The 144,179-nt window shown below is 42.9% G+C and overlaps 2 protein-coding genes across 10 annotated transcripts; both read left to right on the forward strand.

The window, feature by feature from the left end:
• The first annotated feature begins 53,639 nt into the window (after positions 1 to 53,639).
• On the forward strand, positions 53,640 to 70,561 carry LOC127314755 (pentatricopeptide repeat-containing protein At3g02330, mitochondrial). 9 transcript variants are annotated; one of them, XM_051345285.2, is made up of 7 exons: positions 53,640 to 54,343; positions 60,698 to 61,195; positions 61,335 to 64,023; positions 64,308 to 64,349; positions 65,713 to 65,796; positions 68,611 to 68,866; positions 70,090 to 70,561. In XM_051345285.2, exon 3 carries the CDS (start codon positions 61,343 to 61,345, stop codon positions 63,911 to 63,913), a length of 2,571 nt encoding a protein of 856 aa, XP_051201245.1. In that variant the 5' UTR covers positions 53,640 to 54,343; positions 60,698 to 61,195; positions 61,335 to 61,342; the 3' UTR covers positions 63,914 to 64,023; positions 64,308 to 64,349; positions 65,713 to 65,796; positions 68,611 to 68,866; positions 70,090 to 70,561. The 9 variants fall into 9 exon arrangements, with proteins under 9 accessions (XP_051201245.1, XP_051201244.1, XP_051201243.1 ...); XM_051345284.2 differs by having other exon boundaries at positions 68,624 to 68,866; XM_051345283.2 differs by having other exon boundaries at positions 65,719 to 65,796.
• A 28,999-nt stretch (positions 70,562 to 99,560) lies between these two features.
• Positions 99,561 to 100,541, forward strand: LOC127312539 (BTB/POZ and MATH domain-containing protein 2-like). Its single transcript, XM_051343062.1, has one exon. The coding sequence runs from the start codon at positions 99,561 to 99,563 to the stop codon at positions 100,539 to 100,541; it is 981 nt and encodes a 326-aa protein (XP_051199022.1).
• Positions 100,542 to 144,179: the final 43,638 nt, after the last annotated feature.

Genomic DNA, 144,179 nt, shown 5'->3' on the forward strand with positions numbered 1-144,179 from the left:
GTCACTAGGGCCCGAGTGCCATGATCTCAGATCTGAACATGTTATTGTTTCATCATGATATTCATTGTTTATGATCTTACCTGCAAGTTGTATACACATGTCGCTGTCCGGAACCAAAGGCCCCGAAGTGACAGAAATCGAGACAACCGGAGGGGATGGTAGTGATGTGAGGATCACATGTGTTCACGGAGTGTTAATGCTTTGCTCCGGTGCTCTATTAAAAGGAGTACCTTAATATCCAGTAGATTCCCTTGAGGCCCGGCTGCCACCGGCTGGTAGGACAAAAGATGTTGTGCAAGTTTCTCATTGCGAGCACGTACGACTATATATGGAACACATGCCTATTGATTACTTTGTACTTGGACACCGTTTTATTATTATCTGCAAATGCCCTGCTTTGATTGTTACATGAGTTTCTCTCATCCATGCAACGCCCGTTATCCGTCCCCGTGCCTACAGTATTTTAATCCTGCTGTTTACTATAATCACTAGTGTTGTTTCTGTTACTCTGCTGCTGTTATTTCACTACTGCTACTGCTACTGCTATAAAACTGTTACTACTGATAAACTCTTGCGAGCAAGTCTGTTTCCAGGTGCAGCTGAATTGACAACTCCGTTGTTAAGGCTTTCAAGTATTCTTTGTCTCCCCTTGTGTCGAATCAATAAATTGGGTTTTACTACCCGTGAAGACTGCTGCGATCCCCTATACTTGTGGGTTATCAAGACTGTTTTCTGGCACCGTTGCCGGGGAGCATAGCTTTATTTGGAAGTTCACTTGGATTGATATTGTTCGCTGCAAATTCTCCATCATGGGTAAAACTTGCGATCCTAAAGTCGCCATATTACCATCCACTACAAGAAAAGGTACAACTCTGAGTACCTCTGCTACTCTTGATTCACCATCTGTGATAAGTCAACTTGTTTCACCGCCGCAAGCTTCACTTGCTGGTACTTCTGCTGAATCTGAAAATTCTCATAATATTGATAATGTTACTGCTGTGCTTGATAATAGTGGTTCATTGGGATCCTTTCTAGATGCTACAATTGCTAGGTCTAGACAAATTGAAAATGCTGAAACTCCTAATGAAAATGCTACTACACCTGTTAATTCACCTGAACTTGATTATTCTAGTGATGATCCTGATGAAGATTATGTGGAGCTTCATGATGATTTTATTAATAGATGCAATCCTACTGCTGATGCCAGAAAAATTAAAAAGTTTCTCGCACAATATACTGTTAGACACAAGCTATCTCCTGATCCTGAATTTGCCACATCTCCTATATGCATTAAGGATAAAGATTATGATTTTTCTCTTGATCTATCTCATATAGCTATTGTAGAGAAAGCACCCTTTTGTGGTACTGAAAAAGAAAGTGCTGTAGAACACATGATTGAACTTTCTTCTATGAGTAGCTTGTTTTCTAATGATGTCAAGATGCGTACTTACTTTGTCGCTAAAATTTTTCCTTTCTCATTAAAGGATGATGCTAAAACTTGGTATAATAATTTGCCCCTGGTTCTATTAAAAGTCCAACTGATTTGCGTGATGTTTTCTTTCGAAAGTACTTTCCTGCTAGTGCTCAACATATTGCTTTACAGAAAATTTATAGATTTGATCAGGGAGATGAAGAGAAATTGCCTGAGGCGTGGGCAAGATTTTGTTCTCTTATCAGAGCTCGACCTGGACATGATTTAGAAAAGAATGATCTACTTGATATATTTTATAGTGGACTAACCATTGAGTCTAGAGCATATTTGGATAGTTGTGCTGGTTGTGTTTTCAGGAAAAGAACTCCAGACGAAGCTGAAGATTTATTGGCTAAAATAGGGCGGAATCATGATGATTGGACTACACCTGAACCAACGCCAACGCCAATATTGAAGAAGAGGGGTTTAACTGAATTGAATGATGAAGATATGAGGGAAGCTAAGAAGTCTCTCAAGGAGAAAGGTATTAAATCCGAAGATGTGAACAACCTACCTCCCATAGAAGATATATGTGAGATAATTCCCCCTTCATCCATGATTGAGGTAAACTCCCTTCAACGCTTTACTAGGGAAGATATTCCGTATTCAAAACCTCCAGCTCAATGCTTAGATGAGTTTGATAATTATATTGTTAAGCAAGAAAATTTTAATATGAGAGTAGAGAATCATCTAATGGAAAATTCTCAAGCTATTAGCAATTTACATGATATTGTGGAGAGAACCTCCAATGATGTTAAGATGCTTGTTAAACATTTTCAAATGATTCAAACTCAAATTGATCAACTCACTAAAGTGCAAAATGACTTGTTAAAAAATAATTCTGAAGAGAAACATGCTTATGAAGTAACAACTAGAGGTGGTGTCTCTACCCAGGATCCTCTATATCCTGAAGGGCATCCCAAAAGAATTGAACAAGATTCTCAACGCATTGAACCTAGTGCTCCTTCTAAGAAAAAGAAGAAGAAACATAAAAATGTTGTAGAATCCTCTGAACCTGTTAATGATACTAATAGTATTTCTATTTCCGATGCTGAAATTGAAAGTGGTAATGAACATGATAATGGTAATGATAATGATAAGAATGATGCTTCTGATAAAGAAGAGGTTGAAGATGAACCTGACAAGCATGCTAAAAATAAAAAGTATACTAAAGAAGATTTTGTTGCTAAAAAACATGGTAATGAAAGGGAACCTTGGGTACAAAAGCAAATGCCTTTTCCTGCTAAGAAACTAAAATCGAAGGAAGAAGAACACTATAATAAATTCTGCGATTGGATGAAACCTTTATTCTTGCAAATCCCTTTGACTGATGATATTAAATTGCCTCCTTATTCAAAGTATATGAAAGATATTGTTACTAACAAAAGGAAAATCCCCAATGAGGAGATTTCCACTATGCTTGCTAATTATTCTTTCAATAGCAAAGTTCCAAAGAAGTTGGGCGACCCAGGTATACCTACTATTCCTTGTTCTATTAAGAATAATTATGTTAAAACTGCTCTATGTGACTTGGGAGCCGGTGTTAGTGTTATGCCTTTTTCTCTTTATAAGAGAATTTACTTAGATAAGTTGATACCTACTGATATATCTTTGCAAATGGCTGATAAATCTACTGCTATTCCTGTTGGTATATGTGAGGATGTTCCTGTTCAAGTTACTAATAACTGCTTGATGTTAACTGATTTTGTTGTGTTGGAAATGCCTGAAGATGATAATATGTCTATTATCCTTGGGAGACCTTTTCTTAACACCGCAGGAGGTTACTTTCAATGCTGATGATAAGGAGCATACCGTCTATTTCCCCAAGAGGATTGATAAAGTATGTGGAGTTAATACTATTTCTAATGTGAGAACTATCAAAGTTGGAACTATCGATTGCCCTATATATGAGCCTAAAGAAGGTTATCAAAGTCTTATGATTGGATCCATATCAATACAATTCAAGGTAACATGATTGATTTGAGGTTTATTTCTTCTTATGCTATGTAAAATTTATTTGGTGGCAAGACTTGATCGACCTTGTTAACAAATACTTTTTATATGCATAGAGGAGGTAAACAACATCTCTTTCTTCCTCCACTTATCTCACTTGCTATAGCACTTTTGTTTTGCAAAGTTCCTTAGTTAATTAGAGATTTCAAAAAATTTCCTGGCCAGTAATAATAAACTTAATACCCAGAAATGTGCATTTTTCAAAGTTTTTAAAAATTCACAAAAATTATACCGTTGGCCCTATTTTTCGAAAATGCACCTGGGAGCACCTGGGGATGATCAGTGGGGCACCCCAGGGTGGCACCCCACAGGCCGGCGCGGCCAGCAAGGGGGGCGCGCCACCCTGGTGTGTGGGTCCCCCTTTGCCCCACTTCAGCATCTCTTCCTCCCACACTCTTCTCTCTCCCGAAAAAATCAACACCAGCTTTCTCTCACTCGCGTTTTTGCTCAAGAGCTCGGGATTTCTCGATCTCTTTGCTCAGCCCAGATTTCTGTCTGAAATTTGGCACATTTGCTCTCCGGTATGTGACTCCTCCGATTATCCAAGTAGAATTTTGTTTGGTTGAGTATATATTGAATATTTTGCTGCTGTAGGTAACATGTTTAGTGAGCTTGCATGCTTGTTCTAAGTTGTATAAACTAGTTTTGATGCATGATTAGTACTCTAGCAAGTTCCTATGGTAGTTCCCCTCAATTGTATGTCACCAAATCAAATTTTATAATGTTTGTTGAAAATTTCAGAAAATGGAGTGGAATAGATATCAACTAAACCAACAAGAATTGGAGGTGCAACAAGTCATGAGAGTGAACCGTGAAGAAGGAGTATACCCCTCTTACTACCCGTGCACAGATTTCATGAGAAGTGCAGGAATCTTGGGAGATGTTCAGAATCTAATTTCTCGTGCAGGGTTGAATGATTTTGTCGATAGAGAACCATGCCAATATGCAAAGTTGACTATGTCTGTTGTGCAGGATTTTAAGTTCAACTGGTCGAAATCTAACCCCATGGTTCAGTACAAGATTTATAATAAAACTGTCAACTTGCCATTCAATGATTTTTGTACAGCAATTAGAGTACCGCAATGGGGATCATGCGAGAAGATAAGGGGATCGCCGTGAGAGCTCTTAAGCCTTTTCGAGATGATTTGTCATGGAAGGTGTTTCTCAGAGGATGGTGGTAAAATCACTAGCATTCAACTCCCAGCTATCCGCTACTTTGCTTATTTCATTACTAAATGCGTTCTTGCTAGAAAGAATGGTAGTAAACTATCTATCCAGGATTTAGCTTTTCTAGCTGCTGCACTACAAGGTAGTAAGGCCTATAATTTGGGTGCGTTGACAGCTTATAGACTTTCTACTAACCGTGAGAAGGGCGGAATTTGTGGAGGTCTCATCGCCTCTCATTTACTAGCTTTGCATGGATTAGAACCTCACCATCTTGATATTCAACTTCCCATAGAAAAACTTGACATAGTCTCCATGATTAAACATGAGTTTGTTTCTGATTCATCTAACTTGAGTAACCTGTCTTACAAAATAACATTTTACAAGAAGTCTTGGAGAACAACTAAGAAAATTGAAAAACTAGTAAGATTGCCTGCGCCTGTTCTATTTAACCTTGATTCCAGGGAGGATTGGTCAGTCACAGAAGGTGCACTGAATGCACACATAGGGGGAGGAGGTCATCATGCAAGAAACAACACGGAGGAGGCCGAGGAACACCTCGACTCGTCATCCGATGCAGCGAGTTCTTCGCATCAACAGTTTGGACATGTGGAGCCTCCATGCTTTTCCTCTGCACAGGGACCCTACTATGACTACGTCATGTATAATCCACCGGCAAGGAACAGCGACCCTCGCTGGGGTTGAACTCCACTTAGGCCAAAAGCCTAAGCTTGGGGGAGGTATACCGGCATCACTTATTCTTTGCATATTATGGTTGCTGGATACTTGTATATACTTGTTTAGTTTGTTTAAGTGGTTTTCTAATGAGAGGGAGATGATATTTGGGGAAGTGCTGCCTGAAAACAGATTCTGGACTATTACCGAAAAAATTCTCAAAAATAGCCAGAACGATATTTTGTGAAGACAATTTTTGTGCATTTTCCCCAGGTTGTTATCTAACTTTCATTAGTTGAACACTTTTCGATTTGAGCAGTGGAAGAATTTCTTAAAAATCGAGTACTGTACTGCTGTCAAGTTTGACGAATTTCTGCTGCTTTGTGTTTATGTGACTCTTCTAGTTTGCTATTTCTTGTTTTTGCTTTGTTTCTTTCCTAAAACACAAAAAGACCAAAAATATTTCTATTGTTTCTCTTCATCATTTGTTTGTTTTGGTTTTTGCATTTATTTTGCTTTATTTGCTATTGTTGGTTTGCTATAAGAAAATCCAAAAAGATTTTGCTTTGTTTTCTTGTTTCCTTTGTTCTTGTCTCCAATTCGAAAACACCAAAAATATTTGCTGTTCTTCTTTGGTTTTGTAAAGTTAATTTTGAGTTCAATGGTCTTCGGTGGCTGGAGCGTGGTTTTCATTTCATATTATCCAAGCTACACAAGTGAAAGGCAATAATGACGATCTACGACAATTAAATTGTGGTGAGAGGCTGGTATGAACTCAATTTGTTTTCATTTTTGTACATATACTCATCCATGTGGGCATGCTTAGTTGGTTCATGTGAGGTATATGTCATTTAAGAAAGTCTAGTAGTTCATGATCTCTCATGTTTAGCTCCAATTTATTAATATGAGTAGCATGTCATGGATGCTTGCTTGCATTGTTTTATTCATAAGTAGGTATGACATTGTGGTATCCTCCTCTGAATAATTCATTTATATCGACTTGGCACATGCTCACGCATGCATATGACTGAATAAAAGTCAATTAAGCCTCGATGATTTACATTGCTTCAGAGTTCTTGTATCACTTTTATGCCTCAGTTAATTTATTTTGCCGCAAGCATGATTATGATAGTGACTGCTCTCTTGATTTGTCGCTCCCCAGTCTATTGCTAGCCTTCACTTGTACTGAGCGGGAACGCTGCTCGTGCTTCCAAACACCTGAAAACCAAGTTGTTCCAAAGTGTCCACCATAAATACCTATGCATGGCATTTCAAACCATTCCAAGTAAATTCTCATGCGCTACCTTTAAAACCTTCAAAATGCTTCTTAATTTGTGTTAATGTTTCATAGCTCATGAGGAAGTATGTGGTGTTTAACTTTCAACCTTGTCATTTACTCTTGATGGACTTTCATTATGGACTAGTGGCACATCCGCTTATCCAATAATTTTGCAAAAAGAGCTGGCAATGGGGTTCCCAGCCCCAATTAATCAAACTTCATTAATAATTCTCTTCACATGTTTTGCTCTGATTCATCAGTAAGCAACTTAATTTTGCAATAGACACTCCTCCATGGTATGTGATTGATGGAAGGCACCCGAGGATTCGGTTAGCCATGGCTTGTGTAAGCAAAGGTTGGGGGAGTGTCACTCATAATAAAACTAAAATACGTGTGTAAACAAAAGAGAAGAGGGATGATCTACCTTGCTGGTAGAGATAACGTCCTTCATGGGAGCCGCTCTTGAAAGTCCGGTTGGCGAGGTAGTTGGTGTACCCATTACCATTTGTTGACAATAACAAACACCTCTCAAAATAATTTCACTCCTGTTTTAAAAATGAAAAGCTCTAGCGCATGTTAATCCCTGCTTCCCTCTGCGAAGGGTCAATCTTTTACTTTTATGTTGTGTCTCCATCCTTTCTTTGAGCACTATCTTGAGAGCACAACTGTCATTCTTAGTATAATATTCTTGTCCCAAAATATGATTGATTGTGGTATAACTTTGATGCTTTCATCTTTGACAATCACTATTTCTAGTCTTTCTATGAACTTCAGAGGTGCCTGGGCATTTATGTTTTGCTGATCAAATATGGGCAAGCGAGATACCACTCTATCATACTCTTTTATGAACATTGCAATCCTGCTTATAGACATGATTCATGATGCTTATTATTAATTGTTGGTACCTTTTCATGATTGACATAGATGTTAGATGATCTTATTTGCATGTATCTTATTATGAACTGCCTAAGTGTTAGACATATCATGAGAATATATACATCATATGAACAAATGTGTTCGTGAAAGTTCTTTTATCGCATCAGTTGTTAACTGAATTGCTTGAGGACAAGCAATAAGCTAAGCTTGGGGGGAGTTGATACGTCCAAAACGTATCTACTTTCCCGAATACTTTTGCTATTGTTTTGCCTCTAATTTGTGTATTTTGGATGCAACTAACACGGACTAACGATGTTTTCAGCAGAACTGTTCTGGTATCTCGTTTTTGTGCAGAAATCCAACTTTCAGAAAAATCCTCGGAATTTATGCGAAAGGTCCTATTTTTCCAGAAGACTCACGGAGCCAGAAGGGCAAGCCAGGTGGAGGCCCGAGGGCCCCACACCCTAGGGCGGCGTGGCCCAGGAGGGGGGCGCGCGGCCCTAGCGTGTGGCCCCCTCGGCCGGCCTCCGACGCCCTCCTCTGGACTACTTAAGGGGTTCGATCTAAAAATCGCGACCAAGAAGTCGAAGTCGCCAGAAACCCTCCAGAACGCCGCCACATCGCGAAACTCCGTCTCGGGAGCCAGAAGTCTCCGTTCTGGCACTCCGCCGGGACGGGGAATTGGAGGAGATCATCGCCATCATCACCACCGACGCCTCTCCATCGACCAGCCATGTTTCCCCATCCATGTGTGAGTAATTCCCCCGCTGTAGGCCGAAGGGGATGGTAGGGATTGGATGAGATTGGTAATGTAATAGCATAAGATTGTTAGGGCATAGTGCCTAGTGTCCGTAATTGGTACTTTGATGATATTGTTGCAACTTGTTATGCTTAATGCTTGTCACTAGGGCCTGATACGTCTCCGACGTATCGATAATTTCTTATGTTCCATGCCACATTATTGATGTTATCTACATGTTTTATGCACACTTTATGTCATATTCGTGCATTTTCTGGAACTAACCTATTAACAAGATGCCGAAGTGCCAGTTGCTGTTTTCTGCTGTTTTTGGTTTCAGAAATCCTAGTAAGGAAATATTCTCGGAATTGGACGAAATCAAAGCCCAGGGGCCTATTTTCTCACGAAGCTTCCAGAAGTCCGAAGGAGAGACGAAGAGGGGCCACGGAGGGGCCACACCATAGGCGGCGCGGCCCCCTTGGCCGCGCCGGCCTGTGGTGTGGGGCCCCGTGCCGCCTCTTGACCTGCCCTTCCGCCTATAAAAAGTCTCCGTGACGAAACCCCCGGTCACGAGAGCCACGATACGGAAAACCTTCCCGGAGACGCCGCCGCCGCCGATCCCATCTCGGGGGATCCAGAGATCGCCTCCGGCACCCTGCCGGAGAGGGGAATCATCCCCCGGAGGACTCTACGCCGCCATGGTCGCCTCCGGTGTGATGTGTGAGTAGTCTACCCCTGGACTATGGGTCCATAGCAGTAGCTAGATGGTTGTCTTCTCCCCATTGTGCTATCATTGTCGGATCTTGTGAGCTGCCTAACATGATCAAGATCATCTATCTGTAATTCTATATGTTGCGTTTGTTGGGATCCGATGAATAGAGAATACTTGTTATGTTGATTATCAAAGTTATGCTTATGTGTTGTTTATGATCTTGCATGCTCTCCGTTACTAGTAGATGCTCTGGCCAAGTAGATGCTTGTAACTCCAAGAGGGAGTACTTATGCTCGATAGTGGGTTCATGCCCTGCATTGACACAGGACGATGTGAGAAAGTTCTAAGGTTGTGTTGTGCTGTTGCCACTAGGGATAAAACATTAGTGCTATGTTCAAGGATGTAGTCACTAGTTACATTACGCACCATACTTAATGCAATTGTCTGTTGTTAGCAACTTAATACTGGAAGGGGTTCGGACGATAACCTGAAGGTGGACTTTTTAGGCATAGATGCAGTTGGATGACGGTCTATGTACTTTGTCGTAATGCCCAATTAAATCTCACTATACTCATCATGATATGTATGTGCATGGTCATGCTCTCTTTATTTGTCAATTGCCCAACTGTAATTTGTTCACCCAACATGCTGTTCGTCTTATGGGAGAGACACCTCTAGTGAACTGTGGACCCCGGTCCAATTCTCTTTACTGAAATACAATCTACTGCAATACTTGTTCTACTGTTTTCTGCAAACAATCATCTTCCACACAATACGGTTAACTCTTTGTTACAGCAAGCCGGTGAGATTGACAACCTCAGCTTCGTTGGGGCAAAGTACTTTGGTTGTGTTGTGCAGGTTCCACGTTGGCGCCGGAATCACTGGTGTTGCGCCGCACTACATCTCGCCGCCATCAACCTTCAACGTGCTTCTTGACTCCTACTGGTCCGATTAAACCTTGGTTTCTTACTGAGGGAAACTTGCCGCTGTGCGCATCACACCTTCCTCTTGGGGTTCCCAACGGACGTGCCAACCACACGCATCAAGCAAATTTCTGGCGCCGTTGCCGGGGAGATCAAGACACGCTGCAAGGGGAGTCTCCACTTCTCAATCTCTTTACTTTGTTTTTGTCTTGCTTAGTTTTATTTACTACTTTGTTTGCTGCACTAAATCAAAATACAAAAAAATTAGTTGCTAGTTTTACTTTACTTGCTATCTTGTTTACTATATCAAAAACACAAAAAAATTAGTTTACTTGCATTTACTTTATCCAGTTTGCTTTATTGTCTTGCACTCTATATTAAAATACAAAAAAATTAGTTACTTTTGTTACCATGTCTAGCTCTGAACCTGTTACTTCTTCGCCTGAAGAATTAGTCTTCACTTTTAAACAAGGGGATGAGGAGAGTTTTAAGGATGCTTGGTCTAGAATTTTTACTTCTTATCGTAAAACTGAACCTCAAATGACTCTAAGTTTGCTCCTCAGTAATTTTTATTTTGGTCTTATGGTTCACTATAGATATGCTTTGGATACTTTAGTGGGAGGAGATTTCCTTCATTGCAAAGGGGATCAAGCTTTTAATGCCATAAAGAAGTTGGTTGCATCACATGATTCAGCTAATAACTTTGATTCAGTCCTCACTAGCATTTATAATAGATTAAATAATCTTGAGATAAGTACATCGCGCTTGAATGATAATTATTGCCACGTTCGTAATCGTCTTGAACAAGTTTTAGTGAACTCTAAACTCTCAATGTGGGATCCTGCTGTTAAAATTGTCATCGGTGATCGAACTCTCCATGCCTACTGTGATATTATGTATGAATTTTGCCTTATGCCTGAAAGTATTTATAAATATTTGAAACTTTGGGGAGTCGAGGAAGGAGGAGAAGAAATAACTCTCATTGATAACTCTACTATAATTCCTAAAGGAATAGCCGCAGGTGTGCATACAACCATTCTTGGAAGAACAATATCCATTGATTATCTTGTTGTTGAAACAGGAAAACTCACACTCGGAAGATCCCTGCTGAAACTATTGGGAGCAGTCATTGATGTTGGAGAAGGCACTCTGAAATTCACCTCTATACCGGGGGAAACTCATACATTTCCTAAACCAAAGGGAAAGAAAAACAATAAGAAAGGTAAGGGTAAAGCCCAAGGTAATGTTGACACTTCGTCTCTTGATAATACTTGATATACACTTTCTGCGCCTAGCTGAAAGGCGTTAAAGAAAAGCGCTTATGGGAGACAACCCATGTTTTTACCTACAGTACTTTGTTTTTATTTTGTGTCTTGGAAGTTGTTTACTACTGTAGCAACCTCTCCTTATCTTAGTTTTGTGTTTTGTTGTGCCAAGTTAAGCCGTTGATAGAAAAGTAAGTACTAGATTTGGATTACTGCACAGTTCCAGATTTCTTTGCTGTCACGAATCTGAGTCCACCTCCCTGTAGGTAGCTCAGAAAATTAAGCCAATTTACGTGCATGATCCTCAGATATGTACGCAACTTTCATTCAATTTGAGCATTTTCATTTGAGCAAGTCTGGTGCCATTTTAAAATTCGTCAATACGAACTGTTCTGTTTTGACAGATTCTGCCTTTTATTTCGCATTGCCCCTTTCGCTATGTTGGATGAATTTCTTTGATCCATTAATGTCCAGTAGCATTATGCAATGTCCAGAAGTGTTAAGAATGATTGTGTCACCTCTGAATATGTCAATTTATATTGTGCACTAACCCTCTAATGAGTTGTTTCGAGTTTGGTGTGGAGGAAGTTTTCAAGGATCAAGAGAGGAGTATGATGCAACATGATCAATGAGAGTGAAAGCTCTAAGCTTGGGGATGCACCCGGTGGTTCACCCCTGCATATTCTAAGAAGACTCAAGCGTCTAAGCTTGGGGATGCCCAAGGCATCCCCTTCTTCATCGACAACATTATCAGGTTCCTCCCCTGAAACTATATTTTTATTCCATCACATCTTATGTGCTTTTTCTTGGAGCGTCGGTTTGTTTTTGTTTTTTGTTTTGTTTGAATAAAATGGATCCTAGCATTCACTTTATGGGAGAGAGACATGCTCCGCTGTAGCATATGGACAAGTATGTCCTTGGTTTCTACTCATAGTATTCATGGCGAAGTTTCTCCTTCGTTAAATTGTTATATGGTTGGAATTGGAAAATGATACATGTAGTAATTGCTATAAATGTCTTGGGTAATGTGATACTTGGCAATTGTTGTGCTCATGTTTAAGCTCTTGCATCATATGCTTTGCACCCATTAATGAAGAAATACATAGAGCATGCTAAAATTTGGTTTGCATATTTGGTTTCTCTAAGGTCTAGATAATTTCTAGTATTGAGTTTGAACAACAAGGAAGACGGTGTAGAGTCTTATAATGTTTTCAATATGTCTTTTATGTGAGTTTTGCTGCACCGGTTCATCCTTGTGTTTGTTTCAAATAAGCCTTGCTAGCCTAAACCTTGTATCGAGAGGGAATACTTCTCATGCATCCAAAATACTTGAGCCAACCACTATGCCATTTGTGTCCACCATACCTACCTACTACATGGTATTTTCCGCCATTCCAAAGTAAATTGCTTGAGTGCTACCTTTAAAATTCCATCATTCACCTTTGCAATATATAGCTCATGGGACAAATAGCTTAAAAACTATTGTGGTATTGAATATGTAATTATGCACTTTATCTCTTATTAAGTTGCTTGTTGTGCGATAACCATGTTCACTGGGACGCCATCAACTATTCATTGTTGAATTTCATGTGAGTTGCTATGCATGTTCGTCTTGTCTGAAGTAAGAGAGATCTACCACCATATGGTTAAGCATGCATATGTTAGAGAAGAACATTGGGCCGCTAACTAAAGCCATGCTCCATGGTGGAAGTTTCGGTTTTGGACAACAATCCTCAAATCTCAAATGAGAAAATTATTAATTGTTGGTATATGCTTATGCATAAAAGAGGAGTCCATTATCTGTTGTCTATGTTGTCCCGGTATGGATGTCTAAGTTGAAGAATAATCAATAGCGAGAAATCCAATGCGAGCTTTCTCCTTAGACCTTTGTACAAAGCGGCATAGAGGTACCCCTTTGTGACACTTGGTAAAAACAATGCATTGTGATGACCCGGTAGTCCAAGCTAATTAGGACAAGGTGCGGGCACTATTAGTACGCTATGCATGAGGCTTGCAACTTATAAGATATAATTTACATGATGCATATGCTTTATTACTACCGTTGACAAAATTGTTTCATGTTTTCAAAATCAAAGCTCTAGCACAAATATAGCAATCGATGCTTTTCCTCTATAGAGGACCATTCTTTTACTTTCAATGTTGAGTCGGTTCACCTATTTCTCTCCACCTCAAGAAGCAAACACTTGTGTGAACTGTGCATTGATTCCTACATATTTGCTTATTGCACTTATTATATTACTCTATGTTGACAATATCCATGAGATATACATGTTACAAGTTGAAAGCAACCGCTGAAACTTAATCTTCTTTTGTGTTGCTTCAATGCCTTTACTTTGAATTATTGCTTTATGAGTTAACTCTTATGCAAGACTTATTGATGCTTGTCTTGAAGTGCTATTCATGAAAAGTCTTTGCTATATGATTCACTTGTTTACTCATGTCATATACATTGTTTCGATCGCTGCATTCACTACATATGCTTTACAAATAGTATGATCAAGATTATGATGGCATGTCACTCCGAAATTATCGTATTTATCGTTTTACCTGCTCGGGACGAGCAGAACTAAGCTTGGGGATGCTGATACGTCTCCGACGTATCGATAATTTCTTATGTTCCATGCCACATTATTGATGTTATCTACATGTTTTATGCACACTTTATGTCATATTCGTGCATTTTACGGAACTAACCTATTAACAAGATGCCGAAGTGCCGATTCTTTGTTTTTCTGCTGTTTTTGGTTTCAGAAATCCTAGTAAGGAAATATTCTCGGAATTGGACGAAATCAAAGCCCGGGGGCCTATTTTCTCACGAAGCTTCCGTAAGTCCGAAGGAGAGACGAAGAGGGGCCACGGAGGGGCCACACCATAGGGCGGCGCGGCCCCCTTGGCCGCGCCGGCACGTGGTGTGGGGCCCCCGTGCCGCCTCTTGACCTGCCCTTCCGCCTATAAAAAGTCTCCGTGACGAAACCCCCGCATGCGAGAGCCACGATACGGAAAACCTTCCCGGAGACGCCGCCGCCGATCCCATCTCGGGGGATCCGGAGATCGCCTCCGGCACCCTGCCGGAGAGGGGAATCATCTCCCGGAGGACTCTACGCCGCCATGGTCGCCTCCGGTGTGAGGTGTGAGGAGTCTACCCCTGGACTATGGGTCCATAGCTGTAGATAGATGGTTGTCTTCTCCCCATTGTGCTATCATTGTCGGATCTTGTGAGCTGCCTAACATGATCAAGATCATCTATCTGTAATTCTATATGTTGCGTTTGTTGGGATCCGATGAATAGAGAATACTTGTTATGTTGATTATCAAAGTTATGCTTATGTGTTGTTTATGATCTTGCATGCTCTCCGTTACTAGTAGATGCTCTGGCCAAGTAGATGCTTGTAACTCCAAGAGGGAGTACTTATGCTCGATAGTGGGTTCATGCCTGCATTGACACCTGGGACAAAGTGACGAAAGTTCTAAGGTTGTGTTGTGCTGTTGCCACTAGGGATAAAACATTAGTGCTATGTTCAAGGATGTAGTCACTAGTTACATTACGCACCATACTTAATGCAATTGTCTGTTGTTAGCAACTTAATACTGGAAGGGGTTCGGACGATAACCTGAAGGTGGACTTTTTAGGCATAGATGCAGTTGGATGACGGTCTATGTACTTTGTCGTAATGCCCAATTAAATCTCACTATACTCATCATGATATGTATGTGCATGGTCATGCTCTCTTTATTTGTTAATTGCCCAACTGTAATTTGTTCACCCAACATGCTGTTCGTCTTATGGGAGAGACACCTCTAGTGAACTGTGGACCCCGGTCCAATTCTCTTTACTGAAATACAATCTACTGCAATACTTGTTCTACTGTTTTCTACAAACAATCATCTTCCACACAATACGGTTAACTCTTTGTTACAGCAAGCCGGTGAGATTGACAACCTCACTGTTTCGTTGGGGCAAAGTACTTTGGTTGTGTTGTGCAGGTTCCACGTTGGCGCCGGAATCACTGGTGTTGCGCCGCACTACATCTCGCCGCCATCAACCTTCAACGTGCTTCTTGACTCCTACTGGTCCGATTAAACCTTGGTTTCTTACTGAGGGAAACTTGCCGCTGTGCGCATCACACCTTCCTCTTGGGGTTCCCAACGGACGTGCCAACCACACGCATCAGGGCCCGAGTGCCATGATCTCAGATCTGAACATGTTATTGTTTCATCATGATATTCATTGTTTATGATCTTACCTGCAAGTTGTATACACATGTCGCTGTCCGGAACCAAAGGCCCCGAAGTGACAGAAATCGGGACAACCGGAGGGGATGGTAGTGATGTGAGGATCACATGTGTTCACGGAGTGTTAATACTTTGCTCCGGTGCTCTATTAAAAGGAGTACCTTAATATACAGTAGATTCCCTTGAGGCCCGGCTGCCACCGGCTGGTAGGACAAAAGATGTTGTGCAAGTTTCTCATTGCGAGCACGTACGACTATATATGGAACACATGCCTATTGATTACTTTGTACTTGGACACCGTTTTATTATTATCTGCAAATGCCCTGCTTTGATTGTTACATGAGTTTCTCTCATCCATGCAACGCCCGTTATCCGTCCCCGTGCCTACAGTATTTTAATCCTGCTGTTTACTATAATCACTACTGTTGTTTCTGTTACTCTGCTGCTGTTATTTCACTACTGCTACTGCTACTGCTATAAAACTGTTACTACTGATAAACTCTTGCGAGCAAGTCTGTTTCCAGGTGCAGCTGAATTGACAACTCCGCTGTTAAGGCTTTCAAGTATTCTTTGTCTCCCCTTGTGTCGAATCAATAAATTGGGTTTTACTACCCGCGAAGACTGCTGCGATCCCCTATACTTGTGGGTTATCAGAGAGCTCCTCTCTCTCCACATGTCTAATGGCGGCCAAGCATGACGAAGGTTGGTTGTGGCATCACCGCCTTGGTCATGTTAACATGAGAAATCTTAAACAACTCCTAAAGGGTGAGCACATTGTGGGACTATCCGGCATTTCTTTTGAGAAAGATCGTGTTTGCAGTGCATGTGTAGCCGGAAAGCAACTCAAGAAGAAACATCCTATCAAGAGTATTGTTACCACATCTAGGCCTTTGGAGCTCCTTCATTTGGATCTCTTTGGGCCATCACATTATGATACTCTTGGTGGGAGAAAGTATGGACTTGTCATTGTTGATGATTACTCAAGATACTTTTGGGTCTTTCTCCTTAAGTCTAAGGACGAGACCCATAGAGAGTTCATCATATTCGCCAAGAAAGCTCAACGTATGTATGAATCCGAGATCAAGGCAATTAGGACCGACAATGGCACCGAGTTCAAGAACTACACTATGCAAGAGTTTGTTGATGATGAGGGCATCAAGCATGAGTTTTCGGCGCCATACACCCCTCAACAAAATGGTGTTGTTGAAAGGAAGAACCGTACTATCATTGAGATGGCAAGAACCATGTTGAGTGAATTCAACTCACCCCACAAGTTTTGGGGAGAAGCCATCTCTACGGCCGTCCACTACTCCAACCGGCTCTTCCTCCGTCCCCTCCACAACAAAACTCCATACGAGCTTCTTACCGGTAACAAGCCTAATGTCATGTACATTCGTGTCTTTGGATGCAAATGTCTTGTTAAGAACAACAAAGGAAAGCTCGGTAAATTTGAAACTAGAACCATAGAGGGTATATTTGTTGGATATGCGGAGAACTCTCACGCCTATAGATACTACAACCAGTCCACTGGGACTATTGAAGTATCTTGTGACGTGGTGTTCTTGGAGGATAATGGCTCCCAAGTGGAGCAAGTTGTTCCATGTGTTGCAGGTAATAATGATGATCCATCTAGTGCCATCAAGCATATGGGCATTGGACACATCCGGCCCATGGAAGTTCATAATGATGATCAAGATGATGGAGTAGATGTATCAAGCACTGCTCAAGTGGAGCCTAGCTCAACTCAAGCCGAACCATCAAGTGCAACTCAAGAACCATCCTCTACTCAAGATGAGTCACGTTCCGAAGAACAAGAAGAAAACCCTCATTCCACGGAGCAAGACCATGATGATGATCAAGAAACATCCTCAACTCATGATCAAGCTCAAGTCATCCCTCATGATCAAGCACTAGCAAGAGATGAATTCATTGATCATGAAGGAACCATTCGGAAGATCAAGGCCGCTACAAGGGCAAGTGACATGAAAGTGGATCAAGTCCTTGGTAGCATCTCAAGAGGAGTGGTAACTCATAGACACCATGCATTACTTATCACTTATTGTCAACATCATGCTTTTGTGTCTAGTTTTGAACCACTTAAGGTACATGAAGCCTTGGTTGATCCGGATTGGGGAATTGCCATGCAAGAAGAATTTGAGTGTTTCACTTGTAATGAAGTATGGTCTCTAGTTGAGAGACCCAAGGATCATCGCATCAATGTTATTGGGACCAAATGGGTATTCAAGAACAAGCAAGATTAGAATGGCATTGTCATACGAAACAAAGCAAGGTTAGTGGCGCAAGGGTTTGCCCAAATAGAAGGTATGGATTTTGAGGATACCTTTGCGCCGGTAGCCCGTCTTGAAGCTATTCGTCTTTTGCTTGCATTTGAATCTTTCCACAATTTCAAACTATATCAAATGGATGTGAAAAGTGCATTTTTGAATGGTCCCCTAAAAGAAACCGCATATGTGGCTCAACCCCCGGGTTTCGAAGACCCATGCCGACCCAACCACGTGTATTTACTCCATAAGGCACTCTACGGTCTCAAGCAAGCTCCACGTGCTTGGTATGAGTTCCTTAGGGATTTCTTACTACATGATGGGTTTTTCATGGGTACGGTCGATTCCACCCTTTTCACCAAGCGGGTGGCCTATTTATATGTCAAATATATGTTGATGATATTATCTTTGGTGGAACTAACCCCAATCATAACAAAGCTTTTGAGCTATTGATGACTAGGAAATTTGAGATGTCCATGATGGGAGAGTTGAAGTTCTTCCTAGGCTTCCAAGTGAGGCAACTTGCAAAAGGCACCTTCATCTCTCAAGAAAAGTATGTGAAGGACATGCTCAAGAAATTCAACATGACCAATGCAAGCCCAATGAAGACACCCATGCCCGTAAAGGGGCAACTTGGCTCATGTGACGGTGAGAAGGATGTGGACATAAAGGTATACCGCTCCATGATAGGATCCTTGCTCTACCTTTGTGCCTCTAGGCCGGATATCATGCTAAGTGTAGGGATGTGTGCTCGTTTTCAATCCGCTCCTAAGGAGAGCCATTTAATGGCGGTCAAACGGATTCTAAGGTACCTTGTTCTCACTCCTACTCTCGGGCTATGGTATCCAAAGGGGTCAACCTTTGAACTCATTGGCTATTCGGATTCCGATTGGGCCGGTGATAAGGTTGACCGGAAGTCTACCTCCGAGGCTTGCCAATTTATTGGCCGGTCATTGGTGAGTTGGTCATCCAAGAAACAAAACTCCACCGCTCTATCCACCGCCGAAGCCGAATACATATCCGCGGCATCTTGTTGCACTCAATTGTTATGGATGAAGCAAACCTTGAAAGACTATGGTGTGTCTCTTGGTACGGTGCCTCTTCTTTGTGACAATGAAAGTGCAATAAAGATCGCCAACAACCCGGTTCAACATTGTCGCACCAAACATATTGGCATTCGCCATCACTTCCTACGTGATCATGTTGCCAATAAGGATATTGATCTCACTCATGTGGGAACAACCTACCAATTGGCGGATATTTTCACTAAGCCTTTGGATGAAGCCCGTTTTGTTAACTTGAGAGGAGAACTTGGTATTATTGATCCTAAAAACTTGGATTGATTAACTTCTTGCACTATATTCTTGCATTTATCTTGCTATCTAGCTTAGAGGCGTAGCACATATGGGGATAGTCATCCTACCATGTCTTGGTATGATGCATACCTATGTGTGCAACATAAATAGACCCAATGTCATTATATGGACCCAAGCATGTCTCTTCGAGGTCTCATGACATTTGTGCTTTCACATAGGGGAGTAATTCCCCACCCCTCATTGAGCCTTCATTACAACTTGATTTGACTAAATAAGGCCAAATGATCTTATTGCAAAAATCGTTTTAAAATGACTTATGATTCTTGATATATATATATTTCGAATCATGCCCATTGTTTCTATTTACATCTTGTTTGGATTTTCTCTCCAATGGGTATGCCTAAAGAACCTTGTGTTTCCAACCCCATGTCTATGCTCATCTCATCATCTATCTATCTATCTATCTATCTATATGTACATATCATCATCTGAGCATTCACACACATTTACACAAAGAATAGGGGCAAAACGAGGCAAAACGAGACAAAACTGGGCAGTTAGTCCCTGGCCGGTCTCTGGCCCAGTTGGACCGGCCTCTGGGCCGGACCAGCTGGCGCCAGGTCCTGTCGACCGGGCGCCCGACCGGCTGTGCGGCCTCATATGTGTTGGGACAGGATACCCCTTGGGGTCTTCTTCCTCATTACCCCCAACTCCCAAACCTCCATGGCCACCGCCTCCACCACTTCCACCACGTTCTAGGACCTTCCCAGCGCAAGAATCCTCCCAAACTCCACCAAACCATAGATCGGGCCCCTTGGAACAACTCCACCAAAGGATTTGGTCCCTCTCAAGCTATTTTGGGAAATTTTGGAGTTCTTGGGTTTCAAGCCCTACCTAGTGTTCTTCTTGCTCTCTTGATCAAGGAGGACCATGTCTTCGGGTAATTTGCTCTCCCTTTCTCCCTATTTTCTAGTCCTCATCACACATTGCAATTTCTTGAGAAGATTTGAGGAAATTTTAGGGTTAGGGTTAGGGTTTGTAAGTCCTCATGCCTTTAGAGTGTCTCACAACACAATGCACATACTCCACTCTATTGCTATAGTCTATGTCCAAGTTTATGAGTTTTTGCATGATTTTGTGGTAGAAATTACGGGCAACATCTCACAAATCGACAGATCCGGTCACCAGCCCGGTCAACCGGCCTCTCAACCGGCCGGCCCGGTATGCCGCTACTGCGCGTAGTTGACGTATGTCTTTCCCTTCAACACGCGTCCGTTGGGAACCCCAAGAGGAAGGTGTGATGCGTACAGCAGTAAGTTTCCCTCAGTAAGAAACCAAGGTTTATCGAACCAGTAGGAGCCAAGAAGCACGTTGAAGGTTGATGGCGGCGAGATGTAGTGCGGCGCAACACCAGGGATTCCGGCGCCAACGAGGAACCTGCACAACACAACCAAAGTACTTTGCCCCAACGAAACAGTGAGGTTGTCAATCTCACCGGCTTGCTGTAACAAAGGATTAGATGTATAGTGTTGATGATGATTGTTTGCAGAAAACAGTAGAACAAGTATTGCAGTAGATTGTATTCGATGTAAAGAATGGACCGGGGTCCACAGTTCACTAGAGGTGTCTCTCCCATAAGATAAATAGCATGTTGGGTGAACAAATTACAGTTGGGCAATTGACAAATAGAGAGGGCATGACAATGCACATACATGATATGATGAATATTGTGAGATTTAATTAGGCATTACGACAAAGTACATAGACCGCTATCCAGCATGCATCTATGCCTAAAAAGTCCACCTTCAGGTTATCATCCGAACCCCTTCCAGTATTAAGTTGAAAACAACAGACAATTGCATTAAGTATGGTGCGTAATGTAATCAATAACTACATCCTCGGACATAGCATCAATGTTTTATCCCTAGTGGCAACAGCACATCCACAACCTTAGAACTTTCTGTCACCGTCCCGGATTTAATGGAGGCATGAACCCACTATCGAGCATAAATACTCCCTCTTGGAGTTAAGAGTAAAAACTTGGCCAGAGCCTCTACTAATAACGGAGAGCATGCAAGATCATAAACAACACATAGGTAATAGATTGATAATCAACATAACATAGTATTCTCTATCCATCGGATCCCAACAAACACAACATATAGCATTACAGATAGATGATCTTGATCATGTTAGGCAGCTCACAAGACCCGACAATGAAGCACATAAGGAGAAGACGACCATCTAGCTACTGCTATGAACCCATAGTCCAGGGGTGAACTACTCACTCATCACTCCGGAGGCGACCATGGCGGTGAAGAGTCCTCCGGGAGATGATTCCCCTCTCCGGCAGGGTGCCGGAGGCGATCTCCTGAATCCCCCGCGATGGGATTGGCGGCGGCGTCTCTGGAAGGTTTTCCTTATCGTGGCTCTCGGTACTGGGGGTTTCGCGACGAAGACTATATGTAGGCGGAAGGGTAGGTCAGGAGGCGTCACGGGGGCCCCACACGCTAGGGCCATGCGGGCCCCCCTTGGGCCGCGCCGCCCTAGTGTGGCGGCGCCCCGTGGCCCCACTTCGTCTTCCCTTCGGTCTTCTGGAAGCTTCGTGGCAAAATAGGCCCCTGGGCGTTGATTTCGTCCAATTCCGAGAATATTTCCTTACTAGGATTTCTGAAACCAAAAACAGCAAAAAACAGCAACTGGCTCTTCGGCATCTCGTTAATAGGTTAGTGCCAGAAAATGCATAAATATGACATAAAGTATGCATAAAACGTGTAGATATCATCAATAATGTGGCATGGAACATAAGAAATTATCGATACGTCGGAGACGTATCAGCATCCCCAAGCTTAGTTTCTGCTCGTCCCGAGCAGGTAAACGATAACAAAGATAATTTCTGTAGTGGCATGCCATCATAACCTTGATCATACTATTGTAAGCATATGTAATGAATGCAGCGATCAAAACAATGTAAATGACATGAGTAAACAATTGAATCATAAAGCAAAGAATTTTCATGAATAGTACTTTCAAGACAAGCATCAATAAGTCTTGCATAAGAGTTAACTCATAAAGCAATAATTCAAAGTAAAGGTATTGAAGCAACACAAAGGAAGATTAAGTTTCAGCGGTTGCTTTCAACTTGTAACATATATATCTCATGGATAATTGTCAACATAGAGTAATATAACAAATGCAATATGCAAGTATGTAGGAATCAATGCACAGTTCACACAAGTGTTTTCTTCTTGAGGTGGAGAGAAATAGGTGAACTGACTCAACACAAAAGTAAAAGAAAGGTCCTTCAAAGAGGAAAGCATCGATTGCTATATTTGTGCTAGAGCTTTTATTTTGAAAACATGAAACAATTTTGTCAACGGTAGTAATAAAGCATATGTGTTATGTAAATTATATTCTACAAGTTGCAAGCCTCATGCATAGTATACTAATAGTGCCCGCACCTTGTCCTAATTAGCTCGGATTACCTGGATTATCACCGCAATACATATGTTTTAACCAAGTGTCACAAAGGGGTACCTCTATGCCGCCTGTACAAAGGTCTAAGGAGAAAGCTCGCATTGGATTTCTCGCTTTTGATTATTCTCAACTTAGACATCCATACCGGGACAACATAGACAACAGATAATGGACTCCTCTTTAATGCTTAAGCATTCAACAACAATTAATTTTCTCATTAGAGATTTGAGGATTATTTGTCCAAAACTGAAACTTCCACCATGAATCATGGCTTTAGTTAGCGGCCCAATGTTCTTCTCTAACAGTATGCATGCTCAAACCTTTCAACTCATGGTAAATCACCCTTACTTCAGACAAGACGAACATGCATAGCAACTCACATGATATTCAACAAAAAGTAGTTGATGGCGTCCCCAGGAACATGGTTATCGCTCAACAAGCAACTTAATAAGAGATAAAGTGCATAAGTACATATTCAATACCACAATAGTTTTTAAGCTATTTGTCCCATGAGCTATATATTGCAAAGGTAAAGGATAGAAATTCAAAGGTAGCACTCAAGAAATTTACTTTGGAATGGCGGAGAAATACCATGTAGTAGGTAGGTACGGTGGACACAAATGGCATAGTGGTTGGCTCAAGGATTTTGGATGCATGAGAAGTATTCCCTCTCGATACAAGGTTTAGGCTAGCAAGGCTATTTGAAACAAACACAAGGATGAACCAGTGCAGCAAAACTCACATAAAAGACATATTGTAAACATTATAAGACTCTACACCGTCTTCCTTGTTATTCAAAACACTTTACTAGAAATTATCTAGACCTTAGAGAGACCAATTATGCAAACCAAATTTTAGCAAGCTCTATGTATTTCTTCATTAATAGGTGCAAAGTATATGATGCAAGAGCTTAAACATGAGCACAACAATTGCCAAGTATCACATTATCCAAGACATTATAGCAATTACTACATGTAGCATTTTCCGTTTCCAACCATATAACAATTTAACGAAGAAGATTCAACCTTCGCCATGAACATTATGAGTAAAGCCTAAGGACATATTTGTCCATATGCAACAGCGGAGCGTGTCTCTCTCCCACACAATGAATGCTAGGATCCATTTTATTCAACCAAAAACAAAAACAAAAACAAACCGACGCTCCAAGCAAAGTACATAAGATGTGATGTAATAAAAATATAGTTTCACTAGAGGAACCTGATAATGTTGTCGATGAAGAAGGGGATGCCTTGGGCATCCCCAAGCTTAGACGCTTGAGTCTTCTTGAAATATGCAGGGATGAACCACTGGGGCATCCCCAAGCTTAGAGCTTTCACTCTCCTTGATCATAGTATATCATCCTCCTCTCTTGATCCTTGGAAACTTCCTCCACACCAAACTCAAAACAACTCATTAGAGGGTTAGTGCACAATTAAAATTTACATGTTCAGAGGAGACACAATCATTCTTAACACTTCTGGACATTGCAAAAAGCTACTGAAAGTTAATGGAACAAAGAAATCCATCAAGCATAGCAAAACAGGCAATGCGAAATAAAAGGCATAATCTGTCAAAACAGAACAGTTCGTAAAGACGAATTTCTAAGAGGCACCAGACTTGCTCAAATGAAAATGCCCAAATTGAATGAAAGTTGCGTACATATCTGAGGATCACTCACGTAAATTTGCATAATTTTCTGACTTACCTACAGAGAATCAGACCCAGATTTGTGACAGCAAAGAAATCTGTTTCTGCGCAGTAATCCAAATCTAGTATGAACCTTACTATCAACGACTTTACTTGGCACAACAATGCACAAAACTAAGATAAGGAGAGGTTGCTACAGTAGTAACAACTTCTAAGACTCAAAAATAAAATAAAGGTGCAGTAGTAAAAACATGGGTTGTCTCCCATAAGCGCTTTTCTTTAACGCCTTTCAGCTAGGCGCAGAAAGTGTATATCAAGTATTATCAAGAGACGAAGCATCAACGTCATAATTTGTTCTAATGATAGAATCAAAAGGTAACTTCATTCTCTTTCTAGGGAAGTGTTCCATACCTTTCTTGAGAGGAAATTGATATTTAATATTACCTTCCTTCATATCAATGATAGCACCAACAGTTCGAAGAAAAGGTCTTCCCAATATAATGGGAAAAGATGCATTGCATTCAATAACCAAGACAACAAAATCAACGGGGACAAGGTTATTGTTAATGGTAATGCAAACATTATCAACTCTCCCCAAAGGTTTCTTTGTAGAATTATCAGCAAGATTAACATCCAAATAACAATTTTTCAATGGTGGCAAGTCAAGCATATTATAGATTTTCTTAGGCATAACGGAAATACTCGCACCAAGATCACATAAAGCATTACAATCAAAGTAATTGACCTTCATCTTAATGATAGGCTCCCAACCATCCTCTAACTTCCTAGGAATAGAAGTTTCGCGATTTAATTTCTCTTCTCTAGCTTTTATGAGAGCATTTGTAATATGTTTTGTGAAAGCCAATTTTATAGCAGTAGCATTAGGACTCTTAGCAAGTTTTTGTAAGAACTTTATAACTTCAGAGATATGACAATCATCAAAATCCAAACCATTATAATCTAAAGCAATGGGATCATTGTCCCCAATGTTGGAAAAAATTTCAGCAGTTTTATCACAGACAATTTCAGCAGTTTTAGCAGTTTCAGGCAGTTTTTCACGCTTTGCATTAGAAGTGGTAACATTGCCAACACCAATTTTTTTACCATTATTAGTAGGAGGTGCAGCAACATGTGGAGTATTAGCATTACTAGTGGTGGTAATAGTCCAAACTTTAGCTATATTATCTTCTTTTTCATTTTCTTCTCTTTCCCACCTAGCACGCAATTCGGCCATCAATCTTATATTCTCATTAATTCTAACTTGGATGGCATTTGCTGTAGTAACAATCTTATTATTATGATTCTCATTAGGCATAACTTTTGATTTCAAAAGATCAACATCAGCAGCAAGACTATCGACTTTAGAAGCAAGTATATCAATTTTCCCAAGCTTTTCTTCAACAGATTTGTTAAAAGCAGTTTGTGTACTAATAAATTCTTTAAGCATAGCTTCAAGTACAGGGGGTTTGTTCCTATTATTGTTGTAAGAATTCCCATAAGAATTACCATAGCCGTTGCCATTATTATAAGGATATGGCCTATAGTTGTTACTAGAATTGTTCCGGTAAGCATTGTTGTTGAAATTATTATTTTTAATGAAGTTCACATCAACATGTTCTTCTTGAGCAACCAATGAAGCTAACGGAACATTATTAGGATCAATATTAGTCCTATCATTCACAAGCATAGACATAATAGCATCAATCTTATCACTCAAGGAAGAGGTTTCTTCGACAGAATTTACCTTCTTACCTTGTGGAGCTCTTTCCGTGTGCCATTCAGAGTAATTAATCATCATATTATCAAGAAGCTTTGTTGCTTCACCAAGAGTGATGGACATAAAGGTATCTCCAGCAGCTGAATCCAATAGGTTCCGCGAAGAAAAATTTAGTCCTGCATAGAAGGTTTGGATGATCATCCAAGTAGTCAGTCCATGGGTTGGGCAATTTTTAACCAAAGATTTCATTCTTTCCCAAGCTTGTGCAACATGCTCATTATCCAATTGTTTAAAATTCATTATGCTACTCCTTAAAGATATAATTTTAGCAGGGGGATAATATCTACCAATAAAAGCATCTTTGCATTTAGTCCATGAATCAATACTATTCTTAGGCAGAGATAGCAACCAATCTTTAGCTCTTCCTCATAATGAGAAAGGAAACAATTTTAATTTTATAATGTCACCATCTACATCCTTATATTTTTGCATTTCACATAGTTCAACAAAGTTATTGAGATGGGCAGCAGCATCATCAGAACTAACACCAGAAAATTGCTCTCGCATAACAAGATTCAGTAGAGCAGGTTTAATTTCAAAGAATTCTGCTGTAGTAGCAGGTGGAGCAATAGGTGTGCATAAGAAATCATTATTATTTGTGGTTGTGAAGTCACACAACTTAGTATTTTTAGGAGTACCCATTTTAGCAATAGTAAATAGGGATTTCTATTTTCGTGCCCTCGGTTCCTTAGTTGTGCTCAGTTTTCCCCAGCCCCTTAGTTTTTCCTCAGTTTTACCCTAGCCTTTGTCTGAAGACCCGCAGAAGGAGCTCAGACGGAAGGAATCCGTTTATTTGGACGTTCTGTGCTGACGTGTTGCGCCGCGTCGTCTGTGGGGCCGCGTCGTGTGGGGCCGCGTCGCGTGGGGCTGGTAGAAAGGGACCGCGTGGGACAGGACGAGAAGCGTTTGGTTGCACGTGAGCAGGAGCTGGGTTTTGTCTCTCTCGGCCCAAATTGGCATTTTTAAAAGCACCTTTTCCCCTCTTTCTCTCTCTGTCTTTTTCACCAAATTAGTATCAAATCTAGAGAAGCTTCTATTTCTGTCTTTCTTCAATATGGCAGCAAATCTAGTAGCAAATCTCTGGGGTTATTTATGCCTTTTGGCCCTCGTTTTTTGCCCAATATGGCAGCAAATCTAGTAGCAAATCTAGAAGCTATTATATGATAAATTCACAGCAGCATAATCAGAAAACTAAGTATAATACATAGGTAAACTGCATACAGCAGCCAAAAGCAGCCAATAACATTGTTAATGTTCACGACAAACTAAGCTGCAAAAATATACAAGATCACGCACGCAATGTATGGACAACAAGAAGATTAGGATGAATGAATTTGTTCTTCATTCCTCCTCATATATTTCTCCGTCGCTCCATTCGTGCAATTCCCCAAGGAAATATTCATTGAACTCCTTCCGTCTGCAGTGTGAGGCCAATACATCCTCCAAACGGTATGGCCTGTGTTCATTTCTCAAACCGTAGAGTCCTATTCTATCCACACGTAGTGGCCACTCATCCAGTGCATTTGTATCATGAGAGTACGCTACGATATAACCCAAATCCGTGTAGTAGATGCTGCCAGGTTGAAGTGTCGGGTACACTCTGGTGTCGACGGAGATACACGGATAAAATTCACGAAGAAGGCATTACGCCAATGTGAGTGCCCGGATGGAGAGAGCGGCTCTGAGGGTCCTCTCGGTACCCCAATGGTGTGCCCGCCACAGCCGCGCTGACCAACACCACAAGCAGCAGATCACCATCCGTCTTCACAAGGTAGACCTTCTGACGTCCAAGTTCGGAAATGAAATTAGTGTCTCCATCTTGACGGTGCTCGCGCGCTGCTGCAGCTGTATATTGGTGCACACTATTCTTCCGATCTCAAAATTGTCCGAAGCTACGCATACGGTTCACCATTGATCGGGGTAATGCAACGGAAAACATGGTTCTTGATCAAAAATCTTCCTTCTCCCCAATCCCCATCTTCATTTATATCCTTAGTTGGAGTGCTCTCATCGACCCAACCAATTTCCGGCGCGGGTAATGTGTGGCAACGAAGACCATAGTCGGGGATTTGATAACAAACGGATCGATTTCGTAGAAAACAGATGGCATCTGCGCCTCAAACATCGTGTTCGATTTCTTTGTGAGTGGGTTCAGCAGCCGTATCTTGTGCGGCGGGTTCTTCAGGCAAGCACGATGACGCCACGGGAAAAGCCGACGAAGTAGAATCTAAAATATATTGAAAAGATAACATTCAGCACTAAGATTGAAAATAAGATCTATGGTGACGCCACGGGAAAAGCCGAGGAATTTGAACCTTGCACGAACCTGCAGATAGATCTATGGTGACGTAGCGGGATGTGCCGAGATGGAGGAAGGTGAACTCAGCGGCGCGTGGAAGGGCGTGGTGTAGCATGATCCATTCGTGCAGGTGCACGTCGGGATCGAGTAAACCTGAGCGCCAATTTCTACGGACTTGCCTCATAGCAGAGTAGCTGTCCACGTACTCCTCTTTCGCCAATAAGCATTCGCCGATCTTGTGAAGTGGTCCGTCAGCCGTGAGACCGGCCCCGGTTCACGGAGGCGCCGCGCTTGGATGCGCCGCCCTCGGATGCGCCGCCCTCGGAGGCGACGACGGGCTCGGCGGCGACGGGCTCGGCGGCGACGGGCTCAGCGGCGACGGGCTCGGAGGTGATGGGCTCGGAGGCGACGGGCTCGGAGGCGACGGGCTCGGGGGCGATGGCCGCCGTCGCATTCTTCTTCTCCATCGCCGGCAGGGGAGGGCTCGTACGGCGGTTGGGGTTTTTTGGAGAAGTTGATGGGACGTGAAGGGGTGGTTTCGTGCGTGAGCGATAATGAGACGTACTGTGTGCAGAGGGAGGGAGAGGGGCTTACGCGTCCTAAATGCGACCCGCGTCAACAATGGCACGTCTTCCACGTCTGCACCGCGACACGCGTCAACAATGGCACGTCTTCCACTTCTGCACCGCAACACGCGTCCTCGAGTCTAACCCTGGAAATTTAGATATACTCATGTATACCCTCGAGTCATATACTAGCATTTTTTGTATGCTCAGTTTTCACCTTGAGTGCTAATACTGGCTAGTGCAATATACTCAGTTTTACCCTCAAGTGGCTGGTCAACAGAGAGTCAACAAATGGGATTAACTAGTTAAATGAGTTATTTAATGTGCAAAAAATTCCGAAAAGGAGTGGCACTTACTCATGGAGTCTTTACCACAAATTTCCACTTCTCAAATCATAGATAAATCGTAGATAAATCAAGTTTCACCACAAATTGCCACTTCTCAAATCACCTAGTAGCTATGAAGGTGCATGGTTTTCCATAATAAGCCCTACCCAAAACAGCTTTCCCCAAAACATACTTTGTCTGAATGAGACCATAATTTTCACACTCATGTAGATTTGTATTGCAAATAGTTTGAGGTAGGCCAAGATGGGTTTCATTGTACAAAACACGCATTTTCCATTTTTTAAATCTCATATTTGAATCCCTTAGTCTGTTTACTACTCACTTGCCCTTGGTTTCTTGATACTACTCGGTTTGCCCTCTCCCTTCACAAACTCTCACAGACGCCCAACATTGCCCTGATTGGTCTAGCCCATGTCACGCGGATCGTGCCCGACGACCGTTGATCGTATGATCTAACGGGCAGGATAACCCCTATCTCTCTCTCTGGTCGGGGCCACCACCCTCTCTCTCTCTCTGTCGTCGGTTAGCTTCACGCAAAGTTTGGTTTTCTGCATTATTTTTCACGAGCTAAATTATAAACTCTTTTTAGGCATTACTTTTCACGCAAAAAATGATAAACCATCACCGATTTGTTGTAGCCATTACTTTTCACGCACAAAAATGATACACCATCACCCATTTCGTGTACCCATTACTTTTCACGCAAAAAATGATAAACCATCACCGATTTTGTTGTAGCCATTACTTTTCACGCACAAAAATGATAAACCATCACCGATTTGTTGTAGCCATTACTTTTCACGCACAAAAATGATACACCATCACCCATTTCGTGTAGCCATTACTTTTCACGCAAAAAATGATACACCATCACCCATTTCTTGTACCCATTACTTTTCACGCAAAAAACGATAAACCATCACCGATTTCTTGTAGCCATTACTTTTCACGCACAAAAATGATACACCATCACCCATTTCGTGTACCCATTACTTTTCACGCAAAAAAATGATAAACCATCACCGATTTTGTTGTAGCCATTACTTTTCACGCACAAAAATGATAAACCATCACCGATTTGTTGTAGCCATTACTTTTCACGCACAAAAATGATACACCATCACCCATTTCGTGTAGCCATTACTTTTCACGCAAAAATGATACACCATCACCCATTTCTTGTACCCATTACTTTTCACGCAAAAAACGATAAACCATCACCGATTTCTTGTAGCCATTACTTTCCTTTTAGGCATTACTTTTCACGGTAAAATGATAAACTATACCCCCACAACGGTCGACTCCTCCTTAATTTATTGTGTATAAACCCCCACAACGGTCATCTCCTCCTTATTTTATTGTGTAAACCCTACAACGGTCATCTCTCCCTTATAAACACCCACACGGCCATCCCTTGTGTCAATAGGTTTCTGCCTCTCTCTTCTTTTCGTTCACATACACTTTATCCATTGCCATGGCTTCCACGTCTCGGACGCGGACCGGAAGGGGAAGGGGAAGGGGAAGGGGAAGTGGATCATCATCATTGCCACCACCACCGTCAACACCGCCATTGATCATAGAGGAGTTCTTCATCGTCGTCTATGAAGACCCTTTGGTCAAGAAGGTACGTACGCGTTCCCACATATATGATGCATGTGATTAATTATGGGCATGTTCTAAAAAACCTTTAATTTCAAGGGTTCCCTAATTTCAAACGATCGGCGCTCGATCTCTTTGCAGAACTCCCAAAAAATTTGCGGACTATCTTGACGGCAAGGAGCCGGCTAAGGTGTATCTGCGAGCAGTGATCATGCGGTCCTCGTCTCTGGACCGTGGAGGTCCTATTTGACGGACAAGGCCGGATGTACCTCGACAAGGGCTGGGAGAAATTCGCCATCGCGCACGGTGTGGATTTCGGCTGGTTCGTACACTTCAAATATGAAGGCGATGATGTGCTCACGGTGAAGGTGTTCGACGGAACAATGTGCAGGAGGTACTACTACTCGGCATTTACGAAGATACGACGATGAAAGCGACGACGACGTGAAGCCATGCATCCATCCCCTTTAGATAATTAAGGGGATTATGACCAAGAATATATATGTAGCTTCATATGCATCGATTTAGAGATCTAGCTATTTTCTATATATTATGCATGTAAAAAATAATATCGCATTTCCACTATTATTCGAGCACCACATCCTCCAAACGATGCCGATGCCGATGCCGATATCGGCATGGTCAGAACGGCTATGCTCGCCGCCACTGCTAGGTCAACGTCGGGATACACAATGTTTAGCATAAGAGTCACTTTAGATTAAGCTGCGAAAATGGGCTGAGGCGACCCCTACAGAGCGGCTCTATATTATATTCTCTAAATAAAATAGACGACCACAGCGGTCATTGGCTGCGGAGGCCCCACAGAGCGGCAATATATAATTTTCTATAAATAAATAGACGACCCACTGGTCATTGGCTGCGGCAGCCCCATAGAGCGGCCCCATTTGTCATTGGCAGCACCGCGTATACAATCAGGAAATAAAACGGCCCACGCGTCAGCGGTAGATGGATCCACCCGTCAGCACGAGACGGTCAGCGAGGAACTGACCTCACGGTAACGGTAAGGCCTCTGACCTGACGGCAACCCGCGTCTTCGAGGGGTTTCAAACTAGAGGGAGGGGAAAACTGAGGAAAAACTAACGAGCTGGGGAAAACTGAGTACAACTAACGAAGCAGGGGCACGAAAATAGAAATCCCTAGTAAATAAAGCAAACTAGATAAAGTAAATGCAAGTAACTAATTTTTTTGTGTTTTTGATATAGAGTGCAAACAAGACAGTAAATAAAGTAAAGCTAGCAACTAATTTTTTTTGTGTTTTGATTTAGTGCAGCAAACAAAGTAGTAAATAAAATAAAGCAAGACAAAAACAAAGTAAAGAGATTGGAATGTGGAGACTCCCCTTGCAGCGTGTCTTGATCTCCCCGGCAACGGCGCCATAAATTTACTTGTTGCGCGTAGTTGACGTATGTCTTTCCGTTCAACACGCGTCCGTTGGGAACCCCAAGAGGAAGGTGTGATGCGTACAACAGTAAGTTTCCCTCAGTAAGAAACCAACGTTTATCGAACCAGTAGGAGCCAAGAAGCACGTTGAAGGTTGATGGCGGCGAGATGTAGTGCGGCGCAACACCAGGGATTCCGGCGCCAACGTGCAACCTGCACAACACAACCAAAGTACTTTGCCCCAACGAAACAGTGAGGTTGTCAATCTCACCGGCTTGCTGTAACAAAGGATTAGATGTATAGTGTGGATGATGATTGTTTGCAGAAAACAGTAGAACAAGTATTGCAGTAGATTGTATTCGATGTAAAGAATAGACCGGGGTCCATAGTTCACTAGAGGTGTCTCTCCCATAAGATAAATAGCATGTTGGGTGAACAAATTACAGTTGGGCAATTGACAAATAGAGAGGGCATGACAATGCACATACATGATATGATGAATATTGTGAGATTTAATTGGGCATTACGACAAAGTACATAGACCGCTATCCAGCATGCATCTATGCCTAAAAAGTCCACCTTCAGGTTATCATCCGAACCCCTTCCAGTATTAAGTTGAAAACAACAGACAATTGCATTAAGTATGGTGCGTAATGTAATCAATAACTACATCCTCGGACATAGCATCAATGTTTTATCCCTAGTGGCAACAGCACATCCACAACCTTAGAACTTTCTGTCACTGTCCCAGATTTAATGGAGGCATGAACCCACTATCGAGCATGAATACTCCCTCTTGGAGTTAAGAGTAAAAACTTGGCCAGAGCCTCTACTAATAACGGAGAGCATGCAAGATCATAAACAACACATAGGTAATAGATTGATAATCAACATAACATAGTATTCTCTATCCATCGGATCCCAACAAACACAACATATAGCATTACAGATAGATGATCTTGATCATGTTAGGCAGCTCACAAGACCCGACAATGAAGCACATAAGGAGAAGACGACCATCTAGCTACTGCTATGAACCCATAGTCCAGGGGTGAACTACTCACTCATCACTCCAGAGGCGATCATGGCTGTGAAGAGTCCTCCGGGAGATGATTCCCCTCTCCGGCAGGGTGCCGGAGGCGATCTCCTGAATCCCCCGCGATGGGATTGGCGGCGGCGTCTCTGGAAGGTTTTCCTTATCGTGGCTCTCGGTACTGGGGGTTTCGCGACGAAGACTATATGTAGGCGGAAGGGCAGGTCAGGAGGCGTCACGGGGGCCCCACACGCTAGGGCCACGCGGGCCCCCCTTGGGCCGCGCCGCCCTAGTGTGGCGGCGCCCCGTGGCCCCACTTCGTCTTCCCTTCGGTCTTCTGGAAGCTTCGTGGCAAAATAGGCCCCTGGGCGTTGATTTCGTCCAATTCCGAGAATATTTCCTTACTAGGATTTCTGAAACCAAAAACAGCAAAAAACAGCAACTGGCTCTTCGGCATCCCGTTAATAGGTTAGTGCCGGAAAATGCATAAATATGACATAAAGTATGCATAAAACGTGTAGATATCATCAATAATGTGGCATGGAACATAAGAAATTATCGATACGTCGGAGACGTATCAGCCGCCTGGTCAATCGGATTGGAAACCGGCTCGTCCGGTCTGCCGCCCTGTTTGACCGTCTTGTGCGCCGGATCGCCCAGTTTTTGCACAATCTCATCGAAACACTTGGATATATGCTATGCTTTTTGGCTTCCCTCTTATTGATGACATGTACACTTACCCCACTGCTATCCTCACTCTATTTTCTCATTCACAGGTAGTTGGAGTGGTGAAGCACATGGCACTGTTGCCAAGAGAGGACGGACTGCTGAGAATCCACCCCGCCGTACTAGTGGTCGCGTACCCTCTAAAGCTCATCAGACTACTAACACTGGCAGCTCGGCTGGGGGAAGAACCAAGTCAGTTGGTGGTAAGAAAAATGATAAGCATGCCGCCCAAGAGGATGATGAAATAGTGCCAGATTTCAATATTGCGGATGCACACCGTGGTGATTGGCAGGAAGTGAGGACGGTGAATCCGTATCGCTATGAGCAACAGACTTACACTGGTGGGGACAAGTTCTTCTGGACCAAGACACAAGCAGCCCTATGGGATGGTTTCTATAATACTCGAGAGTGTATGAAGAATGGTGCTGTTGTGATGCCCAAGGCGATCAATCCTGAAGAGCTCGCCTTGCATGAAGCCACAAAGTACCGCTTTGTGGTTGAAACCTTGAAGGGTATGGGACTATATGACCTTGTGTGCCTGAAGCCCGATGATGACCAAGAAGATGCCACCTATTGTCCCCTTCTGGTCCATCAATTCCATTGCACCGTCTTCTTCCATGATGATGAGGACCGCACCATGACTTGGATGACTGGCAGGGAGAAGTACTCCTGCACCTACACTCAGTTCTGTGCGGCCATGGGTTTTGGTGGTGGCCGTGCTCAAGGGTACAGGATTCATACTCGGCCTAAGCTCACTAGAGGTGACATCTCCTTTTGCTATCCCACTAACCCCACAGCTGGGCCTCCCACTATCTCTGGGATGTACTACTCATATCTTGTCCTTGCCAAGATGTTCTGTGAGAGTCTCATCAGCAAGTCAGGCGATACTAGTGAAGTCAGGAACTACCACCTGAATCCGATGTATTATTGCCACCCTGCCAGGATAAGGAAGATTAATGGCTGTGATCTTGTTCACTGTGAACTGAAGCGTGCAGTTATGGACCGCATGAATCCCAACTATGCTCAGTATGTTCAGCGGCTCATCAACCACATTGTTCCTGCTCCTCTCAACACTCTTGATGAAAGAGTCATCATGGAACCATTCAAGTTCCCTACTCAGGACGGTCGCCCGGAAGTCCCTTCCATGATGCCCCCAATGAGCGCCGTTCCAAGGAACACCATGATCCTGCAGCAAGCTCCAGCTACTCTTGGCGCCCTCAGCATGGTGTCGCTCGCTTCTTCTACAACATGTGGCAAATGTGCAAGAATACCAATGATGTTGCACATCAAAGTCTTGCTTTGAACCAAGAGACACGGAGGAGACAGACTGAGTTCATGGTTGCACGGAATGCTCATGTTCCTCCTTCTGGCCCTGAGATGGAGCCTGTGGTTGCACCTGCTTGGGAGATGCCTCCCATTACTGATGAGATGCTCCAGAACTTCGACCTATACATGTATGCTCATGGTGGCCCTCCTCCTCGGACTGCTCGGGATCCTACTCCTACTGATGATGATGGTGATGAGGATGAAGGTGATGCGGCTGCGCGCGATGATGGCGAGAGATCCTACTCCGCCGGGCATGAGTTCTATTGATGGGTGCGATAGCATCTCTCCTCTTTTCTTCGCCTTTTTGGTGTTCTGATGCCAATGGGGTTCTTTGATTGTCACAAGCCATGGGTGTTGCTTTATTTGAATCTTATATGGCTTGTGCTTATTTGCTTTGATTTCTCAAGAACCATTTGCTACTTCGAATAATTCGTGTATGGACGTGTATGGACGACTATTTGTACGCTTAATCTATTAGGATAATCATGCTTTATGCTTATGTATCTTGATATACTTGTCCATACCATGCTTGTTTCCTAAAGATATTGGGGGGGCTTCTCATGTTCCACAAATGGTGCACTTTGCATTCAAACACAAATTCTCCAAGTGCATACATTATAGGGGAGCTGTCGTAATATCTTATATGGAATCAAGGTTTAGAGCTTATCATAATATCTATATGTGACTCTAGCTTGGTTTGTCATCGTATACCAAAAAGGGGGAGATTGTAAGGGTATTTTACCCTTATCCATTATTTTGGTAACAATGACACCGTGCTAGAGTATTTGGCCTAATACGTTTATAAGGATAATCTCAGGTATTGGGCAAAGAGGCATAAATGGTGTATCAAAGGAACAAGAAGGCTAAAGGAGACCCCCCACTTCAACAACAATCGAAAAGGGGTCTACAGCAGAAATCCGGTTTGCCGCCCGGTCAGCCGGCCCCCCAACCGGCCAGTCCGGCGTGCGGCCCGGTCAACCGGGCGCCAACCGGGTGCCAACCGGGCTCCAAACGAGCACCTAACAGATCCGGTTTGCCGCCCGGTCAGCCGGCCTACAGACCGGCGGGTCCGGCGTACCATCCGATCGACCGGGCGCCAACCGGAGGAGCTTCTGGATGTCGCAAAGTGACCCCGGTCGGGGTCCGGTCTACCGTCCGGTCTGGACCGGTCTCTGGCCCGGTCTGACCGGCCTCTGCACCGGACAATCCGGTCAGTGGTCCGGTTGACCGGGTTTGTCGGGAGAAAAGCTGAGGTGGCAAGTGACCAACGGCCATATTTCGAAGAACACTATAAATAGCCCTTCTCCTACCTCTGAACAGTTAGGCACTACACTACAAGCTGTTCTTGAGCTCTCTCTCTCATACTCCATTGCTAGAAACACCAAAAGCCTCAGATCTCCCTCCTCCTCCACCCAAACTCAAATCCCTCCGGGGAAACGTTAGAGGAGGACCCGATCTATTGTTCTACCAAGCCAAATCTCATTCCCCCTTGTATTCATCGAGAAGCTTGCTTCCTAGGGTTCCTTGGAAACCCTAGGTGGGCAAGAGGAGTCCGGAAGCATCCGGACTGTGGATTTGCTCCGGGCAAGATTGTGAAGGTTTGGAGGCTACCTCAAAGTCTACCACAAGTGAGTGAGCTATTCCTTCGTGGGATAGGCTCCGGAGAATAGGGTGAGCCTTCGTGGCGTGGGGAATCCTTCGTGGGACCTCCACCCCTCCAAACGTGACGTACCTTCTTGCAAAGGAAGGGAACACGGGAATACATCCTCGTCTCCGCGTGCTATCGGTTATCTCTAACCGAACATCTTACTTGTGATTTAACTGCCTGTGAGAGCCTTCGTGCTCGAGTTAGTTGTATCCTCATATAGGTTGCTTCACCTAGTTTGCATTAGGCTCACCTTTATATTCCGCAAAGCCTAACATTGCAAAGAAAGAATTAAAATCTGTAGAAACCTATTCACCCCCTCTAGGTTTACCATCTCTATACTTTCACCATGGCTAACCGAATCCTCGGGTGCCTTCCAACAATCACATACCACGAAGCAGTGTCTATTTATTTTGGTTTTATTTAGAGATGACACTCCTCCCCACCTTTGCTTTCTCAAGCCATGGCTAACCGAATCCTCGGGTGCCTTCCAACATTTCACATACCATGGAGGAGTGTCTATTTGCAAAATTAAGTTGCTTACTGATGAATCAGAGCAAAACATGTGAAGAGAATTATTAATGAGAGTTAACTAATTGGGGCTGGGAACCCCGTTGCCATCTCTTTTTGCAAAATTATTGGATAAGCGGATGAAGCCACTAGTCCATTGGTGAAAGCTGCCCAACAAGATTGAAAGATAAAACACCACATACTTCCTCATGAGCTATAAAACATTGACACAAATAAGAGATAGTAACTTTTGAATTATTTAAAGGTAGCACATGAAGTATTTACTTGGAATGGTAGGAAATACCACATAATAGGTAGGTATGGTGGACACAAATGGCATAGGTTTTGGCTCAAGGTTTTGGATGCACGAGAAGCATTTCCTCTCAGTGCAAGGCTTTGGCTAGCAAGGTTGTTTGAAGCAAACACAAGTATGAACCGGTAAAGAAAAACTTACATAAGAACATATTGCAAGCATTATAAGACTCTACACTATCTTCCTTGTTGTTCAAACCCTCACCAGAAAATATCTAGACTTTAGAGAGACCAATCATGCAAACCAAATTTCAACAAGCTCTACAGCATTTCTTCATTAATAGGTGCAAAGTACATGATGAAAGAGCTTAAACATGATCTATTTAAGCACAACAATTGCCAAGTATCAAATTATTCAAGACATTATACCAATTATCACATGCATCATTTTCTGTTTCCAACCAAATAACAATGAACGAAGCAGTTTTCAACCTTCGCCATGAACATTAAAAGTAAGGCTAAGAACACCGGTGTTCATATGAACAAGCGGAGCGTGTCTCTTTCCCACATAAGCATGAATTTATTCAGAGAATGAAAATAACGAAAATAAAAACACAGACGCTCCAAGTAAAGCACATAAGATGTGACGGAATAAAAATATAGTTTCACTAGAGGTGACCTGATAAGTTGTCGATGAAGAAGGGGATGCCTTGGGCATCCCCAAGCTTAGATGCTTGAGTCTTCTTGAAATATGCAGGGATGAACCACGGGGGCATCCCCAAGCTTAGAGTTTTCACTCTCCTTGATCATATTGTATCATCCTCCTCTCTTGATCCTTGAAAACTTCCTCCACACCAAACTCAAAACAAACTCATTAGAGGGTTAGTGCATAATCAAAAATTCACATATTCAGAGGTGACATATTCATTCTTAACACTTCTGGACATTGCAAAAAGCTACTGAAAGTTAATGGAACAAAGAAATCCATCAAACATAGCAAAACAGGCAATGCGAAATAAAAGGCAGAATCTGTCAAAACAGAACAGTCCGTAAAGACGAATTTTTCTGGGGCACTTAACTTGCTCAGATGAAAAAGCTCAAATTGAATGAAAGTTGCATACATATCTGAGGATCACTCACGTAAATTGGCAGATTTTTCTGAGTTACCTACAGAGAATCCTACTCAAATTCGTGACAGCAAGAAATCTGTTTCTGCGCAGTAATCCAAATCTAGTATCAACCTTACTATCAAAGACTTTACTTGGCACAACAATGCAATACAATAAAGATAAGGAGAGGTTTCTACAGTAGTAATAACTTCCAAGACACAAATATAAAACAAAAGTACTGTAGTAAAATAAACACATGGGTTATCTCCCAAGAAGTGCTTTCTTTATAGCCATTAAGATGGGCTTAGTAATTTTAATGATGCTCACATAAGGATGAGAGTTGAAGCAAAGAGAGCATCAAAAAGCAAGTATGAAACAAACTTAAGCCTAACCCACTTCCTATGAAAAGGAATCTTGTAAATAAACAAATTCATGAAGAACAAAGTGACAAGCATAGGAAGATAAAACACGAGTAACTTCAAAATTTTCAGCATGTAGAGAGGTGTTTTAGTAACATGAAAATTTCTACAACCATATTTTCCTCCCTCATAATAATTTCCAGTAGCATCATGAACAAACTCAACAATATAACTATCACATGAAGCATTCTTATTCACATGCATAAAATAATTACTACTCCCAACATAAGCATAGTCATTCTTATTAATTGTAGTGGAAGCAAATTCAACGAAGTAGCTATCATTATCACCATAATCATCAAATATAGGAGGCATAGTATAATCATAATTAATTTTCTCCTCAATAGTAGGTGGATGATAGTCATCATTGTAATCATCATATATAGGAGGTAAAGTATCATCAAAGTAAAATTTCTCCTCCATGCTTGGGGGACTAAAAATATCATGCTCATCAAAACCAGCTTCCCCAAGCTTAAATTCTTCCATAGCATTATCAACAATGGTGTTCATACTAATAACATTGCTACTAGCATGCAAATAAGGTTCCATAGGTTTTTTAATTTTCGCATTACACAATTTATGTCTTAACTCAGGAAACATATTAAAAAAGCTCACTATTAGTTTCCATTATGCCTAACTAGTGAAATAAAAACAAGAAACAAAAAGATGCAATTACAGGATCTAAAGGAAATAGCTTCGAGCACTCACACACCGGCAACAATGCTAGGAAATAGCTTAGTAGTCGGAGGATGTGAATACCTTTTACCTTACCTCCCCGGCAACAGCGCCAGAAAATAGCTTGCTGGCGTGCAGTTGAGGTGGGAGTTAGAAATCTTTGTGGTGTAACTTTTCTTCAGTTCCCCGGCAACGGCGCCAGAAAATAGCTTGATGTCTACGCACGCTTCTATTCCTGTAGACAGTGTTGGGCCTCCAAGAGTAGAGGTTTGTAGAACAGCAGCAAGTTTCCCTTAAGTGAATCACCCAAGGTTTATCGAACTCAGGGAGGTAGAGGTCAAAGATATCCCTCTCAAGCAACCCTGCAATTACGATACAAGAAGTCTCTTGTGTCCCCAACACACCTAATACACTTGTTAGATGTATAGGTGCACTAGTTCGGCGAAGAGATAGTGAAATACAAGTAATATGGATGAATATGAGTGGTAGTAACAATCTGAAATAAATATGGCAGCGAGTAAACATGCAGTGGAACAGTAAATAAACGGTGTTTCAATGCTTAGAAATAAGGCCTAGGGATCCTACTTTCACTAGTGGACACTCTCAACAATGATCACATAATAAAACTACTCTGCACTCTTTTGTTGGATAACAAACACCATTCATTGTGTAGGGATACAAGAGCACCCTCAAGTCGGAGTTAACAAGCTCCACAACATTCGGAGTTCATATTTAAGTAACCTCTAGAGTACATAATAGACCGTTGCAATTTAGACCGAGTACTAACATAGCATACACACTGTCAACAGTAGCTATGAAAGGGGGAATAGATCGCATCAATACTATCATAGTAATAGTTAACTTCATAATCTACAAGAGATTACAATCATAACCTATGCCAAGTACTACATGATGCACACACTGTCAACATTACATCATGGAGGAGGAATAAACTACTTTAATAACATCACTAGAGTAGCACATAGATTAATAGTGATACAAAGCTCATCATATGGATCTCAATCATGTAAGGCAGGTCATGAGATCATTGTATTGAAGTACATGGGAGAGAGATGAACCACATAGCTACCGGTAGAGCCCTTAGCCTCGGGGGATAACTACTCCCTCCTCATCATGGAAGCAGCGATGGCGGTGAAGAAGGCGGTGGTGTCGATGGAGATGCCTTCCGGGGGCAATTCCCCGTCCCGGCGGCGTGCCGGAACAGAGACTTCTGTCCCCCGAATTGGAGTTTCGCGATGGCGGCGGCTCTGGAAGGTTTTCCGTATCGTGGCTTATTGGTATCGAAGTTTTAGGTCACGGGGGGTCTTATAGGCGAAGAGGCGGAGTCGGAGGGGCCCTGGGGGACCCACACACTAGGGGGCGCCCCCCCCTTGGCCGCGCCGCCCTGTGGGGTGGGGCCCCCTTGGCTCCCCTCTGGTCCCTCTTCGGTGCTCTGGAAGCTTCCAGGAAAAATAAGATATTTGGCGTTCATTTCGTTCGATTCCGAGAATATTTCCTTTGTAGGATTTCTGAAACCCAAAACAGCAGAAAATAGCAACTGGCTCTTCGGCATCTCGTCAATAGGTTAGTTCCGGAAAATGCATAATAATGACATAAAGTGTGTATAAAACATGTGAGTATCATCATAAAAGTAGCATGGAACATAAGAAATTATAGATATGTTTGAGACGTATCATGCCCCACGTTGCCTAGGGTTTCCTGAGCCTATATAATCTCCTGCCCAGCTACCGCAGAATCACATCTAATACACGAGTTAGGGTTTCACCTCTCTCTGCTTGCGCCGCCATCGTAGCCTACTCCATCCTGCGCGTCGACGTGCATCGGCGAACGGGAGAGCAGGTCTCCGGAACCGCTCGTCCTTGCGATCCTGTACGGGAGAGGGCGAATTAGGATTTTGGGAAGCGCTCTGCGTGACTGATCAAGTTCTTCATCACGGGTCGCCTTTCGTCCAAGTCGGGCGGTGCTGCCTACCGCCGTCTGCAACGCCGTCTACTTCGACCCATCATCTCCGTCGTCAACAACGTTGTCATCAACAACGTTACTGCTGCGACATCGTCTGCTACACCTTCACCGCCACCTCCACCAGATCGGTATGTGCGACATATCTCGATCTGTTTAGCGATGGATGTTGTACTGTTTGCTCTGCTACTGTTCATGTCGATCACCGCATCTAGTATGTTCGAGTTTCACATGTTAGTAGTTACTGTCGTCATGCTTAATATTCTGGAATTAATCATGGAAATTGTGCCTAATTATCCAACACATATATGTGACAATAATAACAAGGAGGGTAGCACATAGCTCACCATACTCTTGAGCACATAGATATCCGGGGAATAGAAATAATATGTCTTACAACACCATACGGTAGCCAAATGGTTCTCAAGTTCTCAAGCACGAATAAGAAACGAGTTCAAGTTCGGAAGGAAATACGAGTGGCAAATGGAAGACGCAAGGCAATGCAACCCCCATGAGTAAAAGAAAATACCCGGAACAACCTGATAGAATTATCTCCCCCTTTGGCATCGAGACACCAAAAAGAAAGAGAGCGATGCTACTCGCCCATGACGATCACACCGGGAAGTCTTTGTCGCCAAGCTCATCCTCATCTTCACGGCGGTGGTGAGGTGTGGCCTTGAAGAGGTAGCATCATCGTCGAAGTCGGAGTACTTGCCCTTCCATTCCGCGGAGGCAGTGAGGTGACCCTCGGAGCCACTAGCCACTGTCATGCCCAACTGTAAGGGTACATTGCCCCTAAGTGTGTTTTTGGTAATGATTGACAATCCACTATGGACTAATTTTTTCGTTATGTTTATATGAAGGAATATTCTATAGGTATTTCTTGAATTCCATATGTTGGATTCAAGTGTTAATGCCATGAATATAATGTTATACCTTTGGTATTGGCATCAAGATCATCGATTTGAAGAGAAGGATCAAGAAGAAGAAATGAAGATGAAGTTCTTGTGTGGAACTCAAGTTAGTCATGCTCTAGCTTATGTGTTAAGCAATGAATGATCAAGATATTATGATAGAGCATGAAGAGATACATGGTTGATCAATAATAAGAGTGAATATTGAATTCAAGTTGGTCAGCACATGAAGCATAAAGATTGTATCACTTTGGATCACGTGATCTTGTGGGTGGTAAGCCTTGTCAATTATGCTTCATGAGCTAACCCACTATATATTTGCATTTGTGTTGTCTATGTGGGTTAGGTATCTTGCCATGGGCATGCATCAAGATTATGATCTCATATAGCCCATGAGAGGATGGCATCAAGCTTGGATATCATCAAGGTTGAGAAGGGCAAGTTCAAGATGAGCATATCGAAGATATCATACTTGAAGCTTGTTGTCCATTTGGTGATAATGGACATGTGAAGATGTGCCTTAATGGATCTATCCCATATGTATGGGGGAGAAATTGTGAGTCTTCACGAAGCAACAATGAACAAGTGAGCCATTCCGGCTTGAGTGGACCTTGAAGCTTTGTCGTCAAGATCAAGCGGGGTGCGCAAGGAAAAGGTATGTCCTTGCTAGGTTTTCCTTTTACCGGTCTCAAGGTGGTTGTTGGGATACCGGGTTATAGGATAGATATATAGCCGCACTATCAAGAGGGGCTCTCAGTTGAGTAACTTGACCGCATCGTCTTAGGGATCTTAATTCTCTGCATAATTTGCATCCCTATATTATTGTTGCTTATTGGTGTTTCTCTGTATGAGATTCTTGAGATTGTTGCTAGCTTTTCAACAAGCCCAAGTTCATCGAAAATGGAATTTGTATGCATCTTTTATTGCATTTTCATGTTTGGAGGTTTTACCAGTTTGCCTTTATAGATAAAACAAACCTTTCACATTTTTTTCTTACTCCATGGTTTTACTATGATTTTTATTTGCACAATGTTGTAGATCTCGTTATCGTGATTCCAATGAGCCCAAGATCATTGAAATTTGATTCCAAATGCAAAAGTTATCGCTCTTTTTTGTAAGGGTTGTTTATCTGCCAATAGCATCTGGTGTATAGGTCGGCGCCGCCGGGTACAGTGTCGAGTTAGTCGGCATATAGGTCGTTCTGCCGGGTCCAAGACCACGTAGGTCGGCATATAGGTCGTCCTGCCGGGTCCAAGACCACGTAGGTCGGCATATAGGTCGGCATGTTGGGTGATGCTGTCGGGTGACATTCTGGGGGGGGGGGGGGGGTTTCTGGACCATCCGGTACCCTGGTCGGCCCACCGGGTTCTACCTGGGTAGATCGGCACCCTGGTCGGTCCCGCTGGACTTGGCGCCGAGTGGCTCAACATTTTGCCCCAAACGGTCATATTTTGAGGGACTATAAAAGGGGCTTCTTTCCTAAAGGTTTTCTTGAGCTTATTTCCTCCCATCATTGTTGACTTTCTTGAGCTTGCTTCCTCTCCCATCCATCATATAATTCTTGCATCTTTTTGAGGGATTTGACAAAGGAGATCTAGATCTACAACCTCTACCAATCTATTCCTCCTCTAAGTGAGGGGAACTCTTGGGATCTAGATCTTTTATAGCGCCTCAAAATATGACTGGTTGACCTCCACCATTGTTCTTCCTCTCTAGTTCCTTCTTAGAATTTGTTGCTTTGGTGGGATTTGAGCGACAAAGATTTGAGCATTTTTCTTGGTGTTCTTGATTTTCATCCTTGCATAGTGTTGAGCTCTCCAATACGATTAGTTGGAGTAAGAGATTGTGATCTTGTTACTCTTGGAGGGGTGACCTCCTAGTTGGTTTGGTGGTTGGTGCTCCGGTGACCTCTTCGTGCAAGATTGTGAACAGGCATGGGCTTCTCCTTCGTGAAGCTTATGAAATGGTTGTGGAGATTGCCATCTCCGGAGTGGAGAAAAAGCTAGCCATACGGGAAAGGCATTTGTCCTTCATGGTATTGGGTTGGAGAAGAAGGTGAGCCTTCGTGGCATTCGGGAGATCTTCGTGGTAGCCAGCATCTCTCCAACGTGACGTACCTCACCTTGTGTGGGGGAACACGGGAATAGATCTTCGTATCCGCGTTCCTCGGTTATCTCTATGCCCGAGTTTATTTTCCTTGTGACAGCCATCGTGCTTTAAGTACATATACGTTGCTATGGACGTGTGTTAAATATATCTTGTTCCTATCTTGCTTATTATGAGTTTTTGTTGTTTCACTTAGTTGAGCCTAGCATATTTAGGTTTTATGCTTGTAAAATAAACGTTAGTTTAATTCCGCATTCTTACAAGCCAAATCTGTAATAGTTTTAAAACGCCTACCCCCCTCTAGGAGACATCTCGTCCTTTCACCAACTTCCTCATAATCTTGTTGTTTTGGGTCCAGATGATCTTGTTCTCACGGTGGATCTTGTAGTTTTGAGCCTTAATATCAATCCCTTGGCAAAATACTTTCTTGAGTTTGGTCATCCAAGAATCCTTGAGTTCCAAGGTGCGAGAATGGTGGAACACTTCTTGAACACCCCGAGCTTCTTCTTGAGTGCGGCGCTTGCAGTTGGTGTGGTTCTTGCGCTCTTTCGCAGTCAAAGGAAGTGACATGCCAAGGATCTTGTGCTTGGTGAGCGCACATAGTTGTTGACCTCGGTTTCAATGCAACTATCAATGAGCAACTAAGGGTAGGGAGCATAGATGCAACACCTTTTCTCAATCATGCAAAGCCTCAACTCATTGTACATATAGTCCAAGATGTCAATCTTCTTCCTTGAGTCAAAGTAGTGGAGGGTGTTGATCAACCAACTACGAACCATGCCTTTATCACCTTATTTGATGGAGAGGATGTTACGGAGAATCTTGTGGATGGTATGGTAGGTGTTGGTCATGTTGGTGATATACGGAGAATAAAGTAGTCCATCTCCCTCAAAGTAGCACACATGAAGATGAGGATCATGGGAGAAAGTGTGCTTCTCATTGTGGATGTGCCGATAGCGGGAATCTGTGGGGTCCTTCACTGATCATATCCCAAGAGAGCACCAAACTAAGCCAAAGTGGGAGTGTAAGGACTAATACTACTCATCCAAGTCATTGACCTCACGTCATCGAGGAAAGTGCATGGTGGAGAAGAACTGTATGATGAGCTCATCACTTTAGTCCTTCTTGATGGTCATGAGCTTGATGAGGTCATGGTGCTCACACAAATCCAAAGCCTACGGGGTGTGCTTACGGACGAAGGCCACATCAATAGGTTGTTGGCGCACAATTGGTGTGCGAGATAGACATAGATGAATTCATGCATCTGGTGGTACATATTGCAATGGAACCTTTCATTGGAGGCGGTTGGAGGGAACTCATAGGCGTTGAAGTGCATGCGAGCCACAATGAACTCCTCTTTAGACAAATGAGGTCAATCGTTGCACACATGCTCTAAAATTGCTCTTCCTTCTCCTGGGGGCGAAGACCCCGGGTTGGTGTTGGCATTGGACTTCTTGCGAATAAAAACCCGATTTTGCTTGGGACCACTTGATCCCTCAACTCCCTTGCCCTTCACATTCACAGTCACTTCATCCTCATAATCTGTGAATAAGTGTAAGGATGCAAGCATATGGGGTAAGAGAACATAGCCTAGGTGGAGGGCAAACAAGGCGCATATATAGTGTCACATAGAGATACACATATGAATAAGGATTGGTGATAACTAACATTCCTATGAGGCAATCGACACCAAATTAGTCATACTAGCATCTCTATCGTACACTAAGCAAGGAGAAATTATGTTATGAATGGATTGGAATAGCATATGAACATGAACCCTAGATTTTCTCTAAATCCCAAAAAAATCTAAAAGCAAAGAAAAAGGGATTAGAGGGTGAGACGGCTAGAGCATACCCGAACCGGACTCCATCCTTTCCCTATTCGGCGGAGGATGGAACTATGAACTCAAGGCAGGTCGAAATCCTCAAGAACTGCAAAGACCAAGAGCTCCACGAGCAAGCTTCAATGGAGGATTTTGTTCAAATGAGGTGGTAGATCGGGAGGAGGAGGTGTATATCCTAGCCACAAAGGAGTGCTTTCGTGGCTAGGGTGTGGGGGAGTGGAGGAGGGGTTGATCTTGAGGAGGAGGAGCAATGGAGGTGGGGGGTTGAGGAAGAAGTGATAGAATGCCCCCACGCGTGTAGGCCCCACCCTACTTGACCCGCGCCGGCCGGACCTTCCGGACCTGGCCGGACCAGTCCGAGCCGGCTAGTCCAAACTCTCTCGGTCAAACCAGTCCGGGCCAGGGTTCGTTCGAGGCACCCCTTCCCTCAGACATGAGGCCGAACCGAGTCCGGGGTCCTGGCCAAACTACTCCGGCGGGGTCGGACCAGTCCAGGCCAGGGTACAGGCGAAGCACCCTTGACCTCAGACATGAGGCCGAACCGAGTCCAGGGTCCTGGCTGAACCACTCCGGCGGGGCCAGATAGTCCAGGGCCAAGGCCGTACTAGTCCGGCGGGCACCAAAAAGACCTCCAAACTCTTTAAAAACTCACCCACACACGAAAATTTGCACCAGATTTCAAGAGGCCATGTGCTATAGATGAAATGGATGGTAGGGAGAGGATGGTAGGCACAAGAAACAACAAAGTTAGCAAAAAAAATTGTCACGCGTCCAATGGGAACACAAACACAAGAAGAGGAAATTGGACATGATGTGGATTTGAAACCCAAAGAACTCATGAAAAGGACTGAGAACTCGAAATCTTGGCTACCAAAAGTACTTAAAAGCACACGGTCTAAGAACCAAATGGGAAAATGAAAACCAACCTTCTAAAGGAGAAGGGTGGTGGCTGAAGCCACCATGTATCAGCGTGTTAGTTGAACACCGCGAAGATATATCTTGGGTTCCAACTAGCTACTCATCATTGAAGCTCACATATCAAAAAGATATTTAGAGAATGATTTCTTACTATGTGCATCAGGGGGAGGGATATCACAATCAATTAGGACCTCACTCCCCCTATATACATGCCTACACCAAGACCAAATAGAAGTTGACACATAGTTGAGAACGCAAAATGCTCAAGTCAAGCTCCTTGAATCCACGATATTTAGTTCATTCCTCAAGTAACAAAATCTTGCTTCATCACTGTCGCAGGCGTCAGAGCGAACAAAGTTTCCCTTAATGGTGATGACTCCATTGGGTCCTGGCATCTTTAGTAGAAGATATGTGTGATGAGAGGCTGCCATAAAACGAGAATATGATGTACTCCCTAGTATCACATGATATTGTGATGGGAAATAGACGACTTCGAACTCAGGGTTCATGCAAGTTTCTCCAAAATGCGTCGAACCGCTGGGTTGCCCCCCGACGCAAATGGACAATTTGCACCTAGCGACTATTTCGACATTCGTGAGGAGACGTAAACGAACGTGCGGACAATTTAAACGTCCGAAATACGGCCCTATGAGAGCCTTACCGGCCCTAGGTTCTACGTGTCCAAAGGAAATGGAAATGCTTTTGCTGTTCATCACTCGGTTGTTTTTCAATTCGCCAGCACTCGAATTTTGTAGCGTGTAATTTTTCACCCGGCAAAGTCATGTTTTTCGCTCACCCATAGTTGACCGGTGCGTGTACGGTTTTTTTCTTTCTGGTTTTTATTTGTTTCCACCAGTTTTTTCGTTCGGGGGGCCACACACTGGCTTCAACGGGCTTTTCCTCATTTCGACCCAAATCCCCCGCTGAGTGTCCGAGAAGAGGCGGGGAAGGGGAGAGAGCGGCGCGGAAGGGGAGAAATCTCCGGCGTTGTCGGAGACGAGGCCGTCCGCCGCGGTCGAGCCCGTCTGCGCACGCATTTCCGCAGCCTGCGGGTGGGAGTGGGGGCTGGGGGGCCTCGGGCCTGGGGCAGCATCTCCGTCCACCGCGGTCGAGCCCGTCTGTCCGTGCGCCTTTCCGTAGCCTGCGGGTGGGAGTGGGGGATGGGGGGCCTCGGGGCATAGGGCGGCCTCTCCATTGTTCTTCACCGAGCTCGTCCCCAAGGTAAGCGACGATCCAAATCCCTCGTGGATCTGTTGATTTGTTGCATGACGAGGCAATTTTCAGTAACAGGAATCGGAGATTATGTGGTGGTTTCACGTGGATGCTTCATGTCCACTTGCTCTGTAGATTTTGCTAGTAGTTTTGGGTGTTCATATATGTTCCCGTGGATGCTTCCCGTGGATGCTCTATAGATACAATAGTTTTGCTCTGTATATGTGTTTAGGGAGTAATTTAGTAGCATGAAGCAGTCCCATATTGGTGGAATTTTTTCAGAGTATTTTTGCTTCCCGTGGATGCATAGTACCTTGGCTTCTGGATTTTTTTGATGATTGATGATGTAGAAGATACTACTTGTAGTTTGTGCTCTGCTTGATTATTATGCGTGACTGAATATATTCTTTGTGTTGCACTGTGTTTAGTGTTAGTTTTTCATCTCTAAAGCATATACCAGAGGGGTGCATAAATAATGAGTACACCTGTTCTTACTGTCGCTTTTTCTAAACGAAGTAAACCAGTAAATGATGAGTAAACCTGTTCTTATTTTTTTTTGTATATGCAATGTATGTATAGAGGTATATTGTATATACACATTGTTTTTGTAGGGAAGTATTCTATGGGGGGTGGGTGGGGGGGGGGGGGCTTTGGAATAATTTTTGCTATCTGTAGATAAACCCTTTTTGCAAGCATGATTTTACTGTATTTTCTGCAATATGGAGAGATGCAAATTTCCCAATATCCAAGGCGGTATGTAGATGTATATGTTTTGTGTGTGGCATTTTTTGCTTCCTGTTGTGTTTGTACCTTAGCGTGGTGGAGGTGGGGGTGTCGCCTTTTTGATGATGTTGTTTATACAGGGGCGCGACGTTGGCCTACCGACTGGCATAATAATCAACAAAACCAACGGTAATGCATTATAGCTTTTCCTTGCAAGTTCCATGATGTTGCCATATCACTGGTTGTTCTTATTTTTGAGTTGACTGGGTGGGTGGGGGGGGGGGGGGGGCTTTGGAATAATTTTTGCTATCTGTAGATAAACCCTTTTTGCAAGCATGATTTTACTGTATTTTCTGCAATATGGAGAGATGCAAATTTCCCAATATCCAAGGCGGTATGTAGATGTATATGTTTTGTGTGTGGCATTTTTTGCTTCCTGTTGTGTTTGTACCTTAGCGTGGTGGAGGTGGGGGTGTTGCCTTTTTGATGATGTTGTTTATACAGGGGCGCGACGTTGGCCTACCGACTGGCATAATAATCAACAAAACCAACGGTAATGCATTATAGCTTTTCCTTGCAAGTTCCATGATGTTGCCATATCACTGGTTGTTCTTATTTTTGAGTTGACTGATGTCTCGGCCGTGTATGGTGAGAACCGAAAGTTTGCGTCCATTTCTCCCCTAGAAAATAGAGTTTGTGTGCTTAGACCATAAATTTTTATTTCGAGGTGTTAGTCTGATAGTTTTGATTAGAGGCGATTTCGAGGTGCCAAGATGCTCGCATGGAAAACTGAATTTTCTGTGCTTATGAAATTTATTCAAGACTTGATAACACTGTGAGTCTCTTAGCTTTTAGTTTGAGTGCTGCATTGAGCACTACTGATTTTACAACACAAAGAATATATTGGTTCTTTTCCCTATGGTGGAGATCTCCCTCCGGCCTGCAGGCAGGCAGGCTGCCTCCTCTTTGTTTCGGTCTGTGTGTGTGTGACATTGACAGTGTGAGCTAATTGTTTTCTGGTGAAGCTTAATGGTATTTTTGGGGCTGAAGCTAGCTTGAGATTCTTCTCATCTTGGGGAAAGTGTGTGTGAGAGGGATGGACCATATTTTCTTGCTTGGACTTTGGGTTTTATCTGGATATAGGTGTGTTCATTAGGAGTAGATGGCAATGTTTGTACTACTCACAAACAGGTTCCTAATTTTGCGAGGGTATATCTCATGGTCCCCTAAATTCATAACGCACCTGCTGTGGCCTTAACTTTTCTTAACCTTATGTTAATGTGAGTAGGGGTCAGAGTGATTTTTACAGTCAGACTGACCTTGAGCCAGCCCGGCCGAGTCCCAATAGTCCCACATCACTGATTTGCTAACAGTTTTATGAAAGTCTTCTTACATTTTATACTCCATTTTTTTAGGAACCAGTTTGTGCATTTTTTATCTTAACAATTTTAATAGCGGGGTGTCTGGTTGGCACAGGGAGAAATTAATACATTTTGTAGATGCATTGTATATATGAGAAAGTCCAATGTATATACAATGTAGGTTGTGTGGATTTTGCCTCTCTGTTAGTATGTAAATATAGTTTATATACAATCATAGATGCAATATATGTATGTATCAGCAAGACGACAAGTACACTGTATATGCAATGCAGGGGCATCAAGCATCCAGGGCGTGGATTGTTATTTGATTTTTGTATATACTGTCTGATTTTTATATGTAAAATGCAGTGTATGCTACTGTTTATGTCGTAGATGCATTTGTATATCTCCAGCTTATTTTTGGGATACGGGCGTAGGGTACTGGGCATAGTGTATATGTGTATGCATTAGATATGCAGTGTATATGCATTGTATATGCATTTTTTCTCATCTTTATATGTGTCCTTGTTGCTTCCGGTGTCGCTGCTCGTGGTTGTTCATGTTGAAGTTGGTGTCTGTGGTAATCTCCCGACGCGGTGATCTCCCGACGCAAAATTATCTTATGTATATGCAATGTATATGCACTGTATATGCAGTGTATATGCATTGTATATGCATTTTCTCGTCTAAATTTTCTTAGTATCATTTGTATGAGTTTTTTCCCTTAGTTTCTCTGGCTAGGGATAGAAATTGTGTTCCTTCTTTTTCTCTCATTTCTTATGATGACCTGGTCGAGAGTAACCAAGTGCAATGTATATAGGATCATATACAGTGTATATGCAATGTATATAGGATGCATATACAGTGTATATGCATTTTGTATATGCAGTGCATATGCAAACATTAGCACATAGTGAGATTTGCAAAAGCTACCGACAATTTTTTAGCCGTACACTAAATGATAAATTTTTTGCATACTTGTTACGGCTCCAATCAAACATGAAATTGTATGCACGCACTATCCAGATTTTATTCTTGTCATTTTTCATTAGTTATTTGACTCTAGGCCATATGTGCATCGCATATGCACTGTATATGCAGTGTATATGCAGTGTATACGCATTTTTCTCATCTTCATTTTTCTAAGTATCATTTTTATGAATTTTCTTGGTCTGTATATTATATGCAGTGCATATAGGATCTATAAAGATTTTTGTAAATGCATTGTCTGATATATATGCTTTTTTCTGTTTTATGATTGTAGATGGGTAAAGTTCAAACAAAACGTGCTGGTACAAGCAATGCTGACTCTGAATGGACTGACGAAGATGATTCGTCAGCAAGCATTGAAGAATTCTGTAACCCTACTGAGGTACTATTTTTTTTTACACTGCTTTTTTTGTTCTGGTGACTTAAACATTTTGTATCCGACATCATGGAGGTTAACATTCTACAAAATGAGGCAGAATAAAATGTTTATTCTTTTTTTCAACATGTGAAATGAGGAGAACTATCTTGTTTCAAAATAAAAAGTTACCTTATTAGGGACAGACACATCCATGCCCAACAGCTCCATGTATGACATAGTCTGAAATCAAAGTAACACACAATCATAGTTTAATACATACAGTCAATTTTATGTTTTCTCTGTAAGCATATAATGTTTTAAATACTAAACTGACCTGTAAAGCGGGATCCTCTTGACTGCCAAGGCAAACCATGTCTTGCATTAACTGTGTGTACTGTCCCTGTACAATTTTAGGCATATTTTTTTCTGTATTTTTAGCAGTGTATTACCATACTAAATTGTCTTCAAATACAAATTTTCAAAGCTACTTTGTAAGGCACTTGAACTTGGACATACAGAAATATTCAGAAATGATGTAAGTAAGTAGCATGCATATATATGTAAGGCATGTCAACTATTTTTTTTTCTTTCTAAATGCAGGGGTACATACATTTTGCAAAGGGTTTAATTTTTGGGTTCCTTCTTAGGTATTTAGCTGCTTTATTTCTGGAGTTTTTATTAGAAATCAGAAACTATTTATTTTCCTTTGGTTTATTGTCTCACTGAACCTCTCTGTTTGAGCTGTTAATCTGTTTAGTACTGACAAAGTTTTGGGCTTGGCAACAGTGCTTGGCATGTCTTCTGAGTGCATATTTTTCATCTGCACTACTACGCTGGTAGAAGAGCTTGAAGTTCTGTGCATATTTGTTACTTGTCTTGATTGTTGTTTCCTTAGGAAACTGATTTATTTCCATATTTGGATCACATGAATTTCACATAATCATATTGTTTCTTTCATTTTCCTGAATTGGTATTGTGTGTTATCTAACAAGTAAACCTTGTTTCTTGTTTACTCAGGGTGAAAACAGGATTGTTTCCTGGAAGAGATGGGAGCGTTGTGTTGCCTTTTCTTGTCAAGCAGAAAGATGGTCACGCGATGCAACGGGCAGGAGTGGTTGGTTTTTTTGGTCAAAAGCTGCCAGGGAACCAACCAGTACAAGCCAACCACGCCTAGTTTTCTAGAATTTTTGGCACATGGACCACGAACAGCTGGCGGGTGTTTATTGGTGCAGGAAATTCGAGTGATGTCTAAAAAGAAAACACTGGGATGCCAAATAGATATATTATAGTCCCAATGGAAAACATGGTTTTTGGTCCGGTTGGCCCCGCGAGCGCAAAAAGACCTATCAATTGCGCCACAGGAAACAACGCAGTTTTTCTCCATATAGGTGGGTGTCACTGGCTTATCCGATGGTCACGGGAGCTTCCAGATTCGTGAATGGTTGTTTTACATCCACATCCTGTACATAGTCCATCTTCCCACTCCCATGGCAACTAACATGTACATGTACATTTTGACTCTGTACTACTCCTGCGGCCAAACCCGGTCTCCCCGCCCCGAGGAACATGACGACCTGCGCAGCGGCCTGTGCGGCGGCGCCCCCACCTAAATCCGACGTCCTGCGCAGCGGCGCCGCCACCTGAACCCGACGACCTGCGCAATGGCGCCGTCGTCGCCATCTCCGCGAGCGCGAAGGCTTGCAACGAGCCTTGCTTGGTCCTCCAAATCTGCCCACGTTCCTGATTTTCCTGTGAGATTTGATTCTAGATTTGTTTTTGTGGATTGTTTTTCCTATCTGGATTTCCACAAATTTATGAATCCCTGCACGTTCCTGATTTTCCTGTGAGATTTGATTCTAGATTTGTTTTTGTGGATTGTTTTTCCTATCTGGATTTCCACAAATTTATGAATCCCTGTACGAATATTCCCATTTGCTTCTCTGCATCTTCCAGATTTCTTTGCACCTTCCAGATTTGTTTGGATACCTAACGAAACCTGACTTGAATCAGGTATGAATTGTGAAAATGAATCATGAACATAATTATTGGTTGGATTTGCTCTGGATTATTTTTAATCCTTGCGCTCGTCGCTTTCCTTATAATAAGGCATGGCAATCTTGTGAACTGCCATGGCCAACGTCTGTGAGTATGCCTAGCATAGGTGTTGGATAATTAGGCACAATTTCCATGATTAATTCCAGAATATTAAGCATGACGACAGTAACTACTAACATGTGAAACTCGAACATACTAGATGTAGTGATCAACATGAACAGTAGCATGGCAAACAGTACAACATCCATCGCTAAACAGATCGAGATATGTCGCACGTACCGATCTGGTGGAGGTGGCGGTGGAGGTGTAGCAGATGATGTCGCGGCAGTAACGTTGTTGATGACAACGTTGTTGACAACTGGGACGACGGGTCGAAGTAGATGGCGTTGAAGACGACGGTAGGCAGCACCGCCCGACTTGGACGGAAGGCGACCCGTGATGAAGAGCTTGAGCAGTCGCGCAGAGCGCTTCCCAAAAACCTAATTCGCCCTCTCCCGTACAGGATCGCAAGGACGAGAGGTTCCGGAGACCTGCTCTCCCGTTCACCGATGCACGTCGGCTCACGGGATGGAGTAGGCTACAATGGCGGCGCAAGCAGAGAGAGGTGGAAACCCTAACTCGTGTATTGGATATGTTTCTGCGGTAGCCGGGCAGGAGATTATATAGGCTCGGGAAACCCTAGGCAACGTGGGCCACGCCCACGTCGCACGAACGTTTCGAGTCGGTTACAGATAGCCCACGATCCGGGAGCGACCCGAACCGACTAACTGCGACGCGTCCGTCTAGGACTCTGTTCGTTTTCCTGAGCTGCAAAAAGTAAGGAAAGTCTCGGCTCGAGGCTCAATCCACTCACCACGAGCGCGGCGCGCGTCGTGACGTGACGTGTCGTGTCGAGTCGAGACGAGCGAGCGAGGAGGAGGAGGAGCGCGCGTGTAGCACTCCTATTCTCACTCACTTACTAGTGGTGGAACAACCCACCTTATAAGGTGGTCTAACTTCCTCCCAACTTTCCATGTGGGACTAAACTTCCCACCTCTTGCCACTCCCTAGTGAGCTGCCACCAACTTGGGCTCAAACTCACAAGGCTGCCACTATGTGGGCTTTGAGATTTATAGGAAAAACTGAAATCTAATTTGGGCCACTAAAAGTGGGCCCAATATTTCAACAATCCCCCACCAGATCTCAAATCCCCATTTAGAGATTTACCAATACTCACTGCTTGTTTATATACCAAGAGTTTCAAATGAGACTGTTAAGTTGAACTTCCGCCTAGAACCTTAAGCTACATCCACTCACACTTGAACAATGGACTAGGCCTTGAATTGCAAGTTTTGCGTGAACAGGGTTTCACTCAAAGTCATGACCAGTACATGGCTGCCAGTAGCCTACCCCGCGGGTGAAGCATATGCGTCATACTTCATGGTCTCTTCATGAGTTTACTAGAGATCACCCAAATCTCATAGATTGCGACGTTTAACAATCGGACTCATATAGGTGTGTTATTTCAAGAATGCTCTGTAGGACAGCATCTTTGCTAAAATAGCCAACATAAACACATTAAGGCTTGTTGCCAACCTGCCTTACAGCAACTGAGAGTTGTGCATCTTCACATGGAGAGGGTTACATAATACTCTCCTCAATTAAACCACTAGTTTGTTCTTCCCAGGTCCTAATTCACGGGATCTCCGATCACAAAGGTTGGGTTGCCACTATGGTGTAACATCAACGGGTCTCAAACCCATCTCCCTCGATGCACTTTCTATCACATTACGTGATAGTCCCTTTGTAAAGGGATCTGCCAGGTTTTTGTCTGTTTGAATATATGTAACAGTTATTACTCCGGAGTTTCGCAATTTCCTGACAGACTTCAAACGTCTCTTGACGTGTCTTGATGACTTCGCGTTATCCTTAGAATTGTTCACTTTGACAATTACAGTTTGATTGTCACAATTCAAAAGGATTGCCTAACAGGTTTTTCAACCACAGGCAAGTCCATCAAGAGCTCACGCAACCATTCTGATTCAACAGTGGTTGTGTCTAAAGCAGTAAGTTCTGCTTCCATAGTTGACCTCGTCAATATGGTTTGCTTGCAAGATCTCCATGACACTACGCCACCCCCAAAGGTAAATACATACCCGCTAGTGGCGTAGAGATCAGCTACATCAGAGATCCAATTTGAATCACTATATCCTTCAAGCACAGCTGGGTGCCCTGAATAGTGAATCCCATAACTCATTGTACCACATAGGTAGCGCATGACCCTATCAAGTGCATGCCAATGATCGCACCCGGGTTTGACATGAACCTACTCAACTTGCTAACAAGAAAAGAGATGTCGGGTCTAGTCGCGCTCGCTAAGTACATGAGTGAGCCAACGATCTGAGAATATCTCAATTGATCTATGGCAATCCTCCGGTTCTTGCGTAGTGTCACACTGGGATCATAAGGTGTTGAAGAAGGCTTGCTATCAATATAGCCGAACCGGCTCAAGATCTTCTCAACATAATGGGATTGCGTTAGAGTAATCCCACTCTCGTTCTTAATCAGCTTGATGTTCGTAATCACATCGACTTCTCCCAGATCTTTCATATCAAAGCTCTTTGACAAGAAAGACTTGACCTCGTGTATTACTTTCATGTTTGTACCAAAGATCAGAATATCATCCACATACAAACATAGTATAACACCTTCGCCCCCACCATGGCGATAGTAAACGCACTTGTCAGCCTCATTGACAACAAAGCCTACAGAAGTTAAAGTTCTGTCAAACTTCTCATGCCATTGCTTAGGTGCTTGTTTCAGGCCATATAAAGATTTCAGCAACTTGCACACCTTTCTTTCTGCACCTTTTACTACAAACCCATCAGGCTGATCCATATAGATTTCCTCTTCCAACTCTCCATTAAGGAAAGCTGTCTTTACGTCCATTTGATGAACGATAAGACCATAGGAGGCAGCCATGGATAGTAGTACTCGAATGGTGGTAAGTCTAGCGACAGGTGAATAGGTGTCGAAGTAATCTTCGCCTTCTCTCTGTGTGTAGCCTTTCGCTACAAGCCGTGCCTTGTACTTTTCAATAGTACCATCAGGTCTTAGCTTCTTCTTGAACACCCATTTGCGGCCTCATCGGCTTGCATCCATGGGGTCGTTCGACAACTCCCAAGTTCCATTAGAAAGAATCGAGTCCATCTCATTATGGACAGCTTCTTTCCGATCATCTGCATCCTGAGATGCATATGCCTCTGCAATGGACGTGGGAGTATCATCCACAAGGTACACAATGAAATCATCACCAAAGGATTTTTCAATCCTTCGTCTCTTGCTCCGTTTAGGAGCTTCATTGTCATCCTTCTCGAACATTCTCATGTGATTGTTCAAAATACTCATTAGATGTACTGGACTCAGGAATTATCTCAGTAGAAATTCTAGCAATGCTATGCATATCTTTCATAGGAAACATATTCTCAAAAAATGTTGCATCACGAGATTCCATAATAGTATCAACATGCATATCAGGCACCTCGGATTGAACTACTAAAAATCTATATCCTACACTCCGAGGAGCATAACCTAGAAAGATACAATCCACTGTCTTTGGTCCGAGTTTGCGCTTCTTAGTAATTGGAATATTGACTTTCGCCAAACATCCCCATGTGCGCAAATACGAAAGTGACGGTTTTCTCCCAGACCACTCCTCGTAAGGGGTTTTATCTTTATTCTTGTTAGGAACTCTATTCAGGACATGACATGAAGTCAATAAAGCCTCCCCCCACCATGCCTTTGATAAACCAGCAGTGGCTAACATGGAATTCACCAAGTCAGTCAGCGTGCGGTTTTTCCTCTCGGCAACCCCGTTTGATTGGGGTGAATAGGGAGGCGTCCTCTCATGAATAATGCCATGTTCCTCATGAATTCATCAAAGATTTTAGGAAAATATTCGCCACCACGATCCGACCTAAGACGCTTGATCTTTCTCTCTAGTTGATTTTCAACTTCAGCCTTATAAATTTTAAAGTAGTCTAAAGCTTCATCTTTAGTTCGCAACAAATAAACATAGCAAAATCTAGTCGCATCATCAATCAATGTCATGAAATATCTCTTTCCACCTTTTGTCAACACACCATTCATCTCGCATAGATCGTAATGTATGAGTTCTAGAGGTGCCAGGTTTCTCTCCTCGGCCGCCTTGTGAGGCTTCCGAGGTTGCTTTGATTGCACACAACTATGGCACTTAGAACCTTTGGCAATGGTGAAATTTGGAATTAAACTTAAACTGGATAGCCGAGACATTAAACCAAAATTAATGTGACATAAACGAGAATGCCAAACACGGTATCATCACTAACATTGCCACAGATATGGTTCACGGACTTATTACTGAAATCGAAGCGAAAAGCGGAACAAGCCTCCGCACTCATAGCCTTTACCAATAAATTGTCCAAACTTGGAAACAACTACTTTATTCGACTCTAACACAACCTTAAACCCATCTCTCGCATAGAAGGGAGCCGCTAACGAGATTCTTGTTCATAGTAGGGACATGCCGCACGTTCCTCACCGCACGATCTTCCCGAAGTGAACTTCGGATCTACCGTGCCAACACCACGAACAGAAGCATGTGACCCATTCCCCATCAAGACGGAAGAATTCCGGGCGACACAGTAAGAAGTGAACATGGATATGTCAACACACATGAACATTAGCACCTGTATCAATCCACCAACATGGAGATTGAAATACCGAAAGAACAAGAAAGAGATTACCGTACCCATCAGCATTGCTAGCGGTCACCGTGTTGACTTGCCTCGCCTTTTTCTTGCGGTCTGCCCTCTCGGATGTCCTTAGAAAAGTGGCCGGCCTCTCCACATGTAAAGCAGCTCAGTATCTGCTTTGTTTATCATCTTCTTCTTCTTGAAGGTTGTAGTCTTCATAGGCTTATTGAAGGAGGGCTTGTTATTCCCTTTGTTCTTGTCGTAGGGTTTCTTACGCACCATGTTGGCGCTAGATCGACCCTCTCCTTTCTCGCATTATCCTTAGCTCCGAGCTTTCTCCTCAACATCAAGAGATGCTATCAGATTTTCAACCGATATCTCCTGTCTCTTGTGTTTGAGAGTTGTGGCAAAGTTCCTCCATGAAGGGGGCAACTTAGCGATGATGCATCCAGCCACAAACTTGTCGTAAGGCACACTTAAGGAGCTCAAGCTCTTTCGCAATGCACCGTATCTCATGAGCTTGTTCGACTACGTAACGGTTGTTAACCATCCCGATGTCATGGAAGTTCTCCATGATGTACGATTCCATCGCTCGCATCGGTTGCACCGAACTTAGCATTCAGTGCCTCCCGAGCTCTTTACCATCTGTTATGTGCATGTACACATCACACGTACGATCGCAAGAATACTCGAACGCATCCGACAAAGAGAGTATTGTTTTCCTTGAACTTGTTCTGATCTTGATCAGATATAGTTCCTTCAGGTAAACCATCAGTAACATCGAACACTTTCAGATGAGTAAGCCAGAGCATGGCCTTATACTGCCATCTCTTAAAGTGCACACCGGTAAACTTATCCGGCCTCAGTGCATCGGAAAAACCAGCCATTGTTAACTCAGGAAATTGCCTACAATTAGGTTTTTGGATTGTTGGATAATTAGGCACAATTTCCATGATTAATTCCAGAATATTAAGCATGACGACAGTAACTACTAACATGTGAAACTCGAACATACTAGATGTAGTGATCAACATGAACAGTAGCATGGCAAACAGTACAACATCCATCGCTAAACAGATCGAGATATGTCGCACGTACCGATCTGGTGGAGGTGGCGGTGGAGGTGTAGCAGATGATGTCGCGGCAGTAACGTTGTTGATGACAACGTTGTTGACAACTGGGACGACGGGTCGAAGTAGATGGCGTTGAAGACGACGGTAGGCAGCACCGCCCGACTTGGACGGAAGGCGACCCGTGATGAAGAGCTTGAGCAGTCGCGCAGAGCGCTTCCCAAAAACCTAATTCGCCCTCTCCCGTACAGGATCGCAAGGACGAGAGGTTCCGGAGACCTGCTCTCCCGTTCACCGATGCACGTCGGCTCACGGGATGGAGTAGGAGGAAAGTCTCGGCTCGAGGCTCAATCCACTCACCACGAGCGCGGCGCGCGTCGTGACGTGTCGTGTCGAGTCGAGTCGAGACGAGCGAGCGAGGAGGAGGAGGAGCGCGCGTGTAGCACTCCTATTCTCACTCACTTACTAGTGGTGGAACAACCCACCTTATAAGGTGGTCTAACTTCCTCCCAACTTTCCATGTGGGACTAAACTTCCCACCTCTTGCCACTCCCTAGTGAGCTGCCACCAACTTGGGCTCAAACTCACAAGGCTGCCACTATGTGGGCTTTGAGATTTATAGGAAAAACTGAAATCTAATTTGGGCCACTAAAAGTGGGCCCAATATTTCAACAATAGGAAGGTTTCTTTTGCAAATAGGATGGACCTGCAAATGAAAGATGAGTTAACTGCTGTGGTGTTTTATGTAAAAAAGTGCACGAATCTCAAAGTACGTTGGGCGTCCAGGATAAGCCCGGGACGCCCACGTATATGTAGACTATGATTTCGCCACAGGAAATTGTATCAAAAACACCCCATCTATTCGTTCTGTTTGACAGTCCACACCAGAGTCCGTCTCCCGTCGCCGGCGCTCGCCGTCACGCCACCGCCTCCTTTCCCGCCGATATTCCACTCTACCTCTACGGCTGATCTTTCTCTCTTCCTGGCGCTCCCCGGTCCGGTCTTGCCCCTAACCTTAGCGGCAGAGCAGGGAGGCCGGCGGCGCCCCACGGCGCAGTCCCGGGCTCCCGGCGACCGGTGCCCGTTCCTGCCCGTCGCCGGCAGAGGGGAGAAGTCCAGAAGCACTTCAGCAGCAAGCAGGCTCCAACCCATTTGTGACTTCGTTCTCCAAGCTAGGTACAAGTTCAACACTTTAACCGCAAACCATACAAACTTTACAACTTGTTTGCAAAGTTGCAACTGGATAGATTATCTAGGCCTGATTTCCAATGAACTGTATCCGATTACTAAACTATCTTCAACATTTTTGTTGTAGAATTGTTCATGGTGGGGCCTCCCTCGTTGGCGGCTCCGACCAACTCCACGTTCTCCCACCTCTTCCAGCTGTGCGCACACGGTGGCCGCGCTGCCCTCGCCGCCGGTCTCGCCGCGCATGCACGCATGCTTGTGTCTGGGTTCGTCCCCACAGCCTTCGTCTCCAACTGCCTCCTGCAAATGTATGCCCGCTGCGCGGACGCCGCCTATGCCCGGAGGGTGTTCGACGCGATGCCCCACAGGGACACCGTCTCATGGAACACCATGCTCACTGCGTACACGCATTCTGGGGACATCAAAACCGCTATATCTCTCTTTGATGCGATGCCAAACCCGGATGTCGTGTCATGGAACGCTCTTATCTCGAGCTATTGCCAGCGCGGCATGTACCGGGAGTCGGTGGCCCTGTTCTTGGAGATGGCTCGTTCTGGTGTTGCCTCTGACCGGACAACTTTTGCCGTCCTTCTGAAGTCGTGTGGTGCTTTGGACGATTTGGCACTCGGTGTTCAAATCCATGCATTGGCGGTTAAGACAGGGTTAGGGATCGATGTGCGGACTGGGAGTGCTCTAGTGGACATGTATGGCAAGTGCAGCAGTTTGGAGGACGGGTTATTCTTCTTTTATGCAATGCCGGATAGGAACTGGGTCTCGTGGGGTGCAGCTATTGCTGCATGTGTTCAAAATGGTCAGTATACGCGTGGGTTGGAGCTGTTCATGGAGATGCAGAGGTCAGGGATGGGGGTGAGCCAGCCAGCTTATGCCAGCGCTTTCAGATCCTGCGCAGCAATGTCATGCCTGAGCACTGGTAGGCAGTTACACGCGCATGCCATAAAGAATAAGTTCAATACTGACCGTATTGTTGGGACAGCCATTGTTGACGTTTATGCTAAGGCTAATAGCTTGGTGGATGCTAAAAGGGCATTCTTCGGCTTGCCCAGTCATAAAGTCGAGACATGCAATGCCATGATGGTTGGGCTTGTGCGCGCAGGGCTAGGGAATGAGGGCATGGAACTGTTTCAGTTCATGACCAGGTCAGGCATTGGTTTTGATGCAGTCAGCTTGTCGGGGGTTTTCAGTGCTTGTGCAGAGATTAAGGGGTATTTGCAAGGGCTGCAAGTCCACTGCTTAGCAATGAAATCAGGTTTTGATGCGGACATCTGTGTCCGAAATGCAATTCTTGATCTGTATGGGAAGTGTAAAGCATTGGTAGAAGCATACATTGTCTTCCAGGACATGGAGCAACGAGATTCAGTCTCTTGGAATGCTATTATTGCTGCCCTTGAGCAGAATGGACACTACGAGGACACTGTAGTTCATTTTAATGAGATGCTACGTTTTGGTATGGAACCAGATGATTTCACATATGGCAGTGTGCTTAAGGCTTGTGCAGCTTTACAATCTTTGGAATTTGGGTTGATGGTTCATGACAAGGTTATCAAATCAGGACTTGGTTCAGATGCTTTTGTAGCTAGCACTGTTGTTGACATGTACTGCAAGTGTGGTATGATGACAGACGCTCAGAAACTTCATGACAGAATTGGGAGGCAAGAACTTGTTTCATGGAATGCCATCATGTCAGGATTTTCACTGAACAAACAGAGTGAGGATGCCCAGAAATTCTTCTCACAGATGTTAGATATGGGACTAAAGCCTGATCATTTCACGTATGCCACTGTTCTTGATACTTGTGCTAATTTAGCTACCATTGAGATTGGGAAACAGATCCATGGTCAGATAATCAAGCAAGAAATGCTGGTAGATGAATATATATCCAGTACTCTTATAGATATGTATGCCAAATGTGGGTACATGCAAGACTCACTGCTAATGTTTGAGAAGGCGCACAAACGGGATTTTGTGTCATGGAATGCTATGATATGTGGCTACGCGCTGCATGGCCAAGGAGTAGAAGCACTCCAGATGTTCGATAGGATGCAAAAAGAGAATGTGGTTCCAAACCATGCAACTTTCGTTGCTGTACTTCGGGCTTGCAGCCATGTTGGGCTGTTGGATGATGGATGCCGTTACTTCCATCAGATGACCTCCCGCTATAAATTGGAACCACAACTGGAGCACTTCGCTTGTATGGTAGATATACTAGGACGGTCAAAGGGACCGCGAGAAGCTCGGGAGTTTATCAGCACCATGCCTTTTGAAGCTGATGCAGTCATTTGGAAGACTCTCCTAAGCGTTTGCAAGATCCATCGGGATGTTGAGGTGGCTGAACTTGCTGCCAGTAATGTTCTGCTACTAGATCCTGAGGATTCTTCAGTTTACATTCTTCTGTCAAATGTATACGCAGAATCAGGGAAATGGGTTGACGTTTCAAGGACAAGAAGGTTAATGAGGCAGGGAAGGCTTAAGAAGGAACCTGGTTGTAGCTGGATTGAGGTGCAAAGTGAAATGCATGGTTTCCTTGTAGGAGATAATGTCCATCCGAGATCGAGGGAGCTGTATGACATGTTGAATTACTTGATTGATGAGATGAAACTGACTGGATATGAGCCTGATTTGGCTTATTTTGCTGAAGAGGGGAGTGCATTTGAGCAAGATCAGTTACATGGAATTGTTGGTGGCTAATCTGTCAAGCATTGGCGTTCCAATCTATTATTAGAGCGTGGTGCACTTAGACTGTGAGGAAGCATGGCAGGAATCATCTTAGTCTGGATTGTCACGCTCTGCATATGTCTGTATGTACTAGCATGCTTCCTCAATCATGCATCTTCACACTATTCAATTAACTTGGTGCTTGGTTTACTAATTCTGCATGCGTGCTCAAACTGCATTAATGATTTGACATGAACCAGTAGCATATATGCACCCAGCTGCTGTTAATTTAAATTCAGAATATGCACTCTTCGGCCTCTAGTATTTCGCCCTTTCTTTGAACGTTTTTAGTCAGCACTACATTGCCCTGATGTACCATGTCCTTGATTACTTTTCCTCGCCTCTTATTCGTGGTGATTTTTTTCAGGTGACTAATTTGGTGGGTCTGATGCTCGAGAATCGGCCTAAGGTACGAGTTCAAAAGTAACTGTAGTCTGTGGGAGATTATTTTAGCTATGTTTTTCCATTATGGTTTTAGAACATTGATACTGGTTGAGTAAACCATCAATGAATGCGAGTCTGAATGTTAACAATTTTGTTGGAGAACTGCTTCATTCATGGTTGTACCTGTATTGAAGTATCAGTGTGTTGGCACAAGTTCTTTGATGCAAAATTTCTGCGCTGTTGGTACCTGTTCTGTTTTTTCCCTTCAATTTCTGGGATTTTCCCATGCATATAGACTAGTATTTTTGAGTATTTTCCTGCCTGCTGTCATTGCTGTCTGCTGTTTGGGTAGAGATGCAAGTGGGTCAAAGTTAGGGTACCCTCTTTAGTGCAAAATTTTGAACTAAGTTTTTTAAAATGATGATGTCATCAGAAAAGTTAGTTCAATCTTTTTGAACTAAAGAGGGTAGTGGGTACCCTAACTTTGACCCACTTGCACCTATATATTTGGGGATGGTTTGATATGCAAACCATCGAAACCAGACCAGTGAACCAGTTCCCTTCTCTAAACTGTACAAACCAGCCCACCCCAGCCAAACCACCTGCATTTGGGCTGGGTTGAAGAACAGGAAAAACCCAGCACAAACCGTATATTATCACCCTGAACAGTGGCACCTAAGCTCAGTAGCTCACCAGATTCGGTGTAAGATTAGCCTTGCCGGTGCGGTTTTTAGTTGAGTGCTTTCAGTAAAGCTTTGCTTCGTCTCATAAAAACAGTGGATAGTTCTAGCTTCACACAAGGACAGGGTATTGCTCCCAAGAGCAGAATGCAGCGACACACTTTATAACCCTGCGTAGCTTTCTATCTGTGTCGATGCCAGTGGACTTAGAGAGGGCAAGCCGCCTCCCCCTTCCAGACGACTGCAAGCGACCCACAGAGCCGACATGCCAACCGCAGTCCACAGTGCCACGCTTGTTCAACTCTCTTTTGCATAATGATTTTTTAAAAGGTATCACACAACTTTTTAATAGTATTTATTTTGATCGAGCAAGGATTGCACAAAACTTTTATTTTCCTGTTACTTCAACTGTAGTAGAAGGGATTGCATGGGTATGTTTTACTACTACTATCTCATGTTATTTGCCTTTTTCATTTTTCTCTGTTGCTTAAACTGTGGAAGGTTTGACCTCACGTTAGGCCCAGACATGGAGAATTAAGGAGCCTGCCAGCAACGTACTTTTATCAGCAATTCAGAAATGCAGTATCCTGTGGGAATGGATTGTACACACTGTCAGAGTGTATTTTACTGTTTTGTTTTCTTCCAGATTATTAAGTCTAATACATAAAGCATTTGTCTGTAATGTTGTATGATCATCCAATGAGATAGTTTCAGGTGTTATCTCTTGGTATTTTCAAAAGGATGCAATGTTTGAGAAGATTGGTGGAATGCCGGCTCTAGTTCAGTGTTCAGGTAAGTGCCAACAACTGTAAACCTGACTGTATTATGATCTGTAGGATCTGCTATGATATTGCCATATATGTTAATACTATATCAAATGTAATCTGATCTGGATGCATCTAGGCTGTAACTTGCTGCACATAGTTGTTAATTCCTGACGAGCCAATTTCATAGGTGATACTGATCTGTGTGGGCATTCCACATCTTACTGATTATTATTATGAAACGACTACAAAGGTTTGAATACTTGATTTATTTCCATCACTTTCGACGCATCAGATTTTTCATCCTCGAGGATTTCTTTTTCATAGTTGTTTCCCTTGATATTTTATTTTTCTTGAGTTTACAGAATTCTGTACTAGCAGTGTAATGATAGCTATATGACTTATTTGTTCACTACATCAATGTCCCAAATCTCTTTGGTTAGGCCAGTAAAATATTCAGATCTGTGATAGCAGCAGAATATCGCTATAATTTGGCCTATGCATGTAGATACTGTAGTGCAATAAGATTTTAGCCTTTTTGTTTAGTGAGGTTTGATTTTTTTTTTCAACAACAATATATATTTTTGTTTGAAGCCATCATCTTGAAGGTATTTCAGACAAAAGAATCATTTATATTGACCCCTCAATTCTGATTATTTAATAGGTTTAAAATGAATTTAATTTTTTCTGATTCTAACAAACAATCGTTGGCTAACTTGAACTTTGCCAGGTGTAAGTTTAATATGCCTTTTTTCAGGTTTCCTATAAGAAAACGTGAGTGATATCCATTAAGGCGTGCGTTCTTTTATTTGAACTTTCACATCTATAGACACTACTGACATGGATCTAGGCAGTAGGGACCTGATCTATATTATTGAGATCCGCCTAATCTATGTGTTGCAAGATACAATATATTTGATACCTGGTATAGTAATTATGTCCCATCTGTAGATTCTTAGAACTTCTCTGTCAAACGTTCTGAACACATACACAAATTCATTCTGACATTCTTTTCTGGTGGCATTGGTAGATGCATTACGGCATCCGTTAATTACAGCTCTCTTGTTTAGGTTTAGCCAATGGCTCTGCATAATGTTTTGTAGTAGTTTGATGTAAAGACCGTACACTGGTTTTATTACCGTATTTCAGTTGATTGTCGGGGATGATTGTAATGGTTTCTGGGTTGCCTATGATATTTTGATCCATGTTTTTGTTACTTGCTAGTACTTTCATGTCAGAGGTATTTTTCAGTTACTCTTATGAGATAACAACAACATCAAAGCCTTTTTCCCAAGCAAGTTGGGGTAGGCTAGATATATGAAACCAACGGAAACATAAGGAAAAGGAAACCAAAACAAGGAGAGAGAAAAAGAACAAGTAAACTAAGTTTCCGGCACATGGGTCGCTGATTTCCATGTGGTCCTATCAAGAGCCAAATCTTTAGGCACATTCCAGTCCCTCAAGTCTCTTTTTACCGCCTCCACCCATGTCAACTTTGGTCGTCCTCTGCCCCTCCTTGTATTTTCCATATTCCTTAGAATTTCACTGGTGCTTTTCTAAGTAATCTCATAATAGTAAATTCTAATGGGTTTCTATGGATATGAAACCCAATAGAATTTACTATTACCGATTACTTGTTTTTTTTTCTTTTGCTCTCTATGCGCCTGAGCTTACATAATGTGAGGTTGCTTTATTATAATTGTCGCCCGTGGTATCTTGCTTATCGCCTGCTGTGTAATGTGATACTTATTTCTATTCTAGAAGCACAATTTTGTTAGTCGGTCATCATCTACACATTTATATCGACCAAACATACTGTTAGCTTATTGTTTCTGTAAAATTGGACAAGCCATAATGCAACGATTCACATTGTTATAGTTCCTGATGATCTCCTCTAACTCCCAAATTAGGAGTTCAATCTATGCTTAATCGGGAACATTAATTCTTGATATTTGATGATAGCCTTTTGCTTGGATGGGAACTGCTGTAGATTATTCTTTTGCTGGATATTTAGTTGTTGTGTTAGCTCTGGAGCTAGATCTTATGTCACATGTGTTGTGCACAGAAATGTGTTAAAAAATTTGAAGGCATGTGAGTGCTCCCTTCATTGTTCTACTTGTATTTGTGTGGCTTGTTGATCCGATAAGCCAGTTACCTATTCACATTTCAGTTCCCATCTAGCTTCTGTTTATTATTTCTCCCATATGCTGCTGAGAAGCTGTTTGGTATTTTAAAAATAACAAGGAATGCTCTCTGATCCTACTTTTTACATACCTGTTGTAATAATCATATCATTTGGGAACCTTATATACAATTCAGAGGCTTATTGACATATGTAAGAAAATGCTTGTTCAGTAGCACAACTCTTTTGCTTGCTGTCAGAGGCTCCGTCGGCTTAGATTTTTTTTGCTCCCAGTTAAGACATTCCCAATATTGTGATCATGATGTTATTGTTCGTTTTTTCTATTGCTTTTCTGGTGCAATTGTTATGCCCAGATAGACTATTACCGACATTTTCAATCCGATAAAAACTGAATTATTAATCTACCTATTCTTTGACCTTCCATGACCATGAATAGATTCAGTCAAAACAGCATCTTCAATTTCTTTCATGTGCACATCTTTTTCATATGAAAAGCACCAAGTCACTGTGCTAGGTTCAGTCACCAAGTCACTGTGATTTTTTTTATGCAAAACTAATTGTAAAGTCACAGTACTCCAGATTGGGAATTTCGTGTGCAAGCAGAGCAGAGATGGAATAGTTTTCATGTAGCTGCTCACATTGATTGTTTGCTTTTCAATGTGCTAGAACCAAATACAGTATTATTAACAACTTACTTAGATGACCGAAACAGGAGGCTGTCATTGGCGCGTCCCGGTTGTCACCATGCATCACTACGTGCAGATCATGGAATGTATCTTCGCCCTGCAAAATTATTTCCAATTTCCTTCTGTTGGGCTTTACATGTACACTTCACGCGCCAGCTCTTCCACCTGATTAAAGACGATCGCTGCCCTGTCCATGCCGATTCTGTGGAGAGACAATCTCGTGGAGCTGCTCTCTCTGTGTAGGCTGATGGTTCCTGCCGCCTCCCCAGGTACGGTGATGCGATCCATTTCCCATTGTTCAAGCTTCTTTGATTATTCAGTCCCAGTTGCCGATGTAGTTCATTTTGCATGTATGGCTTTTGTCTCTGTGCGCAACAACCTTGCTCCGTGTTAAATAGTTCAGGCTAAGATCCAGCCTTGCCTGCAAAATAAATTCGTATATATAAGCATCACTACCAGTATCAGTTGTCGTTGTACAACGGTTGTTACCAAACGAATTGATCAGTACACCGCCAAATGAATTGGCTCCCCAGGGACAAATATCAGGACAATCTCAGGCCGAATGAACATATCAGAGCATCTTGAATGCACAAAAGATTCAGTTAGTGGTGCTGGCCTTCACTGCGCCATTCTGTCAACAGATTGTTTAAGGTTTGATCGAATGATCAGGTCAACAAAATATTCATGTCGATGCCACTGGTGAGCGCCAAGATGACGAGGGCGTGCTGACGTTGGACGCTGCATTGATGGAAAGTAAAGCATCTGTGGTCGCTGCGATGAATCGAGGTTGAGGTGGTCTGGACCGAGAGCCATGTCCTGGGACGTGGTGACCGTGTCAGATTGGTGAGGAGAGCATGCATGGGATAAGGCCGCCTCGGTCGAGGAATGCTGGGCTGGAGCTGCACGATCAAGACCACCATCATCACGAGCTACCTCAGGCTAGCGGGGAGGGCGACAAGTGGGCCCAGAGGTTAAAGGGCATCCTCTACTCGCTCCAGAATTGGGGAGGAATGGGCGGTTAGGGAGTTAGGGATGCTTAGTCTACTTCTGCCCTAATTCTAAATGACGGTAAAACCATAGATTTTTATTGATCTGTTGTGTTAAGGTGCACAGAAATAATCAAATGATTAGTGAACTTCTAAAGATCAGTTGAACTGAAGTGCACACCTGTTGTTAGGATTATCGAATCAATCAATCTAGTGAAGTCGACAAGTCATAAATATTAGCAATAGAAACAAGATTCTCTGTCGATGCACATCTCACTAGTTCATGATTATGTGCAATACTGTATGGCTAATATAAGTATGAATATGATTAGACGCAAAATGATACATTGCATATGAAGTTCTGCATGTATAGACATCCTAAGCATGTGACTATCAAGGTGTGATTTTTTTTTGTCGAATATACATGCAATTTTATCCATTCTTGCTTTTATAAGGAAACTAGCTCAGGTTATGAGATTAACTGTTTTTTTCTAATGAAAACACAGCAAGCTGCTGGTTTTATCATGAAGAAAGGAGTCACAGAGGACCAATTAGAAGCCAGAGGAGCCAAGAGAACTATAAAGAAAGAAGTAGGCCTGCTCAAGCACCCATCAGGTCGAGTAGATTACGTTACACCGTCGTCTCTAAGCCAATTCTGCACCGTTCTGATTTTTGCGCTTCACCATGAGGCTGCCTCATCAACCATTTTGTGAAGGAGCTGCTGGTCCGAGCAAGCTCTTCTGTTGAATTTATTTCTTTCCAAATCATCCAACAAGTTATAGTTGTTGTTCTTGCTGTCTTCAGCGGCTTCTTTATATTTGACAAAATCAACAAAGTGAACTCAAATTTTACCGCACGCAAATCTAAAAACAAGATAGAGAACTTACGGTGACAGCTATTTTGATCTAGATACCCCTATTGTAACAAATACATGGCCACTATCTTGGGTACTGCAACAAATACATTGTGTTCCACTTCTGCTCCGGTGCTCCTTCCCTGAATTTTTTTAGGTCCATCAGACACAATAACAGTGGAGGTCTTGTCACACCTGTTCGTAAGCGAGGGCACGATTGTAATTTTAGTGTAGGTGCATCGTCCGTACAACCCTGTACAGGCCCGTATGCCCCGTGTTGTGGTGTACCTTGTTTTTGTATGTATCTACGGTCACGAGCGTGTACAAAAATAGAAAGATCCTATAAAGACCTTGCTCACGGGACCTCTTTTTTTTTCTTACGCGACGTACACATACCGTATCAACATAGACAGGTATACATTGGCTGGATATGGGTTTCGGCAGATCCAACATAGAAAAAAATCCAACTATAACTCTTCAACTTTATTTAGGGGGAGCACCGGAGCAACCCTCATTGTGTTCATTTACAAATAGGGTATTATGAGCACTATGATAAGATAACAATTCTATGATTGTTTGCAATACCAATTTGCTAATACGATGTAACATTCGCTCATGTTCACCACATACACAATGTTTATTAGCTTGGCTAATAAGACATTATATTTGAGAAATAAATATCACACAAATAAATATGTTGTTTACATAGATAGATAGGATATGAGAACATTTATGAGACAATTAGGGAGCTAGCATGGACTCATATATAGGACTAGCCAATCATCACCCAGCTGATTGCGCAGGTTCTGATAAACCTACTCATCTCCACCAAAATATCTCTGAAAACAAACTTTACGACAATGCAGCCTGATCTAAGGTGGAGACAGTTTCTGACAAAACGAAAACTTGATAACAAGACAACCTAAGGAAGGAGGTTTGGGGAAACTCAAAGTGTAGCCCGAGCTACACATCTTCTGTTTTTTTTTTACAAAATTTGAATTCAACATTTGAAGTTTCAAAAAAATCTGAATGTAGCTAATGATGTACTCATGGAAAATTTCAGGATGAAATACGTTATATTAGAGGCTACACAAAATTTACAAATTCTAACAAATGTTGGAGGTTTCAAAATCTGTATTTGTTCACGTTTTCAGATTCATGGATTTGTGAATTTTGGACAGCCCAAAATACTGAGTGTTTCGTATTGCTTTTCTTTTTTCACAGTTGTAGAGTACATCATTGTCTACCTATAGAATTTTTGTTTCTAATTTTTGAAACTATAAAATACCATATTCGATTTTTTGAAAAAACGAGCTCCATGTAGCATGAGCTACAAAATGCCACACTCTGTCCGTAATGTCAATAAACTAAATGTTGACAAATCAACTATGGATCCACATTTTAAAGCTGGCGAAACTCTACTGCTTCCCCGCACATATTATGTAATAATAAAACTATAAAGACATCAGTAATAAAACAATAAAGACATCACGCAGTACATGTTCCTGTGTGACTACGCTTGCCCCGCGGTTTTTTTTTTTGGCGGCCAGAGAGGAACGCCCAGTTGATAGTTTCTCCAGAGACATACCCTGGTGAGACGAAAATCGGCAAAGCCGTTCACGCGGGCGCTCCACTCCAGCATGAGAAGGCGAAATCCAAGTAGCGGGCGCTCCACTCTAGCATGGCGGGAGAAGGCGAAATCCAAGTAGCATTACGCGTTAAAGGTATGGGTAACCTCCCTCTTCGGTTACCCTCTCCATTAGCCCACTCCCAAAATTTTTCTTTCCCCAATTTTCGCACCGGCAGCGTGTGGCAACCTAGATTTGGTCGTGCGCATCTGGCCGTGGTCTGGACGAGGAGCTCCTCCCTTTGGTCTCCGGCGTCAGACCAAGGTCGTCGTTTCCAGCCGCGGCGGAGCCTGCACACATCTTCTCCTACTTACGGCCGTCTCCATCGTCTACCATGATGGAGGTAAGGGAAAACTCCTCAGCTCTACTGTAGTGTTATATTCATGTTGGTAGAACTAGTTGGGTTCGATAAGACCGTTCGTAATGCATAGATCTTGTTTGAGTAGACCGACCAACTTCAACTTGTGCATCACGTTGCAGTACAAACCTCGATCTTGATGGTGCACAAGAGAGCAGTTAGACATGCTTCTTTTACTCCTGTCATGTACGGGCCTATGGTACAACGAGATCAGGAGAGGATTGCCAACCATACTATCTTCTCCCATCCCACAGAAATCACAATTTATCATAGCTGAACACTTACGAAGCTAGCGGTTCACGAAATCAGCCCTAGCTACTACAAATGGTACTTCATAACGATATTTCCTAGCTACTACAAATGGCAGTTTATCATCACGGGGTAGTTCAACATACGGGGATCAAATTGGGGTTCGAGAAACAGGGGATCAAAGGGGGTTCTTCTTCTTCACTTCACTTCTTCACTTGTTCTTCTCTTTCTCAAATGGTGGTGTTGCCTCTGGCTTCCCACATTGTGTTTGCCCAGTCTTTCCTCTTCTCCTTCCAGGATTCATTGTCGCATGCCTGCGGTGACCCAGCATACCACTGCATGTTGTAGTATACAAGTCGTTGATATGATCTTTGCGAAGGGACTTCTTCACAATTTGCCATATCCCTTAGAGTGGTACAACAGAAACATTGCAGGTCATAACACTCCATACTTTATTACAAACATTGTCTTAACAAGTTGGTATTCTCATAGGTCCTATGAGAACACCCTAAGATACTACTTAAGTACGATTACAACTCATAACAAATATAAAGAGAGCTCAACAACTTATTTAGGTAAGTTCTACGTTGCTCGGCTCTATGATGCTAGGGTATGTCACTACTCCTCAACCTCTGTGTCATCTGATCCATAGACTATCCCATAGTCTACTCCTTCCACTCCGCCGGTAAGATCAGGTTCTTCGTAGACCAGCTCGTAACTTCCTTCTGGTGCTCCATCGTTGATGGCCTCCACTTCCGGATCACAGTCTAGCAAGGGTGTCGAAAGAAAGTGAGTACAGAGGTACTCAGCAAGTTCTAAAAGAGTAAAAAGGTGTTTGATGCACTAGCTACGACCATTGATCAGGAAATCGCAGGTCAATGCATGTTTTGAAATCATTTCTTCCAAAGGTTGCTTTTATTATGAAAACTATGCCCGTCAGTCTTCACAGGTTGACTAGAACTTCGTGGAGTTCCTTTCCTGCCGCGTTCGCAGTTCCCTTCCCGGAACAAGGAGTGACAGCCACAATTTGATACACTCTGCAGAGGTGCGTTACTTTTACCACAAGAGATCTCACCCTTTTTGCCATCCGCAGGGACTTGCCCCCGTTCACACTTCCTTTGGTGTGAGGCTAGGTATAAAGATCCAAGCCCACACCGCCTTCTCCGCGACTGCAAACCCACCCTTTTGTCCAACCGTACACCCCCAGTAGACTTCCCCCGATAATACGGCTTTACTCACGGTGTACTCCGGACAATCCTTCATAGATCGTAGAGCCATCATCACTAATGGATGGGAATTTAAAAGGCTATCCCAACCTACGGCAGTGCCTCCAACACCCCGCCGGCTCTACCAATCCGTTGGCGTGCAGAAGGGAAAAGATACGGCTGGCTTCCCCAGAGCCATTATAGATCTCATGGTCAACGCGATTTGTACGGCGCTAGAATCACTGGACGGCATTGGTGATTAATCCTAGGGTGATATAACCCATTGCAATGGAACCTCCACCATATCAACACATACCATGGTTCCATTGCCAGCCACATAGTCATATTCATAGTTGGAAAGTAACATTTTATTTGCGATGCAGGAATGATAAGTATATAGCTTTGCATTAAAGTAGTAGAAAATACTCAAGTTGACATGAGCAAGGGTGAACTTGCCTGTGGACTGCGAGATAGTGCAGTTCAATGCAATGATGGAACCTGGACCTCGGGTTCTCAGAAGAAGCATCATTGTCCGGTAAGGACAATGTTATAAAATCCAAATAATGCAATCATGGATGTATTATTTTATGTTGTATCCCTTTACCCCGCTGAGTCATATCAATTTAGGGTTGCGTTTAAGATTTATGTCTTCGACAGTAATTTACAATTGATTTAAAAGTATTAATTATTGTAATTCATACAAAGTATAACAATTCAAAGTAAAACTATTTTACTTGATGATTTCCTTAGTCATTCCAAAAATAATTTGAAATTATAGAGTTACCTCTATAGTTTTTGGAATAAAAAGGAATATAGTATTTTTCTTGGAAAAATACCCTTTTCAATAGAATTGACTTGGAATTATTAGAATTTCATTTTGAAATGTTTGAAAATAAGTATTTGAACTTATTTGAGATTTTTCCTTGAATTTTTAAATACAAGGAAATAATAGTTTAAAATTCCAAGTTATTATTTAAATTCTGAAAATTCATAATTTTGAATTTGTTTCATAAATTCCATTTCATATTTTATTCTTGTTAAGGTTTATTTTTCATTCATTAATCCAATTTTTAATGGATTTTTAGAGTTGTATTTGATTTATTAAAATTTGGTAAAGTTTTGGCTTTTTATTAAATGTTAAAAGACTAAAATACCCCCCTGGACCTTATTGGGCTCAGCCCAATAACCTAAGCCCATGGGACAGCCCACTAAGGCTTGCCCCATAGCGGCTCGGTGGCGCATAACGGCCCACCGCTCTCACTCACTCGGCCCTCTCTCGCTTTTCGTCTCTAACCCTAGCCTCTCGCGACGCTCTGGCGATGGCGTCGCCGCCATGGCCGCCGCCTCGCTCCGGCCATCGCCGTGCTCCTCCGCCGTAACCACCTACCGATCTAGAACCGCCGCGTGCATATCTATCGATCTGTCCGCGTAGTTTTCCCCTTCTCTTCATCTCCTGGCGAATCGCCTCCGATCTGGATCTCGGGAAGAATCGCCTCGACGAACTCCGGCGAGATCTCGTCCTCGCCGACGATGGGTGCGCTCCTGGGGTTGGCTTGGCGCGGGTGCTGCTCGCAGTACTCGTGCCGTCGCCTCAGGTGCATCTGCTACGGTGGTGCTGGTTCGTGTTTTGGGTTTCGCCGGCGTAACGTCGGCGCCTACCCTGGACTTGCAGCTGTTAGGGCCGCGCGAGCACTGCCTCGCCATGCCCTAGCTTCTGCTTCCAGGCGCAAGTAAGTGTTGCATCTCTTCCTTCTCTTCTGTGCACCTCCCTTGCCACTGTTCTTCTTCCTCCTCATGCTCTATTGCTCTCTGGTGATCCTGTGATCACGCAGAGCCATGCTATTGCTGTGCAATCTTCCTGTGCTTCTGTCTACTGCAAGCTCATGGCCTAACTACCAGTTACTGGTACTGGCACATGTCGATTTGCTTGCTATTTATGCTGTGCTTGCTTCTCTGCTGCTCCTAGCATGCTCTGTACTTGCCATGCTCTGCTGTGCTTGCTCAAAAGCTAGCTATGCCATGCTATGCTTGACTGTGGCTTGCTTATTCTTACTGGGATATCATACTTGCTTGTCTAGGTGTATTTGTGATGCATCAGTGACACTTGTGTGTGTGCTAGTGGTGCCTGTGATATACTTCAGTGCTGTCTATGCAAGCCAATGATCCATTGGATCATTTCTTGCTTGTTGGCTAACTTCCCTGTGTAGCTTGACTTGATCTAATTGATCCATTTGATCAATTCAATGTCAGTGATGGCTTACTGATTAATACTGTGGCTAAGTGATTCAATTTCCTTGTGATGCTGATGCTCAAGCATCACTATGCTGTTGCTCATTCAAGCTACTAGACTTGCTCCAGTGGCTATGGTGCAGTGATTAAATTGTGTTGCTTAATAGTGTGCTACTGTCAGTGCTAAGCATGGATCTGTGATAAATTCATGCTTGTATTAATTAAATTATGATGAACTGCTTATGTAGTAATGATTTAAATGATTTGCTTGCAAATGAATTGGCTGTTCATGATTATCTGGCAAGCAATTGAATCTGAATCCATTCCTGGATAATGATGTGCTTGGTTTGGCTTCCTTTTAATTGATGCTAAGTGTGATGTGACCTCAGTAGCCTTGCTACTGATTGGTTGCTCACTTAGTTAGTTGGATTTTTGTGGCTACTCAACCTTTGCTTGCATATTTGGGAATCATCCTTGAGATGAATGCCAATATGCTTGCCTGATGAAAATCTAGGGTTTACTGATGGTTCATAGCTTAGGATTTACTGTGTAGTCTTAGCTGCTAATCCTTGCAATTCATCTGCTGGTGCTATCTGTGCATGTGATCTGGCTATGGTGTGCATCTGTGCATGTGTGCTAGTTTCTGTGTACACGATTTGTACCTAGATGCTTTCTATTTTTAGTAGCTTTTGACTGGCAGTAATCCTTGGTGAAAACCAAGTGATGATCGACCCATATGAGCATCTGCTCATTCCCATGCTTATTTCATGCATATGTGATGGATCAAATCCATTGATCTGTCCAGGAACTTGGTATACCTTGTTCCAGCTCCTAGTGTGAAATATTTGGTTGATGCAGACTTGGGGTTTCTGTGCTCAGCCCTTCACCTCCAATCTCTGGTTGATCTTCTCAGGTCACCATGATTCCTGGTGGCTAAGTTGTTTGTGTTGGTTTCTGTTCTTGGTTATGAACTGGATGAACTGTGCTTGTTCTTGCTTCACCCTTACCTGGTGATTTGCAAATGTGGTCGACTGTCATGGTTCTAGGGTTTGTGTACTATTTATATGGCCTCTACTTCTTCCCTGGCCATGACACACAGGCTCATTTACTTTATGACTCATCCTTTGCCTTGCCTTGCTGTTGCTTGCCTAGCAACAGCCTTGCTATGGTGAAACTTGAGCCCTCTGTGGCTGCTCAAAGTTTGGTCTGCTGATCCTATCCCGTGTCTTTGTCCAGGTTTTGGACAAGCACAAGTGTGCGATGTTGTTCACCGTCCAAACTGAATTTCGTGATATTTTTCACTCATTCAAACTGAATTTCTAACACTTAATATCCTGTCTAGCACTTGTGATTTGTTTTGCAGGTTTTGAAGTTGAGTATGACCAGAAGATGTCCTTCAAGCATTTAGTCTAGGTTTTAGTTTAGGAAAATCTTGTAATTTTCCTTTTTCATTTCTGTTTATTATTATACATCAATTCTTGTATCAAAAATATTGTAAAGACTATGTATTCTGTGTTGATGATCAATAAAGCTCAAGTTTTGGTTTATGAGCTTTGTATTATGCAATGTTTATATTCTTGATGAAATATCATTTGATATTCACTTTGAAATTCAAAGTGATTTGAATTTTATCTCTTGTGTTTGAATTCTAAATTCATTGTTTATATGGTGTGATGTTTATAGTTAATTGTTTAACACTTATCAAATGCAAACATTCCCCAAAGTAACAAGTTACAAAAGAGATCATGTCGAAATTTCCCTAACTCACATTACCTAACCCTAAGTGCAAAATGAGAGAGAACCTCGATCCCTCTTAGGTTTAGTTGCAATAAGGCGCGAAAATTTCCCCCGTTTTGCGATGAAATGCACATCCCATTTCTAAATCTACCCTTCGTTGTTCCTATGTTCTGGGTTATTACAACCTCTCCCCCTTAACAGAAACTTTGTTCCGAAGTTAAGATTGGTACCTGAACATCTCGGGGTAAGACTTCCTTAATTCTTCTTCCGTCTCCCAAGTTGCTTCTCGCTCAGGATGATGTTGCCATTGAACTTTGCAGTATTTGATTGCTCTGTTTCTTAACTTCTTCCACTGTACTTCTAAGATCTTTTCTGGTCTTTCCACATAAGTTAGATCAGATTGCAATTCTATTTCTTCATATGTAATAGGATCATCCGGTGCCTTCAAACACTTCCTGAGTTGTGAAACATGAAACACATTATGAACTTGACTTAGTTGTGCCGGTAACTCCAACTCAAAAGCTGTTCCTCGATTCTGACTGTGTATCTTGAATGGTCCAATATATCGAGGACTTAACTTTCCTTTTACTCCGAACCTCTTTAGTCCTTTCATTGGGCTAACCTTTAAATAAACCATGTCTCCCACTTTCGGTTCCCAATCTCTTCTCTTTAAGTCGGCGTAACTCTTCTGACGACTCTGAGCTATTTTGAGTCTATCCCGGATCACCTCGATGACGTCCTGTCTCTCCTTGATGTAGTCCGGTGTAAACTCCTTGTTTTCTCCGGTTTCAAACCAACAAATTGGTGATCGACACTTTCTTCCGTACAATGCTTCGTACGGTGCCATTTGGATGCTACTCTGATAACTGTTGTTATATGAGAACTCCGCTAAAGGTAAATGGTCCTCCCATGAGCCTCCAAAGTTCAGAGCACAAGCTCTAAGCATGTCCTCAAGTATCTGATTGGTTCTTTCGGTTTGTCCTCCGGTTTGTGGATGATATGCTGTACTGAAATCCAATTTGGATCCCAAAGCTTCTTGTAGTTGTTTCCAGAATGCTGATGTGAAAATTGAACCTCTATCTGAAACTATCTTCTTTGGTACTCCATGCTTACTCACAATCTCTTTCACATATATATTCACAAGCTTTTCTGCAGTATCTTTTGTGTTTACGGCTATGAAATGAGCACTCTTGGTAAGTCTGTCCACTATTACCCATATCATATCCTTCTTCTTACTAGTCATTGGTAGACCAGTAACAAAATCCATTCCGATTTCATCCCATTTCCATTCCGGTATCTCTAGTGGTTTGAGTAATCCCGCAGGACTTTGATGTTCTGCCTTCACTCGTTGACATGTATGACATTCCGAGACATATTGTGCTATTTCTCTTTTCATGTTGTTCCACCAGAACATCTCCTTCAAATCCATATACATCTTAGTACTTCCCGGATGTATTGAATAAGGGGTTTCATGTGCTTCCTTTAATATGATTGACTTCACTTCTGGATCATCTGGTACACAGATTCTTTTCTGGAAGTATAATGAATCAAAATCCCCTAGATGGAATTCCGATGGTCTTCCTTCACCAATCCTCTTGATTTCCTCTTGTATGAACAAATCATCCGCTTTCTTCCGGATAATCTCATATTTCAAATCTGAATACATCTCATCCATAATCCTCATGGTTGCTATACTTCCCTTATCATCACCTTGAATAAACAAAATCCGAGCCTCCTCTAGCTCTTTCCGAAGTTCCTTTGGAATCTCCCATTCCGTAGGTTGATTCTCCGTACTCTTCCTACTTAGGGCATCTGCTACTACATTAGGTTTGCCTGGTGTATAGTTGATCTTAAGGTCGTAATCCTTAATCAACTCTAACCATCTCTTCTGTCTCATGTTTAATTCCTTCTGGGTGAAGAAATATTTCAAACTTTTGTGATCGGTGTATAACTCACACTTGGATCCATATAGAAATTGTCTCCAACTCTTCAAAGCATACACAACTGCCGCTAACTCGAGATCATGTACTGGGTAGTTGTGTTCATGTGGTTTCAACTGTCTTGATCCATAAGCTATTACCTTCCGATCTTGCATAAGAACACATCCAAGTCCATTCTTGGAAGCATCACAATATACCGTGTAATCCTTTCCAGGTTCAGGAACTGCTAACACCGGTGCTGTGGTTAACTTATCTTTGAGTGTTTGGAAGCTGGCTTCACACTCATCTGTCCACACAAATGGAGTATTTTTCTTGAGTAACTTGGTCATTGGTCCTGCAATCTTCGAAAATCCCTCTATGAATCTCCGATAATAGCCTGCCATACCAAGAAATCCTCGTATCTCCTTAGCATTTTTAGGTGATTTCCATTCCAATACGGACTGAACCTTGCTTGGATTCACCGCTATGCCTTCTTTGGTTATGACATGTCCAAGAAATTCAACACTATCTAACCAAAATTTGCACTTGCTAAACTTCGCATATAGCTGATGTTCCCTCAAAGTTTGCAGAACTATCTTCAAATGCTTGGCATGTTCTTCTTTATCTTTGTAATATATTAGAATATCATCTATGAACACTATCACAAACTTGTCCAAGTACTTCATGAATATCTTGTTCATCAAATTCATGAAAATTGCTGGTGCATTTGTTAGTCCAAATGGTACAACCAAGTATTCATGGTGTCCATACCTTGATACGAACGCTGTTTTTGGTACATCCTCCTTCTTGATCTTGATTTGATGGTATCCTGACCTTAAATCTATCTTCGAGAAGACTCCCGCTCCTTGAACTTGATCAAAAAGGTCTTGGATTCTAGGTAAAGGATACTTGTTCTTGATAGTTACATTGTTCAAATTTCTGTAATCTCCACACATTCTCTTTCCTCCATCTCTTTTATCCACAAAAATAACTGGTGTACCCCATGGTGATACACTTTCTTGAATGAATCCCTTTTGTTCTAACTCATCAATCTGAGCTTTCAGTTCCACTAATTCCTTTGGCCCCATCTTATATGGTGGTTGTGCTATTGGTGTTGTGCCTGGAATCAGATCAATTGTGAATTCTATCTCTCTATCGGGTGGCATTCCCGGTAGTTCCTTAGGAAATACATCCTTAAACTCATTCACTACAGGAATATCTTCAATTCTCACTTCCTTCAGGCTATTTAGTTCCAATCCGATCTCCAACTCACTGTACTTATCTCCTTGGAACACTATTCGACCTCCGATGGAGTTGCGAAGTGATACTGTTTTGTCTCCACAGTTAATCACCGCTCCATTTTCTGTCAACCAATCCATCCCTAGGATGACTGATATGTCCTTCATGGGTATGATGAATAGGTCCGCGAAATACACACAGTCACATATGGTTAGGACTTGTGCTTCTTTCACGTGGGTTACTAAGATCGTTCCCCCCGCGGATAGAACAGTTATAGGAGTTTCTAACTTAGAACATCTAAGCCCGAATTTTTCCACAAACTCCAATGCAAGAAATGATGTGGTTGCTCCAGTATCAAATAATACTTTGCCAGGATGAGTAAGAATGCTTAGCGTACCTAAGACTGTTTGATCCGACTCTTCCGCTTGTTCCAAAGATGTGCAATTCAGCTTTCCATAAGGCTTTCCCCTCTTGTTGTTGTAGTTGTAGTTGCGGTTGTTGTTGTTGTTGTTGTTGTTGTTGTTGTTGTTGCGGTTGTTGTTGCTGTTGTTTCCACCTCGTCCTCCAGAGCTCTGTCCGCTCCAAGACGTCTTGTTTGGACACTCCGGCTTGATGTGTCCTTCCTTCCCACAACCATAACAAATGATTCTGGGTTTCTGACAATCCTTCTGCAAATGACCCTTTAGGCCACAATTGTTGCAGATGATTTGGCTGATTGGATTCTGATTCTGACCTCCCCGGTTGTATTGATTACCAGTAGTAGGTCTGTATCGGGGTTTGAAACTCCGATCAGGTGTTGGTTTACTGATTGGGTACTTCCTTGGCTCTATACGAGCCCTCTTCCTCCTATCCTCTTGGACTTGCCGGTAATCATCCTCGAAAGTGATTGCCGAGTCAATCAGTTCCTGGAATTCGGCAGTCCGTGCCAACCTCAGTTGCATTTTCATGTATGGATTCATGCCTTTCATGAACCGCTTCTTCCGCTTCTCCTCTGTATCTACATCCTCAGGTGCATACCTGGATAACCTGTTGAAATCCCGAACATACTGCATGATGGGTGCAGTATTCTGTCGTAGTTCGTCAAATTCCCTCTTCTTCAGCTCCACCACACTGTCCGGAACATGAGCATCCCGGAACTTCTTCTTGAACTCCTCCCAGGTGAACACCTTATCAGGAGGGTGTACTGCTACAAGATTCTCCCACCATGACGCTGCTGGTCCTGACAACAGATAAGTGGTATATCTGATCTTCTCCTCATCGTTGCAACCAACGGTTTTCAGCTTCCTTTCCGTATCCATAAGCCAATCTTCAGCGTCCATTGGTTCTGGAGCTGATGTAAACGGTAGTGGTCTTGCATTTTGGAAGTCCGATAGAGTTACTCCCTTGCCTTCATTACCCCTATCATTGATGACGTGGGTAAAGAAATCTTGCATGTTCTTGCTCTAGCTTTCCTGGTAACGCCTCCTATCTTCCTCCATTGACCTCATATACTGTTGGAAGTCTGGGTGCATCATTGGGTGTGGTGGTGGTGGTGCATTCTCTGCTCTAGCTGCTGCATCTGCCTCCTCTTTCTCTCTTGCTTCCCGCTCTCGGCGAGCCTCTTCGGTTTCTACTAACACCATTTCCCCCTAGTCCTGTAACAAAGAGCGATTACTCATAATTACACCATGCAAATGCTTTCTGAGCTCAACTCAATGCCCAGAACTAGTCACACAATGAAATCAAGAAGCAAATACAAAACAAACATTTATTATGCATATACTTTGTATAATACATAACACACTCACAAACTTATATTACATGTGGTACATATAAACCACTTATTTGGCTCAAAGCCCAAGCCAACGGGAATTTAAAATACGCTCTATTACAATACCACCTAGATTACTTTATTCTTCCTCGGAGCTCTACTCCTCGTCATCATAACTCGCCTCCGCGTACATCCCTGGGGTCCATCCGGTACAGCGGTTTGTCCTCCGAACACCGTCCGGAATGAAGGTTCTTCCCGTAGGTATGTAGTCTGAATCGGACGAAGTGCCGAGACAGAGATCTGTCATGCCAAAGTAACTAGATAAAGACTCATATATATCCCCAGTGGGATACAACTCATCTCCTTCTGTCATCCATGGAGGATTCCTATTCACTTGACCCCTCATCTTCTTCTTCTTCTTTTTCTTAGTTCCAGAACTCTCACCTACGACGTACTGGGATGTTTTGGGTAACCCCATCTCTAGATCTAAAGAAATGGAGTTGGTGTCTTCCTCTTCCTGCCCAAAGCTTTGGTTAACATTCTGGTTAACCGCGCCTCCTTCATCCTCTGACTCACAAGTGATGGGTTCTCCTTCATCTCCAAATGGTTCCCCGAAACGCCAACCAGTCGAATTCTCGATTGGTGACTCCGAGCAGTTTAGGTTCCTGGAATCATCTCCCCCATATCCAGACTCATATGATGCTGACACATGTGGATAATGTGGAACAAAGTTGGGTGTGAGTGGATCTTTATGGGATAACTGGTCACTCAAATCTACATAGCTGTCTAGGCTAAAGAAAGGTGTAGTATGTTGTGGTTGTGCCCTCAAATCACGCATCCGAGTTTGGACTTTATCAGGGTCCGTGAACTCAGCTAGCATGTGGTCAATCTCACCTCTCATCTTCATGTGTAAAAGGTACATCGTGGTCAATAAAGACTTACAGCTATCCATATGCTGTGCTGCAGCTTCAGGACTTCTGTGTGCTAACACCAAATGATTCAGAGTGGGATCCTCATCTTCCTCGGCATGAGGTATATGAGAAAACTCTGAACATAGCAGTTCTACTGACTTATGCTGCCTTATCTCAAGGATTGCCTTGAATAGGCCCATGTGGTAGGCTGTGGTGATAGTTTTGGCTTCTCCGTATGGCATTATACGACTCATCGCCAGCTTTTCCCGGTAGTTGGACCGATACTCTGCACTTGGCTAGGATTTCCCCATCATAGTAGGTATACTTGATAACAGGTATCCGTGGATCACAATGAAGTTCCTTCAGCATCCCACACAGGAGAGCTGTTATTGGTCCATCATAATCACCAAGCCATCCCTCAACCTTCCTCAAAGTCCTCTTAGGAAAAGTGTTCGCCATTATGGCTGTATACAAAAGCAGAATATTAGTAGTGATAATGCATCATAATAGCTATAATAAAGAATTATCGCACTAAAATATATGGTTTTGCTATTCTCAAGTGAATAATGACCATATTTCTAGAGAATCCTTTACTATTTCTACTAGACTCCTACAGGTTTCTTCCCTATACTAGGTTTTTCCAACCTAAGGTCGCAACATTTGCTCTGATACCAGCTGCGGTGACCCAGCATACCACTGCATGTTGTAGTATACAAGTCGTTGATATGATCTTTGCGAAGGGACTTCTTCACAATTTGCCATATCCCTCAGAGTGGTACAACAGAAACATTGCAGGTCATAACACTCCATACTTTATTACAAACATTGTCTTAACAAGTTGGTATTCTCACAGGTCCTATGAGAACACCCTAAGATACTACTTAAGTACGATTACAACTCATAACAAATATAAAGAGAGCTCAACAACTTATTTAGGTAAGTTCTACGTTGCTCGGCTCTATGATGCTAGGGTATGTCACTACTCCTCCACCTCCGTGTCATCTGATCCATAGACTATCCCATAGTCTACTCCTTCCACTCCGCCGGTAAGATCAGGTTCTTCGTAGACCAGCTCGTAACTTCCTTCTGGTGCTCCATCATTGATGGCCTCCACTTCCGGATCACAGTCTAGCAAGGGTGTCGAAAGAAAGTGAGTACAGAGGTACTCAGCAAGTTCTAAAAGAGTAAAAAGGTGTTTGATGCACTAGCTACGACCATTGATCAGGAAATCGCAGGTCAATGCATGTTTTGAAATCATTTCTTCCAAAGGTTGCTTTTATTATGAAAACTATGCCCGTCAGTCTTCACAGGTTGACTAGAACTTCGTGGAGTTCCTTTCTGCGCGTTCAGCTCCCTTCCCGGAACAAGGAGTGACAGCCACAATTTGATACACTCTGCAGAGGTGCGTTACTTTTCCCACAAGAGATCTCACCCTTTTTGCCATCCGCAGGGACTTGCCCCCGTTCACACTTCCTTTGGTGTGAGGCCAGGTATAAAGATCCAAGCCCACACCGCCTTCTCCGCGACTGCAAACCCACCCTTTTGTCCAACCGTACACCCCCAGTAGACTTCCCTCGATAATACGGCTTTACTCACGGTGTACTCTGGACAATCCTTCATAGATCGTAGAGCCATCATCACTAATGGATGGGGATTTAAAAGGCTATCCCAACCTACGGCAGTGCCTCCAACACCCCGCCGGCTCTACCAATCCGTTGGCGTGCAGAAGGGAAAAGATACGGCTGGCTTCCCCAGAGCCATTATAGATCTCATGGTCAACGCGATTTGTACGGCGCTAGAATCACTGGACGGCATTGGTGATTAATCCTAGGGTGATATAACCCATTGCAATGGAACCTCCACCATATCAACACATACCATGGTTCCATTGCCAGCCACATAGTCATATTCATAGTTGGAAAGTAACATTTTATTTGCGATGCAGGAATGATAAGTATATTGCTTTGCATTAAAGTAGTAGAAAATACTCAAGTTGACATGAGCAAGGGTGAACTTGCCTGTGGACTGCGAGATAGTGCAGTTCAATGCAGTTGATGGAACCTGGACCTCGGGTTCTGTAAGAAGCATCATTGTCCGGTAAGGACAATGTTATAAAATCCAAATAATGCAATCATGGATGTATTATTTTATGTTGTATCCCTTTACCCCGCTGAGTCATATCAATTTAGGGTTGCGTTTAAGATTTATGTCTTCGACAGTAATTTACAATTGATTTAAAAGTATTAATTATTGTAATTCACACAAAGTATAACAATTCAAAGTAAAACTATTTTACTTGATGATTTCCTTAGTCATTCCAAAAATAATTTGAAATTATAGAGTTACCTCTATAGTTTTTGGAATAAAAAGGAATATAGTATTTTTCTTGGAAAAATACCCTTTTCAATAGAATTGACTTGGAATTATTAGAATTTCATTTTGAAATGTTTGAAAATAAGTATTTGAACTTATTTGAGATTTTTCCTTGAATTTTTAAATACAAGGAAATAATAGTTTAAAATTCCAGGTTATTATTTAAATTCTGAAAATTCATAATTTTGAATTTGTTTCATAAATTCCATTTCATATTTTATTCTTGTTAAGGTTTATTTTTCATTCATTAATCCAATTTTTAATGGATTTTTAGAGTTGTATTTGATTTATTAAAATTTGGTAAAGTTTTGGCTTTTTATTAAATGTTAAAAGACTAAAATACCCCCCTGGACCTTATTGGGCTCAGCCCAATAACCTAAGCCCATGGGACAGCCCACTAAGGCTTGCCCCATAGCGGCTCGGTGGCGCCGAACGACCCACCGCTCTCACTCACTCGGCCCTCTCTCGCTTTTCGTCTCTAACCCTAGCCTCTCGCGACGCTCTGGCGATGGCGTCGCCGCCATGGCCGCCGCCTCGCTCCGGCCATCGCCGTGCTCCTCCGCCGTAACCACCTACCGATCTAGAACCGCCGCATGAAGATCTATCGATCTGTCCGCGTAGTTTTCCCCTTCTCTTCATCTCCTGGCGAATCGCCTCCGATCTGGATCTCGGGAAGAATCGCCTCGACGAACTCCGGCGAGATCTCGTCCTCGCCGACGATGGGTGCGCTCCTGGGGTTGGCTTGGCGCGGGTGCTGCTCGCAGTACTCGTGCCATCGCCTCAGGTGCATCTGCTACGGTGGTGCTGGTTCGTGTTTTGGGTTTCGCCGGCGTAACGTCGGCGCCTACCCTGGACTTGCAGCTGTTAGGGCCGCGCGAGCACTGCCTCGCCATGCCCTAGCTTCTGCTTCCAGGCGCAAGTAAGTGTTGCATCTCTTCCTTCTCTTCTGTGCGCCTCCCTTGCCACTGTTCTTCTTCCTCCTCATGCTCTGTTGCTCTCTGGTGATCCTGTGATCACGCAGAGCCATGCTATTGCTGTGCAATCTTCCTGTGCTTCTGTCTACTGCAAGCTCATGGCCTAATTACCAGTTACTGGTACTGGCACATGTCGATTTGCTTGCTATTTATGCTGTGCTTGCTTCTCTGCTGCTCCTAGCATGCTCTGTACTTGCCATGCTCTGCTGTGCTTGCTCAAAAGCTAGCTATGCCATGCTATGCTTGACTGTGGCTTGCTTATTCTTACTGGGATATCATACTTGCTTGTCTAGGTGTATTTGTGATGCATCAGTGACACTTGTGTGTGTGCCAGTGGTGCCTGTGATATACTTCAGTGCTGTCTATGCAAGCCAATGATCCATTGGATCATTTCTTGCTTGTTGGCTAACTTCCCTGTGTAGCTTGACTTGATCTAATTGATCCATTTGATCAATTCAATGTCAGTGATGGCTTACTGATTAATACTGTGGCTAAGTGATTCAATTTCCTTGTGATGCTGATGCTCAAGCATCACTATGCTGTTGCTCATTCAAGCTACTGGACTTGCTCCAGTGGCTATGGTGCAGTGATTAAATTGTGTTGCTTAATAGTGTGCTACTGTCAGTGCTAAGCATGGATCTGTGATAAATTCATGCTTGTATTAATTAAATTATGATGAACTGCTTATGCAGTAATGATTTAAATGATTTGCTTGCAAATGAATTGGCTGTTCATGATTATCTGGCAAGCAATTGAATCTGAATCCATTCCTGGATAATGATGTGCTAGGTTTGGCTTCCTTTTAATTGATGCTAAGTGTGATGTGACCTCAGTAGCCTTGCTACTGATTGGTTGCTCACTTAGTTAGTTGGATTTTTGTGGCTACTCAACCTTTGCTTGCATATTTGGGAATCATCCTTGAGATGAATGCCAATATGCTTGCCTGATGAAAATCTAGGGTTTACTGATGGTTCATAGCTTAGGATTTACTGTGTAGTCTTAGCTGCTAATCCTTGCAATTCATCTGCTGGTGCTATCTGTGCATGTGATCTGGCTATGGTGTGCATCTGTGCATGTGTGCTAGTTTCTGTGTACAAGATATGTACCTAGATGCTTTCTATTTTTAGTAGCTTTTGACTGGCAGTAATCCTTGGTGAAAACCAAGTGATGATCTACCCATATGAGCATCTGCTCATTCCCATGCTTATTTCATGCATATGTGATGGATCAAATCCATTGGATCTGTCCAGGAACTTGGTATACCTTGTTCCAGCTCCTAGTGTGAAATATTTGGTTGATGCAGACTTGGGGTTTCTGTGCTCAGCCCTTCACCTCCAATCTCTGGTTGATCTTCTCAGGTCACCATGATTCCTGGTGGCTAAGTTGTTTGTGTTGGTTTCTGTTCTTGGTTATGAACTGGATGAACTGTGCTTGTTCTTGCTTCACCCTTACCTGGTGATTTGCAAATGTGGTCGACTGTCATGGTTCTAGGGTTTGTGTACTATTTATATGGCCTCTACTTCTTCCCTGGCCATGACACACAGGCTCATTTACTTTATGACTCATCCTTTGCCTTGCCTTGCTGTTGCTTGCCTAGCAACAGCCTTGCTATGGTGAAACTTGAGCCCTCTGTGGCTGCTCAGGTTTGGTCTGCCTGATCCTATCCTGTGCTGTCCAGGTTTTGGACAAGCACAAGTGTGCAGTGACAGTGTTCACTGTCCAAACTGAATTTCTGTGATGTTTTTCACTCTGTCCAAACTGAATTTCTAACACTTAATATCCTGTCTAGCACTTGTGATTTGTTTTGCAGGTTTTGAAGTTGAGTATGACCAGAAGATGTCCTTCAAGCATTTAGTCTAGGTTTTAGTTTAGGAAAATCTTGTAATTTTCCTTTTTCATTTCTGTTTATTATTATACATCAATTCTTGTATCAAAAATATTGTAAAGACTATGTATTCTGTGTTGATGATCAATAAAGCTCAAGTTTTGGTTTATGAGCTTTGTATTATGCAATGTTTATATTCTTGATGAAATATCATTTGATATTCACTTTGAAATTCAAAGTGATTTGAATTTTATCTCTTGTGTTTGAATTCTAAATTCATTATTTATATGGTGTGATGTTTATAGTTAATTGTTTAACACTTATCAAATGCAAACATTCCCCAAAGTAACAAGTTACAAAAGAGATCATGTCGAAATTTCCCTAACTCACATTGCCTAACCCTAAGTGCAAAATGAGAGAGAACCTCGATCCCTCTTAGGTTTAGTTGCAATAAGGCGCGAAAATTTCCCCTGTTTTGCGATGAAATGCACATCCCATTTCTAAATCTACCCTTCGTTGTTCCTATGTTCTGGGTTATTACAATGCCTCCACGCCATGAGTGGTCTCAACTTCATCAAAAGTGAAAACTTCTTGGAAGAAGTCATCCTCTCCCCAACCTAGGATCCAGTTGTCAAGAATGCAACAAGCAATGACCAGCTCTACTTAAGTGTCAAAAGTGTGGAACGGTTTCGGGTCAAGGACCTTGGACATATTCTTCAATGCAGCAAATGCCCTCTCAATGGTGACTCTAAGGCTTGAGTATCTCAGATTGAACAACTCTTTCGCATTCTGAGGTCGGTTCCTTGGAGTAAACTCGTTGAGGCGGTACCTTGTTTTCCTGAAGGGGGTAGAATACCAGGTCGGCATACATATCCAACATCTCCAAGGTAGAACTTGCCCTTAGGGATTTGCGACCCATCAGACCTTGACAAGCTGTCGGACAGGATGTTTGCATCATGAGATGAACCCTCCCACCCAGCAAGCACGTATGTGAACCTCATATCAAAATCCACATCTGCTAGCACGTTTTGGCTGGTGTAGTGCTTCCTCCCGCGGAATGTTGCACACATTGATCTCGGTACCTTTGCAGTCACATGAGTACCACAATATCTAGCCACAATGCAATCATGTCAAACAATTAGCACGCGGTCATGTTGTGACAGTACCACACATATGATAAGTAGAACGAACATGATTTTGTACTCACCCTGAAATACGGGAACCACATGTAGCTATTCTTGATCTTGGGTGGTGTGTTCGTTGATGCTGGCTTGATCATTTCACCTCTGAGCTCCCCAACTGCGTACAACACCTACTGGAAGTACCGAGAGAGTCTTTGTGGATCAGATGAATGTCTTATGGATGACTCTGAACCTCTGGTTATGACCCATGACATGAAAAAACATTGCGACTTGTCCTTCGACGAAGGTGTGGATGCTATAACCATCAGTCCTCTAGACCTGAGGCTACCCGTTGTAGAGAAGATGTGACCTTATGTGTAACGGCCCAGGGTAGTACCCCTAATAGATTTTGCTTGTTCTTTTCTTTTGTGCATCATCATGTCATCATGCATCATATCATCCATGCTTTTAACAAAATAAAAATTATTTTATAAACCCTAAATTATTTTATTTCTTTCTCATAGGGGTGATATAATAAAACTTTTCTTTCTCTGCACCTTTGTTTTCAAAATTCAAATCCTTGTTGGGATTGTTTTCAAATCAATTTGTAAAACAGTTTTGAAAAAGAAAAGAAAAATAAATTTGAAAATAAAAATCTTACCCTAATCCTCCCCTGGGCCTCTCTCTCTCTTCCTTAGCCCAGCGTGGCCTCCCTTCTTTTCAGCCCGACTCAGGATCCCACCGTACCCCTTTGCTTGGAAAACTTCTCAGGTTGTCGTCTTCTTCCCCCACGAAAGGAGCGTGAACACCTCCCGTGGCTGTCCACCACCACGGCATCGAGCCACTACCACCTGCTTCCTCCCCTCCTTTTAATCCCCATCGAGCCCCCAGGAAACCCTATCGCCCTCCTCCTTCTCCCTCGTGCCGCCGCCACCTACCTTCTTCTACCCTTTCTCTTTTTATTTTTCTCTGTGAACGAAACCAAGGGGAAAAGTCCCATAGTACCACCTCCACCCTACCATGGCGCCACCGCTCCACTGCGTCCCCCGTCGTTCTGAGGGCACCGGCGGATGCGCCTTGTCGTCCTCTTCATCTACGTGTAAGGAATCATCCCGAGGCGCTTTGTACTGAGCACAAGGTCGCCGATTCCCCGCAGCGTTTGCCGTCCATCTTCTCCGAATCCGGCCGCCTACGTCCTCCTCCGGCCCGTCAGATACCTCCATCACGGTCGCGGTGAGCTGACGCATCTCAGGAGCCCCTTCGCCCTCTACTTTTTCCCTCTACTTCGTCCTCCCATCGTTGACCGCCTCCCGTCGTCGCAGATATGCGATGCCGGCGTCGCTCCGGCTCTAATTCCTCCATGGCTGGACTCCCTGTGCTCGTCCGCGTCGAACGCGACCCCTCCTGCGACCCAGCTCTCTCCCAAGCGGCAGATCGGTGGTCGACTTGATCTCCCGCCATGGCTGTCCTGGCCCCTGAGCTCCGATTCGACTTGCTTCAACATGTCGCGCACCCTCCTCTTAACACGATCTGAATCAACAGCGCACTAGTTAGTCTCTTGATCCCGTGGAAGGCAGATTAAACCCACCTTTTTTGTTTCGGCCCAGATCGAACCGGCGCATCTGGTCGCCCACGCGGCCGAAGCTTTTACCGCCGACCACAGCCAGAAGTGGGCCGGCCCACACACGGCAGCCTTCATCCCGCCCGCCAGGTAGCAGGCCACCTCCCAGACCTAGCCCAAACTCTTTCTATGTCTTTTTATTTATTTTTCAAATCTGTCTATTTTATATCTTTTAATCTGTAACCCCAAATAAAATATGTTCTATATGAAAATTGATCAGAAAAATATGAGGAACATGAATATGCCATCCATTCATCTGTTTGCATCTCGCATCATGTCGCGCGTTGATAGTTGTGCATGTTCACCTAACATATATACGGAGTATTTCGGAACACCGACTAGGTTTCCCCGCTTCGTTTAATATTGAAGTAGCTCACCATTGCCATGCTAATCAACACTTAAATTTGTCGGTAGAAAATGCAACTCCAACCTTAATTGTTTGTCCGGGTTTCGATCCCGCTTAATTTGGATAAGTTGCATCGCATCACATTTGACATGTCATGCATATCATCTTGATCATGCTGGATCTTCTTTATCCGTAGTTGTAAGACTTGCATCCGTTGTGTGTGTTCCAGCATTTGCTTCTTCCCGGATAGGATCGCAAAGTGGTGTTGCGAGATACGACAAGTTCTCCGGATGTTCCTCGGCAAGCTTTAACAGGCAAGCATTTTCCCTATACTCCTGTCCCTGCAGGAGTCGCTCACCTATTTTATTTTGCCTTCTCCCTCATGCTATCCTTAAGTTGCGTTCTTGTCACGTGTCCCTTCCACTTGTTACCTCAAGCAGCCCATATTGCCACCACCAACCTCCTACAGCTGTTGTTTGGTTATCGGGTCTGCCTTGCGAGTCGTAGTGCATGCTAGTGCTTTTATATCTCGTTACCGTTAATGCTATCTTATCGGGTTATCTGTTGGGGAATCATGACACATGGTTTATGGATATATCTGTTGAGGATATCATGGTTACTTGTTAATAGTTGTTAGCGGAGGCATCGGTGGGTCAGCTGATCGTTTTGTGATGGCTCACTTGTGTTTCCTTAAAACCTAGGACACCGAGTTCTTGTTATCCGTTCCGAGACTGAGCACTCTAACCACACGTGGGTATGCTTATGGGTCTCCCCTTGACCACTGCCGGAATCTACAGCTTTGTCCAGTGGCCACAACTAGTTAGCAATGTTTTACCATTTGTTGTTGCGTGCATGCCAGCCTGTTACTTCTTTACTTTGGGAAGCCCCTAGGTGCCTTGTATCCCTTGTTTCTGGTATGCACGTATAGGTCGTGGAGCCTCTGCGAAGTGGTTTATCGCCCCAGTGTGTGTTTAAACCACCTAGCACGTTGACACACATAGCTAAGTCCGCTTCGGAGATACGGCCGGACTTTGATACGGGTTCAACTTGGTTAGGTGGCTTCCTGGACATTGTTGTCGTGAAGTAGAGTGCGAGCCGTGATATCCACCTGTCGTAAGTGGGTCGAGCGGTGCGTGTGGGTACATTTGGGCAACCCCTGCAGGGTGTACATCTTATCGATAAGCCGTGTCCGCGGTTATGGACGACTTGGAGCTGTATGACTCGACCATAGACAACTTACACCTGTTGTTTCAATACTAATAACTTGCATAGTAAGATAGAACAACTTAAATAATAACTGGTTAAAACTTGACAACTGTGTGAGTGCCTTTGTAAGTACTTCCTTGCGAGGGGGGAACGCATCGGCTATGTTATGTTTGCAGAGTATATAACTGTTAGTTATGCGCTCTCTCACCTTCTCTGATAGACGACTGTTGTAGAGTGTCTCTATAGGTTTTTAGTGCTTGCGCGCTACCGCTTAACCCCACCATATTGCCTATGACGTTCCTCTTGCGTCCTCTAAGTCCCCTGCGTGCCTCAAGTACAAAGGACGACTGGTTGACGAATGCTTATACGTCTTGAAGTCTTGTTAAGTATGAACCCGTACTTATTGCTGCTTCTACGGGATATAACCGGGCAGGTATGAAGATATGTTCGATGAAGACGACGTTAGCAAGGTTACCCTTCCGGCTTGGCCTGGGCAGGGTTATGGACGCCACTTGGTTATCTTCAGGACTCTTAGTCCAAATTTCTATCTTGTCCGTACTCGGATGTATTTGATCTTCTGTATGATTTGGATCTTTGTATGTATCTATTTGTATTTTGACTCGTGGGAGTCGTTGTTGTAATATATATGTATCTTGTGGGCTCTATTGTAATCCTGTTGTAATGTTACCGCTCGTGATTGATTCCACCCGCATCGCGTGCATGCTTCGGCGTGTACGAGGCGCTTGGTGGTGCGTCTCCTAAAATCGATATCGTGCGGATTTCGGCGGATTCGCTGGGATCCTCATGGTACCGGTTTTGGGGCGTCACATTATGTTTGCCTGGATAGTACCAAACAGGTGTAGTTTCATCTCCATCGAGATTTGAGGTTGGGTGCAGGCAAACAAACAAAAAGTTCTTTTTGACCCAAACCATGCAGCCCGACCTACCAAACAATAGCCCAATTCTAGCCCGTGGCTCGTTCCAAACGTGTACGTGCCCTCGCACCACTGCGCCTGTGAGCCCCAAATCGGGCCCAGGCAACCAAACACATCCTAAGAAGCGGTGGAATCTCGCACGATTATAACATCTGACGGCTCATAGCATTTCAGCCGGCTGTTCCATGTCTGTTGGCTGAACGGGATTCTAGCATCTGGAATGTATAAATTTCGTAAGATTTATAGAGAATTTCCATTAATATGATTTTTTTTCTATGGAAGCTCTTCGGATCATAGGATAGGGGTCACTCAATTCCAAAAGAAAGATATTCCTATGCCCATTATTTCATATAAACTAGAGCTCAAAGCCCCCTTTGAAAAGCCCAATTGCACTTGAGCTATAGTATTTTTCTCCTCTCTTTACTTAATGATGTGACATTCCGGTTTTTTCTCCGTGTATATCATCCAAAGAGACATCTTTAACAGTTCATATATATTGAGACATTTTGAGGAATTCAATGTGTGACATCTCAGTCATGTGTTCTCATTATAGGAAACTGTAGGAATCAACTGTCTGATGCGCCATTGCATGGGTCCCACAATTGCTGCAAAAACCTAGTCATCATTGCAAAAAAATCCCGAATGTAACATGTTCTCGATATATGCAGCATTTATAGAAATGCAACATCGTTTTGCAACAAATCCTGCGAATATGTTAAAAAACATGCGATGTGTAACAAAGAAACATTGTAACACAAACCAGCAACGTATACAACAAATGTCAACTTGGTTATAGCAAAACGTCACCAATTGCTACTTTTTCAACACACTCATGTAGCAAAATGCATATGTGTTTGTAACATCTTGGAACATCGTATGCAACATTTGCATGTTTAGATTTTCATTGACCTCAAACCATCAACAATTTAGGTTGGAGGCATCCGTCCTTTGCCGATTCCGGATGACAAAACCATGATTCTGCACCCCCATAGAGGCCAGTTACAGCCAGGTTGGGTGAGCCCTACTCGTGGTCATCTTCCTCTCTAGGTCTGATGACGCCTTCAATTTCCTTCGTGGAGATCTGACTAGCTACTATCAGCAGGTGTAGCACATGAGGCGTCGGCTAACCTTGCCAGCAACAGTGTCGACGCGGGGGAGCAATAACGTCGGCGACTAGCATGCGGACGAGCGGCAGAAACTATAGCCACCTCAGTCGACCTACCATGAGAGAGAGGGAGAGGGAGAGGGGGAGGGAGAGGGAGGGAGGGAGAGGGAGGGATGGAGTGAGAGAGAGAGAGAGAGAGAGAGAGAGAGAGAGAGAGAGGTGTCACGATTGGTCGTATCGTGGGAAGAAAAGGAAGGACTAGGCCTTGCATTATCCCCTATAATTATAGTTTGCATGCTCCTTAGATTATGACATAATTAAAAATGAACTAGAAAAAATGTCTAAGATAAGACATATCATACAATAGAGAAAAATAATTTATCTTTAAAATAATCTCTTAATTAAGAGAAGATAACAGAATTACGCACGGTTGTCACGATTGTCTGGTTTGACTCATGGCCGAAGGTTTTGTCTCTATTGCTTAATATAAAACTATTTTTACCTACCAAAAAGGGCCCTTTCCCTGACCATCCTTGATTGGGCAAACCGCTTTGGAACTACCGCAAGAAGGCACAAATCCTCCGTAACTTGCAGCAACCTGTCCACCTAAAAAAAGGCTTTGTCGCCATTGCCCCATCTGCCCCGTCCTGGCACTCAGCATAAAACTATCAGTAGGTTTGGGTTATATCAAGAAGTGCAGAGAAGATTTGTGAATTTGAGAGGTATCACTCAGAGGTCGCTGCTTAGGGCATCTCCAACGGGGCGGCGTATTTCGGACGCCTAAAAGTGATCGCGAGCGTCCGTTTGTGTCGTCCCGCGGACATATTTTGTCTGCGCGTCCGTTTACGTCTGGGTGTGTTCCCACATGGGCGATCTATTTTTTAGATTTGCAACATATTTAAAAATATAAATAGTAGTACATTTAAATGCATAAAAACTATACAATGTAGATCTAGAAGCCTAGACTACTTGCTTCCGGACGGGCTGGCCCCGTCGTTGCGTCGCTCCATTGTCTGCTTCTCCGCTGCCTCCCGTGCGGCTGATATGGCTCGGTGCGCCGCCGCGTCCTCTTGCAAGCGCTGCTCCAGCCTCGCGTTCGCGGCGTCGTCCCTGAGCGTCTCGAAAGACTCGACGATAGCCCTCTGCTCAGCCGCCCTCTCCTCCGGCGTAGGCACATCAGGGTCATCGGAAGACCAAGATATCTCGGACTCGGAGTCCTCTGCGGCTGCGGCGGCCGCCAGCCTGCGCTGTTCCAGCTCGGCGTCGACCGCCGCCTGGGTCTCCCGCTCCTCCTCTGTTTCCTTCTCCGCTTCAGCCAGGGCCGCGACGTCCCTGACCGGGTGGAGGAGATCGGTGCTGTCTTCGGAGTCGAACTCATCGTCGGAGCTCGAGGCCGGGGGAGGTGGAGTGGGAGGTGAAGGTGGAGGGGCGGTAGCCTAGCCGCGTCCGACACTGCTCATGGTGGATCTGCTAGGGCTGAGCGGAAGCGGCGCTACGGCAGCGACGGCTAGGGTTTAGTGGGGAGGAGATGAGACGCTCGCGCCCCTGTTTATATAGGTCGGAGGCAGGGCGACGACCGCGCCACGCGTGGCATCGCCATTACTACGGGCGCAGAGGTAGGCGACGGCCGCCCGCCACGCGAGGCATCACCATTTACGCGGCCGCAGACTGCCGAAGTGACGCCTCGGCGCCAGTACTGGCGGAGAAGATGCATCGACGCTGAGTCACTGCCAGGCGGGCCAGACAAAACGTCCGCCAGACGCGAGCGAACACTTTCCACGTTCGCGCAGCGTCCGCAGAGACCGAGGCGCATATTTGAGCCAGATTTGCGTCTTCACGAACGGCCCGTTCACTTTCCGTTGCCTCACTGGAGGTGGTGCAAGGCGTATTTCCGGTCATGGCAAACGAAAACGATCGCAGCGTCCGTTTACGTCGCGTCGCTGGAGATGCCCTTACGGCACTTGGATGTTGAGACTTGAGAGAAAGCCACGGCTTGGAGGGGTCCGTCCGTACGTTGCAACCACGCCCATCAGGCATCAGTAGCAGAGTGTCGTATTGAGCTGCCTAAGGCCTTGTTCGGTTAGTCCCGTCACCGCCGGGATTTGGCCTCAATACACGTGGGTTAGCGGGATCGGTTTAGACGGGAATCAATACCGGACCATGCAAAAAAACATGTTCAGTTAACCCCCGCCGAGATCCCACCCTGTCCAAAATCTCCCCAATCCCATTCAAATCGCAGGGATTAAAAATATCTTGTCCCACCCCGTGGAACTATTCCACGCCTGCTCCCACCCCGTGGAACTATTCCACGCCTGCTCGTCCCGAATCGGTAAACGCCGGAAAAAAGCCACATCGCTCCTTTCTCGCGGCGGCGCTTAAGGCGACAAAAGGACGGCGAGATGGAGTGAGCGGCGGCACTAACGGAGATGGAAGGACGGCGGCGGCGATGGAGACGGAAGGACGGCGGCGGCAGTGGAGATGGAAGGACGGCAGCGGCGCTGACAATCAGAGGAGGTGGGCGCTCCGTAAGACTGCTCATAGTAGGCGTAACTTAGGTAGTAACATCACACATTTCAAGGTATTTTGGTGACATGACATAGCAATAAATGAAGAAAGAGAGGGATGTGGTAACTAGCTATGTTACCATAATATCACACACCCCAAGATAAAATGAGTCTACTAATAAATAAATGAGACTTTGCATGATACCATCTCTAAGTTACTTTCCACTATGAAGGTAGTAACATAGACTAGTAACTTATGCATGACACCACCTTATGTTACTCCCCACTATGAGCAGCCTAACCTCGCACAGATGCTGCTGCGGAGCCCGTCCTGACCCGTAGCCTATCGCGAGGTCCCATCACCGGAGAAGATGAAGCAGCGATCCCCAAATTGGTATATCTTTCTCATCGCTGCTATGCGGGCGTGATTAGTGGCGTTACCATGCCGGTGCCTTAATTAGTTGTTGTTTCCCTGGGACTCCGTAAGTAACCGAATAAGCAAATTATGCAAGGATCAAGGGATTTAATTAGGGGATGGGATTAATGGGGGTCTGGGTGACACGAGCGGGTTCACCCAATTTCCCGGGTGGGTTGTTCCACGGGTGAATCAGTTCACCATGAACCGAACGAGGCCTAAGTGGGCCCCTTTTCCCGTGAACCTTCTTTTATTCTGGGCCGTATTTATCTGTGTGTGTCAGTGTGTGTCTTCGCTAGTGGGCTTTTGTTCCCGTGATTCAGCCAGCTTTTTTTTTTGAACAGGAGAGGTTCGAAGGACCTAGAGCTTTGTTGACATTTCAGCGGTGGCAGTACAATTACAAAAAGGTCCTGAGAAAAAAGAAAATTACAGATCGACCCAAGTACTTTGCACTAAGGATCTTAGAATGGAATAAAGAAACGTGATCCAGGCCAGCTCTAGATCCACCGCCGTCGAGGTCGCCGGAGTCAACCTCCATGCCACTGGGGACAGAACCACTTGGGGCATGGAGGCGGGAGCTAGCTCCGATGATGCTTTTGAGCCTCCGTCTAGATGATTGGAGGTTTAGAAAGACCTGAGGACGAAGAACGAGCGTCGTTGCCTCAGGAAAGAGGGGCCGCCCTACGGCCAACAAGAATGGCGACAGTGGCGCCTTGGTGAACCTCCCAGGGTGGAGGGGCTGCCTTCCAGCCATAGGATTCAGCGACAGTGGCGCCGAGAAGACCCTCCAAGTAGAAGCCAACAAGCTTCCCTACTACAGATGAGGTAGCCGGCGACGAGCAGGTGGGCAACCCTCTTCTCCCTCAACACCATGATGAGCAGAGAGGAGGAGACCACCGTAGCATCGGCATAGACCAGAACCGCGAGAGACGGCTTTATTTACGGAGATCCTCGTCCCCCTCCGCCGCCACACCTCTGGCTCCGACCGCCGGAGCTCCTTGAGATCGAGGTAGAAGACGACGCGGCGCCAGATCCAGCCGATGGGATCCGCCACCTCACTCCCGGCATACTCGCCAAACGCCACTAGGGACCATAATCTATAGCTAGTACTACTACTATCTACTCCGGCGCCATCTTCTCTCCAACTCCGACCGGCTAGCCCGGCGGAGAGGGAGGAGGAGCGGCCCGGTGAGTTCGAGGATAAGGTCAAGAACTGTAGCTAGGTGAGAGGAGGGGAGGGGGAAATGAGCGTCCATCAATTGTGATCCAGCCAACTGAGAGACAGTTCAAGTTCATGTCGGAGACGAAGTTCCAATCCCTGATAAAAAAAAATCTGATGTCGAAGATTTGTTGTGATTTGAGTAGAGTCGGAGATAGACTCCGAGTGCTCAACGACATATCTAGGACGTGGACCGATATAAAGATATCCAACTAGGTATTTCGTTATACGCACGTCCAAATCTATCAGATCATCATGGCGGCGTCCAGGGCAATGACGACGGTGTTGGACACGGCGACTTCTACGTGCACCCCGGAGACGGTGCAGCGCAAGCACGTCTTCGACATCCGTGGCTACAGCCAGCACAAGCTCCTCGGCCCCAACACCTACATCAGCTCCGGCTCCTTCGCCGTGGGCGGCTACGACTGGAACATCCGCTACTTCCCCGGAGGGTACCTGAAGCCCAAGTACGTGTCCGTCTACCTCGAGCTCCTCACCGCCTCCGCCCGCGTGCGCGCGTCGTGCGACCTCAGCATCGTCAACCAGCGCACCGGCGTCGCCTCGCTCGTGTCGCGCACGCCGCCGATGGTGTTCAGCTCCGACCTCACCAGGTTCGCGCCGAGCACCGCCAAGTTCAAGAAGAGGAGCAAGCTGGAGGCGTCCGGGTTCGTCCAGGGCGACCGTCTGGTCATCGAGTGCGTCGTCACCGTCTTCATGTATCCGACCGTCGTCCGGACCACGCCGGAAGTGGAGCCGCCGTCAGACCTGCACCGTGACCTCGCCAAGCTGTACGAGTCCAAGGCCGGGGCGGACGTCGGCTTCGTCGTCCGTGGGCAGCAGGGTTTCAGCGCTCACCTCACCGTGCTCGCGATGAGGTCGCCGGTGTTCATGGCGCACCTTCGTAACGAGCGGATGGGATTCTCAGGGTGCTTCACCATCAACCACATGCAGCCTGAGGTCTTTGAGGCTCTGCTCTACTACATCTACATGGACTCGCTGCCCGCCATGCCTGACATGGACGCCGACCGCAAGAGGGAAATTACCATGGATTTACTTGCAGCGGCGGATCGGTTCGCTATTCAGAGATTGAAGCTAATATGTGAAAGCGCCCTATCTAAGACCCTCGAGGCCAATACGGTGGTTGCCACTCTGACTTTAGCAGAGAAGCATCACTGCCAAAAACTCCGAGAGGCTTGCCTTGAATTTATAGCTTCTTCAGTCGACCAAATGAAGTAGTTAATTATTGACTCATTTGTTATTAATAACGGAGTATTCTTTTTTCACTTCTGCTATTTGATAGCCGAGTGTTTTTCAATTCGTCAACGCTCCATTTTTGTGTCCATTGTATTTGTATACATGGTAGATTGACTGGGCCACATGCTTTTGTGTTTGTAAATACCTTATGTGACACAAATTACAGTCCACTTACACTCGTATTACATGTAAACTAGCAAGGTGGCCCTCGGACACCCGAGGGCAGCACCTATACTCTTTAATTCTTTTAGTCTTATTGTTCTTTGACTATTTATATAGTCTTATATATTCATATTGTGTCACAATGTATTAATATATGATACGGTTTTGTAACCACTGAATACATTGCGAATAAAATATGAGAACTGCATATAACATCTCTAATCATATTTGCTTATTCATGCAAATAATAATTCTGTTATTTAAAAAAATGATACTTATGGTGATATGTTTAATTTTTATATGGTACTAGTACAAAGCCCGTGCGTTGCTACGGTGCCAAATTAATTAAGCAAAAAGTATCAACATTTTATATTTTAAAATTCGTAGGTCAATCCAATCTAAATTGTTTGCATTTATTGTTCTGTCTTTTATATTGTGCAATAGTGAGAATTATATAATATTAAACATGTAATACTATCTCCAAATCGGTTTAAAGAGTAATTGCACATTTCGAGTAAGAAGTTTGACTAAAAATTTGGTCAACAAAATATGAGATATATGCCGCAAAAATTATACCATTAGATTCATATTCAAAAGAAATTTCAAATAATATAACTTTTATGATATATATCTTATATTTTGTTGATCAAATTAGTAGCCAAAGTTTTTTTTTGAAATACGTAATAGCCCTATAAATCGGTATAGATGGAGTAGTAAAAATCACCCAAGAATTTAAATCATGTAATCGTGAAAATCAAAATGATGCTAGTCAGAATAAATCATTAATTATCAGAACAACACATTAACATGGTAATCGTCTGAGCCGGGCCTGCAGGAACAGCTGGTCCCGTTTGCATCTGGACATGGATGCAGGAAGTCGGATATGATAGGAAATATGGGCTCGCTAGACCATCCCGCACCCACATGATGCAGCGCTCGCTAACATCAGCCGCACCACCGCTCCATGGTGCTCGACCTCTGCCAAGCACTACGATGTCTCACCCTAGCTCCTGCCGCAGGCTTGTTCCGCCGGATTTATTTCACGTTTGTTGTGCGGGACACACTTTTTGTGTTCCAAAGTTTCTGCGGTAATCGAATCTGCGATTCTGTGGAGTTGAGAGATCGTGGGTGGGATGGTTCGTTTGTTCTTCGCCTTTTATGTTGTCGCGAGTTAGCTTGATTTGGAAATCGTATCGAATCGCGGGACAGAGAAACACACCGACGCCCCTCGACGTATCCTGTTCTTTAGCGATTGAATTAGGAAACTGAATTAGGGGCCAGAGTAGAACTCCGGGGAGGCTGGATAGATAGACGTACGAAAGCGCCCACTTAGACGGACTCCTACTATTGTAGGTTGTTTCATAAATTTTTGGGAACAGCGCTGCGCGAGCCACCGCTTTCGGAACTTGATAACGCCTGTGCGAGCCACCGCTTTCGGAACTTGATCGGCCTCCAGTTAGAGATGAACTCTTCTAACATAGGGATAGAAGATCCCGCGGTCCAAACAGAATTTTACCAACTGTTGACGACCGAATGACGATCAAACCAAACCAAACGTCGGAAATACTTTTGCTTTTATTATTAGGTATAGAAATGCGTTCGGGTACTCTAAAAAAAAACTTAAGGTGAGAACACTGGCTCTGAAGGTGGAGTGTATTGGTGTCGCCATGGCATGCCGGGCAAAGAGCCAGAGACGTCTTCGTCGCTTGGTGTATCAGTTCCTCATCTCTTCTTTTCTGCACATGTTCGTGATGCCCCATGGTCTGATCCCCATCGCAATAATCTGCACCCAATTGTTCAATTGTTTGACCAAGTCCCAGATCACAGACAGTAGCACAAAGAGAAATCAAGCGCATGTACAGCTGCAGCTCAGCAAACACCGTCTGGTAAGCTAAACGGTTGAACTTTGAAGCTCCAAATAATTGAAATTCATGATATATATTGATTAATTTGAAACAAAACACCAACATCATGTCACTCCTTAGCGCCATCTGTCGATCAGAGACAGCTGACGTAGTCACATAGAACTTGATGTCCACCCTAGCCGGAAGTAGTCCATGCCTTCAAAGGCATCGGTGCTGAGTTTAGCGACGCCGCACACAAAGAAGAAACTTTGTTCCTGCTGAGTCAGAGCTGGACCCGAGATCCGTGCCATGGTTGATCTTGCGAGGTTCAGGGAAAAGCTCTTCTGGACATCCGCGTGACGTACCCTCCTACCGCAGGGAGGAGGAACCGTCGTCGGTGTTTGATAGCTCGACGAGACAACGACGGGTAGCTACAAAACCACCGTCCGGCGAGTCGGAGTCGGACACCATGCACGTGGAACCAATCAAACATGATGAACTATAGCTGTTCTTTCCTCTTGATAATGCTAACGAATTTGATGTACAGTTTGGCATGATGCAAAGTTTGGCGTGGGTTCATCGTGGCCTAAATAGCGATTCACGCTCGGCTGGCATCTGGCAAGCTTCGTTCGATCGCCCAAATAGAAAAACATCTGCATCGGCGTGCACACAAAAACAATCAAGCAAATTCAAGCCTGCTTGGCTGAATTGATCGTGACATCCCGTGATCGTTTCTTGCATACCTCCTCTGGAGCAAGTGAACGCAAGTCCGTCGTCAATCCGGAGTCTTTTGTCTCATGTCTACCCACGTCCTCGCCCATGGACGCCTGGACCACTGTCCGCAGCCGACTCCTGGCGCAACAGCAATGGCATGGTGATGCAGGCACCATCGGCCCCGTTTCCACGCACGCCTTGATGCGATTAATGAAGCTCGACATCGTCGGACGCTGCTTCTCCCGGCAAACTCCTGCGTTATTCGAGCCAGGAGTGGATCCTCTCTTGAAAAAAAATCAGTTGATCAGGCATTGCTCGACGTTGCTTCTCCACGTTACTTTTCATCGTCCAGAGGCGCTTGTCGCCGCCGAGCTCTGCCTGAACACCGCCGCTTGATTGATTCATTGCTTACCTGAACGCTGCCGCCTGATTCATTGCTGGGACGGGCTCAAGATTGTAATTGATTGCTCGTCTATGCAGGAGAAGCCGTAGCTAGCTAGGCTGTTCTATATATTCAGGATTGGACTTAGCAAAGGCTATTCTGGTTCGGATAGGACTCCTCTTAGCAACGACTCGTGCGGCACAAAAACAACGGACGAAACAAAACGCGATGAACTGAACGGACGAAACCAACTAAGCAATCTAGGACGGACCAAACCACGGAAAGCTTATTTTCTTTATTATTAGGTATATATTATATTTCAATTTTAAAAATGTCTATTCGATGTTAATAGATGACCCATTTAAGAAACTGAGTATTTTATCATTTCAAGTTGTGTGTAATCTATAGACTTTTATAAGGATCTAATTATATTGATAATGACTATTATATCAACAAAATTGTTTTAATGGCACTGCATTTTAATATAGTATTGTCGCTCGATCCCTAATGGTCGCCTATTATAATAAATGTTTCTTATACAGCCATATATGATAATTTTTTAATCATTTGTTGATGATATGGACCAAATGTTTAATTCACCTAGGATAGAAAATAGCATAGTAATCACTCGTTTGATATATAAACATTGAAATTTGTAAATATTTTGCCGTATATTCAATTTTTCTTTTCCTAGCATGCAGATGCACACTTGAATGGAAACCTTTAGTTTATTTTTTTAGAACCTGTGTATCCATTTTTTCCAATCTGTACTTTCATTTTGAAAAAACTTTTGTTACGTGTACATCTTTGATACTCATCTAGGTAACAATAATTTTAGTATATTTATTGATGATCACCTACATGACATGCTATATATTATTATAGTTCGTGTAACATTTTTAGACTTTAAATCTTAACCATTAAAATTAAGGTTGCTAGATCAAATAATTTCAGTATATCTGGATTAACGTGGTGTCTCGAAAAAGAACCGTATAAGGTTGATAGATCAAATAATTTCAGTATATCTGGATTAACGTGTTGTACCGGAAAAGAACTGTATTTTTTTAATATATAATAGTATATTTGTTGATGATCATCTACATGACATGCTATATATTATTATAGTTCGTGTAACATTTTTAGTCATTAAATATTAGCCATTAAAATTAATGTTGCTAGATCAAATAGTTTCAGTACTGGATTAACGTGGTGTCTCGAAAAAGAACCGTATAACAATGATAGATCAAATAATTTCACTATATTTGGTTTAACGTATTGTACCAAAAAAGAACTGTATTTTTTTAATATATAATAGATGTAAGAATTTAGAACCAAGAATTAAATAAAAGAATTAACATTTAATAAACACATATTTTTTGGTTTTATTGGAAAGTTAGAGTCCTAGATTTATACGTCTATCCAGTCTCATCTTTTTTTTTCTCATAAATGCTTTTTTACGTCATATGCATGGTACGTGCTAGAGTTCTAGAGTTATACGTGTATCCAGACACATCTTTTTTCTTATCATGAATCCTTCTTTTCACGTTATCACATGGTACGTGATTTCCCTTCCGTATTTAGCGCATTTACTTATTATTAAACGTGACAAACATGGTTACACAGTTATGTACGTAACTATTAGTGTTTTGTTCAATCTTATCCGTAATTTATAGATCTAACGGTTAAAATAATTCTTATGATGTGGATTAACGTGGTGCCTCTATTTTAGACCCCCGTATTGTGCTTTTAATATATAATAGATAGATAGATTAGTAAAGAGAGTACTCGACTGATTTTTAAATTGCCATAAGTCAACTTTTCCTTCAGCCTGGATAACATGTGTCATGGAGGAAAAATTAGCCTCGATCTCCTTTAGATGAATTATCAACGAGTTTATAGGCGGGATATTCGTGCAATAAGCAAACAAAGTGAAAAGAGATGAAATCCATATAAATGATTTCAACTAAAAATTACAAGTTTCGGATCATTTGATTCTAGTGTAATGAACTTGCTACATATAGACTATAAAAACACACACACACAAATATATAGTCTACATGATTTCAAAAATCAAATTACAATGTTATTTGCCCAAATTTACATGTTCCCCAGCAGATCATGTAATAAATAGTGTAGTGAGTCCACGGAGACAAGGGAACAAGTGGTGTGATGATTTCTATTTTTGTATTTGATCTTGATATTGTGTGTGACTAGTCCTCACGGACTGCGGGTTGGGGTGAATCCTCGCAGCGTTCATATGCATCTAATATTATGTTATGTGTAAAGATTGAATATGAGTTTTGCTATCTTGTATCCTTGTCTCTCTGCCCCATCTTGATGATCTGCAAGTATCCATTTCATTCGAGTCGATCAAGGGAAGAAGTAGGATGAGTGGAGAACGGCGTGCTACAGTGAAACATTAGTGACATAAAGATGAAAGTAACATTACATGTTTAGTGATTCATTCGGGATCAAAGCACAATCATCTAGCTTAAGACTTTGGTCTATATTCATTACTTAATAACGGTTGTTGCTTGCAACTGTAAGGACAATGGTTGGACCATTATGATCTTGTCACCTCTGGCTTTAGGGGCAAGAGTATTTACGGATGTGCTACTCACAAATCTTTTATCTCTATTTTATTTGTTACACATATGAGCTTCAATTATATATGTATGCATATCTATAGGTGAAACCTTAACCCCGACCTATTTGAATCATTAAACACACTAGATAGGTACGGTAAACTGAAGCTAAAGTACACTAGCAAGTCTTATAGACGTTTCCTTCACACCATTTAGCACTGCTTCCCAAGGTTCGATTAAAACCTAGATCTTCTAGGAATTTTTTTTATCATACTGCAATCCGTAATCCGGATCGAATGTATCGACCCTTTATCTGGCGCCGTTGCCGGGAAGCAATTTCGCTATTCCGGTAAGGTTACTAGAGACCTTGTTAGTTATCTTATTTTTAGTTTTAAGTTTTTATTTACTGTTATTAGTTCACTGTTTTATTCTTTACTTGAAGCCCAAAAAAATTAGTTACTTGTTCTTTTACAATCATAGAAGAAATACCAAAAAGATAATCACTATGGCAGAAAAGGAGTTTGGGGAATATGCTATCCCCAATGATGATTTTATTCGTGCACCCATAACTCAGCTCGATGTTGAAGCGGATAACTATGAAATTAAGCCTAACCTTTTAAGTTTGGTTTAGCGGAACCAATTTGGAGGCTCATCCGCTGAGGATTCAGGTATGCACTTAAACACATTCACTGAAATATGTGATATGATGCGCATTAAAGATGTTGATCCAAATGCTATTAAATTGCACCTATTTCCTTTTTCATTAAGAGGAAAAGCAAATGACTGGTTGCTAGCTTTTCCTAAGGGCAGTATAACTTCATGGGATGAATGTACTAATATATTTATGACTAAGTTTTTCCCACCAACAAAGACTATGTAACTACGTTATAACATTACTTGTTTTAGACAAGAAGACCGCTAGCCACTAGCGCTTGCGTGGGAAAGGATGAAAGAAGCCACCATGAACTGTCCAAGTCATGAAATGGAGGATTGGTTAATCCTACATTTATTTTATAATGCCCTTAACCCAATGTCAAAGTCTATGATTGATACTGCAGCAGGAGGAACATTCTGGCAAGGAGGCTTCTAGATGATATGCAAAGCAACCATGCCCAATGGCATGTATCTAGACAGATCCTCTTCAAGAAATGTGAATGCAATCACCGAAGGTAACAATGAAGAACTTACTTCAAAGGTAGATGATTTTATACATATGCTTAGGGTATAGCTAGGCTTTACTTACATGTTTCAAGTGGTATGGAGATCATGTGGTAGCTTGTATCTTGGTGCTACCTCCTTCTTCCTTGGAAAGTTCTCCATTCACTTCTTATGTGGGAACTGAAACTTCACATTCCCTTCCTTTGAGTCAATGATTACACTTGTAGTTCTCAAAAACATTATTTCAAGGATTATAGGACTAGAGGCTTTACTCCCCATGTCCATGATAACAAAATCAACATGCACAAAATTCATATGTAACTCAACCATTATATCATTTACTTTTCCTAAAGCATGTGTGGTCGATTCATTAGCAAGCAAAAGATCTATTGAACATTTTCCATAGTTTTGAGTTCTAGTAGATCATATAATTCTTTTGATAGCACAAAGACACTAGATCCAAGATCTAAGATAGCCCGATGGGTCTCTTTGCCAATAGTTATTAATATTTTGGGGATCCAAGCATCCCCAAGATTTGGTGGTATCATGGCTTCATTATTGTATGTTTCCTTTGCTTACATATTTTCTATGTAAAAGCCAAATCTTGCTTGATGAACATTAATGGATGGGTCATTAGAAAACTTTTTTAGGTTATTAATAAGTTCATACAAGCTGCATTTATCAAGGTCAAATAGAGGCTCTTCTGTTTTACTTAGAATTTTATCTTCTTCTACTTGTGTATCATTTGTGATCATTGGTAGCTCTTTATTATCAATAAGCATAGTCATTTATTTTTCTTATTTCAATAAGCGTTGTTTAAAGGAAGTAGTAGTATTCATAGGGGGAATTTGTTCAGGTTGGTTCATAGTGCTTAAGTTTGCAAAAGTTGGTACTAATTTTTATGTGTTTTTGTGTTTTAAAGAGAAAAAGACTAAAAACAAGACAAAGAAAATTACTTTGAAAATCTAGAGGAGAAAGAAAAGCTCACAGTGGTTCAACCTCCCCAAGCTTAGGTGGTTGCACAAAGTTGGTGTTGATGGTGCTAGAAGATGTGCTCATTCCAACTTGATGAAGATGTAGTTGTGATGTCCCTCTTGTAATTCCACAACGCCAAAAAATGTTCTTGCAGTTTCCTTGGTAATTGACTTGTGTTTCACCACTATCAACCACTATGATGTAGCCCTCTCGCAACTCCTCGGCAACGGTGCTATAAAATGTTCTTGATGGAAACAACTCTGTGTGTACCAACTCGTTGGTACTCCAGGTGAATACTGTTGTAGCAAGCATCTTTTTCCCACAAGGGTGACTTGAGGGTTTATATCAAACCCTCAGGGAATTGGTTTAGAAGCTGAATTCTTCTTCTCCTCTTCTAGCAACCTGCAAAATAAATTTATTTCCTTGTGTCCCCAATTCTACCGTGTGGTTTTCAAGCACAAGATTTTGTATTAGTAATAGAAAATACAAGTACAACTTAAAATACACTAAAGTAAACAGCCTAAGCAAACTAAATAAAAAACAGTAAATGGATAAATGTTTTTGGGTTTTATGTGTGTGTATGTGAAGAAGTATTTTTGGCATTTTTGGACTAATAAATAATAGTTAATATAAAGCGTGGTTAGGCTTAACCTAACTTGATTCTTCCCTCCTCCACTGTTGGTTGGTTCCTTGCTTTTATACCTCCTAAGATGATCACAACGGCTAGCCCGAGCACCGACCAAGAGCGTTCCGGGCTCAATCGGATGGAGCCACGCGGACGATGGGCTGGTGGGTGGTGCGAGTGGCCAGTGGACGGCGACGGGTGGTGCACCGACATACTTGATGTGGTGTGACAGCTGGGGCAGCGAGTTGTCACTACTATCCGCGATGCATGCCTCTGTCAGTCCACGCCATGATGACGCGCATGGGCGTAGGCGCCTCGTATGCTCCCCACGCAAGTCCTGACGCATCTTGTCAAGCCCAGCTCGCTCCCGCTCCCTGACCGCTGATATGTCTCCGACGTATCGATAATTTCTTATGTTCCATGCCACTTTATTGATGATACCTACATGTTTTATGCATACTTTATGTCATATTTATGCATTTTCTGGCACTAACCTATTAACAAGATGCCGAAGAGCCAGTTGCTGTTTTCTGCTGTTTTTGGTTTCAGAAATCCTAGTAAGGAAATATTCTCGGAATTGGACGAAATCAACGTCCAGGGGCCTATTTTTGCACGAAGCTTCCAGAAGACCGAAGAGGATACGAAGTGGGGCCCCGAGGTGGCCAGACACCAGGGCGGCGCGGCCCAAGCCCTGGCCGCGCCGGCCTGTCGTGTGGGGCCCTCGTGTGGCCCCCTGACCTATCTCCTCCGCCTACATAAAGCCTTCGTCGCGAAACCCCAGTACCGAGAGCCACGATACGGAAAACCTTCCAGAGACGCCGCCGCCGCCAATCCCATCTCGGGGGATTCAGGAGATCGCCTCCGGCACCCTGCCGGAGAGGGGAATCATCTCCCGGAGGACTCTTCACCGCCATGGTCGCCTCCGGAGTGATGAGTGAGTAGTTCACCCCTGGACTATGGGTCCATAGCAGTAGCTAGATGGTCGTCTTCTCCTAATTGTGCTTCATTGTCGGGTCTTGTAAGCTGCCTAACATAATCAAGATCATCTATCTGTAATGCTACATGTTGTGTTTGTTGGTATCCGATGGATAGAGAATACTATGTTATGTTGATTATCAATCTATTACCTATGTGTTGTTTATGATCTTGCATGCTCTCCGTTGTTAGTAGAGGCTCTGGCCAAGTTTTTGCTAGTAACTCCAAGAGGGAGTATTTATGCTCGATAGTGGGTTCATGCCTCCATTAAATCTGGGACAGTGATAGAAAGTTCTAAGGTTGTGGATGTGATGTTGCCACTAGGGATAAAACATCGATGCTATGTCTAAGGATGTAGTTGTTGATTACATTACGCACCATACTTAATGCACCTGTCTATTGTTTGCAACTTAATACTGGAAGGGGTTCGGATGATAACCTGAAGGTGGACTTTTTAGGCATAGATGCATGCTGGATAGCGGTCTATGTACTTTGTCGTAATGCCCAATTAAATCTCACTATACTCATCATATCATGTATGTGCATGGTCATGTCCTCTTTATTTGTCAATTGCCCAACTGTAATTTGTTCACCCAACATGCTTATTCTTATCGGAGAGACGCCTCTAGTGAACTGTGGACCCCGGTCCATTCTTTTAATCGAATACAATCTACTGCAATACTTGTTCTACTGTTTTCTGCAAACAATCATCATCCACACTATACATCTAATACTTTGTTACAGCAAGCCGGTGAGATTGACAACCTCACTGTTACGTTGGGACAAAGTACTTTGGTTGTGTTGTGCAGGTTCCACGTTGGCGCCGGAATCCCTGGTGTTGCGCCGCACTACACTTCGCCGCCATCAACCTTCAACGTGCTTCTTGGCTCCTACTGGTTCGATAAACCTTGGTTTCTTACTGAGGGAAAACTTGCTGCTGTACGCATCACACCTTCCTCTTGGGGTTCCCAACGGACGCGTGCTGTACGCGTATCAAGACTGTTTTCTGGCGCCGTTGCCGGGGATCTGAAGAAAAGTTACACCACAAAGATCTCTAACTCCAACGTCAATTACACGCCAGTGATACGCGTACAGCACGCGTCCGTTGGGAACCCCAAGAGGAAGGTGTGATGCGTACAGCGGTAAGTTTTCCCTCAGTAAGAAACCAAGATTTATTGAGCCAATAGGAGCCAAGAAGCACGTTGAAGGTTGATGGCGGCGAGATGTAGTGCGGCGCAACACCAGGGATTCCGGCGCCAACGTGGAACCTGCACAACACAACCAAAGTACTTTGCCTTTCTAACGAAATAGTGAGGTTGTCAATCTCACCGGCTTGCTGTAACAAAGGATTAGATGTATAGTGTGGATGATGATTGTTTGCAGAAAACAGTAGAACAAGTATTGCAGTAGATTGTATTCGATTAAAAGAATGGACCGGGGTCCACAGTTCACTAGAGGTGTCTCTCCCATAAGATAAATAGCATGTTGGGTGAACAAATTACAGTTGGGCAATTGACAAATAGAGAGGGCATGACCATGCACATACATGATATGATGAGTATAGTGAGATTTAATTGGGCATTACGACAAAGTACATAGACCGCTATCCAACATGCATCTATGCCTAAAAAGTCCACCTTTAGGTTATCATCCGAACCCCTTCCAGTATTAAGTTGCAAACAACAGACAATTGCATTAAGTATGGTGCGTAATGTAATCAATAACTACATCCTCGGACATAGCATCGATGTTTTATCCCTAGTGGCAACATCACATCCACAACCTTAGAACTTTCTGTCACTGTCCCAGACTTAATGGAGGCATGAACCCACTATCGAGCATAAATACTCCCTCTTGGAGTTACTAGCAAAAACTTGGCCAGAGCCTCTACTAACAACGGAGAGCATGCAAGATCATAAACAACACATAGATAATAGATTGATAATCAACATAACATAGTATTCTCTATCCATCGGATCCCAACAAACACAACATATAGCATTACAGATAGATGATCTTGATCATGTTAGGCAGCTCACAAGACCCGACAATGAAGCACAATTAGGAGAAGACGACCATCTAGCTACTGCTATGGACCCATAGTCCAGGGGTGAACTACTCACTCATCACTCCGGAGGCGACCATGGTGTTGAAGAGTCCTCCGGGAGATGATTCCCCTCTCCGGCAGGGTGCCGGAGGCGATCTCCTGAATCCCCCGAGATGGGATTGGCGGCGGCGGCGTCTCTGGAAGGTTTTCCGTATCGTGGCTCTCGGTACTGGGGGTATTGTCGACGAAGACTTAAGTAGGCAGAAGGGCAGGTCAGGAGGCGTCACGGGGGCCCCACACGCTAGGGCCGCGCGGGCCCCCCCTGGGCCGCGCCGCCCTAGTGTGGCGGCGCCCCGTGACCCCACTTCATCTCTCCCTCAGACTTCTGGAAGCTTCGTGTGAAAATAGGCCCCTGGGCGTTGATTTCGTCCAATTCCGAGAATATTTCCTTACTAGGATTTCTGAAACCAAAAATAGCAGAAAACAACAACTGGCTCTTCGGCATCTCGTTAATAGGTTAGTGCCGGAAAATGCATAAATATGACATAAAGTATGCATAAAACATGTAGGTATCATCAATAATGTGGCATGGAACATAAGAAATTATCGATACGTCGGAGACGTATCAGCATCCCCAAGCTTAGTTCCTGCTCGTCCCGAGCAGGTAAACGATAACAAAGATAATTTCTGGAGTGACATGCCATCATAACCTTGATCATACTATTGTAAGCATATGTAATGAATGCAGCGATCAAAACAATGGTGAATGACATGAGTAAACAAATGAATCATATAGCAAAGACTTTTCATGAATAGTACTTTCAAGACAAGCATCAATAAGTCTTGCATAAGAGTTAACTCATAAAGCAATAATTCAAAGTAAAGGTATTGAAGCAACACAAAGGAAGATTAAGTTTCAGCGGTTGCTTTCGAATTGTAACATGTATATCTCATGGATAGTTGTCAATGCAAAGTAATATAACAAGTGCAATATGCAAGCATGTAGGAATCAATGCACAATTCACACAAGTGTTTGCTTCTTGAGGTGGAGAGAAATAGGTGAACTGACTCAATAATAAAAGGTAAAAGAATGGCCCTTCGCAGAGGGAAGCATTGATTGCTACTCCCTCCAGTCTCTTTTAATTGACTCGGATTTAGTACAACTTTGTACTAAATTTGAGTCAATTAAAAAGGACCGGAGGGAGTATATTTGTGCTAGAGCTTTGGTTTTGAAAACAAGAAACAATTTTGTCAATGGTAGTAATAAAGCATATGTATCATGTAAATTATATCTTACAAGTTGCAAGCCTCATAAATAGTATACTAATAGTGCCCGCACCTTGTCCTAATTAGCTCGGATTACCTGGATTATCATCGCAATACATATGTTTTAACCAAGTGTCACAAAGGGGTACCTCTATGCCGCCTGTACAAAGGTCTAAGGAGAAAGCTCGCATTGGATTTCTCGCTATTGATTATTCTCAACTTAGACATCCATACCGGGACAACATAGACAACAGATAATGGACTCCTCTTTTATGCATAAGCATTCAACAATTATTAATTTTCTCATATGAGATTGAGGATATTTGTCCAAAACTGAAACTTCCACCATGGATCATGGCTTTAGTTAGCGGCCCAATGTTCTTCTCTAACATTATGCATGCTCTAACCATTCTAGCGGTAAATCTCCCTTACTTCAAACAAGACGGACATGCATAGCAACTCACATGATATTCAACAAAGAGTAGTTGATGGCGTCCCCAGGAACATGGTTATCGCACAACAAGCAACTTAATAAGAGATAAAGTGCATAAGTACATATTCAATACCACAATAGTTTTTAGGCTATTTGTCCCATGAGCTATATATTGCAAAGGTAGAGGATAGAAATTTAAAGGTAGCACTCAAGCAATTTACTTTGGAATGGCGGAGAAATACCATGTAGTAGGTAGGTATGGTGGACACAAATGGCATAGTGGTTGGCTCAAGGATTTTGGATGCATGAGAAGTATTCCCTCTCGATACAAGGTTTAGGCTAGCACGGTTATTTGAAACAAACACAAGGATGAACCGGTGCAGCAAAACTCACATAAAAGACATATTGTAAACATTATAAGACTCTACGCCGTCTTCCTTGTTGTTCAACCCAATACTAGAAATTATCTAGACCTTAGAGAGACCAATTATGCAAACCAAATTTTAGCAAGCTCTATGTATTTCTTCATTAATAGGTGCAAAGTGTATGATGCAAGAGCTTAAACATGAGCACAACAATTGCCAAGTATCACATTATCCAAGACATTTTACCAATTACTACATGTATCAATTCCCGTTTCCAACCATATAACAATTTAACGAAGAAGATTCAACCTTCGCCATGAATACTATGAGTAAAGCCTAAGGACATATTTGTCCATATGCAACAGCGGAGCGTGTCTCTCTCCCACACAATGATTGCTAGGATCCATTTTATTCAAACAAAACAAAAACAAAAACAAACCGACGCTCCAAGCAAAGTGCATAAGATGTGACGGAATAAAAATATAGTTTCACTAGAGGAACCTGATAATGTTGTCGATGAAGAAGGGGATGCCTTGGGCATCCCCAAGCTTAGACACTTGAGTCTTCTTGAAATATGCAGGGGTGAACCACCGGGGCATCCCCAAGCTTAGAGCTTTCACTCTCCTTGATCATATTGTATCATCTTCCTCTCTTGATCCTTGAAAACTTCCTCCACACCAAACTCAAAACAACTCATTAGAGGGTTAGTGAACAATTAAAATTTACATGTTCAGAGGTGACATAATCATTCTTAACACTTATGTACATTGCACAAAGCTACTGAAAGTTAATGGAATAGAAAAATCCATCAAGCATAGCAAAACAGGCAATGCGAAATAAAAGGCAGAATCTGTCAAAACAGAACAGTTCGTAAAGACGAATTTCTAAGAGGCACCAGACTTGCTCAAATGAAAATGCTCAAATTGAATGAAAGTTGAGTACATATCTGAGGATCACTCACATAAATTGGCATAATTTTCTGAGTTACCTACAGAGAATTAGGCCCAAATTCGTGACAGCAAAGAAATCTGTTTCTGCGCAGTAATCCAAATCTTGTATGAACCTTACTATCAACGACTTTACTTGGCACAACAATGCAACAAAATAAGATAAGGAGAGGTTGCTACAGTAGTAACAACTTCCAAGACTCAAATATAAAATAAAAGTACTGTAGTAAAAACATGGGTTGTCTCCCATAAGCGCTTTTCTTTAACGCCTTTCAGCTAGGCGCAGAAAGTGTGTATCAAGTATTATCAAGAGACGAAGTGTCAACATAATAATTTGTTCTAATGATAGAATAAAAAGGTAACTTCATTCTCTTTCTAGGGAAGTGTTCCATACCTTTCTTGAGAGGAAATTTATATTTAATATTACCTTCCTTCATATCAATGATAGCACCAACACTTCGAAGAAAAGGTCTTCCCAATATAATGGGACAAGATGCATTGCATTCAAGATCCAAGACAACAAAATCAAAGGGGACAAGGTTATTGTTAACGGTAATGCAAACATTATCAAATCTCCCCAAAGGTTTCTTTGTAGAGTTATCAGCAAGATTAACATCCAAATAACAATTTTTCAATGGTGGCAAGTCAAGCATATTATAGATTTTCTTAGGCATAACGGAAATACTTGCACCAAGATCACATAAAGCATTACAATCAAAGTCATTGACCTTCATCTTAATGATGGGCTCCCAACCATCCTCTAGCTTCCTAGGAATAGAAGCTTCGCGTTCTAATTTCTCTTCTCTAGCTTTTATGAGAGCATTTGTAATATGTTTCGTGAAAGCCAAGTTTATAGCACTAGCATTAGGACTCTTAGCAAGTTTTTGTAAGAACTTTATAACTTCAGAGATGTGGCAATCATCAAAACCTAAACCATTATAATCTAAAGCAATGGGATCATTGTCCCCAATGTTGGAAAAAATTTCAGCAGTTTTATCACAAGCAGTTTCAGTAGTTTTAGCAGTTTCAGGCAGTTTTTCGCGCTTTGCATTAGAAGTGGAAACATTGCCAACAGCAAATTATTTTACCATTAATAGTAGGAGGTGCAGCAACATGTGGAGCATTAGCATTGCTAGTGGTGGTAATAGTCCAGACTTTAGCTATATTATCTTCTTTAGCATTTTCTTCTTTCTCCCACCTAGCACGCAATTCGGCCATCAATCTTATATTCTCATTAATTCTAACTTGGATGGAATTTGCTGTAGTAACAATTTTATTATTATGATTTTCATTAGGCATAACTTTTGATTTCAAAAGATCAACATCAGCAGCAAGACTATCGACTTTAGAAGCAAGTATATCAATTTTCCCAAGCTTTTCTTCAACAGATTTGTTAAAAGCAGTTTGTGTACTAATAAATTCTTTAAGCATAGCTTCAAGTCCAGGGGGTGTGTTCCTATTATTGTTGTAAGAATTCCCATAAGAATTACCATAGCCGTTGCCATTATTATAAGGATATGTCCTATAGTTGTTACTAGAATTGTTCCGATAAGCATTGTTGTTGAAATTATTATTTTTAATGTAGTTTACATCAACATGTTCTTCTTGAGCAACCAATGAAGCTAACGGAACATTATTAGGATCCACATTAGTCCTACCATTCACAATCATAGACATAATAGCATCAATCTTATCACTCAAGGAAGAGGTTTCTTCGACAGAATTTACCTTCTTACCTTGTGGAGCTCTTTCCGTGTGCCATTCAGAGTAATTAATCATCATATTATCAAGGAGCTTTGTTGCTTCTCCTAGAGTGATGGACATAAAGGTACCTCCAGCAGCTGAATCCAATAGGTTCCGCGAAGAAAAATTCAGTCCTGCATAAAAGATTTGGATGATCATCCAAGTAGTCAGTCCATGGGTTGGGCAATTTTTAACCAAAGATTTCATTCTTTCCCAAGCTTGTGCAACATGCTCATTATCCAATTGTTTAAAATTCATTATGCTACTCCTCAAAGATATAATTTTAGCAGGGGGATAATATCTACCAATAAAAGCATCCTTGCATTTAGTCCATGAATCAATACTATTCTTAGGCAGAGATAGCAACCAATCTTTAGTTCTTCCTCTTAATGAGAAAGGAAACAATTTTAATTTTATAATGTCACCATCTACATCTTTATACTTTTGCATTTCACACAATTCAACGAAATTATTGAGATGGGAAGCAGCATCATCAGAACTAACACCAGAAAATTGCTCTCGCATAACAAGATTCAGTAAAGCAGGTTTAATTTCAAAGAATTCTGCTGTAGTAGCAGGTGGAGCAATAGGTGTGCATAAGAAATAATTATTATTTGTGGTTGTGAAGTCACACAACTTAGTATTTTCAGGAGTACCCATTTTAGCAACAGTAAATAAAGCAAACTAGATAAAGTAAATGCAAGTAACTAATTTTTTTTGTGTTTTGTTTTAGTGCAGCAAACAAAGTAGTAAATAAAGTAAAGCAAGACAAAAACAAAGTAAAGAGATTGGATGTGGAGACTCCCCTTGCAGCGTGTCTTGATCTCCCCGGCAACGGCGCCAGAAAATCTGCTTGATACGCGTACAACACGCGTCCGTTGGGAACCCCAAGAGGAAGGTGTGATGCGTACAGCGGAAAGTTTTCCCTCAGTAAGAAACCAAGGTTTATCGAACCAGTAGGAGCCAAGAAGCACGTTGAAGGTTGATGGTGGCGAGATGTAGTGCGGCGCAACACCAGGGATTCCGGCGCCAACATGGAACCTGCACAACACAACCAAAGTACTTTGCCCCAACGAAACAGTGAGGTTGTCAATCTCACCGGCTTGCTGTAACAAAGGATTAGATGTATAGTGTGGATGATGATTGTTTGCAGAAAACAGTAGAACAAGTATTGCAGTAGATTGTATTCGATTAAAAGAATGGACCGGGGTCCACAGTTCACTAGAGGTGTCTCTCCCATAAGATAAATAGCATGTTGGGTGAACAAATTACAGTTGGGCAATTGACAAATAGAGAGGGCATGACCATGCACATACATGATATGATGAGTATAGTGAGATTTAATTGGGCATTACGACAAAGTACATAGACCGCTATCCAGCATGCATCTATGCCTAAAAAGTCCACCTTCAGGTTATCATCCGAACCCCTTCCAGTATTAAGTTGCAAACAACAGACAATTGCATTAAGTATGGTGCGTAATGTAATCAATAACTACATCCTCGGACATAGCATCGATGTTTTATCCCTAGTGGCAACAGCACATCCACAACCTTAGAACTTTCTGTCACTGTCCCAGATTTAATGGAGGCATGAACCCACTATCGAGCATAAATACTCCCTCTTGGAGTTACTAGCAAAAACTTGGCCAGAGCCTCTACTAACAACGGAGAGCATGCAAGATCATAAACAACACATAGATAATAATGAACATAACATAGTATTCTCTATCCATCGGATCCCAACAAACACAACATATAGCATTACAGATAGATGATCTTGATCATGTTAGGCAGCTCACAAGACCCGACAATGAAGCACAATTAGGAGAAGAAGACCATCTAGCTACTGCTATGGACCCATAGTCCAGGGGTGAACTACTCACTCATCACTCTGGAGGCGACCATGGCGGTGAAGAGTCCTCCGGGAGATGATTCCCCTCTCCGGAAGGGTGCCGGAGGCGATCTCCTGAATTCCCCGAGATGGGATTGGCAGCGGCGGCGTCTCTGGAAGGTTTTCCGTATCGTGGCTCTCGGTACTGGGGGTATTGTCGACGAAGACTTAAGTAGGCGGAAGGGCAGGTCAGGAGGCGTCACGGGGGCCCCACACGCTAGGGCCACGTGGGCCCCCCTGGGCCGCGCCGCCCTAGTGTGGCGGCGCCCCGTGGCCCCACTTCGTCTCTCCCTCGGACTTCTGGAAGCTTCGTGTGAAAATAGGCCCCTGGGCGTTGATTTCGTCCAATTCCGAGAATATTTCCTTACTAGGATTTCTGAAACCAAAAACAGCAGAAAACAGCAACTGGCTCTTCGGCATCTCGTTAATAGGTTAGTGCCGGAAACTGCATAAATATGACATAAAGTATGCATAAAACATGTAGGTATCATCAATAATGTGGCATGGAACATAAGAAATTATCGATACGTCGGAGACGTATCAGCCAGCAACTGTTTTCTGGCGCCGTTGCCGTGGAGATCAAGACACGCTGCAAGGGGAGTCTCCACATCCAATCTCTTTACTTTGTTTTTGTCTTGCTTTATTTTATTTACTACTTTGTTTGCTGCATTATATCAAAATACAAAAAAATTAGTTGCTAGCTTTACTTTATTTACTGTCTTGTTTGCACCTCATATCAAAAACACAAAAAAATTAGTTACTTGCATTTTACTTTTGTTACCATGTCTAGCTCTGCACCTGTTACTTCTTCACCTGAGGAATTAGTCTTCACTTTTAAACAAGGGGATGAGGAGAGTTTTAAAGATGCTTGGTCCAGAATTTTTGATTCTTATCGTAAAGCTAAACCTCAAATGAATCTAAGTTTGCTCCTTAGTAATTTTTATTTTGGGCTTATGATTCGCTATAGATATGCCTTGGATGCTGTAGTGGGAGGAGATTTCCTTCATTGCAATGGGGATCAAGCTTTTAATGCCACAAAGAAGTTGGTTGCATCACATGATTCAGCTAATAACTTTGATTCAGCCCTTATTAGCATTTATAATAGATTAAACACTCTTGAGACAAGTGCATCTCGCTTGAACGAAAATTATAGCTATGTTCGTAACCGTCTTGATCAAGTTTTAGTGAACTCTGAACCTTCATTATGGGACCCTACTATTAAAATTGTTATCTGTGGTCAAACTTTTCATGCCAATTGTGATATTATGTCTGAATTTTGCCTTATGCCTAAGAGTATTCATGAATCTTTGACACTTTGGGGACTCGTTGAAGGGGGAGAAGGAATAACTCTTATTGATAACTCTGTTATAATTCCTAAGGGAATAGCCGCGGGTGTGCATACAACCATTCTTGGAAGAACAATATCCATTGATTATCTTGTTATTGAATGTGTAGGAACAGGACAAATCACACTCGGAAGATCCCTGCTGAAACTATTGGGAGCAGTCATAGATGTGGGAGAAGGCACCCTAAAATTCACCTCTACACCGGGGGGTAGACATGTATTCTATAATCAAAGATTAAGAAAAAGAATTAGAAAGGTAGGCGTAAAGCCCAAGGTAATGTTGGTGCTTCGTCTCTTGATAATACTTGATACATACTTTCTGCGCCTAGCAGAAAGGCGTTAAAGAAAAGCGCTTATGGGAGACAACCCATGATTTTACTAATGCACCTTTATTTTATATTTGAGTCTTGGAAGTTGTTACTACTGTAGCAACCTCTCCTTATCTTATTTTGTTGCATTGTTGTGCCAAGTAAAGTCTTTGATAGTAAGGTTCATACTAGATTTGGATTACTACGCAGAAACAGATTTCTTTGCTATCACGAATCTGGGCCTAATTCTCTGTAGGTAACTCAAAAAATTATGCCAATTTACGTGAGTGATCCTCAGATATGTACGCAACTTTCATTCAGTTTGAGCATTTTCATTTGAGCAAGTCTGGTGCCTCTTAGAAATTCATCTTTACGAACTGTTCTGTTTTGACAGATTCTGCCTTTTATTTCGCATTGCCAGTTTTGATATGCTTGATGGATTTTTCTATTCCATTAACTTTCAGTAGCTTTGTGCAATGTCCAGAAGTGTTAAGAATGATTATGTCACCTCTGAACATGTGAATTTTGATTATTCACTAACCCTCTAATGAGTTGTTTTGAGTTTGGTGTGGAGGAAGTTTTCAAGGATCAAGAGAGGAGGATGATACAATATGATCAAGGAGAGTGAAAGCTCTAAGCTTGGGGATACCCCGGTGGTTCACCCCTGCATATTTCAAGAAGACTCAAGCGTCTAAGCTTGGGGATGCCCAAGGCATCCCCTTCTTCATCGACAACATTATCAGGTTCCTCTAGTGAAACTATATTTTTATTCCATCACATCTTATGCACTTTGCTTGGAGCGTCTGTTTGTTTTTGTTTTTGTTTTGTTTGAATAAAATGGATCCTAGAATTCATTGTGTTGGAGAGAGACACGCTCCGCTGTTGCATATGGACAAATATGTCCTTAGGCTTTACTCATAGTATTCATGGCGAAGGTTGAATCTTCTTCGTTAAATTGTTATATGGTTGGAAACGGGAAATGCTACATGTAGTAATTGGTAAAATGTCTTGGATAATGTGATACTTGGCAATTGTTGTGCTCATGTTTAAGCTCTTGCATCATATACTTTGCACCTATTAATGAAGAAATACATAGAGCTTGCTAAAATTTGGTTTGCATAATTGGTCTCTCTAAGGTCTAGATAATTTCTAGTAAGGGGTTGAACAACAAGGAAGACGGTGTAGAGTCTTATAATGTTTACAATATGTCTTTTATGTGAGTTTTGCTGCACCGCTTCATACTTGTGTTTGTTTCAAATAACCTTGCTAGCCTAAGCCTTGTATCGAGAGGGAATACTTCTCATGCATCCAAAATCCTTGAGCCAACCACTATGCCATTTGTGTCCACCATACCTACCTGCTACATGGTATTTCTCTGCCATTCCAAAGTAAATTGCTTGAGTGCTACCTTAAAATTTCTATTCTTCATCTTTGCAATATATAGCTCATGGGACAAATAGCCTAAAAAACTATTGTGGTATTGAATATGTACTTATGCACTTTATCTCTTATTAAGTTCCTTGTTGTGCAATAACCATGTTCCTGGGGACGCCATCAACTACTCTTTGTTGAATATCATGTGAGTTGCTATGCATGTCCGTCTTGTCTGAAGTAAGGGAGATTTACCACTAGTTGAATGGTTAGAGCATGCATACTGTTAGAGAAGAACATTGGGCCGCTAACTAAAGCCATGAATCATGGTGGAAGTTTCAGTTTTGGACAAATATCCTCAATCTCATATGAGAACATTAATTGTTGCTAAATGCTTATGCATTAAAGAGGAGTCCATTATCTGTTGTCTATGTTGTCCCGGTATGGATGTCTAAGTTGAGAATAATCAAAAGCGAGAAATCCAATGCGAGCTTTCTCCTTAGACCTTTGTACAGGCGGCATAGAGGTACCCCTTTGTGACACTTGGTTAAAACATATGTATTGCGATGATAATCCAGGTAATCCGAGCTAATTAGGACAAGGTGCGGGCACTATTAGTATACTATGCATGAGGCTTGCAACTTGTAGGATATAATTTACATGATACATATGCTTTATTACTACTGTTGACAAAGTTGTTTCTTGTTTTCAAAACCAAAGCTCTAGCACAAATATAGCAATCAATGCTTCCCTCTGCGAAGGGCCTTTCTTTTACTTTTATGTTGAGTCAGTTCACTGATGACCCACAAGTATAGGGGTGTATCGTAGTATTTTTGATAAGTAAGAATGTCGATCCCAACGAGGAGCAGAAGGTGTTGACAAGCAGTTTCGATGAAGGATTCTCTGTAAATGCTCACAGACAAGTATTCAGGGGGTTTTGATGTAGCAGATGAATAAAGTACGAGTAAGTAAAGTGCGAGAGTAACAATTGCAGCGAGTGGCCCAATCCTTTTTAGCACAAAGGACAAGCCGGTTTGTTTACTTATAATGACCAAACGTTCTTGAGGACACACGGGATTTTAGTCTAGTGCTTTCGCTACATACGGCTAATTAATCTTCATTGTTTTGATAAGTGTTGTGTGGGTGAACCTATGCTAATGTACCGCCCTTCCTAGGACTAATACATACTTGTGATTATACCCCTTGCAAGCATCCGCAACTACAAGAAAGTAATTAAGATAAATCTAACCACAGCCTTAAACTCTGAGATCCTGCTATCCCTCCTGCATCGATATACCAACGGGGGTTCATGTTTCTGTCACTCCGGCAACCCCGCAATTGGCAAACGAGTACAAGATGCATTCCCCTAGGCCCATAAAGGTGAAGTGTCATGTAGTCGACGTTCACATGACACCACTAGAAGAATAACACCACAACTTAAATATCATAACATTGAATATTACTCAACCATACTTCACTACTAACATTTAGACTTCACCCATGTCCTCAAGAACTAAACGAACTACTCACGAGACATCATATGGAACATGATCAGAGGTGATATGATGATGAATAACAATCTGAACATAAACCTTGGTTCAACGGTTTCACTCAATAGCATCAATAACAAGTAGAAATCAACACCGGGAGAGTTTCCCCTATCAAACAATCAAGATCAAACCCAAATTGTTGCAGCGCTGATGGTGTGCAGCGGTGGAGACGGCGGTGATGATGATGAAGATGATGACGATGGTGATGGAGATGATGTCCAGCTCGATGGCGGTGACGATGGCGTCGATTTCCCCCTCAGGGAGGGAATTTCCCCAGCGGATCATGATACGCGTACAGCACGCGTCCGTTGGGAACCCCAAGAGGAAGGTGTGATGCGTACAGCGGCAAGTTTTCCCTCAGTAAGAAACCAAGGTTTATCGAACCAGTAGGAGCCAAGAAGCACGTTGAAGGTTGATGGCGGCGAGATGTAGTGCGGCGCAACACCAGGGATTCCGGCGCCAACGTCGAACCTGCACAACACAACAAAAGTACTTTGCCCCAACGAAACAACGAGGTTGTCAATCTCACCGGCTTGCTGTTACAAAGGATTAGATGTATAGTGTGGATGATGATTGTTTGCAGAAAACAGTAGAACAAGTATTGCAGTAGATTGTATTCGATTAAAAGAATGGACCGCGGTCCACAGTTCACTAGTGGTGTCTCTCCCATAAGATAAATAGCATGTTGGGTGAACAAATTACAGTTGGGCAATTGACAAATAGAGAGGGCATGACCATGCACATACATGATATGATGAGTATTGTGAGATTTAATTGGGCATTACGACAAAGTACATAGACCGCTATCCAGCATGCATCTATGCCTAAAAAGTCCACCTTTAGGTTATCATCCGAACCCCTTCCAGTATTAAGTTGCAAACAACAGACAATTGCATTAAGTATGGTGCGTAATGTAATCAATAACTACATCCTCGGACATAGCATCAATGTTTTATCCCTAGTGGCAACAGCACATCCATAACCTTAGGGGTTTCTGTCACTCCCAGTTCACGGAGACATGAACCCACTATCGAGCATAAATACTCCCTCTTGGAGTTACAAGCATCAACTTGGCCAAAGCATCTACTAGTAACGGAGAGCATGCAAGATCATAAACAACACATAGATTGATAATCAACATAACATAGTATTCTCTATCCATCGGATCCCAACAAACACAACATATGGCATTACAGATAGATGATCTTGATCATGTTAGGCAGCTCACAAGATCCGACAATGAAGCATAATGAGGAGAAGACAACCATCTAGCTACTGCTATGGACCCATAGTCCAGGGGTGAACTACTCACTCATCACTCCGGAGGCGACCATGGCGGTGAAGAGTCCTCCGGGAGATGAATCCCCTCTCCGGCAGGGTGCCGGAGGCGATCTCCTGAATCCCCCGAGATGGGATTGGCGGCGGCGGCGTCTCTGGAAGGTTTTCCGTATCGTGGCTCTCGGTACTGGAACTATTATCGACGAAGGCTTAAGTAGGTGGAAGGGTAGGTCAGGGGGCGCCACGAGGGCCCCACACGCTAGGGCCGCGCGGCCAAGGCCTAGGCCGCGCCGCCCTGTTGTGTGGGCGCCTCGTCGCCCCACTTCGTTTCCTCTCCAGACTTCTGGAAGCTTCGTGGAAAATAAGATCCTGGGCGTTGATTTCGTCCAACTCCGAGAATATTTCCTTACTAGGATTTCTGAAACCAAAAACAGCAGAAAACAGCAACTGGCTCTTCGGCATCTTGTTAATAGGTTAGTGCCGGAAAATGCATAAATATGACATAAAGTATGTATAAAAAATGTAGGTATCATCAATAAAGTAGCATGGAACATAAGAAATTATCGATACGTTGGAGACGTATCAGCATCCCCAAGCTTAGTTCCTACTCGTCCCGAGTAGGTAAACGATAACAAAGATAATTTCTGAAGTGACATGTCATCATAATCTTGATCAATACTATTGTAAGCACATGTAATGAATGCAGCGATCCAAAGCAATGTAAATGCAATGAGTAAACAATTGAATCATATAGCAAAGACTTTTCATGAATAGTACTTTCAAGACAAGCATCAATAAGTCTTGCATAAGAGTTAACTCATAAAGCAATAAATTCATAGTAGAGGTATTGAAGCAACACAAAGGAAGATTAAGTTTCAGCGGTTGCTTTCAACTTGTAACATGTATATCTCATGGATATTGTCAACATAAAGTAATATAATAAGTGCAATATGCAAGTATGTAAGAATCAATGCACAATTCACACAAGTGTTTGCTTCTTGAGGTGGAGAGAGATAGGTGAACTGACTCAACATGAAAGTAAAAGAAAGGCCCTTCGCAGAGGGAAGCATTGATTGCTATATTTGTGCTAGAGCTTTGGTTTTGAAAACAAGAAACAATTTTGTCAACGGTAGTAATAAAGCATATGTGTTATGTAAATTATATCTTAAAAGTTACAAGCCTCATGCATAGTATACTAATAGTGCCCGCTCCTTGTCCTAATTAGCTCGGATTACCGGGATTATCATCGCAATGCACATGTTTTAACCAAGTGTCACAAAGGGGTACCTCTATGCCGCCTGTACAAAGGTCTAAGGAGAAAGCTCGCATTGGATTTCTCGCTATTGATTATTCTCAACTTAGACATCCATACCGGGACAACATAGACAACAGATAATGGACTCCTCTTTAATGCATAAGCATGTAGCAACAATTAATTTTCTCATATGAGATTGAGGATATTTGTCCAAAACTGAAACTTCCACCATGAATCATGGCTTTAGTTAGCGGCCCAATGTTCTTCTCTAACATTATGCATGCTCTAACCATTAAATGAGTGGTAAATCGCGCTTACTTCAGACAAGACGGACATGCATAGCAACTCACATGATATTCAACAAAGAGTAGTTGATGGCGTCCCCAGGAACATGGTTATCGCACAACAAGCAACTTAATAAGAGATAAAGTGCATAAGTACATATTCAATACCACAATAGTTTTTAGGCTATTTGTCCCATGAGCTATGTATTGCAAAGGTAGAGAATGGAAATTTAAAGGTAGCACTCAAGCAATTTACTTTGGAATGGCGGAGAAATACCATGTAGTAGGTAGGTATGGTGGACACAAATGGCATAGTGGTTGGCTCAAGGATTTTGGATGCATGAGAAGCATTCCCTCTCGATACAAGGTTTAGGCTAGCAAGGCTATTTAAAAAAAACACAAGGATGAACCGGTGCAGCAAAACTCACATAAAAGACATATTGTAAACATTATAAGACTCTACACCGTCTTTCTTGTTGTTCAAACTCAATACTAGAAATTATCTAGACCTTAGAGAGACCAATTATGCAAACCAAATTTTAGCAAGCTCTATGTATTTCTTCATTAATAGGTGCAAAGTATATGATGCAAGAGCTTAAACATGAGCACAACAATTGCCAAGTATCACATTATCCAAGACATTATAGCAATTACTACATGTATCATTTCCTGATTCCAACCATATAACAATTTAACGAAGAAGAAACTTCGCCATGAATATTATGAGTAAAGCCTAAGGACATATTTGTCCATATGCAACAGCGGAGCGTGTCTCTCTCCCACACAAAGAATGCTAGGATCCATTTTATTCAAACAAAATGAAAACAAAAACAAACCGACGCTCCAAGCAAAGCACATAAGATGTGACGGAATAAAAATATAGTTTCAGGGGAGGAACCTGATAATGTTGTCGATGAAGAAGGGGATGCCTTGGGCATCCCCAAGCTTAGACGCTTGAGTCTTCTTGATATATGCAGGGCTGAACCACCGTGGCATCCCTAAGCTTAGAGCTTTCACTCTCCTTGATCATATTGTATCATCTCCCTCTCTTGATCCTTGAAAACTTCCTCCACACCAAACTCAAAACAACTCATTAGAGGGTTAGTGCACAATCAAAATTTACATGTTCAGAGGTGACATAATCATTCTTAACACTTCTGGACATTGCACAAAGCTACTGAAAGTTAATGGAATCGAAAAATCCATCAAGCATATCAAAACAGGCAATGCGAAATAAAAGGCAGAATCTGTCAAAACAGAACAGTTCGTAAAGACGAATTTTATTGAGGCACCAGACTTGCTCAAATGAAAATGCTCAAATTGAATGAAAGTTTCGTACATATCTGAGGATCACTCACGTAAATTGGCATAATTTTCTGAGTTACCTACAGAGAATTAGTCCCAGATTCGTGACAGCAAAGAAATCTGTTTCTGCGCAGTAATCCAAATCTAGTATGAACCTTACTATCAACGACTTTACTTGGCACAACAATGCACAAAACTAAGATAAGGAGAGGTTGCTATAGTAGTAACAACTTCCAAGATTCAAATAAAAAACAAAAGTGCAGTAGTAAAATAAACACATGGGTTATCTCCCAAGAAGTGCTTTCTTTATAGCCATTAAGATGGGCTCAGAAATTTTAGTGATGCTCACATAAGGAATAAGAGTTGAAGAAAAAGAGAGCATCAAAAAGCAAGTATGAAACAAATTTAAGCCTAACCCACTTCCTATGAAAAGGAATCTTGTAAATAAACAAGTCAATGAAGAACAAAGTGATTAGCATAGGAAGACAAAACAAGTGTAACTTCAAAAATTTCAGCATATAGAGAGGTGTTTTATTAACATGAAAATTTCTACAACCATATTTTCCTCTCTCATAATAATTTCCAGTAGCTTTATGAACAAACTTAACAATATAACTATCACATAAAGCATTCTTATCATGAATCTCATGCATAAAATAATTACTACTCCCAACATAAGCATAGTCATTCTTATTAATTGTAGTGGGATCAAATTCAACCAAGTAGCTATCATTATTATTGTCATCACCATAATCATCAAATGTAGGAGGCATAGTATAATCATAATAAACTTTATCCTCAATAGTAGGTGGCACCAAAATACCACTATCATCATAAATGGGAGGCAGAGTGTCATCAAAGTAAATTTTCTCCTCCATGCTTGGGGGACTAAAAATATCATGCTCATCAAAACCAGCTTCCCCAAGCTTAAATTCTTCCATAGCATTAGCAATAATAGTGTTCAAAGCATTCATACTAATAACATTGCCATTAGCACACATATAAAGCTCCATAGGTTTTTTAATTTTCTCTTCAAACTCCTCATGTCCTAACTCAAGATAAATACCATAAAGATCTCTAATATTTTTGTTGTTTTCCATTAAGCCTAACTAGTGAAATAAAAGCATGCATGGAATTAAGTAAATTAAAACAAGTAACTAATTTTTGTGTGTTTTTGATATAGGAAAGCAAACAAAGCAGTAAATAAAATAAAGCAAGACAAAAACAAAGTAAAGAGATTGGAAGTGGAGACTCCCCTTGCAGCGTGTCTTGATCTCCTCGGCAACGGCGCCAGAAAAAGAGCTGCTGGCGTGTAGTTGACGTGGGAGTTAGAAATCTCTGTGGTGTAATTTTCCTTCACGTCCCCGGCAACGGCGCCATAAAAAGAGCTTGATACGCGTACAACACGCGTCCGTTGGGAACCCCAAGAGGAAGGTGTGATGCGTACAGCGGCAAGTTTTCCCTCAGTAAGAAACCAAGGTTTATCGAACCAGTAGGAGCCAAGAAGCACGTTGAAGGTTGATGGCGGCGAGATGTAGTGCGGCGCAACACCAGGGATTCCAGCGCCAACGTGGAACCTGCACAACACAACCAAAGTACTTTGCCCCAACAAAACAGTGAGGTTGTCAATCTCACCGGCTTGCTGTTACAAAGGATTAGATGTATAGTGTGGATGATGATTGTTGCAGAAAACAGTAGAACAAGTATTGCAGTAGATTGTATTCGATTAAAAGAATGGACCGGGGTCCACAGTTCACTAGTGGTGTCTCTCCCATAAGATAAATAGCATGTTGGGTGAACAAATTACAGTTGGGCAATTGACAAATAGAGAGGGCATGACCATGCACATACATGATATGATGAGTATTGTGAGATTTAATTGGGCATTATGACAAAGTACATAGACCGCTATCCAGCATGCATCTATGCCTAAAAAGTCCACCTTCAGGTTATCATCCGAACCCCTTCCAGTATTAAGTTGCAAACAACAGACAATTGCATTTAGTATGGTGCGTAATGTAATCAATAACTACATCCTCGGACATAGCATCAATGTTTTATCCCTAGTGGCAACAGCACATCCATAACCTTAGGGGTTTCTATCACTCCCCCAGATTCACGGAGACATGAACCCACTATCGAGCATAAATACTCCCTCTTGGAGTTACAAGCATCAACTTGGCCAAAGCATCTACTAGTAACGGAGAGCATGCAAGATCATAAACAACACATAGATTGATAATCAACATAACATAGTATTCTCTATCCATCCGATCCCAACAAACACAACATATGTCATTACAGATAGATGATCTTGATCATGTTAGGCAGCTCACAAGATCTGACAATGAAGCATAATGAGGAGAAGACAACCATCTAGCTACTGCTATGGACCCATAGTCCAGGGGTGAACTACTCACTCATCACTCCGGAGGCGACCATGGCAGTGAAGAGTCCTCCGGGAGATGAATCCCCTCTCCGGCAGGGTGCCGGAGGCGATCTCCTGAATCCCCCGAGATGGGATTGGCGGCGGCGGCGTCTCTGGAAGGTTTTCCGTATCGTGGCTCTCGGTACTGGAACTATTATCGACGAAGGCCTAAGTAGGAGGAAGGGTAGGTCAGGGGGCACCACGAGGGCCCCACACGCCAGGGCCGCGCGGCCAAGGCCTGGGCCGCGCCGCCCTGTTGTGTGGGCACCTCGTCGCCCCACTTCGTTTCCTCTCCGGACTTCTGTAAGCTTCGTGGAAAAATAAGGTCCTGGGCGTTGATTTCGTCCAATTCCGAGAATATTTCCTTACTAGGATTTCTGAAACCAAAAACAGCAGAAAACAGCAACTGGCTCTTCGGCATCTTGTTAATAGGTTAGTGCCGGAAAATGCATAAATATGACATAAAGTATGTATAAAAAATATAGGTATCATCAATAAAGTAGCATGGAACATAAGAAATTATCGATACGTTGGAGACGTATCAGATCTCAGCCTGCCGGAGAGCTCTTTTTGTAGGATAACGTTGCATAGAAAACAAAAATTTTCCTACCGCGAACACGCAATCCAAGCCAAGATGCAATCTAGAAGACGGTAGCAACGAGGGGGTATCGAGTCTCACCCTTGAAGAGATTCCAAAGCCTACAAGAGGAGGCTCTTGTTGCTGCGGTAGACGTTCACTTGCCGCTTGCAAAAGCGCGTAGAAGATCTTGATCACGATCGGTTCCGGCGCCACGAACGGGCAGCACCTCCGTACTCGGTCACATGTTCGGTTGTTGATGAAGACGACGTCCACCTCCCGTTCCAGCGGGCAGCGGTAGTAGTAGCTCCTCTTGAATCCGACAGCACGACGGCGTGGTGTCGGTGGTGGTGGAGAAGTCCGGCGGAGCTTCGCTAAAGCTACGCGGGAGTTATGGAGGAGAGGGGGCGGCTAGGGTTTGGGAGGGGGTGGCCGGCCACTTCAAGGGGGGCGGCCAGCTTGTGGTCTTGGGGTGGCCGGCCCCCTCCCTTGGCCCCTCATTATATAGGTGGATCCCCAAGAGTTGGTCTCCAAGTCTTCGAATAAGACCCGAACCAAAAACCTTCCATATGGAGGGGAAACCTATCCAAGCTAGGACTCCCACTAGAGGTGGGAGTTCCACCTCCCATATGGGGGGGTGGCCGGCCCCCTAAGGGGGAGTCCACTTGGGACTCCTCCCCCACTAGGGTTGGCCGGCCATGGAGGTGGAGTCCCATGTGGACTCCACCTTCCTTGGTGGTTTCTTCCGGACTTTTCTAGAACCTTCTAGAACCTTCCATAGAACCTTCCGCGACATTTTAATTCACATAAAATGACATCCTATATATGAATCTTATTCTCCGGACCATTCCGGAACTCCTCGTGATGTCCGGGATCTCATCCGGGACTCCGAACAAATATTCGAACTCCATTCCATATTCAAGTACTACCATTTCAACATCCAACTTTAAGTGTGTCACCCTACGGTTCGTGAACTATGCGGACATGGTTGAGTACTCACTCCGACCAATAACCAATAGCGGGATCTGGAGATCCATAATGGCTCCCACATATTCAACGATGACTTTAGTGATCGAATGAACCATTCACATACAATACCAATTCCCTTTGTCTCGCGATATTTTACTTGTCCGAGGTTTGATCTTCGGTATCACTCTATACCTTGTTCAACCTCGTCTCCTGACAAGTACTCTTTACTCGTACCGTGGTATGTGGTCTCTTATGAACTCATTCATATGCTTGCAAGACATTAGACGACATTCCACCGAGAGGGCCCAGAGTATATCTATCCGTCATCGGGATGGACAAATCCCACTGTTGATCCATATGCCTCAACTCATACTTTCCGGATACTTAATCCCACCTTTATAGCCACCCATTTACGCGTGGTGTTTGGTGTAATCAAAGTACCTTTCCGGTATAAGTGATTTACATGATCTCATGGTCATAAGGACTAGGTAACTATGTATCGAAAGCTTATAGCAAATAACTTAATGACGAGATCTTATGCTACGCTTAATTGGGTGTGTCCATTACATCATTCATATAATGATATAACCTTGTTATTAATAACATCCAATGTTCATGATTATGAAACTAATCATCCATTAATCAACAAGCTAGTTTAAGAGGCATACTAGGGACTTCTTGTTGTCTACATATCACACATGTACTAATGTTTCGGTTAATACAATTATAGCATGATATATAAACATTTATCATAAACATAAAGATATAAATAATAACCACTTTATTATTGCCTCTAGGGAATATCTCCTTCAGTCTCCCACTTGCACTAGAGTCAATAATCTAGATTACATTGTAATATACCTAACACCCATGGCATTCTGGTGTTGGTCATGCTTTGCCCTAGGGAGAGCTTTAGTCAACGGATCTGCTACATTCAGATCAGTGTGTACTTTGCAAATCTTTACTTCTCCATCTTCGATGTACTCGCGAATCGAGTGGTAACGCAGCTTGATATGCTTCAGCCTCTTGTGTGACCTTGGCTCTTGTGCATTGGCGATGGCACCCATGTTATCACAGTAAATGATTAATGGGTCCAATGCACTAGGAACCACACCGAGCTCTACAATGAACCTCTTCATCCATACCGCTTCGATGAAGCCTCCGGAAGCCGCTATGTACTCTGATTCTGTTGAAGACTTCGCCACCGTGCACCGCTTTGAGCTTGCCCAGCCATCGCAGCACCATTCAATATAAACACGTACCTGCATTGTGACTTAGAGTCATCAGGATCAGTGTTCCAACTTGCATCGGTGTAACCACTTACAACGAGCTCTTGGTCACCTCCATAACAAAGAAACATATCCTTAGTCCTTTTTAAATACTTCAGGATATTCTTGACCGCTGTCCAGTGTTCCATTCCTGGATCACTTTGATATCTGCTAGTCAAACTAACAGCATGTGCTATATCCGGTCTAGTACATAGCATGGCATACATGATAGATCCTACTGCCGAGGCATAGGGGATATTACTCATCCTTTCTCTTTCTTCTGCCGTAGCCGGTCCTTGAGTCTTACTCAATACCTTGCACAGTAACATAGGTAAGAACCCTTTCTTACTTTCGTCCATTCTAAACTTCTTTAGAATCTTGTCCAGATATGTACTCTGTGATAGCCCTATTAGGCGTCTTGATCTATCTCTATAAATCTTGATGCCTAATATATACAATGCTTCACCAAGGTCTTTCATTGAAAAACTATTATTCAAATAACCTTTAACACTGCTTAATAGTTCTATATCATTCCCGATCAATAATATGTCATCTACATATAATATCAGGAATGCTACAGAGCTCCCACTCACTTTCTTGTAAATACAGGCCTCTCCATGACACTGTATAAACCCGAAGTCTTTGATCACCTTATCAAAGCGTCGGTTCCAACTTCTTGATGCTTGCTTCAGTCCATAGATTGAACGCTGAAGTTTGCATACTTTGTCAGCATTTTTAGGATCGACAAAACCTTTGGGTTGTACCATATACAACTCTTCCTCAATGTCTCCATTAAGGAACGCCGTTTTGACATCCATCTGCCAAATCTCATAATCGAAAAATGCAGCTATTGCTAACAAAATCCTTACAGATTTTAGCTTCGCTACAGGTGAGAAAGTCTCATCGTAGTCAACTCCTTGAATTTGTCGGAAACCCTTTGCGACAAGTCGAGCTTTATAGACAGTAATATTACCATCAGCATCTGTTTTTCTCTTGAAGATCCATTTATTTTCGACAGCCTTTCGGCTATCCGGTAAGTCTACCAAAGTCCATACTTTGTTATCATACATGGATCCCATTTCGGATTTCATGGCTTCTTGCCATTTGTTGGAATCTGGGCTCATCATCGCTTCTTCATACGTCGCAGGATCCTCATCATTGTTATCCACAATCATGACATTTAGACAAGGATCATACCAATCAGGAGTGGTACGTTCCCTTGTCGATCTGCGAGGTTCAGTAGTTTCCTCGTTCGAAGTTTCATGATCATTATCATTAGCTTCCTCTGTTGCCGGTGTAGGCGGTACAGGTACAACTTCCGGTATTGCGCTACTCCGATCAACGAGTATAGATTCATCAATCTCATCGAGTTCTACTTTTCTTCCAGTCACTTCTTTAGTGAGAAATTCTTTCTCAAGAAAGGTTCCGTTCTTAGCAACAAAGATTTTGCCTTCGGATCTGTGATAGAAAGTGTACCCTATAGTTTCCTTAGGGTATCCTATGAAGACGCATTTCTCCGCTTTGGGTTCTAGCTTGTCCGGTTGTAACTTCTTTACATAGGCTTCGCAACCCCAAACTTTCAGGAACGACAGCTTAGGTTTCTTATTAAACCATAATTCATACGGTGTCGTTTCTACGGATTTTGATGGTGCTCTATTTAAAGTGAATGCGGCTGTCTCTAATGCATAACTCCAAAATGATAACGGCAAATCAGTAAGAGACATCATAGAACGAACCGTATCTAAGAGAGTTCGATTACGACGTTCGGACACACCGTTACGTTGAGGTGTTCCCGGCGGTGTCAATTGTGAAAGTATTCCGCATTTCTTTAAATGCATGCCAAACTCATAACTCAGATATTCACCTCCACGATCAGATCGTAGAAATTTAATCTTCTTGTTACGTTGATTTTCTACTTCACTTTGGAATTCCTTAAACTTCTCGAAAGTTTTGGATTTATGTTTCATGAAATAGATATACCCATATCTACTCAGATCATCTGTGAAGGTTAGAACATAACGATTACCACCGCGCGATGCTACGCTCATTGGTCCACATACATCGGTATGTATGATTTCCAATAAGTCAGTAGCTCGCTCCATCATACCAGAAAATGGAGTCTTTGTCATTTTTCCCATTAGACATGCTTCGCATCTATCAAGTGACTCAAAGTCAAGTGATTCAAGTAATCCATCAGTATGGAGTTTCTCATGCGTTTCACTCCAATATGACCAAGACGACAGTGCCACATATAAGTAGAATTATCATTCAATTTAATTCGCTTAGCATCAATGTTATGTATATGCGTATCACTACTATCGAGATCTAACAGAAATAAGCCATTCTTTTGTGGTGCTCGACCATAAAAGATATTATTCATAAAAATAGAACAACCATTATTCTCAGACTTGAATGAATAACCGTCTTGCATTAAACAAGATCCAGATATAATGTTCATGCTCAATGCAGGTACATAATAGCAATTATTTAGGCTTAAAACTAATCCCGAAGGTAGATGTAGAGGAAGTGTGCCGACTGCGATCACATTGACCTTGGATCCGTTTCCAACGCGCATCGTCACTTCATCTTTCAGCAGTTGTCGTTTATTCTTTAGTTCCTGTTTCGAGTTACAAATATGAGCAACCGAACCAGTATCAAATACCCAGGTACTAGAACGAGAACCAGTGAAATGAACATCTATAACATGTATATCAGATATACCTTCTTTCTTCTTCTTGACAAGGCCGCTCTTCAGATCAGCCAGATACTTGGAGCAATTACGCTTCCAGTGTCCCTTCTCCTTGCAGTAATAGCACTCAGCATCAGGCTTAGGGCCATTCTTAGGTTTCACAGGAGGTGTGGCAGCTTTCTTGCCACCCTTCTTGAATTTTCCCTTAGACTTGCCCTGTTTCTTGAAACTGATGGTCTTGTTGACCATCAACACTTGGTGCTCTTTCTTGATCTCAATCTCAGCAGCTTTTAGCATGCCAAAGAGTTCAGGTAACTCCTTGTTCATGTTTTGCATATTGTAGTTCATTGTAACATCCCAAAAATTTCAAAAGAAAACAAAATGAATTTCCCTAGTTCCAAATTTTGGAACCAACAAAAACTTTTATTAAATTAAGGTTGATGCATAGTAATCTTGTTGAATTCTTGTGCTATTGCCATGATTGCTTGTTAAAGTATATTGAAATACTCTTAAACCCTAAACCTCCCACTCCCTTTTACCAATCCAAGTTAAAATAAAATAAAAGGAGAATTAAAATAAGAAAGAGGCATATGTGCCTATGGCTATTCTTATAAAACTTTACCCTAGACCTTTCCACTCTATTTAGAGGATTGGAAAAGCTTCATAAACCTTATCTAGTACCCCTCAAATCATTTCCAAGTTGAAACCAAAGAAAATAAAAAGAAAACTAAAAATGCCATAGAGGCATATGTGAGTAAAATGCAAAATTGTGAAATTAAGGATCTTGACCCTAAGACTTGTGGTGAATGGTTGGATCACTCCTATATACCATTTCAACACTCCACAACCTCATTTCGGTCAAGCCAAGTCAAATTAAAATTCAAATGCAACATATGCATAGAGGCATATGTGGCACATAGCCATTTCACCAAATTTTACCCTATGACTTTAAACCTTGACCAAATGGTGTGAAACCATCTCTCAACCTAATATAACACTAAATTTACCCTAACCCATGTCCAAGTGAAGCAAGATGAACAATTTACAAGTTTAATGAAATATGACACATCACCTCTTATGTGTTATGGCCATTTTTGCAAATCTTTGAACAAGACCATTTGAATTGGTTTCAATGGTCTTAAAATGATTCTAAACTAATAAGAATCACATTAGAGTCAAGAAATATCAAATCAATTGGAGAGAAATCAAATGGTGAGGATTTCCCAATTTCACTCACATACACATAAGGCCAATTTTGCAAATCTTCACCAAAGGCCACCATTGCTTGATCTATTGTTTGTAAAACTCTTAGATATGATAAACAAACACAATTGCATCAAAGAAACCAAAATCAAATCAAAGAAAATCTCAAAATCAACATACATGTGATAATGGTCATGTGACCCTTTTATAAAATGTTACCCAATTTACACCCCTGGTTTTGACTTTTCCTAAACCAACATTGACCAACTCTTGCCATGTCATCCAAGACCATGTCAAGGTGAACCTTTTTGCTGTTGACCACCAGAGCTGACTTTGACCAGGTTGACCAGAATAGGATTGACAAGTGGAGACATTGAAACCAATTCTAGATTCCCTCCAAATTTAGAATCTTTGCAAATCAATTTCAAAAATCAAACCAATGCCATGAGTGGTTGACCAATATCATTTAGAACCTATCCATGCAGAATTTTGGTCAAAAGTCATCACACAAGAGACCTTGTTAAATAATCAAAGATGATGCCATAGAGGTACAACCACTATTCCACCCACTCTCCATCACCTCACCTCTCTCTCCCTTGTGCTCATCCACACTACCTGGTGCCCAAAACCCTCTAGCATGACCTCACCAAGTGCATGGTCACCTCCCATCACCACCATGCCCAAAAATATTGTCCCATGTCACATACACTTTGAAAGTTATTAGTGGTGCAAGCTCTAGTCCCCTCTACACTGACTAACCTTGTCAACTAGCATGGCCTCATCTCACACACCAGTGCCAAGCCCTCTGAGACCAAAAAGAAAGCACAAACAATCCTAGAACATGCCATGCCGGCCACCCTAGTCACCACCCTGCCACCTCTCTCTCCCCTCACCTCAGCTCTGCCCAACCATGTCCTGGAGGACTCTCACTTCACCCTGCATCTGCTGGCGCACGCCCTGGCCCTGGAGAAGACCACACACGCCGGTCTGTGACGTGATCACCCATGTCAGCCTCGCCAGCGCGCGCACGAGCAGGACCACGGGCGCGCCAGTACACCTCCTCGCCTCGTCGCCTCAGACCACCTCACGACTTCTCCTTTCACCCACTTGCTCGCCAGGACCCCAGCTAGCCCCTGGACATCGCCATTGGCTCGTCGTTGCCCTGTCGCCGTCACCGTGGACGACGACCGTCCGCCAGTACCGCTGCCAGTACATGACGTCGCCAGCATGCTCCGTGCTCCGTTTTCAGCGCGCTGACGCTCGTCGTGACCGCCTCGACGTCGCCAACTCCACTGCATCATCGCCAGTGACCAGAACCCACTATATCGCTGTCGTCATCGATGACCTGCCCGCTCCGCCTCGGCCTTGCCTCGCCCCTATAAAAGCCGACGCTCCCTGGACGATTTCTGCACACCAACAAGTTCTCCTCTCCCTCCTGAACCTCCTCGACCTCTTCCCCTCTCCGATTACACACCACCTCGCCGGAATTTGGCCGGAGCCCGCCGCCGCAGTAGCTCGACGCCGCCGACGATTCCGAGCACTCCCGGAGCTGCAAAGACCCTCATTCGACTCGTCGTCATCGACAACGTCGATTGCCCGCCTCGCCGACCCCGCCGGACGCCGGTAAGCCCCTCGCCGCGACCCCTCTGCCGCCGGCTAGGGTTAGAGCTCGTCGGAGCTCGTCTCCGACGAGGACGAACCGCAGCCGTCCGATCCCCTCTAATCCCACGGCCGATATCTCTTCATACCGATTCGCGGTTAAGTGGCATTGACAGTTGGGACCCACCTCGTCAGACGGCCCGCTGCGTGTGAAGCGTTAGCTGGGCCGGCCCAAACCTTTTTCCCTCTCCCTGGCCCAATACCGTTTCCCGCCAGCCCACAGTTTAAATTCAAAATTTCCAGAATAGATAAATTTTGCAATCTGACGTCAACTTCAAAAATCAATAGGGACCAATCTTCTTGGCCAAATTTTACAAACTTTATATTTTTTGGAAAGCTTAGAGTTTTCTCTATCAAATGCCACTGGATTCAAACCTAGATCTGTTATAGAATTAAAGTGGGAAAATAAACAAGACAGAGACTTTTCTGCCTTAGAAAAATTATTAAAAATCAACCCTTTTGAATTTTGAGGTGATTCCAACTCTCATAATTCACATTTCACAAACTCTAATTGTTTATGTAAAAATATGATATAGGTACTGTGTATGATCATGGGCTAGAAGCAAAATATTGGCTATGTAGTCAATAACTAGCCCATTTAAACCTTTTCAAAAATAGTTTTTTAATTGTATGAGGTATAGCATCTCATTTAAATTTGTATTCCAAGTGATTCCATGTGAGGTGATGACCTTAGTCTTCATGACCCCATAGGATTCATCTTGAGAATATTAAGTCACCTTAATAGTAATTTTTAACTTAGTTACAACTATGTGTTAAATCATATGAGAGGTATTCCTCTCATTTAAACCTTGTTCTCAAGTAATTCAACATGAGGTAGTAACCATGGTCTATATAATCTCATGTTGAGTTATTTGGTGACATTAAATCACTACCATGTTAGTATTAAATTGCATGAGGTATGGAACCTCATTTAAATCATTTTCTCAAATGATAAGTATGAAGAGGTTGACTTTGGTCAACCTAGGTCATATATTATTCATGAGAGAAATTAAATCTTAATAAGATAATGAGAGGAAATTATTTCTCTAAGTAATTAAAAGTAACATCTAAATTAGTATGAGAGGAAATTATTTTTCTTAAATAAGAAAGAAACCCATCCACCCACTTAATAGTATTGTATGAGGCTAGCTTAAGATTGTGTGAATCATGTGTGTGCTTAGTTTAGTAAATAAGTTTGTTATGATGATTGTGTACCCCTTATTCGTATTTTAGACGCTAGTACCAAGGAGTATCAAGAGGAGGAGGAGGTCTACTTCCAAGGAGAAGAAGACCACTTTGACCAATCCCCCAACCAAGGCAAGCTAATATTCTTGCAAGATAATACTCTTGCAAAGTGCAAAGCTCACCATGAGCAAGGCATTACCCCATTTATTTTATGCTTATGATCCTATTTCCCAGTTTTACTTTACAAGCTTTATTTACTTTTGTTTTATCAAAGTACTTTTTGATTTATGATTCACTTGATTAGTCTTGGATTAGTACAAGAGTATCAAAGTTAGCCTAGAAGCAAAGCAAATTACTTAGCACCCCTCATACCTAGATGCTAGTGCTAAATAAAAATTGGTTATTCTAGATGGGAACTTGTGTGTGTGAAATGACTTTGAAAACCTTGGAATGATGAGTCATTCTATTGAAAGATTTTGAAGGTGAATATGACTGGTGAATGACTTGGTGAATTTTACAAAAACACTGATGGTTGGGTTCGGATGCGATACCATTCCAATTTTACAAGTACCCCCACAATACCTGAATCTGGGTAAGGCTTAGCTGGAAACTTATGTATTTTAGTATGGGTTCCCTCTGAACAAGCGTCATAGGGGTTATGCCGAGGCTGCCTCCGTACTGGTGAAGTGATATGAAATGACGTGAAATGAGGTGAATGTCCGGCCCAAGCCCTGTGCAGTTCCCGGGATAACAGTTGGCTATCACCGGGAGGCCAAGCTCATGGGGAGAGGTGCCTATACTAGGATATGTAAATGAAAGGTTAGGATTGGTAGTTCGCGCACTGAGTGTGATAAATCAGGGCCAGTTACCCCTGACGGACTATTGCAATTGTTGTGGCACAAGTGTACAACCTCTGCAGAGTGTAAACCTATTCGAATAGCCGCGTCCGCGGTCATGGACAGTTGGGAAAGGCCATACTGTTCCGTCATCAGAACTTTTCCAAAAATATGAATGGTGACTTGTGACTTGAGTTTGAAAGGTGACTTTGACTTTGAATCACAACTGAGTTGTGGGAATGACACTAATGTTCCCACTTGAGTTAAGTTAGGCAAATGAAAAGTCTTTGTTTACTAAAGTGCTTATGAAATAAAACTGGCTTTATGCAAATGAAACTAGAGCTTAGCATCCCCTTCCATAGTTGATAATACTTACCTTAGTATTAGTTTGCGAGTACTTTAAAGTACTCATGGCTTTGTCCCTGGCTATTCAAATGGCCAGACTATGAAGAGGAGTACCAGAACCCGGAAGAAGGACAACAGGACGTCTACGACAACTAGGATCACTCCTGACGTCAACAGTTGCCTGTGGAATAGATGGACTACTACTACGCTACTTCGCTTCCGCTATGTGTTTTGTAATTGATCAATAGATCATCTACTATTGTAATGAGACTGGATCATGTGATCCTTTGTTGTAAGACAATTACGATGTTGTAATGAATGATGTTCTGTGATATCAATCTATTATGTCTCGCAAAAACAATATTCCTGGGATTGCGATGAAGGGCATAATAGGCATCTGGACTTAAAAATCCGGGTGTTGACAAGTTGGTATCAGAGCCATTGTTGACCTTAGGAGACCCTAGTTAGAATGGACGTCTGCAAAACTTAGTTTCAAAAACCAAAGAAGTGAATATTTGTGAAAAACTTATTCTCACTCTTACCCTTGAGATCTTTTCCAAAATGGGAAATTCATGCTCTACTTTTTATTTGTAGCACTATCTAAAATTTTGCACACTTGAATACTTCTCTAATTTACTCCTCCTCTTTGTTCATAGATGGAATACAAATGGGAGTGCTATCAGCTTGGTCACGGAGGAGAACTGAGGTTCGAAAAGGATTTGAAGCAACTAGTGGAATATCTAGGACACCCGTATCCCGAGTTCTTCGGAATACCCCTCAACAACCACTCCGGAGAACCCCCTCGGTGGGAAGTTTCTACTGATCTACGAAGAAAGCTTGGAGCCCCGGTATGGGAAACCATCTGGTTTTCTGAAACGGGAAACACTTGGAAGGAAGGACTAGTCAGAGCTATGCATGAAGCAATTGCCCGTCTATGTGGACAAAATGAGAACAAGATCAAGAACACTCGCTTCATCTACTACCCAAGACATGACTCCATGGGAAGATCGATGACCATGCCACCACACCCGGAGATGAACCACTATGTAGCACATCAGGACTTCAGGCTGTACAAAACCCGCAGGGATTTGGACAACGCCCTCGCCTCTCGCCAAGCATATCACCCGTGAAGACAAAGAATCCACCCTGAAGAGTAGTATCACCCCAGCACTTAAGTAGGTGTGAGTTGTATCAGGATCCCCCTTGTATCGTAGAGCGATGAATGGTTCTTCAAACCAACGGTGTGTTAGATTTGTAATATGTGATGCTTGGTATGAATGAAAAAGTGTTGTTGGTTTTTACCCCCGCAACACTACTCAAAATTTCAATTTGTGAACTTTTAAAAATTTAACAAAACAAACCATAGAAATTTCCCTCTTATCTTATCATCTACTCCGATGTTCAGATGGCCCCACCAACCCGCAACGCCACCCAGGATGCCATGATGCAACTGCTGCAGACGATGATGGCAGACCAAGAAGTCGAGAGAGCTGAACGCCAAGCCAACATTACCGCACTGCAGCAGATAGCTCAGAACAATCAAGGCCACGGAAATCACGAGCACCCTGGATCGAAGCTGAAGAACTTTCAGCACACCAACCCTCCGATATTCAACAAGACTGAAGAGCCCCTCGATGCTGATGACTGGCTCCAGACCATGGAGAACAACCTCGAAGTTGCGGGAGTTGAAGCCGCAGAAAAAGTACTGTTTGCCACCCACTATCTGTCAGGACCTGCCAGAGCCTGGTGGACAAGTGTCCGTGCCATGAATGCAGGACAGATGATGACTTGGGAAGACTTCAAGCTGAAGTTTAGCAAATACCATGTGCCCCAAGGACTAATCAAGAAAATGAGAGACGAGTTCCGCGAACTCAAGCAAGGAAGGATGTCCGTGGTGGAATACCGCGACAGGTTTCTCACTCTGTCAAGGTACGCCCCGGACGAGACCGATAACAATGAGAAGAGGAAGGAAAGATTTCTGAACGGATTGCACGATGAGATGCAAACTGTGTTGGTGAACATTCCGTTCGCTGACCTCGAAGCCCTAGTAGACTCAGCCATCCAAATGGAAGGGAAGCTGCATCAAGCCAATGAGAACCGCAAACGCAGAATGATGAACCAGAATGAACCCCACCATACCCAGAAGTACCTCAACAACTCCTCTGGAGGATTCACCCCAAGATACAACAAGCCCCCTGCTCAGAGTTATCGCCCCAACAACCACAACAACAACGGAGGACCCCCGAAGCCTGGAGGCAACAACAACAACAACAACAGCCACAACAACAACAACCACCCCAACAACAGCAACAACAACAGCAACAACAATGGAAACAACAACACCACCAATACTGCCCCAAGGACTGGGAGTAACGCTGTTCCCGTCAACCCCAAAGACAAGTCCACCGTCAACTGCTATGAATGTGGAGTTGTGGGTCACTACTCCAATGAGTGCCCCAAAAAGCTTGCCAAGATTGCCGCCAATACCGCAGCACCTGCTCAGCAACAGCGCCGCTTTGCAGGAAGAAGGAACCAGAACAACAACAACGGCCGTTTCTACCACATGACTGCCAATGAAGCCCAGGAAGCCCCTCAGGCCGTGCCAAGTATGTTCCCCTGTTAATCTCACCGCTCAATCTTTCTTAGGAACCTAACTTTTCTTAAAATATCGGGACGAGATTTGTTTAAGGGGGAAGGGTTTGTAACATCCCAAAAATTTCAAAAGAAAACAAAATGAATTTCCCTAGTTCCAAATTTTGGAACCAACAAAAACTTTTATTAAATTAAGTTTGATGCATAGTAATCTTGTTGAATTCTTGTGCTATTGCCATGATTGCTTGTTAAAGTATATTGAAATACTCTTAAACCCTAAACCTCCCACTCCCTTTTACCAATCCAAGTTAAAATAAAATAAAAGGAGAATTAAAATAAGAAAGAGGCATATGTGCCTATGGCTATTCTTATAAAACTTTACCCTAGACCTTTCCACTCTATTTAGAGGATTGGAAAAGCTTCATAAACCTTATCTAGTACCCCTCAAATCATTTCCAAGTTGAAACCAAAGAAAATAAAAAGAAAACTAAAAATGCCATAGAGGCATATGTGAGTAAAATGCAAAATTGTGAAATTAAGGATCTTGACCCTAAGACTTGTGGTGAATGGTTGGATCACTCCTATATACCATTTCAACACTCCACAACCTCATTTCGGTCAAGCCAAGTCAAATTAAAATTCAAATGCAACATATGCATAGAGGCATATGTGGCACATAGCCATTTCACCAAATTTTGCCCTATGACTTTAAACCTTGACCAAATGGTGTGAAACCATCTCTCAACCTAATATAACACTAAATTTACCCTAACCCATGTCCAAGTGAAGCAAGATGAACAATTTACAAGTTTAATGAAATATGACACATCACCTCTTATGTGTTATGGCCATTTTTGCAAATCTTTGAACAAGACCATTTGAATTGGTTTCAATGGTCTTAAAATGATTCTAAACTAATAAGAATCACATTAGAGTCAAGAAATATCAAATCAATTGGAGAGAAATCAAATGGTGAGGATTTCCCAATTTCACTCACATACACATAAGGCCAATTTTGCAAATCTTCACCAAAGGCCACCATTGCTTGATCTATTGTTT

This window comes from Lolium perenne, chromosome 7 (assembly GCF_019359855.2).
Source record: "Lolium perenne isolate Kyuss_39 chromosome 7, Kyuss_2.0, whole genome shotgun sequence".
In the NCBI taxonomy this organism is placed as follows: domain Eukaryota; kingdom Viridiplantae; phylum Streptophyta; class Magnoliopsida; order Poales; family Poaceae; genus Lolium; species Lolium perenne.

Bases quoted from the DNA above. Each gene is read 5' to 3' on its own strand.
- LOC127314755 (XM_051345277.2), top strand. From the start codon at position 61,343: ATGGTGGGGCCTCCCTCGTTGGCGGCTCCGACCAACTCCACGTTCTCC.
- LOC127312539 (XM_051343062.1), top strand. From the start codon at position 99,561: ATGGCGGCGTCCAGGGCAATGACGACGGTGTTGGACACGGCGACTTCT.